We start from the raw sequence: 101,339 nt of genomic DNA, 5'->3' as shown, positions 1-101,339 counted from the left end.
ATCTTTCATATTGTGTGGTCACATCGTGTATTTTCTTCTGTGAGCATTGTAACTGTGCAATGTTGCTAATATACAGTCCCGGCATGTTGAAATATTCCAGTACGGTACACAGCACTGTCATTTTGCCAAAAGAAATTATGATATAGACATCAGGGTCTAAGCAGCAAAGAAGTTGTAACTTCCAGCACGCATGGTATCATTGTCAGCAAGCATGGTATCATTGTCAACAAGCGTGGTATCATTGTCAACAAGCGTGTTAAAGGTGCCAGCATGCATGATTACTATACCAGTAAGCACAATGGGAGTGTCAGTGAGTAAATTGTAACAGTCAGCAGGCATTGTGTAATATTTACCTAAATATCATTCCATATTTGATAGTAACAGAGATCTTTGACTTTATCCAGTGCAATACCTCCACATTTTCTTCGAAAACTCGAGATAATAATAATATGGAGGAGGAAAGAAGTTAATCATTATAATTATTATTGTAAGATGATGATGATGATGATGTTGATGATGATTATGACGATGAAACCGTAAATGCAGAGCCCGAAACTAAGTTTATTATGAAACATGTTTTATAAACGCGCAACCAAAGTGCGAATTTGTGCATTAAAAAGATTTTTAAAAAAATCAATGTAGCAAATTTCCGGACTTTTCATTCAATTAAACAGATAAACAGACGATAGCAATTTCGGATATACATTTTTTCATCACTTAAAAATGTGAAATATCGAAGTTAGGGAGAGCGGGGACAGAGACCATACTGTAAAGGAACTTGTATTAGGGTTAACACTTCGTTTCTCATGTGTAATTTTTAAAATATTCAACGGCTTAAAATGAAACGATACACTTGTGAGCACAATTTGAACATATACTGCACTAAATGTCAAATCTAGTGTTATAGATAAAGGTGTTTCCCCGGTATTGAAGTACTTCCGGGTAGTCTTATTTTAGGAATTGAAAGTTCAAAATTTGCACCCATCCCTATTTTGAATGGTTACATTTCAAATGTACGAGGGGTGTTCCAAAAGTAATGTCACTTGCATCGGTTCTCCTATACTGCAAATGTTCTGGTCATTTTAACTTGCTCTGCCCTTCAAAATACTCTCCGTCAGCCTGAATACACCTTTTGAGCCGGTCAATCCTCTTTTGGAAGCATTGTTCATACTCTTCTATGGGAACACCCATCAGGTACTGATAAACAGCAGATCCAAGGGCATTTCTCGATTTGTATCTCTTTCCAGACAGATGATATTTAAGTTTGGGAAACAGAAAATAGTCGCAGGGGACCAGGTCTGGCGAAAACGGAGGGTGTGGAAGGACGGTAACCTTCTCTGACTCCAAAAACTCGGTCACAATGCGTGCCTTGTGAGCGGGTGCATTATCATGCAAAAGTCGGAGGTACTTAAGTCCTGTTTTGGGGCGGCGACTTTTGTAGTAGTTCTTCAATTTTCTTAGAACAACTTTTTTTATAGAATTTTCCTATGACCGTACTGCCTTTTGGTACCGGCATTTGAATGATTGGACCCTTATGAGTGAAAAAAGTACATAAAAAACCTTCTTCACCGTTCGTATTCGTTTGGCAATACTTGGGCGTCTCGCATTTTTGGTGACCCAAATTCGGTTGGAATACTTCCGCTTTGGTTCAAAATAATAAACCCATGTTTTATTACCAGTAACTGTATTATCAAAAACCTTTTTGCTGTATTTTGGGTACATGTTCAGAAGTTATTTTTGCCATTGTTACACGGGTCCTCTTTTGTTCATCTGTTAACAAATGGGGTATCCATCTTGCATTTATTTTTCTAAGTTTTAGGTGTTTCTTCAAAATTCCATGAACTCGTGCTAACGACAAGTTTGTCAGTCGGGCCAATTGCCTTACGGTGAATCGGGCATCCTTTTTTAGCAAACTGAGGATTTTTTCGGTGTTACCATTCGACGTAGTTGTTGCAGGACGATCTGTGCGAGCAGCATCTTTGAGTTGCTGCTGTCCGGTCCTAGATTTAGCTACCCACCTACAAATAGTCCTGTGAGACATTTGACCCTCCCCATAAATGTCGCACACCTCACGGTGAATATCTACAAGCTTCATGCCGAGTAGCGACCTACCTTTTATGTAGGCCCTAACTTCAAGCATATTTTCAGCTCTTTACCCCGTCATTTTGTGTAAAGTGTAATGAATACGCTATAAAGCAATGTACACTGTACCAAGGTCAGTGAACGTGTGAGTGAGATATTTACCTATGTTACGATTCAGTGATCATTCTATCGACACGAGGTGGTTTTGTGTACACATAACACGATTTCCGCGAAATAAAACACAAATGACATTATTTTTTGGAACACCCCTCGTATTTATTGGTAATGTGTAACTTTAGTGTCATTTCGGATGCCTTTAATGTTGCTTCGTCTGCTTTTTTTTTTGTTATAGAAATGCATCTCTTCGTGAAAGGATTGAAAAGCATTCCAGACCGGTCAGCCAGGATAGATGTGTATGAAAATATGGGCAGTGAATATAAACATTAAAGTTCAGTGTTGATGACAATTGTTTTCTAGTATCGATTGCCTTGGATAGTGTTTAACACTATGAATACATAGCTCCCATTCTTGAAGTTCAAAATTCATGTCTAAAATGCTTATTCTTCTATACAGTAAGGAAGGACAAATAGACCGACACCTTTCCATGTCCTTTGTACTTGGAGAGAAAATATATGTCAAAAACTGAATACAAGTATATGTTCCTTGTATAATTGTAAGTTAACACTCACCTGGTATGAGAACCATTAATAAAAATCGTAATCTCCCGTAAACTAAATAACTACACTCCATATTGTTACGCTTAGATAAACATTAGTATGGAACGCCTATGCTGCCTCTATATGATGGTTTTTAATCTGCTGTTTATTCTGTGCATATACCTTGATTGGGTTGTTAGTTGATACAACAGTTAACAGTTGACAAAATATATATTTGTAATTTGTATGTAGATACAATATTTTGTTCTATGCCTTTACCAAATGATGATATAAAGTATTAATTCGCTATGTATGTCGACACTATTAATGAAGGAATAGATTTTTGGATGCTCAATCTGCAAAAACAGGTACAATAAAACAGAAGCTACTCTAACCAATGTTCCATTTGTCAAAAAAGGCTGTCTGAAAGCAGATTCAACTTCAAATAGGCCTTGCTTTCAGACTTTTTCAGATATTTACATACCAGCACCATTCGAGACTGGACGGATATGCTTGCATGCATTAGTAAGTTAAGTCAACCGTGTAAGTAAACAAAACTCAGCCAGCCAATGAATCCTCCATAACTCTCATCGAAACAGCATACCCTGTCTCATTTGAAACAGACCAAGCTTCCCAGAACAACCTCCTATAAAAAAATCAAAACAACACCCTTGTCCCTTAAAAACAACTAACCCAAGCCCTCCTCATAGAAGGCCTACCCATACCCTTCTCCTTTGAAGCAGCCTTATATCGTAAGGTTAAACAAAACCTTCTTGCTCCCTTAAAACATACCCTCTGAATCAATAGCCTCTCCTGTCCCCATAAATGGTCTCCTCCAGGCCCCTGAAGTTATCTTCTATCGTCCCGATAGCCACCTAAAACACACCATGCCAACTTAAAACAGTCTTCCCTGACTTTACGACCGTAATCAGGAATGAAAATGCGCCATGACGTTAAAATGACAAAAGAAGGGTTTGTTTATCACCTGCAGTGAAACGTTATGTTTTATCATAAAAAAAAAACGTTTTTTTTTTTTGTTTTTGTTTTTTTTTTTTTTTTTGATTGAAAAATATTGTAAGGAACAAAGAAGACCTATCAAGGTATTTGATTTTTATTAAGTTATAATTACTGCACGAAATTTCTAAATAGATGTAATTCATTATACGTCATTTACAGCACAAGTCATCTTACTTCCCGGGTGTATAGCGGAGTTTTCCAACACCGTTGAAATCAACGGAAATCACAGTCCGGAATGCAAATACATTGTATAATAAACAGTGTACATCGCAATGTGTTAAAGGCTATGCAAACGTATTTGGCACATGCACAAATAATGTTTCATCTTCATCACGCAAAAATAAACTTGTATAACTATCTGGTAAAAATAGAACGATTTGTTATGTCTATATTATCAAATGAACAAATACATCACAAAATGGAAATTAATGACAGCTGAGGCGAGCCATACACCAGCATACCTGATCGATCTATTCTAATGTTACGTTCCGGCTGACGGATTTAGTATAGTTCGTCATTGTGTTTTGTCTTCCGGGTTGGTTTGTTATGTTAGTTTTTGTTTGTTTGTTTTTGGTTTAACGCCATTTTTCAACAGTATTTTAGTTATGTTACATGTATGACGGGCAGTTAACCTAACCAGTGTTCCTGGATTCTGTACCAGTACAAAATTGTCCTCCGCAAGTAATGCCAACTTCCCCACATGAATCAGAGGTGGAAGACTAATGATTTCAGACACATATAAAATGTCTTCTATCAAATCATCACGGAGAACATATGCCTCGGCCGGGAATCAAACTCACGACCCCGCGATCCGTAGATCTGCATCCTACCTACTGAGCTAAGCGTGTGAGCTTTGTTATGTTAGTAATCATCCTCGTTAAAAGGCCCACAATAACCTCAGCACAAATTCGTCAAATTTGCTGACAAAATACAAATATAGCTACGTTACAAGGAAAAAACGTTTATGAATTTTTTACAGAAGAAAAGAATTTTTTAGAGCCAATTGAAGATAGTTTTAGCTCAGTCACATTATAAAATAAAAGTAGATAAAACAAAAGTGAAACGATGTAAACGCAAATTATTGAAACGATAAACTTCCGAACGTGATTCTAACTCATTTTGCTTAGATCAGAGACCTAACTACCAGTCATTTTGCAACAACTCTGAAGATGCTGATATAATACACAAATGGTTGGTATGACTATTTGTAAAATGCAATTTTTAGATGGCTTTTATTTGGCATAGTGTGGATAATGCTATATTTTTACATTAAGAAACATTTTCACGTTACATATTATTATTATTATTATACCAGATTTATATAGCGCCCTTTTCATGATCAATTTCACGTTCAGAGGCGCTTTACATAGTTCAACAGGGCGCATAATTCATCCTCTACTAGTACAGACACAGAGCGATCTGACCAGAGGGACAGAGTGAGACAAAGCCCCCACGACAGAGAGATCAGAAATCAGATACAGGCTTGTCCGGCTAACTTAGCCTAGCTCGTTAATAGACAGCCTGGTTCTTTAACGTGCCCAGTGTATAGCACTGATACACGCAAGGATTGCCTGGGTTCCTGACCAGTACACCTCTAGTTGGGTGGGAAACACTGAAAAGCGTTTCTGAAACTTCCCGAGTAGCTGCCGGGGATCAAACCCCCGACCTCAGGATTGGAAGGCCAGTGTGCAAACCACTGAGCTATCCGTCCACCCATAACATGACATACAGCATTACTTAGATCTACAAAGGAATGTCTATTCTGTATTATAACAAAAGTATAGAAAATGTTAATTTAGCTTACAATTTTTGGAGAGAAAATCTCACCGAGGAGCACAATAACTGGTTTCTTTTGCGTATTTTGATCATATTTGTTGGCTTAGAGTCACGTCTTCATAATCAAGGTCATTTTGCTACTTTGTATTAATACCAAGGGGCACTGTCAATTCTCTATAATAAAACATACGGTGCTATAACATACTTTACTACGGTATTGTTATATATGTTTAAATTCTGTTTTCATTTAAGCATTCAAAAACAATGAAAATGATTATTCCTGTCCTGTTTAGATCTAACATTATTTTCATCCCCCATTCCACAAGGTGTATAGTGCCACATGAGAAGGCTGAGTGCTGGAAATATACCGGTAAAGGCTAGGCGCAGAACGGTATGTGAATATAAAAACTGTTCTATTGTTGTAAAATCCTGTGACTGCGATCTAAAAATTTATACATGAAGAAAGGTATTGATTACTTATTATCATTATTATTGTTATTACTTTACTAATGCAGTTAACTGGTTTGTTTGGATGAAACAAACTTCAAAACTTAACAGGAATAGTCGGTCCCGGCACTAAAAATTGTGTATGCCTGTAATCGTTGTTAAATCGGACATCGAACAGCATTCACTGATTTTTCATTTGCAGTTATATAAGACAAATACGTAAGATCTGCTTACCAGTGTCCATGTTTTTCATACTGGATACATCCTAAACGGAAATCACAGCAGAAGCATTTCCATACATCTGGTTATGATTCTAGAGATTACCGGACGTGATTTTACAGTTTGACAATAAATGATAGAGAAATAGGCCTGTTATTTCCTAAAGCAATCAAACTGTAGGCTATGCTCCAAGTATCTTCATTTAGTTTCAAATTAAGTGAAATAATGTGTGTAACCTGTTCATCAGCTCATTAACATTTTAGTTTTGCATGTGTTATTTTTCATTTTATGATAGATTTTTGTACAGAGCGCTTGAAATACACATTGTCTACATCAGGTGTTTAACATGACAGCCCTATTCCGTAAACATTTGATGAATTCATGTATCAAGAAATATGCAACCTTGTGCAGCATTTCAGAAAAAAATGTGATAACTTAATTTCTGAATGCTTGATCAGCAATATTTAAACTTATCGCTAACTTTTAAATACACAAACGCACGATGCTGAAATTCCGATCATTCCGATCACATAAACCTTTCAGTGCACTTGCAAATATGCCACATCTGATGTTAAGTGTATAAACATTTGAGTTCTGTAGGAAAACATAATTTTCAAGCCGCCAAGCTTGAACAGTGTATTCTTATTATAACCATCTCATGTTTTTGTTGAATTTGACGTCACACCTACATAATTATAGATCATATGGCGAATTTCTAGCTCTGATGGAGAAGGAACAATCCAGGTGACTCTCCGTGCATCATTTCATCACGAGCAGACACTCGACCTTCCATGAGTCAGCTGGGTGGCTTTCTCACATGAAGAATTCAGCGCCTAATGTGAGGGCTCGATCGCATATCGGTGAGGGGTAAGTGATTTGAAGCCAGCGACCCTAACCACTCGTCCACGGAGGCTCCCATTCATAGTTAAAAGGTGTTTGTTCTTAAACTGAAAAATAGCAAATAGCTGCCAAATATTCCACAGTTTTAACTTCATAGATACTACATCAGATATCATAATTAAACTACTCCAGGAGGGACTTGAATCTGCTGCGCAATTTATTTGTCGCATTGGATCAATGTTATACGTTGCAGAATGTTACACTGCTTAATGTTAGTGCAGGAAAAATGAAAGAACAGAAACCATGAAAATATTTACCACACCCAAATGCAACTACAGCCATACACCGTAAAGTAAGCCACCCACAAAACTGACACAGTAAAAGATACTATTAGAACTGATGCAGTACTTTGCATCATTTGAATTTGTCGCAAGAGTCAAAGTGTATATAACTTTACACGGTACGGCAGCATTATACCAAATTCACCAAATACTTTCATACAACGCGCCGGTAGTAAAGAAAAACTCACGATGGCGTGCTGATATATCGAATGAATTTAGTTAAAATAGCATTAATGACTAAAGGGTTAGTTGGCAATTAACTTTTTAATTTTGTGTTCGTTTCTTTTTTGTCACATGAATATTTATGAAATGATTAATCATGATTTCAATGATTTCAAGAATTAAAAAGTTTTTGTGGTTACTTGTCAATGTTTACTTCAATGGTATGCATCAGATATGCGATATTACGTCAACTGTTGTTGACGTCAACGGAAAGAGAGAGAAAAGAAGAGCAAGAAATTTGTCACTTCATTTTGACAAGATTGGATCACGTAGCAGTAAGATTTAAAACTGAAACATAAGTGGTAATTTGATAGGGACTGAATAGACATCTTAAAAAAGGTGCCAGGTAAAATTTACTGATTTTGTCAGAAGTATGGCCCTTTTTATACTTAGAAAATTTACACTGTAATTCTTTTCTTACATACTGTCAAGCACTTGCACTCCGCAGGCGGTGCTCTTGTTTAGACTAAAATATAGTGTTAAAATCAATTCTTTTTTATTTGTTAGAGTTGTTGAACCGAATTTATTATTTATTATTGTTCAGAGACAGAATTCACATGAAAAATTGTAAAACGAGTCTAGGTGACAAACCTTGGAGTCTTAGTTTTTGGTGAATAAGGAAGATATCTTTATCTTTATTGTGAAAAGAAAAATGTTTTGGAATACTCATTAAACATATTAATGACAATAGTAATATGATTGCTATATACAATGTAATGATACTAATTTGCCAAGCTTTTAAAAACTTGAGTACAACATATTAATTTAACATTATGCTGAATATGTTAGGCTAGGATATCTTTCGGAAACTGCTGATGTTTGAACGTTTTTATTGTGCAAATATTTGAGCTCGGTTTAGACAAAGCTGGCATTTTGGTATAAAAACATGTCAAAATTAGATCATTATGTTAAATTTAAGAGTGAATTTGAATGCGAATATTACCTCGATACAGAAGAAACTAATTCTCTAAGATTTTTTCTCATGACGTCTAGACATGAAAATGTTTGGGTACTGACAAAAGAAAAAATTAGTATAGAAAAATTAAAGTAACACAAATATTGTAGAATCTGAGTACCACACATTGGTAGTATAAGTATTATGAAGAAGACTTCATTTGTAAAGATGCCGAAGTTGTAACATACTTTCGAAAAAAACACGTTATGTTGGTAAATAATCAAGGAGGACTGGTTAGGTTCAGTGTTAGCCTTGTCTAACTGTTGTGAAATTGGAAAACGAACAAAACAGACAAATAATTCATTACTAATACATTACTGTATATAATGTATATAATCACACTTCTGTCTATACAAAAAATGCTATGTATCTTTTATCCTATGATCTGCTTTTCACACGACCCTTCCGTAAGTTTGATATCATCTACTGCTATATCACCAGCATAACCATTTCCCCGTATTCCTTCCAGTATTATCTACAAATTATATGTCCATATGATAACGCTACGAACATCTGAACAAGTCTAGGATTTGTTTTCAATGATTTTTTATAGCAAAAATTCAAGTTATATTGCATTTACTTATCGCGTATATAATTATGGCAGAAACGTTACTAATCCAACATCGAAATATTTTAGGTAAACCTTTAAAAGGATTAAATATTCTATACAATGCTAGTAACAGAAAAGTAAAATATTAACAATTTGCACAATTTCACCTTAAGAAGACGAAAAAGGGAACTTGGAGATGTTTTGGTAAGGAACTTTAGACTGACTTTTAGAGACTGAAGTCAAAGACAATACACGATCAAAACATATTCAATAAAAATGATCTAGAATCTAACTTGAATAGACAAAGACATGCATGTCCCAACCTAACATGGGTTCCAACATAATACACAGCTTAATATTATGCATGAACCAAAGCCCATGGCATGTTCGAAATTTGACTACTTGCATCAAAGGTTATGGAAATATGCGCTAAGCTTGCAACTTCCTGGGTTTGGAGAGGAAATGAAATGCCATATTCGGTGGGTCTTTCATCTATATCTTCAAAAACATTTTAAACTGGAAACATTTGAAGTATTGTCCAAAACTACAAAAAGTACAAGATATATAACCTTTGATGTACGTGTATATATATTTACGCGGACTGTATTCAAATTACTGGTAAATAAAACACGTGTAACATAAATCCTAACCATTCATACTTTGTATAAATATTATTTACCTTAAGTCAGGAATCGAGATAACATAATAGCATTGCTTCCTATAGGAGACAATACCTACCATAAATGGTTTTGCTGCTTCGATGCTGATAATACCTTCCTTCCATAGAATGCCCTGGTTACCTTTTTTGTGCCACAAGAGAGATGTTGACGGTCCAGACTGCACATATACATTAAGTCGTCCCATATTACTACCATACATGTTATACCAGAAGGTGAAACAATTCTGTCCTTGCTGATTTGGTGATATCTCTGGGCTAATCAAGCGTGCTTTATTGCCTGCCACGCGTGGATAAGATGCTTCTATATATACATAGTATCCAGCTAAAACAAAACAGAAAATCGCTTTTGCCATACAGGTATTTTTCTTGCACTAGCCACCAGTTAGTTTACGAGTTTAATTAACCAAGAAAATATATGGGGAGCACAATTACAGAGTCTCAATTTACCATACGCTGCACTGCATGAAAAGTGGACTTTACTTCTGAATTAAATTTTCTTAGATTTCGTTTGTAAAATATTATTCCAATTTACTGCAAGTAAATTTGAAGTAAACTTGTTTTAAGTATATTTCAAATGAAGGTATATTCAATTCAACGTAAATTCCAGTAAACTTTATAGCATACATAAAATTGAAATTAATTTTGTTAATTAAAAATGATACATGTACAAAACTCCAACTGTGTACCGGACATATCTATAGCTATGTTTTTTTCTTCAAATTTTGACCAAGATAAGGGCAGAATTACTGAATGGAAAATAAAATCAAATGTCTAAGGTCAGTTGAATGAATGAATGAATGAATGAATGAATAATTGATTGATTGATAATACATGAATAAAAGTTTGAGTAAATGAGTGTACAAAAGTTCAGCATTCTTGTAGGAATTAACTAGGAAATATGACAAATTGAAATAATTATACGAATATAATCGTCAAAAGAATAAACAAGGAAAAAAAGTGAATATATATATTAAGCAAAATATCATATTATTCAAAGCCATAAAAAAGTTAAATTTGCTAAAGATTCCTGATTACTGTGAAACATAATGCAGTTAATATTTAAGAGTTAGGTCCATGTTTCGGAGAAAAAAGTTTGAACATCACCAAGTCGTAGAAGGAAGCATTGATTTACATGAAAATTAAACAGCATATTAAACATGTATATTATTTACAAAACCATTGTCATTTATGGACAGGTCAGCGCCTTTAAAAACTCTCCATTTTTGAAAATCTGTTACATGTCTTCGTTTTGATGCATTTGCAAGAACGTACCAGTGTTTAAACTTAACATAACATCGTTTTTGACAATTATTTACATTTATTTCTTTACAAATGGCATTCTGTTTTAAAGGGAAACAACTTCTTTAGAATAATTTATGGGACAGAACAGTAAAACATGTATTGAAGAGATTAGTTGTTTGTCATAATGTTGTTCGATTACTAAATATTTCTGTTGTTTTGTGATATACTGCTAAACCTTAAATCAGACGCACTAAATTTCAGAACTTATCAATTAACTGCGGTCACCTTTGTGTCTGCTAGACAAGGGTATTGGTTGATTAGATAAATTAGTCTGCATATTTACAGTATTATCATGAAAGGTATATTTCACAATGTCTAATTATCATATGACCTGGTGCCAATTTATTTCGGTACCATTATATTATCTCCAAAAGCCTGAAGAAATCACTCTCATTTATAATATATCATATATTTCATTTATAATCATTTAGACTGGACACTAGCCGGATTCACTGCTTATATATTTCTTAAAAAAACATAACTTAGAGGAAATTACTTGTATTTATGTATCGTTTATGACATAATGAAGAAACCAGTTTACCTGTTACTTTTGTATGCTATGCAAAATTTACGAGAACCTGTATGCATAAATATAGAAATATAAATTCTAAAACACACGTAAGATACTTGGATTAGATTATCCCGTGTGGTAACCTCAAACTGGGCACGGGCTCTTGTGAGGCATTCTGAACCGTCCGCGCATTAAATGTTACAATATAGACATATTGCATAAAACTTAATTCAATGACCTTCACAATTATTTGTGTGAACTCTCTCTAAATTCATATAAATCATCAGATTTTCCCCCTATCATTTCATTAAATTCGGGAGACATTTTGTAAATTTTCGTCAATGGCATTTAAAATTTACTTGCATGATTCATATAAATCGTCATATTTATTGTCCTGAAATTTAATTAAATTTGGGATTGCATGACATTTTGGTAAAATTTAATTTGGCAAAATTTACTTGCAAGAAGATCCAATAAATTCAAATAAATCATCAGATTTATTTTCCTAAAATTAAAATTAAATCAGAAATTTCGTAACATTTAAGGGCAACTTAAATGCAAAGGCTATTTAGGAATTGCATGAAAATTTACATGTAATTTATATCACATTTATTTTTGTATTAAATCCCAAAAATCATGCAGTGCTGTTTTTAATGGAAATGCGCTCTAGTGTATTATTAAAGGTTTTACGTATGAACATGGATGTTTGTGGTACTTGTATGATGTACAAATGTTGAATTCTGCTCATCTTAGGACTACAGGGCGTGGCCGGCTTCATGCTATTCCACTACTGACAATGGAATACCCTATCAAATTTCCATTTTTGTCATGTTGGACAAATTGTGGAGTTTTGGCTTTTTCTTTCGAGTGAAAAGCGTCACATGATCAATATACCAATGAACCAATTTTGAGCTGTCATAGCAATAAATTTCTGCAACCATTTGAAATTGTTAAGAAAAGTTTCTTTCTGTTTTTCACGAAAGCGTCACATTATGTCTACAGTAACCTCTAAACAGGGATCGGTACTTGTTACTTGCAAGTAAAAGTTTTTTAACTGAACGTCTTGCTTGTTTTAGGCAAAACTTCATATGAGTCACAATTTAACAATATTAAATATTTTCAATCTCCGGGTGTAATAAATGAAGTGACATATATAACGAATGTTAAATGTATGATTAAAAATGATCTCCATATTAGAACTTTTTTCAAAATATATTTGTGTGTCAAAACTCTGGAAATTTGACAAGACTGACATAACATTGTTGGTTAAATTTCTGTAAGTAATAATACACTTCAAGAATCGTTACAGAAAAACGTTGTCTGTCAAGTACATTCTGATATTTTGTTGTATAATTGCAAGAAGTGAAACGTACCTCCTGAATGATCTCCGACAGGCCCAGTATAAGCAGAGGGGGCTGAACCCTTTTGTCGTGTCCAATCAAATGTATCTGTCTGATCCTGCGTCCAATTACAAAGTCCCGAATCAAAGCTACAGCTGACTTGACTCACTGATGACTCTGATGTCCCAGTCTTAGAATGGGCTGCTGTGGATAGACTCACTGAAGTATTGTTTTGAGATTAAAGCGAATTAAAATGGTTGATTAATCTATTGAGCTACCATTAACTGAAATATGCGTCAAATGCTGTGGGCGAACATAGGTGTTGTAACATGTATTGCCTCTAAATTAATTGGAACATATTCTTGTCTCAAATATCATGTCCCATTTTGACGGATATGATCTCCTTAGCCAGTATCAACATGGCTTCATGTCAAAGCATAGCTGTGAAACACAACTTACGAGTTTCACACAAGAGGTATTTGACAAACTTGAAAATGGCCAACAGACTGACGTCATCTTCATAGACTTCAGTAAATCCTTCAACAAGGTTGACCAACATAAATTAATTCATAAGCTGATACCCTGGGAGTCCGCCCATTAGCATCCCAGTGGATCAAGTCATTTCTCAAGGACAGTTCCCAAAGAGTAGTTGTGGATGGCTCACGTCAAATGAACTTCCTGTTCATTCTGGGATTTCACAAGGACCAGTCATTAACCCTACTCTTTTCTTATCCTACATAAATGACCTCCCAGAGTCCATCAAAATTAATAAAATCTGTAAAAAGATCCTTCGGAAGCAAAGAACGCAACCAAGAAGAATAATAGCAGACTCGGTTTGATTGAGTCTGTTCATGAGAGGTAATGATATGTGCAACACCTCTCACGCCCCTAGTCACGACTTTTCTCAGATGACACCATTGCCTATCTGACGGTTAATTCCTCACTTGACCCCCCAATCCCTACAAAATGATCTCCACTCCCTGGAAGCCTGGGAAAAGGACTGGTCAATGGAATTCAATCCGGATAAGTGTGAGGTATTTAGGATTACTCGAAAGAAATCACCTATCATCTACAACTTTATTCTCCACAATATAGCACTAAAAACTACAGAACCTGCTAAATACCAGCTTGAATACTGTTCCTCTATATGTCACCCTCGGCAAAAATCCCTCACATATAAAACTGAAGGTAAATGATATGCAGCCCGTTACGTATGTAACAACTATGGGCAAACAAGCAGTGTCACCCAAATGCTTCAAGATCTCAACTGGCAATCCCTTGAACAACGCCGCATCAAAGATTCCCTAAATGAGGCACAGTCTTATTGCAGTTGACGATAACCACCTCATACCTACAAGGAACCTGAGCTTCTGATCCCACAATTTCTTACACAATACTATTCTAATTCCTTTTTTCGAAGAACAATTCATTCCTGGAATACAGTCCAGCTCCAAGTTGATCCTATTCGCTGAGAGGCTGGCAACTGTAACCTTCTAATCGATATCTATGTTTTTAATATCAGTAATTGTAGTTCTTTTTAACTTTGCTCGTAATGAGCTTGCTCATCTTTTAACAGTCTGTCCCAGACAAGCGCCTCCCAGTTAAAATCAGAATTGATTGCTGGGCAGTACACAGTAGATGTACATGTAGAGCTATTTTAAAAGTTAATGTAAATGTAATAAAACAGGTACATACATCCTCATATATTTGTCAATCTGAAAGAGAACCTCACCACACCAAATTTAAGTTATTCAAAAGGCGCCTTATCAGTATAATTATATGTCGTTTGAAAAGGTGAAGATTTAACGTACATTTATTTTATATACTAAAAGTATTGGCAAACTTATTTTATATACAGGAACTCTTAAGAATAATTTGTCACTGAACTTCAGGGCTATACATAAAATTGAAAAAAGTTTATTTTTTATATGCAATTAATTTGTTGTCTATTTTTTCTTTTTAGGCCATACCAAATTGATTTGTCGTTCGTCGGAACTACCGCATCAATGATTTCATTCCCGAGAAAAAGAAAAAAAAATTCACCCGCCCGCACGTACATAAAAATCGCCGAAAAAATTTTTTTTTTCTGATTACTCGGTCCGGAATGATAACGGTAAAACAGGTTTTATCGCCGTTTTAATGCGTCACAGTGATATTGATCGGAATCCATGCGTTCGTAATACATGTAGCTGATGACACAAACTCAAAAGTCAGGAATTATGGTGTTGTTCATCATTTGTTTTAAATCTGGAGTGTCTGTGCTAGTGCCACACATGGCCTTCGATGTGCCGGTAGGTGATGAAGTAGGCACGTTCTACGATTGTTCAAATTATACCGTGAAAAGAACAAAGCCCGACTTGTAAGACGTGCACGGCCACGGGGATTCAATTGAAAATATTTGGATTAAACATAGAAATATTGTTCAGATAAAGTTTTCAAACCATTTGTTATCAGTTGTTTTGTTCAATATTTTAGATCTAGAGCCAAAGCCAGTGCTTTCTTAAAAGTTAAGTTTGTTCACAGATCCTGACTTATCCATCACATTAATTGTCTCGGGGCCCAAATCGTTTTGAACATTACTTCTTTAGTACGGCAGTCAGATATTCTATCAAAATGCATATATAATTATATTCATTTAAAAAAAAAATGTTTAGCTTTTAAAATTTATATATAAGTAGTGTAGAATAAAAAAAATAATTTCTGCCGTATTGTCATGATTGTAACTCCAATTTTCCCTGGTTGTATATCAATTGGCTGTGAATTGATTGAAAGAAAGAATCTGAAAAAAACAGACCTTCCCAACTCAAAATTTCTTGGTCAATCAAAACATAGCAAATAACACTTTTAAGAGTGGCCATATTGGGATCATTTTTGTCCGTCTGTTATCATTTTTGACTGAAATGAACCTCTACCACAAAAACTTAAGCTATTGAACCTTATCTGAACTGATTCCAATGGGATTCAAGCAATGTCGAAGCATTTGTGTGCCCAACTCCGTTTGGTCTCATTGGTCAAGTGTTTTATTACTTTCCCCTCACCTCTACTGTTTGGAGTTTCACTAGGGGCACAAAGTTGCTCATGTGCCGAAGCCATCTAACTGGGTTTCAGAAGATATGTTATTCCACTTAGGTGCTTGTTTTGTCTTAAATATTACTCATCCTCTGCTGTTAAATGGGCACGCCTTCAGATTAATGTAGAACAATCAAAATTAAAAATAAGACACTCATCCCTCAGTAAATATAAATACAAAATAAAAACAAAGTGATTCAGTGAGTTTTAGCAAGAATTTATTTGCAAAAACCATTCATGTAGTCTTTAAAACATATAGAAAAGCTTTCTACTGTGTTAGTCACACTTCAAATGTTTAAGTTATGTGTTATTCTTTAAGAAATGTTAACTTCATGTATAATCATAACTGCCAAAAAAAAAAAAATACCCGCTCGCTCCATGTAAAAGCTACCCGCCTCTGAAAAAATCAAAATTGAGAAAAAAAAATAAAATAAAAATTTCGCTCGCTCGATCGCTCCCATTTTTTTTGAAAATTTTCCGAAGAACTATTAATCAATTTGGTATGGCCTTAACATTCTAATGCAAAAAACACGTGCAAAGTTTTTTCTAAAATATTTCGCCGCCATGTTTATTTATGATTGTTCTTTTACCTCAGATTTCCTTACTGAAATATATAGGTCTCCTTATTCATGGTTAGATATATCCATTTAGTATAGTTATGCACTGTCCGATCTCCATTATCTGTTACCGATCCTTTACATTTAAAGAATAAACGCAATGTGCAATGATAGTTTTTCGCTTAACACACCTCTCTTGGACAACAAAGCCATTTCACTTAAAATTTGTAAGCATCCGCTGGCAAAACATTAATGAAAGATCGGAACTTTTTCTAACATAAAGTTCAATTTCAATCATTTTCAAAAACTGGAAATATTGCACATTGTGTTGAATTTAAAAATAAAACAAAAATCCCCAAAATAAACCATTTTAGAACTTTTCCAGGAACTATACCGTACGTTTCAGCCGAACAACGCATTTCAAGATGACACAAAACTGATTTCTCTTTGTAAACAGCGTCACAGTTCACCTGAAGGACATTGCTAAAAAGGTAAAAGTCCTTACTTGTTTTACGTCCTGTAGAATACAATCAACTTTAACTTTAAATGCTTATATGTTCTACAATTGTTCCAATATCAAAAACCGTACGATCTTTTCCGTGAGAAATAAAACGAAGCAATCTGAACACTTCAACCATGTGAAATTTAAGGCCTGTACTATCACGAGACTCCCGTGCATTTTGAACCTCGTGGTGAACAAACTGAATTTACTTTAAAGTATGGTGTCTCAGTTGAGCCAGTTATTTGTTAATTTCAGAGAACATACATTAAAGAAGTGTTCATGAGATTAATATGCATGTGTACGAATATTTCAAAGTCTACTTTATATTAACGACGATAGAAAACAAGATTAGTGTGCACTCGGCAAATAGCAAGTCTATTATATTCAGGTGTATACTAAACACTGATCCCAATGTTCGTAATTTTCAGATTCCTTGGTTTCGTAGACAATCTTAGTACTGGACCGCTGCTTCCGCTGCCAACACTGCAATAATGTAAAGTCAGTGTCGATTTCTATGCCGGAACTGCAATACACATTTATTATCAGTTTAAATCTATGAAAGTGTGAAAAATAACATTAAAGATACAAAAAAACGTTACTTTTGAGATATTTCTGATTTTTATCATCAGGTTTTCGCGCAAAAAGTTCAACTAATTGCATTTTGTTTGTTACGTAGCTATCTACAAAATTGTATACAAATTGTATTGCCTCCTAACATATTTGGCTGTGCATCTTTTTCTGCGATTTATTCTCACTGTGTTTTTTTGAAAATAAAACATCCTGCATTTCTTTTATTGTATAAAACATCGATAAATCAAAATTGGTTTGTTTACGACGCATGAATCATCTAATAAGGAATCACAATACACATCTAACTTGTCCCAAACCAATATGCGGAAATACAGTGGCTCAATGTTTCAAGATTGTCTAAAATATTTGCATATATCATGATAAAGCAAATATTTCGACTTTTCATATAATTTATAAATATACAATTACGTATGTGTGAGAAAGTTACGTTAAGTAATTTCGGTAGTTACTGCAGAAAGTGCCGAAAAATCCATTTCCACCGAATTTTCCGTGAGATAAGCGGTGCGTAAGTACATCAATTCCAGTATTATAAATTAAACCTTTCTTAAACTTGCACAACCCTTGAAACGAATTTTGGATCGTTGCTAAATCTTGTTCACATTAAGTCTGAGACTTGTCTTACAATTTTAGGCAGTTTGGTACACCATACATAGAAACAATCTTGTCCACACATTACACTACTTCTATGTATGCTGAAAACAGCAACATGTATTTTCGTTTTAATACATGAAGTGGTCAGATTTGAAAACAAATTTTGTAATAAGTTTAGTTCTATATAGGAAAACAATTCTCCTATGCATTAATTGAAAATTACAGGTAAAATATTTGCTTTGTTTATTTCCAAATTTTAGTTTTACTTTTTATACAGCTACTTTTAGTTGAGGTCTTGCAAATTGAGCTGTTTTTGTGCTATGGAACAGCTGCATTTGAAAGCTTTTGTTCACTATATTTTTACACCGGAAATGAAGGTCACTCTAAATTCAAGATGGCGGAAGTACCTTAATTTTCTTCAAATTTCTAATACTCTGAACTTAACCTAATTGTATGCAAAGAAATAACGAAGAATTTATGCAATATAGATTTTAGTATAAATTTTAGACCTATTTTTCTAGTCAAAGGCTACAAGAACATAAGTACATGTACAATAAACAAACAATTGCTTACTATTTTACTAAGTCCTCTTAGGCAAAACTGGCTCGAGTTTTAACATGTATATAATATTATGTTCCGTATCGTCAACATTAAAAATCAAAGTTCGGTTGTTTCCATGAAAATGAAAAGTTGTTTTTATTCATTTGTACATTTCAAACGTGGATTTTACAGCTACATACAAACGTAAATTTCGTGAATTCCGACCATCGTGATGTGTAAACTTAGGTTATATAAAGTATGGTGTATTGGACAAACAATCCATAAATTCTGACGGTAAATATCATTGATAAAATCTGTAAAAGAGATCCTTTGGAAGCACAGAATACAACCAAGCAGAATAATAGCAGACTCGGTTTGACTGCGTCTGTTAATGAGAAGCCCAGCCGCTTAGCTGCTCAATACGGAGAGCCTCAGTTGGTCTGCAGATCGCGGGGCCGTGAGTTCGATCCCCGGGCGGGGCGTATGTTCTCAGTTGACGATTTAATAAAAGAAATTGTGTCTGTAATCATTCGTCCTCTACCTCTGATTCATATGGTGAAGTAGACAGTTACTTACGAAGAACAGGTTTGCACTAGTAAAAAATCTAGGAACAGTGGTTAGGTTAATTGCCCGTTGTTACATGACTGAACTACTGTTGAAAAACGGCGTTAAACCCAAAACAAACAAACAAACTGTTCATGACAGATAATATAAAATGCAACACCCATCACGCGCCCACTTTTACGTGTTTATGGCAGGTATTATTTATGTTGACAAAAACATCTTGCAAATATTAAATTGAATATTTAAGTTCATTACATGCAAAAGAAAATGGAGTAAAAATAATCGATTTACATCTGTTAATGTGACAAGACCTTGTTAACACTCACTTTAAAAGTTTTAAGATTATTTATAAAAACCGTGTCTGGATATTTAATAAGGTATAATCCTGGAAAATGTGTTCTCTGATGGTTTTAAGTTTTTGCTATCCATGTATCTATAAATCTCCGAATGGTTTCATGAGTTGGACTTTGAAAATTAGCGTGAGAATTACACAAGTGTGAATATTTCAAACTTTGCTTCTATAGGTGCCTTCACGGCCGAGTGGTCAAGGTCGTTGACTTCGAATACTGACATGGGATCGAAATCTCACTTGAGATCTGAAATTCTTTGAGAGGAAGCCCTTGCAGCAGGCTTACCAAAAGTCGGTAGTTCTACCTGGGTGCTTGACTACACCTGAAACAAAGAATTGAGGGGCACCTAAGTTCTTTCCACACCTGTCCAGAAAAAGCTGGAAAATTTGACATATGACGTTTATTGTTTCGTGTCGGTATTACTCTAAACCAAACTGAATAAATGATATAAAAATTGCTTCCGTTCTGTTTTCTGTTTCTTTTTTGTTAAATGAAGATGTAAAGGTATTTCTTGCTATATTTGACCCGTTTTATATTTTCCTAAAATGTCTGTCCAATCCCTGTCAAATTACCACATATGTTGTAGTTTGATTTGTTTTGTTTAGATTTGACGCCGTTTTTCGACAGTATTTTTGTTATGTAAAGGCGGGTGTTGCAGTTTTAGGTCCCATGATACATGACGGTGCAAGTGATATCAAAATTTCAGTTCTTTCACATACACATGCTCTTACTTGTAACGGAAAGCCAAAGTCTCGTAAAGATACCAATCTAGTCAAAATGAACCGACTTTCCTGCTGTTCTTTTCTCTCTCTCTTTCTGTTTGATAGTTTCACGTCGTCAAACTCGCCAATCAAATGACCTTTCAACTCTCAACAGGCCTATCATGTTACTTGTTGTCTGTTTTCTATGATTAATTGCAAATTATGTATAACGATCTCTCTGGTTATTCTAGGCAGTATCACGAGTACTTGGATTATGCGCATTTGATACAGTACTTGGATAATACGCATTAATACCGTTCATTGACTACTCGCATTTAATACCGTACTTGGAGTATGCGCATTTAATACCGTACCTTGGTTTTGTGCATTTGATACCATACTTGGATTATGCGCATTAAATAGAGTACCTTGATTATGTGCATTTTAATACCGTTCTTGGATTATGTGCATTTGATACCGTACTTGGATTATGCGCATTTAAAACAGTACCTTGATTATGTGCATTTCAATACCATTCTTGGATTTTGCACATTTAATACTGTTCTTGGATTATGCGCTTTTGATACCGTACTTAGATTATGCACATTTAATACCGTACTCGGATAATGCGCATTAGAATCAGTATCCTACTGAGCAACAAATTCCGTATTTTGGTTCATACATTTGGAAAAGAATCAGTCCTTCTGTTAATAAGCTGATAAACCCTTGATTTTGATTTTTACAAAGACGAAAAGATAATTTATTTAAATAAGACTCAGCTAAGTCTTACGGCTTTTAGATGTCAAAACGTACAGGCTATGCGTTAGGGACCGTAAAACTTGCCCTTTTCAAAGAAGTCATCATTTATAAATGACGTGTAAGCCGGCATATATAGTGCCATTTCCGCCGCGAGATAATATACGTATCCCGGACGAGCCCAATCTCACATTTTGGTGTAACAAATTATACAGCATATCATATTTTGACGAAAAGTTTTATCTGTCTGTGGCGGGATTGGAACCTTGGTCGCTCGGATGCTTTAACCACTTGGCCGAAAAGCCGATTCACTTCCTTCCGTAATACATGTAAGCCTTAATTTCAAGAAAGTCTATCAATCTTTCGATTCAATAAAAATCACCCACGTGACACTTATGCACTTCCTTACTTGAATACTTGCTTTAGTACAGAAAAGTGATTTTTTATTTCACTGAAATAATGACCATCACTTTGGTACTTTCGCGGTTGGATCAGCATCTTTTCTTCTTTCTTCCTTCTTCTTAAAAATATCAAGAAAGTTCATATCTTCTTTTCGAGAAAATTAATGCTACAACAGCAACAAAAACAGTGCAGAAGACCAAGATCTTCTAACTACTACCAACTGCAGAATGAAATACCAAGGCAGTCGGTATGCATTAGGTAAGTCGTACATAGAAGCTCCTCATATTCCTCTCTTATGTGATACTTGTTCTTATTCCAAAAGTAAAACTTAAAAGTCACACACTGGGCATTATTTGGACGCACCCGAAATGCCCGTTTTAGTAGTAAGTTATGCATGCTTCTCATGTCGTATATAACTTTGAAAAGCTCCTAAGCACTCTTCCAAACATTAATTTGTCAGTGCATGGTAAAACTTTCACAGTGATAACCGTTCGTACCAGAAGATTTCCAAGTGTCTAACAAAAGTTAACTACCTTCATATCTTATATCGTAGAGTAAAAAGACTCTTCCTTTTTTCATTCAAACAATAATGCCAATAGGTTTTGTGAGTGTGATTTATTTTCAATTGTTTTAATGTGATAGGAGTACATAAGGGCACAGTGACTGTCAAACACCGGTGTGTCTGCATCGCTAATCAATTGTCGAACGTCCAACAATAAAAGAAAGAAGAAACAATGAGAGATAACATACAACAATAATCAACCTGTTATGTTTTTAAAGATTTTAGGAAAAATCCAGCCAAAAGTAGAACATAAAAGTATACTAATATCTTCCTCTTTTCTTGCCACTTCTAGACAATGCTAAATTATTTTAGGATTTCTGCAAATAATCGGACTTGTTAAATGAATGTTGGAAAATGAAAAAAATAAAATCCTCCATAACATCATATGATTCATCAGAAATGAAAATCAAAACTGCAATTCAAAAATTCCTGAGATATCTTATCTATATTTCCGCTCCAATACATGCACATGTCTTTTCTCCTAAATTCATTTCCTGAACATGCTCATTAGCTATTACGAAAAATGACATTCCAAATGAATAAAAGAGATTTTTAAACGAGAACTGTAACAGGAGTGACGAATAATACCCCCACAATACAATACAGCTTTGCCACAGAAGTATGGCAAATCTTTAGTTGGAAAGAGGCCATAACTACGTCAAAAAATTGGTGGTTTGTAGCCAAAGTCGAACTTGACCTGTATTTTATGATGTTACAACTGTGTACCAAAAATTATTTAAATCTGTCATGCCTTTCATCACTTATTGTCCTAAAACCATGAGTTTGGCAATTTTTAAGTTGGAAAGGGGCCATAACTACGTCAGAAAATGGTGGTTTGTAGACAAAGTCGAAATTGACCTGTATTTTATGATTTTACACCTGTGTACCAAAATCATTTAAATCTGTCAAAACTTTTATGATATATTGTCCGGAAACCATGAAAACAAACGGACCGACAGACAGACCGACCATCTGACCGACAAGCTCACTTCGTTTGTGGGGGTATATTTAATTACTAAATAATCATGTTTAGACATTCTACATTGAAATAACTACTTAAAATCCGTAAATATGGAGTAAACTAGAATCGATTACATTATGAAATGTGTTCGTAATCATTAAATTTTGTCTGCTTGTCAGGTTGCAAGATTCCCTTATGTTACTGGGTTGCACGTTTGACGACACTGGGCAGACCAGTCGGAGGAGTTACAGAATAGGGCATCACAAAACACATATATCCCTTCATGGCTGTTTGAGTACTCGAAACTGTCAAACACAAATCTTGTCTCATGCGTAGATTGGGAAATTATATGCGTGTTCGTGTTTACCTCACACCTGTAAGACAAAATATGGTAGAATTTATGTGGACAAAGTAAAGTTAAAAAAAATATAATTGTTTCTTTGTATCTTGTTTCATTAAATCAGCAAATTGAATATAGAAACGCTGAATATTACTGCATTATCTTAAGTGTTGAATGTTTTTCCAAAAGATTACTAGGAAAAGCTTTCTCAATCTGACCTTGTATCTAGATATGATATGAGTTGAATCAATATATATACCCATCCTTTATCAGAAAATACTTCATATGGTCATGCGCATGCTCAGTCGGTTTTGTGTAACACGTGTGTACTCGCATCCTGATGTTCCAGTCAGTGGCTGTTGTAAACACCTTGGCGTAGACGTGCGAGCCTATCTCAGCATGCAAAGGGTTTCCTTTACCAATTTCGTGGATGAAATCCTGATCTTTGTAAAATGACACGCTGGCGGGGTATTGGGGACTACTGACATTATACGCTTTTGCGCTGGTCGCATTACTAGGAAATCCACCTATAAAACCAATAGAGTTAATAACATAGATGTAACAAACGGACAGAAACATACATGGCGATGGAATACCACAGGTCATCGCCTCGGAACAGGCTGTGTCAAAAACATATGGTGAGTTTAAATTAGGTTGCTGGCGACAAAACTTCTTCAATGTTTCTTTTTTTATTAAAAGACAAGACAGACGCACAGGGTAAAGCCAAATTTTGAATTCCGAGATACTTAACATAATTACATAATAAAAGAAAATGAGGAGATTATATGAAAGAAAGAACTATACTAGTATCGACTTATCCTGATAAGAAAGCAGACGAATAATTCTACACTTTATATGTATCGTGAGCATTATTAAGATTTATTTTATACAATCAAAATTACAGTGTTTAAAATAGACCAATGGTCACTTAACTTAAATGTTTTAGTATCTATGTACATGTACGTCAAATAAAGGCTTACTTCGTTGATTAATTTTATTTTGAAAATCCTTTTCATTTCACTATGTATAATTTAGGTGTATTTTCGAAGGCCATACTAGAAAGAAATTATATGATGTGTTTTATGTACTTAGTGTGTAACTTTCTGAAAATAAATTATTATTGTTATCATTATTATATGTTTAAAACCACAATGGTCTCGGCCCAGTCACGTGCACGCATTTTCACGCTGTGCTGAAATTGAGAAACATTCGAAATGCCTTAAAATTCCCAGACAATTTATTTGAAATCTGCTGGAAATTGTTTTAAATCCATCATACCTATAGCAGTTCCGTTCTGTCTTATGTCACATTCTACTCCAACTGTCCAGTTATAGTGAAGCACTATAAACAGGTAAACAGGATCGTGTTCCGCATAAATCAATTCGTTGTTATACACTTCAATTCCGTTGACAAGCTGCTCAAAGTAAGAAAGTGCCACTTGTTATATTATTATGATGTTTTAATGATGTCAAGCATCTGAAATTACGGGCTACAAAATCATTTAAAAATACATTAAAGTTCTTCTAATTCAGAGTTTGACTAAAATATTATTATCCTATAAAAGTACAAGACGTATTCCTAAGCAACACCTCAAATGTTAAATTCGATCTTCATAACATGACCAACAATCCACCAAGCAACAGACATGGTACCCAAACGTCGTGTCTATCATTATGAAACAATTATAATAAAGCTAGTTTTTTGTACACTTACCAGTTCACTTGTTAAGCATTCGGAAAGGTCATGTTGAAATATTAGAAGGTCACCATTTTGCACACCTTTACATTTATTCTCTCCAAGGTATATATCAGATGCCCTTGCTGTTGGGTAAATGTGCCGTATTTTGTCCATTTCCACCGTAATATACCAGTGATAGTTAGTGCATACCACATGTATAGCTCCCTTCAGAGTGTAATCTGTAAGTAATGATAGTGCTGAGCAGCTGATATAATTGTCAGTTGTATAAATGTTTGGTATGCGTCCACACCGTGCTTGAATTAATATGTTATGGGGGCAAGGGACAGTTAATTTGAAAATTTCACAAATATGCGCTGATACCAGTGCGAAAAAAATCATGAAAAATCCAATTTTGATAAATTCAAGGCAGGTTTTGAGCAAATGTATTGCATAGACTTAGCACTTCATTGTGTGACATTTTCAGCCTGCCGATTCTGTTGCTTCTGTGATAAAAACGAGTAAAACGCAGGTTTCAGGACACTAAATTTTGAGGCAAAAATGGCCCAAAATGCACACCTTGCGCGACCTGTAGCGTATTATCTGCAAATGACTGACCTAAAACACATGCATATTTTTAAAGCATGTGGCCAGACGAAAATAAAGGTGGGAAGAAAAGTGTCTCATAACAGTTTACTTTTTCCGCTATTTTGAGCTGAATTTGGATGGATGAATGACCGTTTCCATTTTGTCCGAATTCCGTTACCTCAGGTAAGACTTTAGACCCGGCAGTCTACACGGAGCTAGGAAAATCGATTCAAATACATATTTATTTTACACAATAACTACTCGTACGCAGGAATCCTCAGTTCTATAAACATCATAAATAACCAGTTGAATATAAATGCCTTTAAAGCGCATCTGTCTATTTTATTTAAAAAACGTACCCGGGCCAAATGCGAAACTGGCCCCTGCCACTTTAAGATTTTTCAATTTATGACCAAAAGCGGATTTTACTGTTTCTGAACTTTAATACATCTTTTGCAAATAAAACCAGACAAAAATAATTTTAGTAGCATGAAAAGATGTCTGTATATGAGGGTCTAAACTAGCCAACCCCTCCCGTGCAAAATGAGCCAAAATTTACAATTTGTCGCTACGAGACAAAGAATGTAAAATACGTGCATTTTTATCATTTTCTGGCGTAATTTAACGTATTCCGTCATTAAACAATGATATAAAGTCATTTTCGCATCATTTTGCGAAAATAATATGCCCCCACCCCCTATTTGCCTATATCATGGGGTCCCCACCCTCCAGGCATCCCCCTGATTGACGAAATGCAGAGCTGATTGGCTAAATATGCGCTACGTGGGTTAAGAATAATGAAAATGATGTTTTCACGGTACTAAAACACTGTTATTGGTGGTAGAATTTTAAAAAATCGTATCTTTACATATTGACTTTCATACCTTGATGTGTCCTCACCGTAACATTTTTCAGCTGCTGTGCCGTCAATTAGCGTTTTAAGTCCTCAGGAAGTTTAAAATATCAATCTTGAGGCTCTAAACTATGTAAAACCGCGCAAAATCAAGAGATTTTTCGAAATTTAATTTTGGCCGAATTCACTTATGATTTTTCAATTTATGACCAAAAGCGGATTTTACTGTTTCTGAACTTTAATACATCTTTTGCAAATAAAACCAGACAAAAATAATTTTAGTAGCATGAAAAGATGTCTGTATATGAGGGTCTAAACTAGCCAACCCCTCCCGTGCAAAATGAGCCAAAATTTACAATTTGTCGCTACGAGACAAAGAATGTAAAATACGTGCGTTTTTATCATTTTCTGGCGTAATTTAACGTATTCCGTCATTAAAAATGATATAAATCATTTTCGCATCTTTGCGAAATAATATGCCCCCACCCCTATTGCCTATATCAGGTCCCACCTCCAGCATCACCCTGATTGAAAATGCAGCTGATTGAAATTCCTACGGGTTAAAATAATGAAATGAGTTTCACGTACTAAACTGTTATGGTGTAAATTTAAAATCGTATCTTTACATATACTTTATACCTTATTGTCCCCTAACATTTTCAGCTCTGTCCTCATTAGCGTTTAAGTCCCCAGGAATTTAATATCAACTGAGGCTCTAAACTATTAAACCCAAAATCAAGGATTTCGAAATTTATTTTGCGAATCACATATTTTTCATATACCAAAAGCGATTTCTGTTTTGAACTTAATACACTTTGAAATAAAACAACAAAATAATTTAGCAGAAAGATGTCTTATATGAGGTCTAAACAGCCAACCCTCCGTGCAAATGACCAAATTTACAATTTGTCGCTACGACAAAAATTAATATGCTTTATCATTTCTGGCGTAATTAATATTCCGTCATTAAAATGATATAAATCATTTTGCATATTTTGCAAAAAAATCCCCACCCCCTTTGCATAATGGTCCCCACCCTCAGCATCCCCTGAACGAAATCAATGATGGCTAATATGCTACGTGGTAAGAATAATGAAAATGATGTTTTCCGTACTAAACACTGTTTGGTGGTAGATTTTAAAAATCGTATCTTACATATGACTTCAACCTATGGTTTGCCTATACATGGTCCCACCCAGCATTCCCTGATTGAGAAATCGAGCATTCTAATATGCGCTCGTGGGTAAAATAATGAAAATGTTTTTCACTCTAAACACTGTTATTGTGGTAAATTTTAAATCGATCTTTACATATTGACTTTCATACCTTGATGTTCCTCCGAACATTTTCAGCTGTGCCGCAATTAGCGTTAAGTCCCAGGAAGTTAAAATATCAATCTTGAGGTTCTAAATATAAAACACCAAAATCAAGAGATTTTTCGAATTTAATTTTGCCGAATTCACTTAGATTTTTCAATTTGACCAAAAGCGGATTTTACTGTTCTGAACTTTAATACATCTTTGCAAATAAAACCAGACAAAAATAATTTTAGTACAGGAAAGATGTCTGTATATGAGGTCTAAACTACCAACCCTCCCGGCAAAGAGCCAAAATTTACAATTTGTCGTACGAGACAAAGAATGTAAAATACTGCGTTTTTATCATTTTCTGGCGTAATTTAACGTATTCCGTCATTAAAATGATATAAAGTCATTTCGATCATTTTGCGAAAAATTGCCCACCCCCTATTTGCCTTATCATGGGGTCCCCACCCTCCAGCATCCCCCTGATTGACCAATGCAGAGCTGATTGGCTAAATATGCGCTACGTGGTTAAGAATAATGAAAATGATGTTTCACGGTACAAAACACTTTTTTTGGTGTTAGAATTTTAAAAATCTATCTTTACTATTGACTTCATACCTTGATTGTCCTCCGTAAATTTTCAGCTGCTTGCCGCAATTAGCGTTTTAAGTCCCAGAAGTTTAAAATACAATCTTGAGGTTCTAACTATTTAAAACCCTCAAATCAAGAGATTTTCGAAATTTATTTTGGCCGAATTCCTATGATTTTTCAATTTATGACCAAAAGCGATTTTACTTTTCTGAACTTTAATACATCTTTTGCAAATAAAACCAAAAAAATAATTTTAGTAGCATGAAAAGATTCTGATATAGGGTCTAAACTAGCCAACCTCCCGTGCAAAATGAGCCAAAATTTACATTTGTCGCTACGAGACAAGAATGAAAATACGTGCGTTTTTATCATTTTCTGGCTATTAACGTATTCCGACATTAGAATGATATAAAGTCATTTTCGCATCTTTTTGCGAAAAATATGCCCCACCCTATTGCCTACTGGGGTCCCACCCTCCAGCATCCCCCTGATGACGAAATGCAGAGCTGATTGAAAATATGCGCTCTGGTTAAGATAATGAAAATGATGTTTTCACGTACTAAAACGTTATGGTGTAGAATTTAAAAAATCTATCTTACTATTGACTTATACCTGAGGTCCTCCCGAACATTTTCAGCTGCTGTGCGTCAATAGCGTTTAGTCCCAGAGTTAAATTCAATCTGAGTCTAAACTATTAAAACGCGCAATCAAGAGATTTTTCGAAATTATTTTGGCGAATTCACATAGATTTTCAATTATGACAAAAGCATTTCTTTTGACTTTAATACACTTTTGCAAAAACAGACAAAAATATTTAGATGAAGTGCGTATTGAGGGCTAAACTAGAAACCCCTCCGGCAAAGACCAAAATTACAATTGTCGCTACGAGAAAGAATTAATACTGTTTTTATCTTTTGCGTAATTTAAGTATTCGTCATTAAAATGATTAAAGTCATTTTGCATATTTGCGAAAATATATGCCCCACCCCCTATTTGCTTATCATGGGCCCCCTCAGGCATCCCTGATGCGAAATCAGAGCTGATTGGCTAAATATGCCGCTACGTGGGTTAAGAATAATGAAAATGATGTTTTCACGGTACTAAAACACTGTTATGGTGGTAATTTTAAAAAATCGTATCTTTACATATTGACTTTCATACCTTGATGTGTCCTCACCGTAACATTTTTCAGCTGCTGTGCCGTCAATTAGCGTTTTAAGTCCTCAGGAAGTTTAAATATCAATCTTGAGGTCTAACTATGTAAAACCGCGCAAAATCAAGAGATTTTTCGAAATTTATTTTTGGCCGAATTCACTTATGATTTTCAATTTATGACCAAAAGCGGATTTTACTGTTTCTGAACTTTAATAATTTTTGGCAAATAAAACCAGACAAAATAATTTTAGTAGCAGAAAAGATGTCTGTATATGAGGGACTAAACTAGCCAACCCCTCCCGTGCAAAATGAGCCAAAATTTACAATTTGTCGCTACAAGACAAAGAATGTAAAATACGTGCGTTTTTATCATTTTCTGGCGTAATTTAACGTATTCCGTCATTAAGAATGATATAAAGTCATTTGCATCATTTTGCGAAAATAATATGCACCCCACCACTATTTGCCTATATCATGGGGTCCCCACCTCCAGGCATCCCCTGATTGAGAATCAGAGCTGATTAGCTAAATTGCGCTACGTGGGTTAAGAATAATGAAAATGATGTTTTCACGGTACTAAACACTGTTATTGGTGGGAATTTTAAAATATCGTTACATATTGACTTTCATACCTTAGTGTCCTTCGTAACATTTTCAGCTGCTGTGCCGTCAATTAGCGTTTTAAGTCCCAGAAGTTAAAATACAATCTTGAGGTCTAAACTATTTAAAACCGCGCAAAATCAAGAGATTTTCGAAATTTAATTTTGGCGAATACTTATGATTTTCAATTGATGACCAAAAGCGATTTACTGTTTCTGACTTTAATACACTTTTGCAAATAAAACAAAAAAATAATTTTAGTAGCAGAAAGATGTCTGTATATGAGGGCTAAACTAGCCAACCTCCCGTGCAAAATGAGCCAAAATTACAATTTGTCGCTACGAGACAAAGAATGAAAATACGTGCGTTTTATCATTTTCTGGCGTAATTTAACGTATTCCGTCATTAAAATGATATAAAGTCATTTTCGCATCTTTTGCGAAAATAATATGCCCCCACCCCCTATTGCCTATATCATGGGTCCCCACCCTCCAGCATCCCCTGATTACGAATGCAGAGCTATTGGTAAATATGCGCTACGTGGGTTAAGAATAATGAAAATGATGTTTTCACGGTACTAAAACTTGTTATTGGTGGTAGAATTTTAAAAATCGTATCTTTACATATTGACTTTCATACCTTGATGTGTCCTCACCGTAACATTTTCAGCTGCTGTGCCGTCAATTAGCGTTTAAGTCCCCAGGAAGTTTATAATATCAATCTTGAGGTCTAATTATGTAAAACCTCAAAATCAGAGATTTTTCGAAATTTAATTTTGGACGAATTCACAATGATTTTTCAATTTATGACCAAAAGCGGATTTTCTGTTTCTGAACTTTATACACTTTTGCAAAAAAACCAGACAAAAATAATTTTAGTAGCATGGAAAGATGTCTGTATATGAGGGTCTAAACTAGCAAACCCCTCCCGTGCAAAATGAGCCAAAATTTACATTTGTCGTACGAGACAAAGAATGTAAAATACTGCGTTTTTATCATTTCTGGCGTAATTTAACGTATTCCGTCATTAAAATGATATAAAGTCATTTGCATCATTTTGCGAAAATAAATATCCCCCCACCCCCTATTTGCCTATATCATGGGGCCCCACCCTCAGGCATCCCCTGATGACCAAATCAGAGCTGATTGGCTAAATATCGCTACGTGGGTAAGAATAATGAAAATGATGTTTTCACGTACAAAACACTGTTATTAGGTGGTAGAATTTAAAAAAATCGTATCTTTACATATTGACTTTCAACCTTGATGTGTCCTCCCGTAAATTTTCAGCTGCTGTGCGTCAATTAGCGTTTTAAGTCCCCAGGAAGTTTATAATATCAATCTGAGGTTCTAACTATTAAAACCCCAAAATCAAGAGATTTTTCGAAATTATTTTGGCCGAATTCACTTATGATTTTCAATTTATGACCAAAAGCGGATTTTACTTTCTGAACTTTAATAATTTTTGCAAATAAAAAGACAAAAATAATTTTAGTAGCATGAAAAGATTCTGTATATAGGACTAAACTAGCCAACCCCTCCCGTGCAAAATGAGCCAAATTTACAATTTGTCGCTACAAGACAAAGAATGTAAAATAGTGCGTTTTTATCATTTCTGGCTAATTTAACGTATTCCGCATTAAGAATGAATAAAGTCATTTTAGCATCATTTTGCGAAAATAATATGCCCCCACCCCCTATTTGCCTATATCATGGGTCCCACCCTCCAGGCATCCCCCTGATTGACGAAACAGAGCTGATTAGATAAATTCGCTACGTGGGTTAAGAATAATGAAAATGATGTTTTCACGTACTAAAACACTGTTATTGGTGGTAGAATTTTAAAAAATCGTATCTTTACATATTGACTTCATACCTTATGTGTCCTGACCGTAACATTTTCAGCTGCTGTGCCGTCAATTAGCGTTTTGAAGTCCTCAGGAAGTTTAAAATATCAATCTTGAGCTCTAAACTATGTAAAACCGCGCAAATCAAGAGATTTTTCGAAATTTAATTTTGGCCGAATTCACTTATGATTTTTCAATTGATGACCAAAAGCGGATTTCACTGTTTCTGAACTTTAATACATCTTTTGCAAATAAAACCAGACAAAAATAATTTTAGTAGCACGAAAAGATGTCTGTATATGAGGGACTAAACTAGCCAACCCCTCCCGTGCAAAATGAGCCAAAATATACAATTTGTCGCTACGAGACAAAGAATGTAAAATATGTGCGTTTTTATCATTTTCTGGCGTAATTTAACGTATTCCGTCATTAATAATGATATAAAGTCATTTTCGCATCATTTTGCGAAAATAATATGCCCCCACCCCCTATTTGCCTATATCATGGGGTCCCCACCCTCCAAGCATCCCCGTGATTACCGAAATGCAGAGCTCATTGGCTAAATATGCGCTACGTGGGTTAAGAATAATGAAAATGATGTTTTCACGGTACTAAAACACTGTTATTGGTGGTAGAATTTTAAAAACTCGTATCTTTACATATTGACTTTCATACCTTGATGTTTCCTCACGGTAACATTTTTCAGCTGCTGTGCCGTCAATTAGCGTTTCAAGTCCCCAGGAAGTTTAAAATATCAATCTTGAGGTTCTAAGTTATTTAAAACCACTCAAAATCAAGAGATTTTTCGAAATTTAATTTTGGCCGAATTCACTTATGATTTTTCAATTTATGACCAAAAGCGGATTTTACTCTTTCTGAACTTTAATACATCTTTTGCAAATAAAACAAGACAAAAATAATTTTAGTAGCATGAAAGATGTCTGTATATGAAAGGGGCTAAACTAGCCAACCCCTCCCGTGCAAAATGAGCCAAAATTTACAATTTGTCGCTACGAGACACAGAATGTAAAATACGTGCGTTTTTATCATTTTCTGGCGTAAGTTAACGTATTCCGACATTAAGAATGATATAAAGTCATTTTCGCATCATTTTGCGAAAATAATATGCCCCCACCTCCTATTTGCCTATATCATGGGGTCCCCACCCTCCAGGCATCCCCCTGATTGACGAAATGCAGAGCTGATTAGATAAATATGCGCTACGTGGGTTAAGAATAATGAAAATGATGTTTTCACGTTACTAAAACACTGTTATTGGTGGTAGAATCTTAAAAAATCGTATCTTTACATATTGACTTTCATACCTAGATGTGTCCTCTCCGTAACATTTTTCAGCTGCTGTGCCGTCATTTAGCGTTTTGAGTCCCCAGGAAGTTGAAAATATCAATCTTGAGGTTCTAAACTGTTTAAAACCGCGCAAAATCAAGAGATTTTTCGAAATTTAATTTTGGCCGAATTCACTTATAGATTTTTCAATTTATGACCAAAAGCGGATTTTACAATTTCTGAACTTTAATACATCTTTTGCAAATAAAACAAGACAAAAATAATTTTAGTAGCATCAAAAGATGTGTGTATATGAGGGTCTAAACTAGCCAACCCCTCCCGTGCAAAATGAGCCAAAATTTACAATTTGTCGCTACGAGACAAAGAATGTAAAATACGTGCGTTTTTATCATTTTCTGGCGTAATTTAACGTATTCCGTCATTAAGAATGATATAAAGTCATTTTCGCATCATTTTGCGAAAATAATATGCCCCCACCCCATATTTGCCTATATCATGGGGTCCCCACCCTCCAGACATCCCCGATTGACGAAATGCAGATCTGATTGGCTAAATATGCGCTACGTGGGTTAAGAATAATGAAAATGATGTTTTAACGGTACTAAAACACTGTTATTGGTGGTAGAATTTTAAAAAATCGTTTCTTTACATATTGACTTTCATACCTTGATGTGTCCTCACCGTAACATTTTTCAGCTGCTGTGCCGTTAATTAGCGTTTTAAGTCCCCAGGAAGTTTAAAATATCAATCTTGAGGTTCTAAACTATTTAAAACCGCGCAAAATCAAGAGATTTTTCGAAATTTAATTTGGGCCGAATTCACTTATGGGGGCCAGGGACAGTTAATTTGAAAATTTCACAAATATGCGCTGATACCAGTGCGAAAAAAATCATGAAAAATCCAATTTTTAAAAATTCAAGGCAGGTTTTGAGCGATTGTATTGCATGGACTTAGCACTTCATTGTGTGACATTTTCAGCCTGCCGATTCTGTTGCTTCTGTGATAAAAATGAATAAAACGCAGGTTTCAGGATACTAAATTTTGAGGCAAAAATGGCATAAAATGCACACCTTGCGCGACCTGTACCGTATTATCTGCAAATGACTGACCTAAAACACATGCATATTTTTAAAGCATGTGGCCAGACGAAAATAATGGTGGGAAGAAAAGTGTCTCATAACAGTTTACTTTTTCCGCTATTTTGAGCTGAATCTGGATGGATGAATGACCGTTTCCATTTTGTCCGAATTCCGTTACCTCAGGTAAGACTTTAGACCCGGCCGTCTACACGGAGCTAGGAAAATCGATTCAAGTACATATTTACTTTACACAATAACTAATCGTACGCAGGAATCCTCAGTTCTATAAACATCATAAATAACCAGTTGAATATAAATGCCTTTAAAGTGCATCTGTCTATTTTATTTAAAAAACGTACCCGGGCCAAATGCAAAACTGGCCCCTGCCACTTAATCAATGGGCAGGATGGAATACAGAGTTTTTTCTCGTACTCAGATTTTGTCACGGAATAACAAACATCCGTATAATAAGTATCAAGATACGAAAAACAGAGTAGTGCAATAGGCATACAAAATAAGAAATAAAAACAATGTGTGGCTGTAGTTATATCTTTTCAATCAATACGAGTAACCAGAAACAATATAGATCAATGAATTCGTTATTTAGATTTTCACTTAAGGTTTGTAAAAAGGCAAACTTTAAATGAATAGTTACTAGAACAATGGTGATTTACAGACACATTATATTAGCATTGCCATATTCATTCGTTGGCTTGTTTTGTTAAGTTTTTAAAAGTAACGTGGTTCAGATTGTGCTTTCCACTGTTTAATAGTGGAGAAAGACTACACGTGATCAAACAAATTGTTTCTGTTGACAGGTATTTAGTAAGCATTAGGAGGAAATACTGTATCTATGTGTACTTACAAGCTTTAGCAGATGTTGTTTGAATCAAAGAAGGTGTGGTAGTGATGACCTCTGTTATCGGTGTTGGAGCTTTTTCAACGCGTACATAAGTTGTTGTGTTTGTTGTATGGTTTTCACCTTTGAAAAAATTGTGTGCAATACACATGTATAATCCCGAGCTTCCAACGGTAAGATTCGTGAGTTCCAAATTAGATCCGAGACTCTCTGATCCATCCGGTAGAAGCCAAACATAGTCAGGTGCGGGATAAGAGTCTGCAGTACAACGAAGGGTCAAAGTTCCCTGTCCTTCTGTATATGTTTCATTGGCTATGAGGTCGATCTTTGGTGAATCTTAAATAATGTTGAGAATTAGATTTGAGTGGTAACACTACCTAGTGTTATTTAGATACTGACAGTGACTAATCATCTAATTATTTTATAATTTCACATTTACAAAACAACATTATGTACTGAATACACAAGAAGATCATTTGATACCATATAATAAAACCAAGCAATTCAATAGGAGACCGCGGTTGCCAGAGTCTGTTTATAGGAGGCTATGAAATGTGGAATGCCAGATGTACAGTATTTATATAAAGCATTGTTATATATAGATATGCCATAAATCATATAAAGTCATTTCTTTAAATCGCATTTTAGTACATCGTTTTGTACGGTACTGTTGTAAACTGAACTATGCAGTTTTTCATATATGCGTAACAGTTTTAGAGTTATAATTTTAAAACTTACATAACAACTGGACAGGAATCTTATTAGTTTGAACATAGCCATCGCCAGACTGGTTTAAAACGTTTTGTTGCGCCGTGCACCTCACCGTAACATTATTGATGTCCTCCGTCATGTTTAATCGTAACATAGAGGTACGTGTATAAGTGCACGTGTTTTCCTGGTATACTGGAGCTGTTGACGACGCATTAGACGTTGCATCGACAGCATTTGTGGTATCGTTATCAAGGTAATAGAACCAAGCAATATGCCCTTCTGGCTCACTGCCTACATCTCCCTCACAGGTGAAGACGACTTCATCGCCCTCTGTTATATTTGTGTTTGGGAAGTATGTAATTCGACCTTTTTGCGAAAACATAGTCTGTGCTGAAGCTGAAAGGAAAGGGTGGATATATTATTTTTCAGGAAAAATGTCAATATAATAGGGTTATTAATCCCCCGCCGTGGCGGAGGGATTATAGGAATGGTCTGCGTCCGTCCTTCCGTCCGTCCTTCCGTCCGTCTGTCCGTCCTTCCGTCCGTCTTTCCGTCCGTCCTTCCGTCCTTCCGTCCGTAACAAAATCGTGTCCGGTCCATATCTCCTAAACCTTCATGAAACTTGGGTCAAATGATCACCTCATCAAGAACTCATGAGTCAGCCATGTCAACTGAAGGTCAAGGTCACAACTGAAGGTCAAAGGTTTCAGCTCTGTATCTCCTAAACCCCCTTGAAGGATTTTCATGAAACTTTGGTCAAATGATCACCTCATCAAGACGTTGTGCAGAATTCATGAGTCAGCCATGTCAGTTCAAGGTCAAGGTCACAGCTAAAATCAAAGGTTTTACCCTTTCACTATCCATAGCAGTGGCGGGGAAAATAACTGTAGATAACGTTTATCATAATAATGGTTTGTGTGTACGTACATAGATAATGACAGACATATACAATGTTTCGCAGAAAACCTGGCTATATTGGCCTGTAGGTCAATGTATTAACAGTGTTAAATAACCCTGACGTTAAACCGACATACATGTACCTTCTTAGACTTTTATATATCATAGGTCTACACTTTGTATGCGCAAATTATATGTACGGCATATATTAAGTATAAATGCCTACAGACAACTGTTACAGTATATTGGTTTTCTTTTACTGTTTTCATTGTTTTGGTTGCAAACGTCGGCTATGTGAACCTTTCTTTGATCGTCCGATGTTTTCTTTCATCATGATACCCATAACGTTGATGAAGATGTTATGAGTCAAAACGACAGTTTCCAAATTCTATTAAAGATGTAAATGGCGTCACTTTATCCGGATCAAACAAAGGACAGAAGTCCGGAAAGCAATAATCAGATGTAGTAAATTAGAAGTTGTAATTATTTGCCCAATAAATGATATAAAGAGGTGAGCTTAACTAACACCAAAACACTGCATGAAGAGGATGAATGGAACAGCACAAAGACACAATATATCCACGAATTTTTGTCTGTGTCAACGAACAATTCCAGCTGATGCATTTGCATTTCTCATTTAGAAAATATAAAGTATATACATTTACAGTAAAGAATATTACAAAATCTTAACATTGTTGGGATTTTATGCTACTTACCTTGTACAACTACTTCAGTGGTATTCTCAATGCTAGTGTTCGTTCCGTCAGAATAGTACACTTTACATTTATATTCAGCCTTATCAGAACATTCTATATTCCTGAACTCGAGACCTGCAGTAGAATTGTTCTCTGTTGTTGGTTGTATTCCTTCAGTCCTGGATTCCAATGATGTGTCTTGATAAGTTACATTAATTTGATTCGACTGATTTTGGAATGTCACTATAGTAATGAAATTAGAATCATCTTTCCTTCTTCGCTGTAACTCTACTGCAAACAGATGAGCTTGCAGTGGAATAATGTAATCGCAGGAGAAAGCAAATGTGTTATTCCCAAGAATCGCTTTGTCAGCACTCTTAGAGACACTAATAAAAGTTGTAGGTACACCTGTAAATGCAAATTGCTATTTAATATAAATTTGTCATTGTTGCAATTTGTTACATTAACTTAATGATTACAGATATGACACACCATAAAAGTATATTCAACTTTTTAAAAAGATTTAAAGTTCCTTACTACTGAGGAATTGTTCAGATATATTGCAAAATACTTTTTCTAGATTGTTTTCATATTTTCTGAAATACTTGCCTCAGTTGTTAAAAAGGGCTAAATTTCACCACTTTGGGGCCATATACTTATTTTCATTCCTGTTATTTATAATATTTATTACCACATTTTCTTAAAAATAGTATATTCATCACCTAGTCACATTGTTAAGATTTGGATGGCTCATACACTATTTCAAGAAACAACGGCCTGTACAAATTGGTTGGAATTGCACCACCAGAAAATGAGCATGTGAATTATTAACAACAATACACATAAGTACGGCAATATGGTTGTTTAAACAGTAAATGTATTTTACAAGGTTTTTGGACATAGAACCAGTCAAAGTCAATGTCATTCTGGATACCAATCAATAAATATATCTTTGTTTCTATAATTTGACCTTATATCTTATTGATAAATCAAAGTGTAAGCAACCAGTTGGTATAATATGAATGTTTTTGCAACTAAAGATGACTAAAGAGTCTAAGGTAGCAAATGAAGTACTGCTTCTTCCAGAACAAAGTACATTACATGCATTAGGAATCATGCATGCATTTTGCTACGTTCTCTACGCTATTTGTGTGAATTTCACATATAACCGTATGAATGTGCTTTTTTGGATAAGCGCTGAAAATGGTGCAAAACCTCAGTTGGTGATACTGTGTCAGATATTTATTATTTCAATTATAAGTTACCCTGCATCAGAATGGAACTAAACGGTAAATATAAGCTATTACGAGGGATGTTCGAAATGAATTGCTTATTTCTATCTAGAGACTTCAAATTTCAAGTTAGCCCAAAAGGGCTCATTTCATGCCCTTGAAGTACTCCCCGTGGCTAGAAATGCAAAGTTTCAGCCGATGTATCCACTTCTTGAAGGCGTCACGGTACGCTGATTTGGGCACAGTAATAAGGTACTGATGAATGGCAGATCCAAGTGCCTGTCGAGACTGGTATTTCCGCCCAGCAAGGAATGATTTCAATTTCGGGAACAAAAAGAAATCACATGGGGCAAGGTCTGGGGAATACGGGGGGTGAGGCAAAATAGTTACTTTTTCTTTCTTCAAAAACGCCGTAACTATTGCGGAGGTATGAGCGGGGGCATTGTCATGTAGAAGACGGACATGTTTAAAACCAGTGGCAGGGCGTCGTTTCTGATAATACTTTTTCAGTTTCTTCAGTACTACGTCTTTGTAGTACTTTCCGGTGATGCTTTTGCCCTTTTTCACCGGCACTTTTATTGCGACTCCTTCACCAGAGAAGAAGATTGCATACAAAACCTTCTTTGCACTCAAAGAACGTTTGGCAATTATTGGGCGTTTGCTGTGTTTAGTGGCCCAAATCTTATTGCTAACCTTTCTGACGGGCTCAAAATAATGGACCCAGGTTTCATCACCTGTGACGACATTGGCAAACTGCTTTTTGTCATATTTTGGAAACATTTGAAGCAGCTGTTTGGCCACTTTAACCCGTTGCCTCTTTTGCTCATCAGTCAACAGATGTGGCACCCATCTAGCAGAAATCTTTCTGACTTTCAAATGCTTCTTCAAAATAAGGTGAACCGTTGATAGTGATATGCCTACCTTTCGTGCAATATCACGAACTATAAATCTGGCATCTCCTTCAATGATTTCCTTTATTTTGGAAACGATATCTTTACGAGATGCAGATTTTGGCCTACCTGATTTCGGTGCATTTTTGATGGACTCTACACCAGACTCAAATTTCTTTTTCCACCGCCGAACTGTGTCATAAGACACACAAGAAGGTCCATAAGCAGTAGAAAGTTCAGTCATCAGCTGCTTCAAAGAACAACCAAGTTTTGAGCGAGCTTTGATGTAAGCCCGTATTTCATCTTTCTTGTCGACGCTTCTACCAACCATTTTTACTACAGTGGTCAATGATTGCGTGTATTCAAATGTCAAATTTTATGTCTTACACTTAGTTTAACATGTACATTTATACACCGTTGTGTAGGTATTGAATAACCCTATACAGGTAGGTATTGGTTTTTATCGTGCCCCACGTGGATATCGAGCTAGAGGACAATAAGCAATTCATATCGAACACTCCTCGTATATATAATTTCCATCTCGGTATCGTATTATAATACTATGAAACGCACGGTGTGTTTAAAGTATATGAGCAGAGGCATTTGGCATCCACACACTTTTAACACCCCATGTATTCAAGACCCAAATTTATTTATTTCTTAGATGAAAATATATAATAATCATAGGATCTGGTATCCATACATGGTAAATTCCCTCTATCTACAGTGGTGCATAACTGTATGCAAAAATACTCAATATTTTATAAATGTTTTCTTACCTGTAAGCTGACTTCCACACGACCCTTCCGTAAGTTCTACATCATCTACTGCTATATCACCACGATAACCATATCCCCTTATTCCTTCCAGTATTATCTACAAATTGTATGTCCATGTGATAATGAAACGAACATTTGAACAATTTTAGGACTTGTTTTCAACGATATTCGTATAGTAAAAATTCATTTTATATTCCATTTACTTATCGCGTATATAATTATGGCAGAAACGTTATTTATCCAACTTCAAATAGTTTTAGGTAACCCTTTAAAAGGATTGCATATTCTATACACTGCTGGTAACAGAAAAGTAAAACATTAACAGTTTGCATGAATTTATCTTAAGAAGACGAAAAGGAGAACTTGGAGTTGTTGTTTTAGTAAGGAATTTTAGAATGACTTTTAGAGACTAAAGTCACAGACGATACACAATTAAAACATACTCAATAAAAATGACCTAACTGGTACAGACAAAGACATGCATGTTCCAACTTGACATAGGGTTCCAACATAATACACAGCTTAATATAATGCAAGAACCAAAGCCCATGGCTTGTACGAAATTTGACTACTCACAACAAATGTCATGGAAATTTGCGCTAAGCTTGCAACTTCGTGGGTTTGGAGAGGAAATAAAATGCCATATTCGGTGGGTCTTTCATCTATATTTTCTAAAACGTTTTGAACCGGACACATTTAAAGTATTGTTCAACACAACAAAAAGTACAAGATATCTAACCTTTGATGTGCATGTATGTATATTGCACGGACTGTATTATAAAATTACCGGTAAACATATGTAACATTAATCCAAACCTTTATTATTTGCCTGAAGCGAGAAATCGAGGATAAAGGCTCAAAATAACATTATAGCTGTGCTTCCTATAGGTGACAATACCTACCATAAATGGTTTTGCCGCTTTGATGGTAATATTACCTTCCATCCATTGATTGCCCTGGTTACCTTGTTTGTACCAGATGAGAGATGTTAGCAATGACGGCCCAGACTGTACATATACATTAAGGCGATCAATATTTTGACCATACATGTGATACCAGAAGTTGAGACAACTCCGTCCTTGTTGATTTGGTGATATCTCTGGGCTAATCAAGCGTGCTTTATCACCTAGACGAATGCCTGATGTCTCTATATATACATAGTATCCAGCTAAAACAAAAAATGAAAATCGCTTTTATCATTTTTCTCGTGTGGTACAGGTGTGTTCCAGTTAGCTGACGAGTTTCATGAACCAGGAAAATATATGGAGAGCACAATTATCTTACAGTGTATCAGTTTACTATGAACTAGTTTGCCCATTGTTTTCTAGTTTCTGGCTAGCCCATTATTTTAACTGAAGACCACATGCTGCTTTTCATGGAAATGCACTTTTATAAATTAGTGTATCATTAAAAGTTCCGTGTACATCGCCGTATGAAAACATATATCACTAAATTGTATTTAGGGTAAATGTTAATTTCTGCTCAACCTGGGGCTAGAGGGCATGGACGGTAGCATGCATTTCCACTACTGTCAATGAACAGGCTCAAACAAATTGAGCATGCAACACGCTGGGTGACATGTGGAGTGTCCACTTTTTCTATGTTATACGTTTGATGAGTGAAAAGCGTCACGTGATCAATATGCTTGTATACATATTCAGTATTTAGGTGTATAGCAATAGAACAGTTGTGTCAGCATTAAATTTAATTTCTACAACAACCTTATTATTCTGCATCAGGCCTGCCATTTGAAATTGTCAAGAAAGTGACTTTCCTTTTTTTATTTTTCACGAAAGACACCATTGTTACTTTGAATACTAATACTATGTGGATTTCTAAACTGGTGAAAAAAAACGAGATATGTAGATTTGTTTGACACTAGGATACTTTTATATCAAATACACATCACAATTCTTTTAAAATTTATACAAACTATTTTTTGGTGAAAAGCTGAGCTAAACATTTGCTAATGTGCAAGTCCATTATTTTATGTTTACAGTAACATTCAGATAGGGATACATTTGCAAGTAATAGTTATTTGCGTTTAGTTATTTTTTATTGTACGTCTTACTTGTTAAAGGAAAAACTTTTAAATGAGTCACCATTGAACGATATTAAATATGTTCAATCCCCGGGTGTAATAGATGAAGTTAAATATATACCGAATGTCAAATGTATACATACAAAATGACCTCCATATTGGAACTTTTTAAAATCTATTTGTGTGTCAAAACTGTGGAATTTGGACAAGATTTACATTACAGTGCTTGTTTAATTTCTGTAAGTAATGATAAACTTCAGGAGTCGTTTCAGAAAAAAAATGTTGTCTGTCAGTTAAATTCTAATATTTTGTGTTGTATGATTGCAAGAAGTGAAACGTACTCCCTGAATGGTCTCCGACAGGCCCAGTACCTGAAGAGCCGGTGGAGCCACTGTGTCGTGTCCAATCAAATGTATCTGTCTGATCCTGTTTCCAATTACAAAGTCCCGAATCAAAGCTACAGCTGACCTGACTCATCGATGACCTTGGCAGTAAATCACGTGCCCCATTCTGAGAAGGGGCTGCTATGGATGGACTCACTGAAATATCATTTTGAAATTAAAGTGGATTAGAATGGTTGATTTATCCATTAAGACACCTTATGTCAATGTCATTCGCTGAAATATGAAAAAGTGACGGCTTTATGCACATGTTTTTATATACTAAAAGTATCGGCTTGATGCACCTTATATTTTGGGTAAAAATACTTGATTTAATTTAACTACTTATGAAACGTAAGACAAATTTCTAAGCTATAAATAGGTCGTAAAATTGGCATGGTCACGATTTCGATCTTCATCTAGAATACAGATACAGAGATGAATGCTGACTCAATAAATACGCTAAAATGCGCATAGTTTTAGTGCGTTATCTAAGCACAAGAGTATTATTCGGAGAAAAGAGAGGAATATTTGAATCAATCACAAATATTCAGACATTAATTCGTTATTATCTTGAACGCACGATAAGTAATTTCGATCGCAAGACATCTTATCTCGAGCGCAAGACATCCAGTCTCGACTTCTGACACCTTATTTTGATCGCACAAAATATTCATCTCGCCCATAATGTTAACGGAATGCGAAAGAAAAAAACATTTCGCAGACATACTTATAGTGTAATTACAGTATTATAATAATGCACATGCATGTTTTAGATACAGATGTTTAAAATTGAAATTACCATAAGATCCAGGTAAACAAGTGCGTCTCGAGTATTTTGTTATTTTGGTTAAATTCCCCAAAAACACGTCGAAAGAAATATCGTATGGCGTGTGATTGCCTTGATTAAAAGTATTTTAAACATGTAAATGTTTTAAACGCGATGTGTACAAACATATATAAAAATCGATTAAAACGATGCATATGTAATTCAACATTGTGATTAAAGACATTTTGTCTGAAATCATTCGTCCTCCACCTCTGATAATTCATGTGGAGAAGTTGGCAGTTACTTGCGGAGAACAGATTTGTACTGGTACAGAATCCAAGAACACTGGTTAGAATAACTGCCCGCCGTTACATGACTGAAATACTGTTAAAAAACGGCCTTAACCCCAAAACAAACAAACATCAACATTTTGTAATTTGTCAAACTTACCATTATAAAAAGCCTAAAATCACTTTCCGTGTTGATTTGAATTTCAGCGATAGCAGTACATTTTCTTTTTTCTTTTTGTATAAAAAATATTCGATTCATTTGAGTGATTATCATTTCTCTGTGACATAACGACAGAGAACGTTCCAAGACTTATAAGCCTCGCGTCAATATTAGTTTTAAATGCATGTACGTGATGGAAATATCTATGAAAGGAACAAAAAATATGGCAGCAGAAAGGAAAACGGAAAGTAAATGAGCGAACACAAAACAGACACTGCAAACATTTGACCTCGAAGTGTGATTTTCACCTTTGAGCTTGGATCGCCATGACACATCGCCTTTATACGAGGAAGATTAATTTTTGTGCCAAGTAAAGGTAAGTTTGACCCAAAAATGTGACCTTGACATTTAAGCAAAAAATCTGTATATTGAGTACAACTCATTGCTTCGTTATAGATAACATTTGGGCAAAAATATTTTAAATCCCTTGATGATTGGTCGAGTTACAGGTAGGACAGGAAAGATCCATGTTGGCATTTGATCTCCAAGTGTGACCTTGACCTTTGCTCGAGAGATCCAAATCTGTGGATAGCACATTGCCTCATTATGGAGAACATTTGTGCCAAGTAATATTAAAATACCTTGATGGATGACAAGAGTTACAGACGAACAGAAAAATGACCCTTGACTTTCAAGTGCGACCATAATTGGGAACAGCTGTGCCAAGTTTTATGACAGTTCCTCAATGGATGGCACATTTATGAACCAGAAACGAAACAGGACCTGTTAATACAACGTTAACCTTTACATTTATCTTAGATATAGTGAAATATAGCAATAACGACGCTATTCCAGGTTCGATACCTTTTTAATAATGACGTTACATACAAAACATTGCAAGGCAAGGATGTGACGTTGACGTTTACGTTACGTTAAAGCGCGCCAATTCCCGACATACTCGGGGCCACGAAATGATACTTTACACATTAAAAAAAATTACTTAATCACAATAAATAGCGTGTATCAGAATTAATATTTAAAAGTTCATGAATATTGCTATCACATATGAAAGTACATTAGTTTATAGTTCACACATCGTCAGTGATGTTGTCTGTGGTGGGTACACTTCCTACTTCTACTGGGTATAGCTTCACGACTGGTCGTGACGTTACACCTGTAGTAGTTCTGAGTTTGACTGCTCGTGTTAACCCGTCCATACCAGTGAGTAACTCGTCTACCAGGCCAAGTTTCCATCGTTTTTTCGAAGAGTCGTCATGGATTAGTACAACGTCACCCACTTTTATCGTTTGGGCGTTACATCCTGTCTTCTGGTGGTGTTCACGAAGAGCCGTTAGGTACTCGGACATCCATCTGCGCCGAAAGTGGCCTATGAGCGTCTGCTGCATCCGGGCTCGTTTGGTAAGTGATGTGTGATCTGACGTTGCATCACAGTTACTGGCATCAATGTCGTTGGAATATGGTAATGATGTCGTCTGGCGGCCATACAACAGGTGTGCTTGGTTCAGTGGTCTAGGATCATCTAGACTGGATGGAACGTGCGTCAGCGGTCGATTGTTGATCATGCACTCTGCCACTGTAGTGATGGTTTGAAGGGTTTCCAGGGTAACGTACGCTCGTCCAATAATCTTCTTAAGGGTCACCTTCGTCAGGCCAATGAGTCTTTCCCAGAATCCTCCGTACCAGGGAGCTCTCTTAGGTATAAATCGCCATTCTGTACCCATTTCACTCAGTGATGTTCAAATAGATGCAGACTGGAACAGTTTTCTGAGACTGGTAGCAGCAGACTGGTATGTCGTAGCGTTGTCTGATATCATGACTTTAGGAAGGGACTTTCTGCTGACAAACCTTCTAAACGCTTGCATAAATGTAGATTTTGATAGGTCGGTGACAACTTCGAAATGTATGGCTCGTGTAGCTGCGCATGTGAAGAGACATATGTATGCCTTTGATGTGGTTCCTGTATTGTTCTTAGTTTGGATGGCTCCGGTAAAATCAACACCTGTGACTGTGAATGGAGGTGCATTTCCAACTCGTATCTTTGGCAACGGTGGTGGATCAGGGGCACTGTAGGGTCTCCCGATGACTCGTCTGCATGTCACGCACTTACGGGTTTTGGCGTTCACACACTGTCTAATGGCCGGTATCCAATACTTCTGACGAATGTTGGTTACTGTAGCGTTCGTTCCGGCATGCAGGTATTTCTCATGGACGTGCTGTACAATTATGCGGGTAAGTAGGTGTTTCTTAGGCAATAAGTAAGGAAACTTCGTTGATTCAGCAACAGAGGCATTCTGGATTCTCCCGCCACGTCGAATTAGGCCATGACCGTCTTGAAACAATTGTAGTTGATTCACAAGCGTTGGACGAGGTATGCAGGACGTAGGGGACTTCAGGTAGGTAACTTCATCTGGATAAGCGGTTTCCTGGCAATCTCGCAATAACATTTGCTCAGCATCTTGTAGTTCTTGTGTAGACAGAACACCTAACATTCTATGTTGAGTAGTTCGACAGTTGTATACGAATCGTCGTACGTAGGCCGTAACACGAAGGAGCTTGCTGTATTTGCTGAATCTGGTTTTGTCAATCAACTGGATTATACTAATGTCTTAGCTAGATGTCGTCTGCTGGTTGGCGGGTATCCTGGTCGTTTGCATCAATGCCTGTTTAGAACCCCAAGTAGGCGGCACTCCATAGGCTGCTACTCACGAACTTATCTGCAGTGATGCCTCGGGTAAGTAGATCCGCTGGGCTACTATCTGTTGGGCAATATCTCCATGACAACCCTGAGGTTAAGTTAGATATCTCAGATACTCGGTTGGTAATAAATCTCTTGGTAGGTTTCGATGACTTCAACCAGTGCAGGACGATCTGGCTGTCGGACCAATATGTAATGTCTGTGACCATGAGCGACCTCTAAATGGGAACCTAGTCTTGCACCAATCAAGGCGGCCATCAATTCTAGTAGTGGTAGTGTGAGTTTCTTGAGGGGTGCCACTCGATTCTTCGCCATGACAAGTCGTGTGTCGGCGCTATTGTAGATGTACGCTGCGGCTCCATATGATGCCATTACTGGCGTCTACAATTACGTGTAACTGCCCTGAGGTATTGTCAACTCCGGAACTAGAGGTAGACAGCAGTAATCTGGGGAACGACATGGTCTGTGCGGAATTCAAATCGAGGCATAGGGTATGCCATATGTGCTGTATATCTTCTGGTAACGGGACATCCCAGTCATAACTCTTCTTCCATAGATCTTGTAGTAGAATCTTGGTTCTGATGGTTACAGGGCTAAGCAGGCCTAGTGGATCATAAATTCTGGATGTATACTTTAAGACTGCTCTCTTTGTCACTTTGTCAAGTCGGGGAATAACTCTTGGGGGAAATGACAGCATATCACTAGTGGGATTCAAACGTAAGCCTAGGACCTTGGTAAACTCATCACTATCGAGTACGCCGACGGTACTTGCGGTATGACGTAAATTGTCGCTGTTAGAGGTCCAGGAACGTAGATTCATGCCGGCGTTGGACATCAGTGTTCTGGATTTCCAGAAGTAGTTCAAGAGGTCTCATTCATTTGTAAAGCTGGATACTACGTTGTCTACGTAGAGGTGTCTCGCTCTATAATGGTAGCTGCTTTGAGGCTCGGGTTCAAACGTAGATGCTTGAGGAGGGTCGCATTCAGCATGAATGGCGAACATGTAGCGCCGAATAGCACAACTTTAAAGCGATAGGTAATCAAGGGACTGCAGGGATCGTTAGTGTTCTGTAGCCATAGGAATCTCGTAACATCTCTGCCACTCTCGTACAGGCCCACGTGACGAAATGCCTTTTCAATGTCTGTGGTAACTGCGTATCTGTTGTACCGGAATCGGGTTAGAAGGGAAGTCAAATCGTTCAGGATGGGCGGGGTTGATTCTAGGCAATCATTCAGGGACGGCCCGTCACGGGATTTTCGGCAGCTGCAATCATACACAATTCTGATGGGGGTGGTAGAGGAATCCTTTTTCACTGGGTGATGGGGTATGTAGTGCACTCTTGTTGTCTGGGAATCTTCGTCAACTTTCTCTATAAAGCCTCTTCTGTCCTGTTCTGCGATGATCTCGCCATATTTCTACAGTATCTCTAGCTCTGCACTGATAGTGTTCTCGGTTCTGCGTTTGGTAATCTGGTAGTTTGTGGGAAGTGGAGGATGGTCTTGTTTCCATGGTAACTGGGCAGTGTATCTTCCATTACTATACTGAATGGCATTCTGCTGATAAGTCTCAAGGTAGTCTGTGATCTTCTCGTCATCGGTACTGTCGGCGATCCCTATGCTCTCTAGCTTCCAGAATTTCTCTAGACTGTGGACTTCATCTGCACAGGAAGTGATAACGTTCAGTGCATGCTGGGTAGAATCTCTGGAGGTCGAATCAGGTAAGCGTCCGGATAATAGGTAGCCAATCTTGGACTTTACTGCCGTGGGACCATCTCCACGTCGTACATCATCTTCAACAATATCCCAGTAGAAATCAGCGCCGATGAGTAGGGATATGTTAAAACAACTGTCACTGCTCACTGGATGGGCTAACTTAAGACCACGTAAGTATGGTAAATTAACCGTGGAATCTTTCAGGTGATTAGTAATGGGATTTGCTATGGTCGGGACAATAATAGTTTTGATAGGGATCTTTTGCTTAGAATCTGTTATCAGGTAGACCGTAGTGGTATCAAGGTGCTGAACTCCGTCACTCCTCCCTCCAAATGCCGACAAACAAATTGTCTCGGTTGTCTCCCTTGGCAGTTGTAATTCTTGCGCTAACGACTGTGTTATGTACGATCGTTGTGATCCTTCATCAAATAGGATAGTAGCGTCTAAAGAATGGTTTTCTCTGGAACATATAGGGGCGATGACTGTCTTCAGCAAAACTCCGGATAGGGATGTTTGGGTTGATGATGCGTGCATCGTAACTTCCGGTTGGGGATAGGACGCTTGAGCTGGTGCCTTTGGGTCACTGGTTTGAGTCTGTGTAGGTATACTAAGATGCAGGGCGTTTTCTGGCTGGCAAATACTTGTGTGATGCTTCTTGTGGCACGTCTGACATGTACGACGTGACTTGCATCTGGACATCATGTGTGAACCAAGGCAGTTGAAGCATAGTCGATTCTTTTTTACGACGGCTAGTCTGGATGCGACGTCTTTGTACAATCTATTGAACTATGTGATTCCTGACAGAAGGCACACTTTACTGGGTTTCTATGTGATCTTTTAGGGGGAATCATGGGGTTGGAAGAAACTGGCGCAGTTCATTTCGTTTTTGTACCAGTATAAAACGAAGCTGTTGACCCATACATGTCTACTTCCGGCTGATGACTTATAGGACCGCCTGCATCTAATATGTTTATTTCCCTGGATATTGCCTTGCGTAGATCTAGTAACTGCCAGTAACCGTCGCCGTGCTCTCAGGCTAGGTTACGTCGTACTTCTCCTGGTAACTTATCTAATATTATGGGAACTAGTAAGTTGCCGTACGTGTCCTGATACTGACCATTGGGCTCTAGACTACAGATAAATGATTCCATCTTATCGTAGAAACTGCGCAAGCTATGGATACTATTTGTCGGGGCTTGAAGCTGAAGAAGGGCTTGCATAGTGGCGTGGGTAATTTTTTGTCGGCGACCATACCTTTCTTTCAGTAAATTTATCGCTCGAGCATAACTGGCATTGGTCAGCGTAAAACCTTCAATAGCTGAACTTTTGCACATCAGTTAGATTATAATTGAGATGTATGGTGGATTTGAATGAGTCCCAGAACGTTTGCCAACGTAAAATATCCCCGTTAAAAGTAGGAAGCGTAAGTTTCGGCAGTCTATGGAAAATGGACGAGTTTGTAGAAGTAATAGAAGCATTACTTACAGGTTGGCATGTATACTGTACTCTGTCTGTGGCTATATTCTGTGATTGGACGCTTGCGTTGCTGAAAGGTTCTCCAGGGCAGACGTCAGTGGGATACAACTCTGTAGACCGGATACCCTCCGCATACTGGACACGGAACTCTGAAGGATGGAAACTGGACCCTGTAGGTTGGATACATACTGGACCCGGTAGGCTGGAAATCACTACTGGCGGTAGTTGCGGCTTGGATAGATGGTGTGGAAGATTTGCGGTTGTTCTTAAAAGCTTGAAGACTTCTGATCTGAATTTTTACGCTCAGCATGTAATCATCGGTCTCTGTCATCTCAGTTAGTAAATCTTCGCCATCAGTTTGCGCTAGTATCTTTTCATTAGTACCTTCCAGTGACTTGAACTTGGCCTGTACTGCCTCAAGAATCTTGTCGAATTCCACCATGTCGACGTCGCTACTTTTTACATCTTCAATCTTTTTCATCTGTGCAGTAATGACGGCTTTCTGTGCCTCTCATATCTGGAGTAGTTTCTGCTTCATTTCTATTGATTTTCTTTGGTCACGGCACCAATATCTTAGATATAGTGGAATATAGCAATAACGACGCTATTCCCGATTCGATACCTTTTTAATAATGACGTTACATACAAAACATTGCAAGGATGTGACGTAGACGTTTACGTTACGTTAAAGCGCGCCAATTCCCGATAACATTTTAGCTATTGGACTTGAAGTAAGTCATGAAACATCTTGTTCTTGGTAACAATTTTTTCCAAAAATGTTTAATCGCTTGATAGATGGTCGTGTTACAAACAGGACTGGAAAAAATCGGTATTGACCTTTGACATCAAAGTCTGACCTTGACATTTGAGCTAGGGATCTTGATGTTTGCTTGACACATTGCCTTATCATTGGGAACATTTTTGAGCAGTAATAATAAAATCCCTTGGTGTATGAGTTATTCCAATAGTGTACAAAGTGATCATGCAGTCTTGTCTTACGCGAAAATTTAAAGTGAAAAACAAGTTATTGACTTTTTTATTTTAAAAAATTCAGACAAACCAAGACCCCCACGACCACTCTTAAAAAGATATTTTGAAAAAGTACAATTGTAAATAATGAATAATTTATTAGATTGTTAACGTTAATTTCACATATCTTAATAGTGCTGTCTTTTACAATTACTTCTACATGTACAAAAAACAAATATTTTTCGCTGAAAAACTGATATATGGATACTAAAATCTGAGTTTACTCATACTGATGTTTTTGTTACCAAATTGAATATTTCCATATCTGTGTAGGGTTATCGGAGATATAGAATGTTTGAAAGAAATTCATGAAAAAAAAATTAGATCAATTCTATTTTTCAAAATAGTGTTCGAGCGTGGAATTTCGTCTATATTCTTTTCTATATCTTGAATTAAAAGTTGAAGCAAAAATGCATGATGAGAATTTTATTACCTTTTAAATATGCGATGTCGTTGAAATACAAAGGTTCATCACGTGGTAAAGGTTTTCGCAATATATTTTTCACGCTAAATCGATCTTATATTTTATTTCTAGGCATCTGTAAGCTTATCAATAACATTCAGAGTTCTAACTAATAAAGATACGGGGAGAAAAGTTAACCAGCTTAAACATTAGTAAGTCACCTAATGAAGAATTCACGCAAGTATATGATTAACATTCAAGTTATTTTGACTGTATTGACATCTTGCGTTGAGGGCACGACAGTTTATCTTGAGTGCACGACATATTTTGATGACAGAGATCACGAAGGTGAAACGCCAGACCACGATGACGAAGGGCAAGATCGCGGTAGCGGAGGGCGAAATTATCTCGTAATTTTGCCATCATGATTTCGTGCTTCGTGCTTTGTCCTCGTGCGAAAGCGATGCGCTAAGTGCAAAATTACGAAAAATTAACGACTCGCTTCTGTGATTTCGCGCTTTGCAGTCGTGTTTTCGCGTTTAGGCACCGTGTGCCCGAGCTTCGCCATCTTTCGAAAGCAATACGTGAAATACGTCATCACGATGGCTTAGGGCCAAATAACGAAAAATTTCACAATTTTGTGCTTCTTCGTCATAATCTCATGTTTCGCGTATCCCTAAAGCAAACCATGCACGAAGCGCGAGATCATAACTGGGATACGTCAAGCGCGAGAGCGCTTCGCCATCGTAGTATCACGCTTCGCCGTCATTGTCTCGTGTTTCACCAACGTGATTTCGCGGGAAGAGGGGATAAAAAAATAAAGGTAAATTTCCCGGAGGCACAGAGCTCCCTAAACACAGTCATATTTTAACTCCTATTTCCAATTAATCTGCAAAACTTAACAACATTGGAACATAAACACTATAACCGTTTAATTTCATGCAGAATGCATTCCAGCACTGAAAATTAAATGTGATAAAAGCACCCGTTTTGCACGAAATTGCGCAAAAAATGAAAACATTGGATTTATTTACTCTAAACTTTTTTTTTCAACCATTTTGACTGAACTACTTACGGACGTTCCCATCTTGGAATGGACGTGACGCCAATTTATAACGTAATTTTATGGGAGAAAATCACAAAAGTTTATGGTTTTACTTCATTTTACTTTTTAACCCAGAAAAAGCGTCTCCAGATATTACCTTATTATTCAATACAAACAGTACAAATTGTTATATCTTTATATTCAGTGTACATGCAAAACCATATTATCGAAGACCCAAATTGGTCAAGACCGATTTTAGAATTTCTTTAGTCTGGTGTGCTTTCCAAAAGAAATAATATGTTACAAACCTAATTCAATAAGCATTAACAACAGAAACGAGCATTTTGTAATACTATCCATCTTGTTATCACGTGAATTTGCACAAAGTAAGGCCTAATTTGTTGATACAGCGTTTATTCATATTTATCAGCTTATATGAAGATAAAATACAGTTACTTGCCAAATTAATGTTCACAAAGCAGTTCCTATAGACTCACATGCATTTCAAAATTTTATGTAAATGTCATATCTCAGAGCGTTGTAATATATAATACTCATAGAAGATATACAGTTGATATCTAAAACCTGGAATTAGAGTTATCTCCTGCTGAATACTACAAAATAACGTCAACTGAAGAGGCATGTCTTTGCATTGAAGTGCTGTAAGTGTTATTTTTGCTGTCATCAATTTTAACTTCAATTTACTATTGACGCCAACGGTACGTCATGAATTTCAATATTTATTTTTACGGATGTATTTTAAATGTAAGTTATTTTAAAATAAATTAAGTATAATTAAACTTTTTTTAAAAAGGTACATAATCTTTCTATATATGTTAATTTTGGAATGCTGGTTAAAGATAAAAATTGCAGCATTGTTTACAAAATCGTGAAGAATGCATATAAACATTATATATAGCATGATAAGTCAACAGGGAAATCGTTTTGGCGCGTAACTTTATATAACAGTTGATAACGTACTGATAACATATGATGTATTTATATAGATGAAGTACTTTAATATGTAGACCTCATCTTTATAGCAAGTATTTAAAGATAACCGTATAACATCATCTTGAAGGTCGATGATACAAACCAAGAGCCCGCCTGTGCCTGAAATAATGTTTGAAGGTTTTTTGGGTCTTCCTCTACCATGAAAATATAAAAGTCGCCCTATTACCAATAATTTAATTTATTATACCTCACATAAATGTCCAATGCAAATTTCCCATTAGTTTAACTTGAATAATATATCATATTCCCCAGTGATTTTATATCACATACTCAAAATCGTTATTTTCAATTTCTGCGCAGGTGATATGATCCGGCATAATTTCATATCACATGCGCAACAGCGTTATTTTGTTTTTCTGCGCATGTGATATTATTGTTTCATATCACCCGTTGAGAGATTGAAACTTTCGCATTGATTATTTTCTTTTTTATGCTACGTGCAAAATATTTCGAAAACAATTTTTCATCAAATATTGTATCGAAACTACAACAATAAGTTTGGAAATGGTCTAACTAAGAAACAATCTGACTAAAGTACATCTCCTATTACGCTACGCATAGGATCTGACAACGAGCTATTGATGGCCTCGTTCTGACAACCCTTCCGCTAGCCAATCAAAAGTTAACTTACAACATTCTGCAAGCTTTAAAAAGCCTTGGTATTTGATATCAACAATTTTTATATCGAAAGATGTCAGATTGCCGGTTAGCTCAGTCGGTAGCACACTTGCTCTGTAAGCGAGAGGTCCCGGGTTCGAGCCCTGGATTAACTACAATTTTTTTCTTACTCTTTGACATTCGAACAAGTTGTCTGATTGGTTCAAACAAAAATAGATTTGCGAAAATAAAAATAGCAATCTTGGAAATCCAAAATATACAGAAGACGAATGTGAATGGGTCGTTCTCAGATCTTCGTTTAGAAGATCAAGTACTTTAGTCAGATTGACTAAGAAAATGAGTGCTCACACTTACATGTTTCATTTAGAAAAATAAAGTTATCGCCGTTTTTCGAATGCTACTGATTGACGCAATGTTGAAATACTAGAATAAATATAGGGGACAGCGATATGTAAACATCTCGACTAAATCTTTCAAAAAGTCTTATTACAGCAAAGTCGCCACAAATTATGAGTCCTAACAAGTAAACACTCTTTAACTCTGTCTTCATTATTTGGTTAGTAATTACTTTTTAATGTTAAATAAATTATTATGTTGATTTTCCCGTTAATGCTTTGACCCTTATAAGCTTTCGGTATAATAAAATAAATATTGCATTCCTGAGAGGGTGATATGAAAAATGTTCACCCCTCGAAATATGAATATAGACCTCGGCTGGCGCCTCGGTCAATATTCATATATCTCGCGGTGATCATTTTTCATATCACCCTCTCAGGAATGCAATATTTATATAATGTCAGTGTCATGTTAAACCCAACAACGACTAAATCAACTAGACAACAAAGAGACGAAAACTTGTTATGCGTAGGAAAGAAGTAGTGATTTTATGTTTTGTCTGTTTTGCCTTATTTTCCTCATTGCATGACGGAGCTTTGAAACATCCCAGGGCCGAACATGGTCTACGTTTGTGCAGCTATTAATATTTTACTTTTTGTCGTCACAAAATAAAAAAGTTCCTTTCAATATCCTTAGAGTTTACGCTTGACACAGGCCAGCATAATTCCTTTATTATTAGCATTGGAAATATCCTTTGATACCCCAAAAATATTAACTAAATCTTACAAGGGAAATGTACATGTACTACACCTGCCTATTTCTTTTAAATTTACTAGTTGTATAAACGCACAATACAATAATTCTACGAGGAAAATAATGATGGTTGATTTATGCAAGTTTGTCTTCTTGCCTCAGCGAACTCGAGAATTTATGCAAAAAATCCACAGTAAAAATCTCGGCGCAAAGATAAATCTTATAAGCGTCTCTGCGCTCCTTGATCACGGCATTTCGTTTCCTTAATCTCGTCAGAACTGTATGATTATAAAACCGCATTATAAACATCGCAAAATGAGACATTCACGTCTTAATGCTCGTCCATTTTTGTGTAACACGTTACATTATCTACAATTACTACATTATATTATATTCTATCATCTGAAATGTATAAACAATACTGTTTAAATACTCTATACTTTACGTATATCATGAGCAATGAAGGTACATAAGAATTTCTGCATCACTTAGATTATGTTAATTTTTGTATTTTCGCTCTTTTATTGCTACCAGTATACATATACTCGTATTTAACACGACTGTTTTATTAAAATATGTTTTTCAAAGACGACCAGTTGCATTTATAATGATTCAAACTGTCGTTGCTTTTAAATCTCTCATAAACTTGATGTCTGAATATTTCAATCCATAAAATGTAAAACACTTCAAACATACTGATTCAGTTATCAGAAAGCTAAACAAAAACATTGTTTTGATGGCAACCGCTCCTATATATGCACATGTCTTTTCTTCTGAATTCGTTTCCTTCACATGCTGAATAACTATTCTAAAATATGGGATTCAAAATAAATAAAAATAATTATTTTTAAATGAACTGCTACATATCATGTTAAGAAATTCTACATTGAAATAAATACACAAAATTTATATAGCGAATTAATTTAAATCATTTTTTCATAACCCTAAACCCAATTTTCATTTTTTCAGTTTGCAAGATTCCCTTATGGCACTGGGTTACACATTTGACGACACTTGGTTGACCAGTCGAAGTAGTTACAAAATATAGCGTCACAAAACACATAGATTCCCTCATGACTGTTTGAGTACTCGAAACTTTGGAACACAAATCTTGTCTCATGCGTAGATTGGGTAATTATATGCGTGTTCGTGTTTACTTCACACCTGTAAGACAAAGTATAGTTATATAGTGTTTCTTTGTAGCTTCTTTCATTACAGCAGCAAATTGAACATAGAAGCGCAGACTATTAACACATTTTTTAATATTTTCTGGTAAGACGTTTTTTATAAAAAAATTAAAAGATTTCTAATAAACATTTTCTCACTTTTCTGACATTTATTCAGATACGATATGAATTGAATGTATATACCCATTCTTTATTAGAAAGTACTTCATGAGGTCATGCGCATGCTCAGACGGTTTTGTGTAACACGTGTGAACCCGCATTTTTAAGTTCCAGTCAGTGGCTGTGGTAAAAACCTTGACGTAGACTTGTAAACCTATCTTTGCGTGCAAAGGATTTTCTTTACCGATTTCTCTGATGAAGTCCTGATCATTGTAAAAGGAAACACTGACAGGATATTGACGACTACCGACGCTCTGAGATATTGAGTTGGAAACATAAGCAGGAAATCCACCTGTAAAACCGATGAATTTACAATGTCTTTTTTTTTTCAAAAAGAACAGGTAGAGAAAAAATATTCAAAGAACGTAGACGCACATATATCATCCTATATGAAACGTTTGTGTATATGTATTTACGTATATAGCGGCTGGGCACATGTACACATTAACACAAACAAACGAATGCAACAATAATAATAACTTAGAAGTAACAAACCGACAAAAACATACATGAAGAAGGAACATAGCAGGACAAAGCATTGGAGCAGGCAAAAACGTATGTACTTTAGTAGCGACAAACCTCACTCTTTAACTCCTATGTTTATATACTGCAAAACAGTGAAAAGCGAATGTTTCAGCTTCGAAAGACATAGAATAAATAAAGATATTAAACTTTTAAAGACTTGTGTTACAATAATGAAACTCTATGTCTTTGTGCAATGTCTTAAATGACAGATGCAAAGGGTAACGCCGAATATTAAATTAAGAAATGCTAATGATAAATACATCAAAAAAATTAAATGACTCCTTTCAGTTGGGGAAACATTCATGCAATGCTTAATATATCAAATTAATTAATATATCAAAGAAATACTATACTAGTAGCTGGTTTCATTTACACCGATAAGAAAGGTGACAGGGAAAGATCCTTTAAAAGCATAGAACGCAACCCAGCAGAATAATAGCAGACTTGGTTTTATTTAGTTTTTTCGTGAGAGGTAATGAAATGTGAAACACCACTCAAGCCCAAGCACCGGCTCAAGCGGAACTCTATTACACATTTATTGAATGGATTCCATGATCCCAAAGGACTAATATATATATGTATAATCATATACTAGTAATAATAAAATATGTATGAGCATGGTATATTATCAAAATTGTACAAAAGGGGCAACGGTGTTGAAGTCACTCATATATGGCACAGTGACCGAGTGTACATGGACACATGCTTACTTTGTTGATAAATATCAGATAAAATTGTTATCATTTCAAATTGTGTGTGTTTGACGTGACAACTTCTGCTTATTGTGTAACTATTAGTGTATTTTAACCTTCACATAAAAGGTCGTATTATAATAATGTGTGTTGTACATAATTTCACGCTGATATCAGATTGGGAAATATGATTTACAAATATCAAGAAACTCTATGAAACTGTATAAGTCCATCAAACCTATAGCAATGCCATTCTGTCTTACGTCACATTCAACTCCGACTGTCCAGTTGTAGCTAAACACTATAAACGGGTACACAGGATCGTGTTCCGCATAAATCAATTCGTTGTTATACACTTTATTTCCGTCTACAAGCTGTTCAAAGCAAGCACATACAGATTACTATATTGATTAATGACGTTGAAAACATACGAAATTAGGAATTTATACACTCGTGAAATACAATTTATTGTATTTAGCTTAAAACATTGGATAGGAGGCCTCTGCGGCCAAGAATTTAAGGACGCTGACTTCGAATCACTTGCCTGTCGCCGCGGTGGGTTACAGTGGCAATCAGTAAATCCCTATTACCCGTTTGGCCTGTCCTGAAAAAAAACTCTTGTATGACACATTGGAATGTCTTCCATCATCAAAAGCTGAAAAATTGTCATATCATCTATAAACAATTAACTTTACACAAAACATAGCAAAATTATTAAATTATTATCTTCCATAACATTTATTAAAGTTTCATCCACAATCACATCTAATACAGAAACATTTTCCTTAACAATCAAAGTCAATGTAATTACTGTTGAAGCTATTTCATACTATACTCACCATTTCACTAGTTAGGCATTCGAAAAGGCCATGTTGAATTATGAGATGATAACCTTTCTCTACACCTCTACATCTATTCTCTCCTAGGTATATATCAAAAGCCTTTGCTTTTGGATAGATGTGGCGTATTTTGTCCATGTCTACCGTAATCAACCAGTGATAGTCAGTGCATGCCACGTCCACAGCTTCCTTCAGACTGTAGTCTATGGGATTTGGGATGACATTGACAATAGAATTTAATAGAAACTAAAACAATTCATTGATTAAAGCTTTAGATTACCGCTATGTTCCTTCATTCAGTAAGAAAATCCTAGCATTAAGCTGAAAATGAGAAAACAACTTGATGTATTGTAAATTCTTCGTACGAATCAAGAATCTATTTTACGTTTTGGAGGTTCCTGGGTAAAATGATGAAAAACTATTGATGATTTTATGGAGCAAGTTTGGTCAATAATTATAAGTCATTTCCTTCATAGAACTGGTGTCCATGTGTGCAGCGGACGGATATCATCTGAATATTTGCGGAAGAGATAACTGAAAATGGAGGAAAACTACAAACATTTACACTCTTTCGTGTGAAGGTTTTATTTTAAAAATTATGTTAGTTCTCTGGTGTTTTTATATACTGCTTGTTTTTGTAGAGCGGAATAAATAACTAATGAGATTATGTATATATATATATATATCACTATATAGAATAGTGATTTCGTTTAAACGAAATGATTTCGTTTTTACGAAATGTTATTTCGTTTAAACGAAATCATTTCATTTAAACGAATTAGTTATTTCGTTAAAACGAAATGTTATTTCGTTTAAACGAAATCATTTCGTTAAACGAAATAACTAATTCGTTTAAACGAAATAAAAAAGTCTCACATTACCTAAGTGGAAAAAAAGTGCGTAACATGTCACTTTAGGGGCACCGTACGATTCGCTTTGTGTTAGAGAATAATGACGAATAGGGTTTGTTTTACATTGAGTAATTTATTTATTTTAGAAATTTTTTATGTTGAAATAATATGTCATGGCATATGTAATTAAATTGCTTCGAGTGCGAGAGGTCCTGGGTTCGATCCCCGGCCACGTCAGACCAAAGACATGAAAAATGGTACCAGTAGCTCCCTTGCTTGGCGCACAGCATTAAAAGGGAAACTGACCTCTTCTCTCATATCTTCGTGGCGATAGATTCCACCAGGAATGATATGTCGAGAGTAATTAATAAAGGTTGTTGTACTTCCTTCACAATAGACCAAAAATAAATTATGTATAAACTAATTGAAAAATATCTGTACTTTTTACCTTATATTTCTACAGTAGAGTTTGTCTTCCTTACTATCGTGTTTGAGAAAATGCGAATTGTAATATTTCCTTTTAAATTCATTTAAAGGTGGCAAAGACTTTTGCACTGATTGCATTAGTAAATAATTATCAAAAATGCACATGTATAAGTGTAGAAATATTATAGAACTTTCTTGATATTACACCCGCTTCAGGAACTTATTAATTTAGGAAATGATTGAGATGTGTTAATCATTGATTGCCATGTAAGACTCTTACAATACACTGGAATTTTTTCTGTTTGTACGTAACCATCTCCAAATTGATCGTACTTATCCTGTTGAATTGTACATCTCACTATAAGATCGTTGAAGCTCCTTGACATAATTAGTTGTAGAGTAGATGTGTGGGTATAAACACAGGTGCTTGGCTGGTATACTGGAGCTTTTGATGTAGCTTTACTTGATGCGTTAATAGCATTTGATGTGTTGTTGTTCAGATAGTAGAACAAGCCTAGATGACCAACTGGCTCGTTACCAACATCCCCAGAGCAGGCGAATACAACGTTATCACCCTCCTCTAGGTTAGTACTTGGTATGTAGGAAAGAGAGCGATGGTACTGTTCCTCAAACAATGTTTTTGCTGAAACAGTAACAGTAAATATTTACAAATAACCAAAATAAAAATCGATTGTCATATCACTGTTATATTATTCAGACAGTTATTTACTAATTATGCATTATTTCTGTGAAACAATGTGTTTGACATGTGGCATAATGATAACTGCCTTATTGCGAAGGCAGATTTTTAAGGTACTAAAGAATATCCAGAGCAGAAGACTGGCTATTTATTAAAGGAATTGCGTTTTCTAAACTCCTTAAAATTTAATGTTATTGACCATGTAATATTACTGACGAGAAATTTCCTTTCTATAGAAACTTCTCAGACATCAAAGTAACAATGACACTTCGTGTGCTCTCGTGAGATATCTATCTCAATTTTGAAATATTTCCTAGATGCATTGTTTGTATAAAAATTGAGTGCTGAATATATATATTTAACAATAAGTCAGTGTGGAAAATTGACGTTGATCACTTCATAAATTCATTCAGATGCCTATCATTTTATCACTTGTGATACGCCCGCATATCATTACTATGATTATTCGAAGAAGGACAATATTTATTTTTCATACAGACTTTTTTAAAAGATTTGAAATGAGATGACAAATTGCGGGGCTCTGAGGTAAGACACACATGTATGATTCTTATACATGTTAACTTATTCTGCTGAACAATCGACATCATGTCACGCCTGGTCAACTTCTGTTTCAGACAAAATCTGTTCGACAAACTTCTTCTACGATTTTAAATTTGCGCTGCCAAATGCCGTGTTACAAAAGGTAAAATATAAATAACGAACAATAAAGCTTGACAACAGTTTGAGACTGTGTTTAAAAACTTAGTAAATTTATACTTTAATACGAAAAGGTTCATTTTATTCATGGACCGGATTTACCTTTCACAGTAAAGGTAGAAGTTATCTCGACATTCTTATTTGTTCCGTCAGTGTAAAACGCATTCCATTTATATGTAGCTTTATCAACACGAATGTTGCCGTTTTACTTTCAACCGTTGGTTTTGTTGCTACTGTCCTCGATTCCAGTGAAGTGTCCTGATAAGTTGCATTAAGAGGACTCGAAGGGTTCTGGAAAGTTTTTATTGTTGAAAAACCTGAATCTGACTCCCGCTTTCTCATCAGCTCAATAGAATACAACAGTTCCCCCCAACCTATTGTGTATGTACATGAGAGTGTAAACGGGTTGTCACCCATCCACACCATTTACGACAAAACTAAAAGCAAAAAGCATAATATATTTGGTTAAATGGTACATTATTAGCCATATTTTAATTATTTAGCATTAATGTTTGGCAAAACGTTTGTTAGAAAGCAATATTCGAAAAACATGTTTCAAAATGGCGGATATCCTGAAAAAAAACGCTCGTACATCCTTAAGTGAAACTGCTAATGTGCAGACAACAATAAAATAGCCAATTTCTGGCATTTCAGCGGCCGTAAATCTAGAACCCTTACTGGAATATGGCTGGTTCAAAAAAGAACCTAGATTTTATAATGATACAAGTTGCGTGAAAGTGTGGTCAAAATCAAATGAAAAATGAACCAACATCGTATAGACAAGTCCAAAATAGCAAATTTTGCCATTTCTAGGGCTGTTACTCTGGAACCCATGGTGGGTTTTGGCTGGTTCAAGAAAGAAACCAAGATATTATGGTGATACAAGTTGGTTGCAAGTTTTGTAAAGATAAAATTATAAATGAAACCACTATCGTGCAGACAAAAAATTGTTGACAGACGGACGACGCACGACTGACATCAAGTTGTCACAACCTTTGGCCTAGGTGAGCTGAATAAAAGCATCCGGTACACCATACATCTAGTCGAAGCTCCTAAAAAGCAGCATCTCAGGTCAGATATTTTTAATGTGACTGACTATGAGTGAGACAGCTCTCGGAAGATTTTTTACTTTTCTATGTGGAACATATAGCAAACTTATTTACTATTCTATCTGTCCTATCTGATTTGGATAATTTATAACGTAAAAATCTATGGGGAAATCCCATTTTAACTTCATTTTACAATTATCAAAATGCAACATGTCTATTGATCTTCTGGAATTTATGATACTATTACATAAAATATGCATGTAGAATTAAATTATCGAGGGTTTAAATTGTAGAATCTCTTCATTCTGATGTGCTTTCAAAATACAAATAAAATAAATTTGCACTGAGTATAAGGCCTGATTTGTAGTTGCATTACGTTTATTCAGATTTATCAGATTATATTAAGATAAAATACAGTTGCTTGCCAAATTAATGTTCACAAAACTGTATTCCTATAGACTTGTAAACATGCATTTCCTACATTTCTAATATGTATTACTCAAAATTTATATATAGCTGAAACATAAAGCCTGTAATAAGAGTTATCCCCTGCTGAATAAAAAATAACACCAACTGAAAAGTCTTTGCTGTAAGTTGTTGTTTCTTTAAAAGAATGTTTTCTTTAATTTTAACTACAGTTTATCGCTGGTGTCAATAATACGTCATGAATTTCAATATATTTTAGTAAAATGTATTTTAAATGTTAATTAGTTTGAAATAGATTGATAATAGCTGAAATTTAGGTTTTGGAGTATGTACTCTTTCTAAATATGTTAATTGCTGAATGCTGTTGATTTAAAGATAAAAAATGCATCATTGTTTACAAAATCGTGAAAAATGCATAAAAGCATTATATATAGCAAGATAAGTATATTGGGCAAATCGTTTTGGCGCGTAACGTTATATACCAGTTGATAACGCACTGATAACATATGAGTTACATGTATCTATATAGATGAAGTATTTTTGTTATAAATATATGTAGACTTTATCTGCATAGTAAATATTCAAAGATTACCGCACAACATCATTTTGATGATACAACCCAGGTGCCCGCTCATGCCTGAAATAATTTTCGTATAGGCTCTTTGGATCTTCCTCCACCACGAAAATCTGAAGCTAGCCATATGACCAATAATTATGTCGGTGTCATGTTAAACCCAACAACGATTAAAGCAAATAAAATAAACAGCAAAGAGACGAACAATTGTTCTGCATAGGAAAGAAGTAAATGTTGTTTGTTTTTTATGTTTTATCTGTTCTTCGCCTTATTTTCTTTATTGCATGATAGAGCTTTGAAACATCTAAGGGCGGAACATGTTCTACGTTTGTGCAGCTATTAATAGTTGTTTTTCTTCTGTTGTCACAAAATACAACTTGGATATACATACACTTAAGGAATATAGAAAATGTTAGCTTTGCATGTATAATATTTCAGGACGTAATTCTCACCAAAAGTAATGTACGGATGTATAAATCACGAAAACAACAAAGACATTACAAACAAATTACTTTAGGTACACAGTTAGGCACCGCCTTGGAATGGCCAATAGCAAAATTACAAATAGTGCACAACACCTTGCTCGAAACCTTTTACAAATTAATAATCCGTTCTCTTCAATAAGGAGTTACTATGTACTTCTCCATAGACAAACCTCTCCACTTAAAACAGACAACACACATTGAGCTGATTTGATTAACGTAAATATTTTTTCCAGGGATCATTTTAAGGTACAAATGTGCCATGACTCAAGTGGAGTATATGATATGATTATACTGCGAGATAATTAAATCATCAAAGTCTTTTTGTGTTCTTTTTTTAAAGGATTGGATGATAAAGTTTGCTAAAATACAGATGTAGCGCTTTCAAGATCTATGCAACAATTTTCAAAGATCCAGTTGACCGTTAGGAACAAAAGGCATTTAAGTCACGTTTGTTTGTAGATGATTTAAAAGCAGATCGGCATAAAACTTGAGCACATCAAGATAGGAAAGGACAAGGATCAAAGAACAAGACGATCACTTTAACGACAGCTTTATAAGTGAAGCCTATTACTTGTTAAACGTTCAGACTATTTAAAAACAGGGTATATAAAAGAGAAGCATAAACTTGAAGTAAAATTATAATGAGTATTTCCACTAAGTTGACATTATTGCAATGTTTAATACCAGCCTCTAATTTGTGATTATTAAAATGTCATGCAGTAACAGTCGACTGTTTAAATACTACAATATTTTTGTGGTAGTAGAACACATTTATACTGTGTTTAGCTGTACATGTATTGTGTACTATTTTAAAACAAATGCATGAACATGTTAACGTTATGATAACAGAAATTGTACGTACCTATTTTTTCTATTTTTAAGTCTAACATCTAGGTCAATTATACCTTTAAGTTTGTAACGCTTTTGTGCCAATAACTACTAAATGTTTTCCAAACGCAAACTATTTAACTATTTCAGCATACGTAAATATGTACATTTTATACCACGGAAGTACATATAACCATGCGTTTTCGTAACTTCCTAGTCAAATGCTTATTTTTATACTTTTAATGGACATAAAGGTGAGCCATGTATACATGTTAAAGGAACCTGAAGCAATCTTTCATCCTTTTGAATTGGTTTTATTTAATTAAAAGAGCCGTGGTGGTAACTCTTATATCCCTACATAGTAAGAATTTAGGATTGAGTAAATTCTTTCTGGTTGTGGGTACTAAATTAGATTTTCTGTCTAATAGAAAAAAGGCAAATAAAAATAGACACCAATATGTATTATCATTTGGTGAAGTAAAATCTAGAACTCTGCATTTTAATGATAAGCTTGTATTCATTGCTTGTGCTTGTCTAACCATATGAAGTTTTGATTTTGACATGCCTTTTGGTGATAGATTTAACAAAAAGTTATTGATGTGCCAATTTTTGCACATAAAAGTCAATGCATGATTTCAACTCGACTGATGTATTTTTAGTCGATTTTACAGATTTGAATGTCCTACTCATATAGTTGCACAGTCTCTGTATCTGCTGGCAATGCAGGGAATTTAGAATAAGTGCAAAATAGTAAGAATGATACCCTTTGAATATTTAAATTTCTTCTGGATCACTCTGCATAAGCCATTCTATTAGATTTTGAAATGTAAGGAAATAGATAAATTACAAATTATTTCTGAACATAAAATCATTATCAACGACAAGTACTTCCATTCACAATTTCCTGTCATGATTCTAGACAAAAAAAAGTACAAACATAAGCATTAGAAATGTTGTTTTGATGGTATGTTTGCATTTGTGGGAGAGTAACTTCAAATACCGTCAAAAACAGTTTTTTTGCCATAGTAAAGGATGGAAATATTACAGAATATACTGTCATTGATAATGATTATATGTTTAGAAATAATTTGTTTTTCAACAGTATTTCAGTCATGTAACGGCGGGCAGTTAACCTAACCAGTGTTCCTGGATTCTGTACCAGTACAAACCTGTTATCCGCAAGTAACTGCCAACTTCCCCACATGAATCAGAGGTGGAGAGGACTAATGATTTCAGACACAATGTCGTTTATCAAATAGTCACGGAGAATAGAACATACACCCAGCCCGAGGATCGAACTCTTGACCCCGTGATCCGTAGACCAACGCTCTTCCTACTGCGCTAAACGGGCGGGCTCACAGCACATTGAGTAGTACAACTATGATCCAAAATAACTCGTCTATCATTAATTTCTTTCTTGGGTATGGTATTCAAAGGTGATATTAATAAATTACTGCTAAAATGATTTGCTTTAAGGGTCCAATAATTGCCTTTTCATTCATTCCTTTCACCAAGTACATTTTGTAATTGTTGATATGTGAGAAAAATTCTTCCGAACCTTTATAATTTTATATTGCCATGGGGGTTTGGGCAAAGGTAACTTGTTCTCATCTGCTGAGATCTATGAGATCACATACTAACATATCTTTGAAATCAAAATTATTCAATATGTAAGTCTTAAATAATTAGTATCAATTTTAGTATTTACTCTGCAACAGCAACCATTGTAATTGTATTTGCCCGATTGTTTAAATAACTCATGAATTCTTGCTTTGTCTCCATCTTCTCTTAAAATCTAATTTTTCACTGAGAATCAAACAAATATTACTTTTTTAGCGTGAATACTGAATATATTTTTGTTCAAAATAATTGACTGATCTGAATCATTTGCCCTTGACTGCTTATCCTGTTATCTGATTTTTATACTGTGTAACACAAATTTGATAGCAAACAATCTTCAATATTGTTTTTATAGTTAATGCCGGGATTTTGAAACCTAACATAATGCAGTCATATGAACACAAGCAGAAGAACTTTCTGGGTGCTGCAGATTTTTTGTGCTCTTTCAGCCAGCAAGTGACACAAATGTGTTGTGCAAATCTTATCTGACCTTCCACTGTTACTGTGTGACCTGTCTTACGGGGACATTTATATCTCTGACAATGAGAACAAAACCAAACAGGACTTTCATCTTTATTTTCATCCCCCTTTGCTTTATCATTATGTGAACCCTTAACTTAACCATTGGATTTCTTGTCATGTTTACTTTATTCAGAATGGCAATTTCAAGGTAATATAAGTTGTCTGTCCAGCTTTTCATTCCTTATTGTATTTCCCTTAACACTGCCACGTAATATGGCTAGGTGATAGAAGAACTGTATCTTTGCCAGACTAAATTGTAGTGTAAAAATTAATTCTTTTTTATTTGTTAGAGTTGCTGAACCGAATATATTATTGTTCGGGGACATCATTCACATGAAAAAGAAAACGAGTCTAGGTGAAAACCCACAGAGTCTTAGTTTTTGATGAATAAGGAAGATATCTTTATCTTTTTTGTGAAAAGAAAAAAGGTTTTGGAATACTCATTAAACATATTGATGACAATAGTAATAGGATTGCTGTATACAATGTAATGATACTAATTTGCCAAGCTTTTAAAAACTTGAGCACAACATATTAATTTAACATTATGCTGAATATGTTAGGCTAGGATATCTTTCGGAAATTGCTGATGTTTGATCGTTTTTATTGTGCTGATCTTCGAGATCAGTTTAGACAAAGATGGAATTTTGGTATAAGTAGCATGTCAACATTAGATCATTATGTTAAATTTAAGAGTGAATTTGAATGCGAATATAACCTCGCTGCAGAAGAAACTAATTCTCTTAGATTTTTTCTCATGACGTCTAGACATGAAAATGTTTGGGTACTGACAAAAAAAAAAGTAAGTATAGAAAAATTAAAGTACTACAAACATTGTAGAATCTGAGTACCACTCATTGATAGTATAAGTATTATGAAGAAGGATTCATTTGTAAAGATACCGAAGTTGTAAGATACTTTCGAAAAAAAGTTATGTTGGTAAATAATCAAGGAGGACTGGTTAGGTTCAGTGTTAGCCTCGTCTAACTGTTGTGAAATTGGAAAACGAAAAAAAAACAGACAAATAATTCATTACTAATACATTACTGTATATAATGTATATAATCACACATCTGTCTATACAAAAAATGCTATGTATCTTTTATCCTATGACCTGCTTTTCACACGACCCTTCCGTAAATTTGATATCATCTACAGCTATATCACCAGCATAACCATTTCCCCGTATTCCTTCCAGTATTATCTACAAATTATATGTCCATATGATAATGCTACGAACATCTGAACAATTCTAAGATTTGTTTTCAACGATTTTTTATAGCAAAAATTCAAGTTATATTGCATTTACTTATCGCGTATATAATTATGGCAGAAACGTTACTAATCCAACATCGAAATATTTTAGGTAAACCTTTAAAAGGATTAAATATTCTATACAATGCAAGTAACAGAAAAGTAAAATATTAACAATTTGCATAATTTCACCTTAAGAAGACAAAAAAGGGAACTTGGAGAGGTTTTGGTAAAGAACTTTAGACTGACTTTTAGAGACTGAAGTCAAAGACAATACACGATCAAAACATATTCAATAAAAAAGATCTAGAATCTAACTTGAATAGACAAAGACGTGCATGAATTCCAACATAATACACAGCTTTATATTATGCATGAACCAAAGCCCATGGCATGTTCGAAATTTGACTACTCGCATCAAAGGTTATGGAAATATGCGCTAAGCTTGCAACTTCCTGGGTTTGGAGAGGAAATGAAATGCCATATTCGGTGGGTCTTTCATCTTTATCTTCAAAAACATTTTAAACTGGAAACATTTGAAGTATTGTCCAAAACTACAAAAAGAACAAGATATATAACCTTTGATGTACGTGTATATATATTTACGCGGACTGTATTAAAATTACTGGTAAATAAAACACGTGTAACATAAATCCTAACCATTCATACTTTGTATAAATATTATTTACCTTAAGTGAGAAATCGAGATAACATAATAGCATTGCTTCCTATAGGAGACAATACCTACCATAAATGGTTTTGCTGCTTCGATGCTGATAATACCTTCCTTCCATAGAATGCCTTGGTTACCTTTTTTGTGCCACAAGAGAGATGTTGACGGTCCAGACTGCACATATACATTAAGTCGTCCCATATTACTACCATACATGTTATACCAGAAGGTGAAACAATTCTGTCCTTGCTGATTTGGTGATATCTCTGGGCTAATCAAGCGTGCTTTATTGCCTGCCACGCGTGGATAAGATGCTTCTATATATACATATTTTCCAGCTAAAACAAAACAGAAAATCGCTTTTGCCATACAGGTATGTTTCTTGCACTAGCCACCAGTTAGTTTACGAGTTTAATCAACCAAGAAAATATATGGGGAGCACAATTTACCATACGCTGCACTGCATGAAAAGTGGACTTTACTTCTGAATTAAATTTTCTTAGATTTCGTTTGTAAAATATTATTCCAATTTACTGCAAGTAAATTTGAAGTAAACTTGTTTTAAAGGTCCATTACTAAAACCCGAACGAGTATTATATGAAAACCAGAGTTTGTAGTTGAGACTTCCTATTTACTGAAAATATGGCCCACTGCATCGGATCTGACCAAATAGTCATGAATATGTCCAAGAATAACTAACAAATAAACAAAAAATGTTGCCTATGTCAAACCGAAAGTATGTTTTCCGACTGCTTACGAACCCGTCGAGCATCTTCGGATTTTTTCGGAAGAATCCTCCGAAACGAGGCTATAATTTATAAATAGATGCAAAATGTATTATATGCCCAAACGATAACGTGATTTTTACAAACTTAGCACATGGAATTCAATAGTTTTGTAACTCACAAAACCTTCATGAAAATCATTCTTATAATACATGTAATAAACAGCTATACTACAAGTTTGCGGAAGGACAATTCAGGCCCTTCCCGAATAAAAGTGTTTTTACAACTTCGTCTGCAAACTTTTTCAGTTAATCTCTTTTCAGTATAGTTTTAAGAATATAAATGAATAACTGTCTTACACTGCCGAAACAAAATGTGATTGAAATTTACCTAAATACACTGATTTATGTACATATGGCTACATTAATTTAATAAGATTTTAGACATTAAACACATTGTCTTGGCCTAATATATGTCACTGTCAATTTTAAACATAAACTTTGTACATTTCATATTTTTCGTGCAAGTCGTGTATAATTACCATCATGGAAATACAGTTATTTTGTCGCGCGTCTTTAAACGGATATTCGTTTGAAACAATTTTAAAATCACGTGATCCCGAAGAATTTCCGACCGATTACGGAAAAACGATAAACATGAAAGTAGGATAAAATGAACCCCCATGTCAGTCTAAGAAAATACAGAAACAATCATTTGTTTTCCTGTTCTTGTGTTGATTTCAAGGGAATATTGCACGGCTATCATAATGTTTAGTACTATATTACAAAATGTGTAGTCTTTTTTTAAGATTTATGTCTATTCATTTGTCTTTATTTTGCACCTTTAAGTATATTTCAAATGAAGGTATATTCAATTCAACGTAAATTCCAGTAAACTTTACAGCACACATAAAATTGAAATTAATTTTGTTAATTAAAAATGATACATGTACAAAACTCCAACTGTGTACCGGACATATCTATAGCTATAATGTTTGTTTTTTCAAATTTTGACCAAGATAAGGGCAGAATTACTGAATGGAAAATAAAATCAAATGTCTAAGGTCAGTTGAATGAATGAATGGATGAATGAATGAATGAATGAATAAATGAATGAATAATTGATTGATTGATAATACATGAATAAAAGTTTGAGTAAATGAGTGTACAAAAGTTCAGCATTCTTGTAGGAACTAACTAGGAAATATGACAAATAAATAACTGATAATCAATAGAATTGAAATAATTTTACGAATATAATCGTCAAAAGAATAAACAAGGAAAAAAAGTGAATATATATATTAAGCAAAATATCATATTATTCAAAGCCATAAAAAAGTTAAATTTGCTAAAGATTCCCGATTACTGTGAAACATAATGCAGTTAATATTTAAGAGTTAGGTCCATGTTTCGGAGAAAAAAGTTTGAACATCACCAAGTCGTAGAAGAAAGCATTGATTTACATGAAAATTAAACAGCATATTAAACATGTATATTATTTACAAAACCATTGTCACTTATGGACATGTCTTCGTTTTGATGCATTTGCAAGAACGTACCAGTGTTTAAACTTAACATAACATCGTTTTTGACAATTGTTTACTTTTATTTCTTTACAAATGGCATTCTGTTTTAAAGGGAAACAAGTCCTTTAGAATAGTTTATGGGACAGAACAGTAAAACATGTATTGAAGAGATTAGTTGTTTGTCATAATGTTGTTCGATTACTAAAAATTTCTGTTGTTTTGTGATATACTGCTAAACCTTAAATCAGACGCACTAAATTTCAGAACTTATCAATTACCTGCGGTCACCTTTGTGTCTGCTAGACAAGGGTATTGGTTGATTAGATAAATTAGTCTGCATATTTACAGTATTATCTGGAAAGGTATATTTCACCATGTCTAATTATCATATGACCTGGTGCCAATTTATTTAGGTACCATTATATTATCTCCAAAAGCCTGAAGAAATCACTCTCATTTGGGCGATTTTATTGTTTCATTAAAATCGGTTAATTATTGAGAACCAAACATTTTTCTCTATCAAAATCAAGTAAATCCAAAAATTTGTTGATTTCGTCTGATTGGCTTATATTCTTCAAAATTTATTTTGATTGGTTCTCTTTATACAATTTTGATAGGTCAGTTTAGTAAAGCATAATTTCCTTTGTGTTAACTTTCTTCATTCTGTATTTTTCTTTGGTCAGATCACGTCGTAAAAATTTAGTTTTTCCCACCCACCCATAATACAGATCCCTATAAACCGTGTTTTATTGTTTATATGTCAGTTATGTTTAAGTGAAATTTGTGTTATATTACATATTACATGTTCAGATATTGGTATATTGTGGTATTTAATAGTTGATATTTATATCAATATTTAATTATTAATGCTACATAGTGGGCGTTTAATTAAATATTGACATGATTACCCTACTCATTTATTTAAAAAATGGTTACTACCACTTCAGTTATACAGAATAGTGTTTGAAGTAATGATTAATATAAAAGTATAAATATGTCTATGTCTTAAGTGGTTAATTTGTGATTTGTATTGTATAAATTAATATATCGTGATCTAATCTGCACCTATTAAAATTCTTATATTCTACTCTGGTTTTTATCTTTATATCTTAAATAAGTAAACTGAAAAATAGGGGATCCTATAATTTATAATATATCATATATTTCATTTATAATCATTTAGACTGGACACTAGCCGGATTCACTGCTTATATATTTCTTAAAAAAAAACATAACTTAGAGAAAATTACGTCTATTTATGTATCGTTTATGACATAATGAAGAAACCAGTTTACCTGTTACTTTTGTATGCTATGCAAAATTTACGAGAACCTGTATGCATAAATATAGAAATATAAATTCTAAAACACACGTAAGATACTTGGATTAGATTATCCCTTGTGGTAACCTCAAACTGGGCACGGGCTCTTGTGAGGCATTCTGAACCGTCCGCACATTAAATGTTACAATATAGACATATTGCATAAAACTTAATTCAATGACCTTCACAATTATTTGTATGAAGACTCCCTAAATTCATATACATCATCAGATCTTCCCCCTATCATTTCAATAAATTTGGGAGACATTTTGTAAATTCTCGTCAATGGCATTTAAAATTTACTTGCATGATTCATATAAATCGTCATATTTATTGTCCTGAAACTTAATTAAATTTGGGATTGCATGACATTTTGGTAAAATTTAATTTGGCAAAATTTACTTGCAAGAAGATCCAATAAATTAAAATAAAACATCAGAATTATTTTCCTAAAATTAAAATTAAATCAGAAATTTCATAACATTTAAGGGCAACTTAAATGCAAAGGCTATTTAGGAATTGTATGAAAATTTACATGTAATTTAAATCACATTTATTTTTGTATTAAATCCCAAAAATCATGCAGTGCTGTTTTTAATGGAAATGCGCTCTAGTGTATTATTAAAGGTTTCACGTATGAACATGGATGTTTGTGGTACTTGTATGATGTACAAATGTTGAATATTGCACATCTTAGGACTAGAGGGCGTGGCCGGCTTCATGCTATTCCACTACTGACAATGGAATACTCTATATCAAATTTCCATTTTTGTCATGTTGGACAAGTTTTGGCTTTTTCTTTCGAGTGAAAAGCGTCACATGATCAATATACCAATGAAACAATTTTGAGCTATCATAGCAATAAATTTCTGCAACCATTTGAAATTGTTAAGAAAAGTTTCTTTCTGTTTTTCACGAAAGCGTCACATTATGTCTACAGTAACCTCCAAACAGGAATCGGTACTTGTTACTTGCAAGTAAAAGTTTTTTACCTTTAGTGATTTCCTAAATATATTTTGACTGAACGTCTTGCTTGTTTTAGGCAAAACTTCATATGAGTCACAGTTTAACAATATTAAATATTTTCAATCTCCGGGTGTAATAAATGAAGTGACATATATAACGAATGTTAAATGTATGAATAAAAATGATCTCCATATTAGAACTTTTTTCAAAATATATTTGTGTCAAAACTCTGGAAATTTGACAAGACTGACATTTTGGTTAAATTTCTGTAAGTAATAATACACTTCAAGAATCGTTACAGAAAAACGTTGTCTGTCAAGTACATTCTGATATTTTGTTGTATAATTGCAAGAAGTGAAACGTACCTCCTGAATGGTCTCCGACAGGCCCAGTATAAGCAGAGGCGGCTGAACCCTTTTGTCGTGTCCAATCAAATGCATCTGTCTGATCCTGCTTCCAATTACAAAGTCCCGAATCAAAGCTACAGCTGACCTGACTCACTGATGACTCTGGTGTCCCAGTCTTAGAATGGGCTGCTGTGGATGGACTCACTGAAGTATTGTTTTGAGATTAAAGCGAATTAAAATGGTTGATTAATCTATTGAGATACTTTATAATCAATATCATTAACTGAAATATGCGTCAAATGCTGTGGGCGGACATAGGTGTTGTAACATTTATTGCCTCTAAATTAATTGGAACATATTCTTGTCTCAAATATCATGTCCCATTTTGACGGATATGATCTCCTTAGCCAGTATCAACATGGCTTCATGTCAAAGCATAGCTGTGAAACACAACTTACGCATTTCACACAAGAGGTATTTGACAAACTTGAAAATGGCCAACAGACTGACGTCATCTTCATAGACTTCAGTAAATCCTTCAACAAGGTTGACCAACATAAATTAATTCATAAGCTGATACCCTGGGAGTCCGCCCATTAGCATCCCAGTGGAACAAGTAATTTCTCAAGGACAGTTCCCAAAGATTAGTTGTGGATGGCTCACGTCAAATGAACTTCCTGTTCATTCTGGGATTTCACAAGGATCAGTCATTGGCCCTACCCTTTTCTTAGCCTACATAAATGACCTCCCAGAGTCCATCAAAATTAATAAAATCTGTAAAAAGATCCTTTGGAAGCAAAGAATGCAACCAAGAAGAATAATAGCAGACTCGGTTTGATTGAGTCTGTTCATGAGAGGTAATGTAATGTGCAACAACTCTCACGCCCTTAGTCACGACTTTTCTCAGATGACACTATTGCCTATCTGAAGGTTAAATCCTCACTTGACCCCCAATCCCTACAAAATGATCTCCACTCCATGGAAGCCTGGGAAAAGGACTGGTCAATGGAATTCAATCCGGATAAGTGTGAGGTATTTAGGATTACTCGAAAGAAAACACCCATCATCTACAACTTTATTCTCCATAATATAACACTATAAACTACAGAACCTGCTAAATACCTGGGCGTCACACTAAGTAAAGATCTCAGTCGGTCAAAACACATTGCTAACATTATGACATCGAAAGGAAACAACTCACTTAGATTCATCAAAAGAAATGTCAAAAAAAAAAAAACAACAGAAATGTAAAGGAAACACCTATGTCTGCCTGCAGCTTGAATACTGTTCCTCTATATGTCACTCTCGGCAAAAATCCCTCACATATAAAATTGAACGTAAATGATATGCAACCTACGGTGCCCCTAAAGTGACATGTTACACACTTTTTTCCAATTAGGTAATGTGAGACTTTTTTTATTTCGTTTAATGATTTCGTTTAAACCAAATAACTTATTTCGTTTAAACAAAGTAAGTTATTTGGTTTAAACGAAATGATTTCCTTTAAACGAAATAACTATTTCGTTTAAACGAAATGATTTCGTTTAAACCAAATAACTTATTTCGTTTAAACCAAATGATTTCGTTTAAACCAAATAACTATTTTGTTTAAACGAAATGATTTGGTTTAAACGAAATAACTTATTTCGTTTAAACGAAATGATTTTGTTTAAACCAAATAACTTATTTCGTTTAAACCAAATAACTTATTTCGTTTAAACGAAATGATTTTGTTTAAACCAAATAACTATTTCGTTTAAACGAAATGATTTCGTTTAAACGAAATAACATTTTTCGTTTAAACGAAATAAAAAAAGTCTCACATTACCTAATTGGAAAAAAAGTGTGTAACATGTCACTTTACGGGCACCGTAGCAACCCGTTACGTATGTAACAACTATGGTCAAACAAGCAGTGTCACCCAAATGCTTCAAGATTCAACTGGCAATCCCTTCAACAACGCCGCATCAAAAATTCCCTAAATTAGGCACAGTCTTATTGCAGTTGACCATAACCACCTCATACCTACAAAGAACCTGAGCTACTTGATCCCACAATTTCTTACACAATACTATTCTAATTCCTTTTTTTCGAAGAACAATTCATTCCTGGAATACAGTCCAGCTCCAAGTTGATCCTATTCGCCGACAGGCTGGCAACTGTAACCTTCTAATCGATATCTATGTTTTTAATCTTAGTAATTGTAGTTCTTTTTAACTTTGCACGTAATGAGCTTGCTCATCTTTTAACAGTCTGTCCCAGACAAGCGCCTCCCAGTTATAATCAGAATTGATTGTTGGGCAGTAGACAGTAGATGTACATGTAGAACTATTTTAAAAGTTAATGTAAATGTAATAAAACAGGTACATACATCCTCATAAAATTGTCAGTTTGAAAGAGAACCTCACCACACCAAATTTAAGTTATTCAAAAGGCGCCTTATCAGTATATATGTCGTTTGATAAGGTGAAGGTTTAACGTACATTTATTTTATATAATAAAAGTATCGGTAACTTCTCAAGTAACTTCATAGGATGATTGGTCATGCAAAGTAGATGACCCCTATCGATTTTGGGGTCACTCCATTAAAGGTCAAGGTCACAGGGGCCTGAACATTGAAAACCATTTCCAGTCAGTAACTTGAGAACCATTTGACCCAGAATGTTGAAACTTCATTGGATGATTGTTCATGCAAAGTAGATGACCTCTATTAATTTTGGGGTTACTCCTTAAAGGTCAAGGTCACAGGGGCCCGAGCATTGATTACAATTTCCGGTCAGTAACTTGAGAACCACTTGACCCAGAATGTTGAAACTTCAAAGAATGATTGGTCATCAAGAGTAGATGACCCCTATTGATTTTGGGGTCACTCCATTAAAGGTCAAGGTCACAGGAGCCTGAAAAAGGAAAACCATTTCCGATCAATAACTTGAGAACCACTTGACCTGGAATATTGAAACTTCATAGGATGATTGGACATAAAGAGTAAATGACCCCTATTGATTTTGGGGTCACTCAATCAAAGGTCAAGGTCACAGGGGCCTAAACATGGAAAACCATTTCCGGTCAGTAACTTGAGAGCCACTTGACCCAGAATGTTGCTACTTCATAGAATGATTGTACATGCAAAGTAGATGAACTCTATCGATTTTGGGGTTACCCCCATTAAAGGTCAAGGTCACAGGGGCCTGAACATTGAAAACAATTTCCGGTCAGTAACTTGAGAACCGCTTGACCAAGAATGTTGAAACTTCAAAGGATGATTGGACATGAAGAGTAGATGACCCATATTGATTTTGGGGTCACTCTATTAAAGGTCAAGGTCACAGGGGCCTGAAAAAGGAAAACAATTTCCGATCAATAACTTGAGAACCACTTGACCCAGAATGTTGAAACTTCATAGGATGATTGCACATGCAAAGTAGATGACTTCTATCAATTTTGAGGTCACTCCATTAAAGGTCAAGGTCACAGGGGCCTGAACATTGAAAACAATTTCCGGTCAGTAACTTGAGAACCACTTGACCCAGAATGTTGCAACTTCATAGAATGATTGTACATGCAAAGTAGATGAACTCTATCGATTTTGGGGTTACCCCATTAAAGGTCAAGGTCACAGGGGCCTGAACATTGAAAACCATTTCCGGTCAGTAACTTGAGAACTACTTGACCCAAAATGTTGAAACTTCACAGAATGATTGGTCATGAAGAGTAGATGACACCTATTGATTTTGGGGTCACTCCGTCAAAGGTCAAGGTCACAGGGGCCTGAACATTGAAAACAATTTCCGATCAATAACTAGAGAACCACTTGACCCAGAATATTGAAACTTCATAGGATGATTGGTAATAAAGAGTAGATGAACCCTATTGATTTTGGGGTCACTCAATCAAAGGTCAAGGTCACAGGGGCCTAAACATAGAAAACGTTTTCCGATCAATAACTAAAGAACCACTTGACCCAGAATATTGAAAATTCATAGGATGATTGTACATACAAAGTAGATGACCCCTATCGATTTTGGAGTCACTCCATTAAAGGTCAAGGTCACAGGGGCCTGAACATTGAAAACCATTTCCGGTCAGTAACTTGAGAGCCACTTGACCCAGAATGTTGAAACTTCAAAGGATGGTTGTACATTCAAAGCAGAGGAGCTCTATCGATTTTGGGGTTACTCCATTAAAGATCAAGGTCACAGGGGCCTGAACATTGAAAACAATTTCCGGTCAGTAACTTGAGAACTACTTGACCCAGAATGTTGAAACTTCATAGGATGATTGGACATGAAGAGTAGATGACTCTTATTGATTTTAGTGTCACTCCGCCAAAGGTCAAGGTCACAGGGGCCTGAACATTGAAAACAATTTCCGATCAATAACAAGAGAACCACTTGATCCAGAAAGATGAAACTTCATAGGATGATTGGTCATAAAGAGTAGATGACCCCTATTGATTTTTGGGTCACTCAATCAAAGGTCAAGGTCACAGGGGCCTGAAAATGGAAAACAATTTCTGATCAATACCTAAAGAACCACTTGACCCAGAATGTTGAAACTCCATAGCATGATTATACATGCAAAGTAGATGACTCATATCGATTTCGGGGTTACTCCATTAAAGGTCAAGGTCACAGGGGCCTGAACATTGTAAACCATTTCCGGTCAGTAACTTGAGAGCCACTTGACCCAGAATGTTGAAACTTCATTGGATGATTGTTCATGCAAAGTAGATGACCTCTATTGATTTTGGGGTTACTCCTTAAAGGTCAAGGTCACAGAAGCCAGAACATTGAAAACCATTTCCGGTCAGTAACTTGAGAACCACTTGACCCAGAATGTTGAAACTTCACAGAATGATTGGACATGAAGAGTAGATGACCCCTATTGATTTTGGGGTCACTCCGTCAAAGGTCAAGGACACAGGGGCCTGAACATTGAAAACCATTTCCGATCAATAACTAGAGAACCATTTGACCCAGAATGTTGAAACTTCAAAGGATGCTTGGTCATGAAGAGTAGATGACTCCTATTGATTTTGGGGTCACTCGATCAAAGGTCAAGGTCACAGGGGCCTGAACATGGAAAACCATTTCCGATCAATAACTAAAGAACCACTTAACCCAGAATGTTGAAACTTCATAGGATGATTGTACATGCAAAGTAGATGACCTCTATCGATTTTGGGGTCACTCCATTATAGGTCAAGGTCACAGGGGCCTGAAAATTGAAAACCATTTCCGGTCAGTAACTTGAGAGCCACTTGACCCAGAATGTTGAAACTTAATAGGATGATTGGTCATGCAGAGTAGATGACCCCTAACGATTTTGGGGTCACTATGTGCAAGGTCAAGGTCACAGGGGTCTGAACATTGAAAACCATTTCCGGTCAGTAACTTGAGAACCACTTGACCCAGAATGTTGAAACTTAATAGGATGATTGGTTATGCAGAGTAGATGACCCCTAACGATTTTTTGGTCACTATGTGTAAGGCCAAGGTCACAGGGGCCTGAACATTGAAAACCATTTCCGGTCAGTAACTTGAGAACCACTTAACCAAGAATAATGAAACTTCATAGGATGATTGGTCATGAAGAGTAGATGACCCCTAACGATTTTAGGGTCACTCTGTTAAAGGTCAAGGCCACAGTGGCCTGAACATGGAAAACCATTTCCAATCAATAACTTGAGAACCTCTCGACCCAGAATGTTGAAACCTCATAGGATGATTGTTCATGCAGAGTAAATGACCCCTATTGTTTTGGGGTCATACCGTTAAAAGTCAAGGTCACAGGGGCCTGAACATTGGTAACCAGCTGCGATCAATAACTTGAGAACCACTTGACCCAGAATGTTGAAACTTCATAGGATGATTGAACATGCAGAGTAGATGGCCCCTATTGATTTTGGGGTCAGTCTATTAAAGGACAAGGTCACAGTGGCCTGTTCATGTAAAATCATTTTTTGGAAATAACTTGAGAACCACTTGACCTACAATGTTGAAACTTAATAGGATGACTGGACATGCAGAGTAGATGACCCCTATTTATTTTGAGGTCACATGATCAAAGGTCAAGGTCACAGAACCACTAGGCCAAGAGTGTTGAAATTTAGCGGGATGATTAGACATGCCAAGTAGATGACCCCTATTGCAGCCGACCATCAGTGTCTCTTTGACTTTCGCTCCTGACCCCTATTGACTTCTTGCCTATAGGACTTTGCATTGGGGGAGACATGCGCTTTTTTACAAAAGCATTTTCTAGTTTCAATTGTGTATAAGAGTAATACAAAGGTAGATAACACTTGCACATAATATTTGTTAACAGTAATCAGAAATGACGCTACTTTAAGAGATGGGTACATGTGTACGTTTGAATTAGTAATATGTGCATACACCCTTTATTATTTTTAATGTAATATTTTTTTCTATATGAATATTCTCATACGCATTAAGGAATTATGCAGTTGTTTTCGTACATACTTGAGCATTTTTGTGAAGTTTCATCTTTAGTTTCGTAGGAGTTAACCTTTAACATATTTGTTTACTGTGGTGTGTACTTTTGCTAATTGAAACATTATTTTATTGTAATTTTGTAACTGAACTGCAGCTAGTGGTTAATATACAAAAACTCAAAATGTTTTCATATGAAATAATTAATTGGGAGTGCCAGACTGTCACAAAATACGCCTGACATCGAACTTAGCCTAATTCAAGGGGCATAATCCAAGAGTGCATGGAGCAATTTAGGTTGTTTTCGTACTTAGCCGAGATATTATGCCCACAAACGCTGTCAGCAAGTTTAGTGAAAATCGGATGAAAACTATGCGGACAAGGCTAAAATCGCTGTTTTTCGAGTAATACAAGGGTCGTATGGACGATCTGGCTGGTTATCGAACCTTGCCGAGATATTATGCCCACAAACATTGTCAGCAAGTTTGGTCAAGATCCGATGGAAACTGTTCGTTTTAGAGAGCGGACATTCTTGGGACGCCGACCGCCCGGCCGCCGCCGCCACCCGCCGCCACGGGTGTTCACATAATACGCCCCGCTCTTTCAGAGAGGGCGTATAAAAAGAATCAACAAGAAAGATAAAGATCATTACAGTTGTGTATAAGACACTTCATAAGATACTACAAAGTCTGGATCGAATAATGGACATGTAAAGTGTAATACAAAGGTAGATAACGCTTACACATAATAATATTTGTTAACTGAATCAATAATGGTGCGTACTTTATGAGATGCGTAAATGCGTATTGGTGCATAAACCCTGTATTGTTTTAAATGAAATTATTCATGTTTTTCATCGTCTGCTTACCTTGTCTCCAGGTTTTATTGTTGAATACTTCGTTTTCCGTCGGATGTCTCCCTAACGTTTATTTTTCATCTTTGCTTTAGTGTCTCTTTCTCTATCGTACTTATCCTTTCTGAAAACTGAAAACTGGGGAAGTTTTGTTTCCATTTTTCTGTTAAACATGAGTTCATACGGAGAAAGCCCAGTGCTTGGATGTGGTGTACTCCTATAGTTCATGAGGAAACTACTGATTTCAGTTTTAAAGTTCTTTCCTGATGCTGATGCGGTTTTCATGGTTTTAACTAAAGGCTTCATAAATGCTTCTGCTGTACCGTTTGCCATCGGATGGAGTGGTGTTATTTTTCCATGTTTAAAACCAAAACGATCTGCAAAGTCCGAGAAGATTTGACTGTTGAATGGAGTTCCATTGTCAGTTTTCACGACACTTGGGATAGAGAACAAACTGAATAATTTCTCAAGATGTGGAATAACTGTTTGCGCAGAAAGACTATGGAGTTTTTCTACAACAGGATATCTGCTTTAGTCACATATGACTACCATGAAATATTCGCCTGACGGGAAAGGTCCACAAAAATCCACGGATACTTCATCCCAAGGTTATTTTGGTAACGGATGGGTTTTATAGGTTCTTGTGTTGTTGTAGGAGACGCGGACATGCACGGTATGCAGTTTTTACACATTTCATCTACACGTGTATCCATGTATGGAAACCAACATGTTTCTCTCAAAAGTGCTTTGCAGCGAACACGATCCTAATGACCTTCGCGTGCTAGCTTAACGACCTTTTGTTGCAGCGAATCAGGAATGCACAGTCGCGTGCCGCGAAATAAAACATTTCCTTCATCGAGTGACACGACAGTTAGTTCTTCGCTCACAGTTTGATAAATCCTGAAGCTGTCGTCTTGGTAACATAATTGTTTCGACCAACTGTTATTTGGTAAAGCGTCCATTACGCACTTAATAACACAGTCTTTCTGAGTGGCAGTTGCGATGTCAGACATAGTTAATGAACTTGGCACTGACGTGTGAGCAATAAACCTGACGTAATCTTCAGCAATGCTTTCAATTGGCTGCTCTTTAAGTGGATGTCTGGAGCAGTAGTGTGAGATCATTTGGCTTCCGGCGCGATATTTCACTTTGAAATTGTTAGTTGTCAATTTTAACCTCCACCTTTCAAGGCGCGCTGACTGAATTTGCTTGGTGTTATTGAATATTGATTTTAAACAACGATGATCACTGATTAATGTAAACTCTATTCCAAACAAATAAAGGTGGAAATGCTGGCAACCAAAAACACAAGCCAATGCCTCACGCTCTGTTTGGCTGTAGCGTTGCTCTACGGGAGTAAGTGACCTACTTCCATATGACACGATTCGATTTTCTTGAACTAAGATCGCAGAAACACCAACAGGACTTCCACCAACCCACAGTTCTGTTTGTTTTGACTGGTCAAAGTATGCCATGACCTTGTCACTGACTAATGCATTTTTCAGTTGATGAAACGCGTTATCCTGCTGTGCTGACCATTCAAATGGCTGATTTTGCGGTGTTAAGCGTCTGAGGGGTTCTGAGATTGTAGAGCAGTTTTCAATAAATCTTGACACGTAATTTGTCATTCCAAGGAAAGATCGAACCTCGCCCTGATTTTTCGGCTTTTCAACATTCTAGATAGCAGTGATTTTCTCAGGCTCTGGTGATGTTCCCGATTCAGAAAAGACATATCCGAAGAATTTTATTTTGCTTTTTCCGAATTCACATTTTTCTTTGTTGAGTGTCAGATTTCTGTCTTGTAGCCGTTGCAGGAGTGCTTCTAAGTTCGAGTCATGATCTGTTTGTGTTTTCCCATGTATGATTATGTCATGTAAAATGTTCAGCACACCATTTAATCCATTTATCATTTGCCGTATTTCATTCTGGAAAATTTCTGGTGCTACACTTACACCGAAATTTAGACGTTTGTACCTCCAGAGTCCAACACGGCTTGCAAACACGGTCATGTTTCTGGATTCCTCGGAAAGTTCGAGCTGATGGAACCCTTTATAAAGGTCCACCTTTGAAAACACGGTAGAGCCATTCAGTTCCATTATTATACCATCCACTGTAGGCACGACATGTCTTTCAGACTTTAATGCTAGATTCGCTTGACTCGAACCTCATGAGAAGGAATACATCATTATGCATGACAAATGAGTAAATAGGGAATTGATCGGATACTGTTGATATTTATTTTCTTCTTCTAAGCAATTAATTCTTAATTTCTTTGATGCGCATCCTTGTATTATCTGACTTAATTTCACCATCCTTATCACTGAATTCACAATGTTCCGCTTTCTGTCATAATTTCGTTACATACATATCTATTGTTTCGCCTTGATTTTGCTTCAGATTTCTTAACTCAAATCTTTCGAATTCTTTATTCTTTTTTGGCATGAAGAAGTCATGAAGCGCAGATATATTTTTTCTGTATAATTGTCGTCGGTAGTTCCAAGGTTGAGCGTCTCGTATATTTCAAATACCTCATCTCCGGAGTAGTGTAATAACAATGCCCTTTTTCTTTTATTTTTGTCTATGTTCATTCCCACAAATAAATTCTCTAATTTCGCGACATATTTGTTCCATCTTACACCTGTAGACTGTTCATCACTGTAAACTTCAAATTTCGGAAATTCCGGAATGCTAGCCATAGTTCAATTGTTCATAAATATCCACTGTTTTATTGCACTGATTAAGTTGATGAATTATGTTCCATAATTCTTCGAAGAGCACGCCTTATCCTCTTCGCCAATGTAATGTTCCGATTATATATATGAACATTTCGGACCCTTAAAGGGATTTGTATTATAAATGACTGACCCGAGACGGGATTGTTTAACACCACGTTTATTCACTACAGCTAATACAAGATAACTGATTTACAGTATAATACAAACATGTATACGTTCTTAGAACCGGTGTAGCGTGATTATCACACGGTCGTGACCAGGTCCACGGTTTATATATGTTTTTCAAAACCTGCCCAAATGCTTATTCTTTGTCCAATATTTGCAAAATTTTGCATATTAAATTCTCAAAGATAGCTTTTGTAACTTGCATAATTTAATTTTGATTTTATATTCCTGAAATTTAAATATATTGATTTGAATATGCCCAATTTGACGTAAATTACCGGCTTTTATGGTGCTTCAGAAAAACTTGCAGAACACAGTAACTTATCTTTTTCACGAATCAGATTGTCTTAAAACTTGCTAGAGGTGTTAAATATTGTGCATGGGACTGTTGTTTGTGAATAGCTGCTCAAAATAATAAGATTTACACGCTCTGAAAATGACCTTTTTGTCTAAAACTCTACGAAAAACATGGCCGCGGTGTGCAAATAATGAGTTGCTTATTTCAAAACTGCCCTATTATTCTTCAGTAAAACTTCTTGTTAATTTAAGACTCTAATAACTTGCTTGACATACCCATAGGCAAATATCTGTTATCGGTGTAATTACACCTTTGGAGAAAAGCGTGATTCGCACGTTTTAATTTCATCATTCGCCGCCTGAAGAGACAAGATGGCGGAGCTTGCGAAATCGAAAGTAAGTAGATCTGCACTTTTGAAATAAAATGTTGTAGATTCTAGATCTTTCTGATTGACAGTCACTTGTTTATCTTATTTATCTGTTTCCACATATAATATGGATCTAGTAGATTACATACAACCAGTTTAATTGTGATTTATTAGCTGTTTTCAACTACTGAAATTCGAAAAAAGTGATCCGTAATTAGATGTTCAGTTGGAATGTAATCCAAAAATTTAAAACGGGATCCATATCATATGGAACAGAGGAGATACTGAGATATTTTTATATGATATACTGTATGGGCAATGTCCCCACTTGTGTTAAACACTCGAAAGACCAAAATATTGGAAGCAGTTTCTGATAAAATTTTCATCGCTGCTGACCCTTTAAATTCTATAGGTTTAAATGCCGATTGTTTCACAATTTTGAAATTAATTAAAAAAAAAAACAACATATATTTATCAAAAGGGGATCGGTTAAAGGTAAATTTTATCTAACGTCGCTTTGTGAAACAATGAACATAAGCTCTGTAGAGCTTTTGAACGGTTAAAACCAATTATACCTTACCCCCAGCAATTTGCGAGTATATACCATTTACAACTGGGCCTACTGAGGCAATTGTGATAAAGTGCCTTACCCAAGGTCACACCGCAATGTTCCTCATTAGTTTATGTTAAATTATGTAGTATGTAAGTTGTTGGCTCAGCTCAATCCAGGGGTCATGGGTTCGAGCCCCAGTGGGGTCAGGACTTCTCATATGACACTAGTACTGGTTATTCCAAGAAGCAGACTCGAGAGTGGTTCCAGTAAGATTACACTCTGTACATTTAAAGCAAAATACTCTTTTTTCATTACCAACATCTTACTCTCAACAATATTTCACATCTTGTGATGGAACCCTCTTCACAAAAATATAGTGAAAAAGTACAAAATTTTAATGTAGAACACTACAATTTCAAAACCCCATTAGTTTTCTAAAGTCCTAAGGTTTTTCTAAGATCTTTATCCTTTCAGCTGTGAAGACAGAATATGTTTTTTTTTTTTTGTTTAACAGATCAACTTTCTCAGACATTTGATGAATGTCTATACACCCAAAAATGTCCCCTTTGCAACTTTTTAGTTGTTAAGTGTCAGATTTCTTTTATTTCTTTAAAAATAAAATTAGATTATACTTTATTTGTGTCGTGCCATGAGAAAACCAACATAGTTGGTTTGCGACCAGCATGGATCCAGACCAGCTTGCGCATCTGAACAGTCTGGTCAGGATCCATGCTGTTCGCTAACAGTTTCTCTAATTCCAATAGGCTTTAAAAGGGAACAGCATGGTTCTTGATCAGACTGCGTGGTCACAAACCCACTATGTTGGTTTTCTCATGGCACGGCTCATTTTCCTTGAAAGGGAGTTACAGTTGATAAAAAAGCAGCTTTTTAACTTGACATATTAAGGACTGTTCAACATTCACAAAGCCAAAAGTGATGTCCCCTGTGCACCTTTTTTGACATTCATTTAATTTACCATTATATAAGAAACTCTGGACAATTAAGAATTCATTGTTTGCATTTTTTCAGAAGTAACCAGTTTTCAAGTTAAGAAGTGGAAACATCAATTTTTTTACCCACATTATGTAAATGTTCACAAGTGAATACTGTGTAATTGAAAAAAAATTTACTTACTATGAACATATTCTATGAATATATATTTTGCTGCAGTTTGTCCCCTGTGCATCTTCTTAGTAACATAATAAAGTATGTATGAATTTTACTGTCACATTTTACCATGCATGGCATTTTGTCATTTTCTACTCTCAGTAGGCAATGCATGTAGAATAAATGATTTCAATGTTTTGGTTATGTTTAAAGTCACTTATTTTTCAGTTAAAGGAACACATGCCGTTGAATAAGCATTGTGTTTCTTGTGAAAAAAAATTATGAACAGTAAACTAATAATGAATGAATATTATACTGATTTTCAGTATGTGACCACTGTGCATTTGCAATATAACTCAATTTTGAGTTGAAAATTTTAGAAATTAAGATTACTGGACATTCTTGAAATTTGGCATGTTTTAAACATTAAAAATTTGAGGAAAAAATAGGTTTTATAATAATATGTTAATTTATTTTCATTAAGCAACAAATTTTATAGGCAAAGTTTTATTTTCATGTCAGATTCGGCAGAAAGGCTGATTTTAAAAACCAATCTCCACAATCAGTTGATTGAATAAGTTTCAAACCATACACATTACACCTATTACTTATCATATATGTTGAAAATATAACTGTTAATATATTTCCTTATCATAAAACACTGCAACATTTATCACCCATCATACTGCAATTGAAATTCACTGAACTTTCAAATTAAAGGCTGAACTATTTTCTGATAGGTTTTTCCAAAGAAGTATACATTTATTTTTATAGCTCTTTGGTTTTTCTCAACACTTTCCCAAAGTTATTTCCTTGAAATTTGAAGTATTTGCTATCATATAAAATAGGTGACCACCATAAGAAATAGGTTTTCAACTCTATGTCCCACTTTTTCTTCATTATTTTGAAAACCACCCATATATAGAACAATCTGAACGTCCAGTTATTTTGACTAAGTTGGAATAGGTAAAGGTAATTTTTATTTACCTTTGCTTTGTGAAACAGTTAACATAAGCTCGGTAGAGCTTTTTAGCAACCCTTTTTCAAGAACAGTTAAATACACAGAGCTAACTTAATTCTGTTTCACTGTTACAGTAAATAATAATTAAAGACACTGATTCTGGTGTGCCTGGTATGTGACCTATGGGGATGATAAGGTCTTGTATTGGAGGTTAGGGCCAATACACAAGTCTGGACCATTGATAGACTTGCTTCTGTTTATCATGATAAGCTACTGTATAGCTACTGTGCAGTAAATAAATTGCAGGTGATATTTCTCACCTTTATAGCAAATCAGTTCTCACTTTTATAAGGAGTTTAGAAAGCTTGATTGAATTAGGGCTAAATACACAAAGTGATAGGATAAAACAGTGTTTTTATCATATTTTTATCCCCCGCCGATGAAATCGGGAGGGGGGTATTGAAATGGCGTTGTCCGTCCGTCAGTCCGTCCGTCCGTCCGTCCGTCCGCAGCCATTTCTCAGTAACTACTTGGTAGAATTTCATGAAACTTGAAATAAACATGAACCAATATACTGCGATGATGCCCGTCCAGCTTTTTTTTTGATTGGTCAATTTCCCTCAGAGTTATTGCCCTTGATTTAATAAAAAATCTCCGTCTGCAGCCATTTCTCAGTAACTAACAGGTAGAATTTCATCAAATTTGATATAGACATGAACCAAGATACTGTGCTGATGCCTGTCAAGTTTTTTTTTTTTTTTTTTGATAGGTCAATTTCCCTCAGAGTTATTGCCCTTTATTTAATGAAAAATGTCCGTCTGTAGCCAAATTTCTCAGTAACTAGCAGGTAGAATTTCATCAAACTTGAATAGACATGAACCAAGAACTGCGACGATGCCCTTCAAGTTTTTTTTTCAATTGGTCAATTTTCCATATATTTTATTGCCCTTTGATTGTTTAAAAATCCACAATCTGTACATAACAAACCAACCAATTGAAGAATTTCATTAAACTTCTTTCATTCCCTTTTCCATGAACATTTATTATAAACATGTGATGTTGTGTACCTAACCCCTGGTCACCACCTTACGTTGGTCACCCCCCTCCCCCTCACCCCCCCCCCCCCCCCCCCCAATTTTTTTTTTTTTCATTTTTCGTTTTCTATCAAATTATAATCAACACGTAAACTGTTGTATCCTCACCCCAGCCCCCACCCCCCACCCAAACAAACCATTCATTTTTTTTTAAATTTTTGATTTGACTAATGAAATTATTGCTTCTGGAAACATTCTTAACTTTTTCCAGGATATATTTTTTTGCCGTTCCTCAACTCTGACCCTTTCGGGGGGGGATTCCAATTAAATCGAATTGCTTGTTTTTTTTTTTACTCTCATCATTGCTGTTTTTTTTATCAAAAATGTAAAAAATGCATTCAGGCGCTTAGCTTTTAGAAATAATAAATTATGTTATTTTGGACAATTGATATATCTTTATTGCTGGATTTTATTATACATAAAAGAAACGTTATTTAGACAACACAAGGGGTATTATGCATTTTTAATATATAAAAATCCTTCTGTCCATATCCCTTTTATCCTATTAAAAATGCAACTGAACGCTTCATTAATTTCAAAAAAAAAATTTCAGAAATTTAAATCATTTTTTCCTGGTTTTATTTGCTTACTTTGATAAAAAGATAAATAATCATTGAATAAACAACTTGTAATTTCTCTTAAATAATTATTTTATTGTTAAGGATGTCAGAGAATTGCTTTCCTATAAGAGTTATAACTGGCCAGGACATTACTCAACATGACTGAGCAATCAATATGAGTATATTATCAGTTAAAATAATTTTGTGTACATTCTGAAAAGAAGAAAGAAAAAGAAAAAAAAAGACAGCAATGCAAAACACAGGAAATAACCAATTTTTAAATCTGTAGGCAATAAAATTAATTGTTTCTCTGACAAAATAGCTACATGTCAAGTCTACGGGGGTTTTATGGACCCTAATCAGACTGGACCAGACAGGATCTTGTATATTGGGATTAAAAAGTCTGGTTTTTGAGGGTGGGGGGGGGTCACTTATATGGGGAATTTTTCTTTGTCTTTTAATAACAATTCATTAAACCCAAGGAAAAACTCTTTACAGCAAGTTTTGTACATAATATAAATGTAAACAATAAATTGAAAAATCTGTAAATTACGCCTCTAGTGCGACTCAAACCCACATTGATGAGGGGCAAGTGATTTAAAAGCCAGAGACCTTAACTACTTGGCCACACTCACAGTGCCCCCTCACATAAAAAATTGAAGGTGAAAGATTGAACTATCCCAAATGCTACTATATATCTTAATAACAATTTGGCATCATTATTTTTTTTAAGATAAAAAAAAATGAAAAAGGGTAACTTTAAAGTCTATGGTTATCTTCAAATAGGTCAAATCTCTTAAACCCTAATAAAACTTTTTATGGCAGTTTAAGTCCTCTTCACTTTTAGACTTCTGATAGCAAGTGTAATCATAACTTAATTCTGTAACTGAAATGTTATTGAATTGTGATTGAAAATTTGGGAAAATATGATGAACAGATGAATTTCCTTTCTATTTTTTTCTCTTGGAACTCTCATTTTATTATTCTGCACATGTGCATGTCTAAGTAACTAAAACTAAATTAAAAAATAGATTTATAAAATAAACATAGCAAAACTCCTTGCAAAACTATTTGTGTATTTTGAAATTAAAAAGCAGAATGGTCGTGTTAATAGGCAAATTCCCTCTCTTTTTACTTATTCAAATTCCCTGTCTCCTTTCTTATTAGTATACATGTCAAATTTTCACTGGTTTTTTTTTTTTTTCAAATATTATTAAAAATGTTCTTACATTAAATGCATTTTAAGCTCATCTGAGCATGAACACATGGTGCCGGGGGGGCATGGTCACTTTTCCTGAAATGTAAATATAATATATGAAACTGCTGTTTCCAGTTTTGAAATACTTTAACACAAAGGGCCTTTTGTGACCTTCTATAAAGACTACAAATTATTTTTTTTGTTATAAACAGGGTGTCAGGGGTAATTGTCACTTTTTTCCAGATTTGTAATATTGACACTTTAAAAATGTTCTGGTCAAAACAGCAGGGCCAATTTTAAGAAAAATTTTAACATTAACTGTCTACCAATTATTGTTCAGCTTTTTTCCTTTTTAAAATTTCAGAAATCAGGGGGGTGTCATAACCTAAATTCACCAGCCCCAAAATATTACATTTTCTACATTAACATTTTTTTCAGAAGGGCCCCATGTTATTACTGATACATTTTTATTAAATGAAGCAGTTGTTCCAGATAAATTTTAAACCTTGGATTTTTTAATGTATATATATTTACTACAATTTAATGCTAACTAAAAAAAATCTTTCATCATATACATAATGTTTATCTACGGTGAAATTTTGTATAAACTAAAAAATGACCATTAATACCTTCCCATTTATTGATATTGAGTTAAATTAATATTAACTAGAAAATAGTATATTCCAAGTGGTGACTTTTTTTTTCAAAAAAATAAAATTGTTGTCTGCTTTTTTCAGATATTTTCTCATAGCTGATCCCTCCACTGTAACAAACCTATATTATAAACCCACATATAAAAGCATATTTCAGATTGGTACTTGAAAGTCAATGGTTGATCATGATAACCATCTTTTATTTAATGGAAAAGAAACCAATATTTTTGCAGCTGACAGGTTGTCACCACAGTTCAATGATTTATGTAAGGATGGACATTCTTACAGATCATATATGAACACGGTGAATGTTCTTTTATAAAAGCATTTGTAATTTAAACTATAAAAGTTACAAATCTCATAGACTAGCCACTAGACTGATAATTAAGAATTTGTCCAAAAAAATCAACCTTGGTCATTTTTTCTTACTTGATGTAATAGTGTCAGATGCCAGTCTAATTTAGTGATTTCATAGACTAGCCACTAGACTGATAAATTAAGAATTTGTCCAAAAAAATCAACCTTTGTCATTTTTCTTACTTTGATGTAATAGTGTCAAAATGCCAGTCTAATTTAGTGATTTCATAGACTAGCCACTAACTGATAATTAAAAATTTGCCCAAAAAAAAAAATCAATCTTTGTCATTTTCAAATTTTGATGTAATAGTGTCAGATGCCAGTCTAATTTAGTGATTTCATAGACTAACCATAGACTGATAATTAAGAATTTGTCCAAAAAAATTCAAACTTTGTCATTTTTCGTACTTTGATGTTATAATGTCAGATGCCAGTCTAATTTAGTGATTTCATAGACAAAGCCACTAGATTGGTAATTAAAAAATTTGCCCAAAAATATTCACCTTTGTCATTTTTCTTACTTGATGTAAATATGTCAGATGCCATTTCTAATTTAGCGATTTCATAGACTATCACTAGACTGATAATTAAGAATTTTCCAAAAATTCAGCCTTTGTCATTTTGGAGGTTAACCAAAGGGGACATAGAGAAAGAAATAAAAAAAATTTCTTTTTCTCAAAAACCAAAGCCCTAGAGCTTAGATATTTGACAAATATAATTGCCTAGTGACCTCTACTAATGGTGTTTAAATTTTTGACCCGGAGATCAAAATTGACCCTGACCCTAGGGGTCACTTTTAGATTTTACCATAGGAAAATTTTCAAAAAAATTCTAAAAATAAACCAGAAGGCCTAGAGCCATAAATTCACTGTACATTGCCCTAGTGGACCACTAAAAATTTGTTAAAATCATGTCCCCTGGGGTCAAAATTGACTCCGCCCCAGGGGTGACTTGATTTTAACCAAAAGGAAAATCTTCAAAAAATGTATAAAAATAAACCATGGTAGCTTTGCCTAGTAGACTTTTTAAACAAAATTTATTCAAATCATGACCCCCCGCCCCATGGGGTTACTTGATTGTAACAAAAGAAAAATCTTCAAAATTTTCAAAAATAAACCAGAAGGCCTAAAAGCTTAGATATTGGAACATTTTAGCATTGCCTAGTGGGACCCTCTACAAAAATTTTAAAATCTTTGTTGTTTAAAGTTACTTTAAAAAAAATTTCAACTATATTTTCTCATAATTCTTTGATTGCTTTTTTTTTTTATGATCCTTTTTAACCTTGAAGACTTTTTCCATAAGGCAATGATAACAGGTGAGCGATATAGGGCCATCATGGCCCTCTTTTTGTTTTTTCCTTGGGTTTTTTTTGCTACATTAAAAAGTGAATGTCAGTTTTAAACCTTCATATAAAGTAGCATATTATGAAGCAAAAAGCAGACTTTTAAAAAAAAAGATTTAAAAGGAAATGTTTTAAAATAAAACCAAATTTAGCTATTTTTATATGCAATAATTTGTCATTTGATACTGCAATTAAGTGACATCATTATAAAATATTTTTCTATCTATTTTAGGTCAGACACAGCTTTTGAAGTTGTTTCCCCCTTGGCACATAAAGCTGTCCAGTGGAGTTCATACCAATGCCAGGCCTTTATACATAATCAAAGAAGATGAATTTGTTATTCAATTTGTGAAATTTGATTATAGCGAGGCTTTCAATATAGATGATTATTTTCGGCAGATTATCTTCAAGTGTGCACTTTATAGAATCACAGTTCTAGGAGGTTTTTCAGTTTAAAAGTAATTAATTGAAAAATAAGGGGAGCAAACAACTCACCATGGAAATGGGACATTGGCATTACAACCAGTTTAAGTTTTTTCTTACCAGTCCATTTTTTAAAAGGACCTTTTGACAGTAATTGAAACTTACAACATAATGTATCATCATTATACCAAGTTTTAGGCAAGAGTACATAACTCCATCAAGGATTTGACTGAACTAGGCCCTTTGTCACTTGTTTAATAATAATAGTCTCTCTATATAGGCAAGAGTTCATAACACTAAGATATTTTGGATGAATTATGTCCCTTTTGGATTTGAAATTGGTTCAGTTTTGTACAAGTCCACATTTTGACAAAACATTTTGACAAAAGCTTGAAACTTTCAACACTAAGTCTTACCATTACAATAATATAATTTAAAATAGTTTTTAACATCATCAATCATCACCCACATCATATTACACAAAGATGCATAACTCTGCACAAAATTTAATGAATTGTGCCCGTTTTGCTTAAAATGTACTTTTATAGTGTTTTGATACACTTTATCTTTATCTCTCATATTACTTAATATTTTAAAACAGACTTAGTTATTATGCAATATCTTTATCCGCCGTTGGGGCATTAAAAAACAACAGTGACAGCTCCAGTGTTCTCAGATGTGCCCAGGCTCACTATCCAGCACCGAAATAGTCGAGCATGCTAACTGGACAATCAGGTAGATAACTATGGACAGAATTTTATGTCAAATCACCTCCCTTTATTTCAAATTGAAAAGGGGTACATCAGTAACAATGAAGATACTGTTATGCCATCAGATTGACTTGGACAGTCAGTGAAGAAACATATTGACTGAATTTATGACAAAAGTACCCCCCTTTATTTTTTATTAAATGAATATATTTAGAAGCTCTAATGAAATTGGTTTGAAAGGTTTTTTAAAGTCTTCCATGGTAAGATATATCAAGTTAGATAACTTTTGCTGAATGTTTTTTAGATAAAGAATACTATCTCTTATATTATTGTGAAACTTGTACTTTTGTAATCTTCACATGCATGTACCAATACATGATTACCTCCCTGATTTTAAAAAAAATGGGGTTTATCTCATAAGCAAATATATAGGACTCAAATTTTAAAATTTTATTATTTTCATTAGTTGGACAGAGACAATTATTTTAAATTATATGACTGATTTTATGCCAATTACATTCCTTCGTTTTTTGTTAAAATAGGTTTATCTCAGTAACCAAAGAAGATATTGATTTGAAGTGTCATTTATCCATGAGATGGACTCGGACAATCAGGGGAAAATAACTTTTGACTGAATTTATGACAAATAACCTCCCTTTATTTTATGTAAATAAATATATATCTAGTGGGGCCTCCCTGGTCGAGTGGTTAAGGTCGCTGACTTTAAATCACTTGCCCCTCATCGATGGTGGTATCGAGCCTCACTCGGGCTTTGAATTCTTCATGTGAGAAGCCATCCAGCTGACTTACGGAGGTCGGTGGGTTTTAACCCAGGTTCCCGCTCGTGATGAAATAGTGCACGGAAGGGGCACCTGGGGTCTTCCTCCACCATTAAAGCTGGAAAGTCGCCATATGACCTATCATGTGTCGGTGCGACGTTAAATCCAACAAAAAAATGAATATATATCCAGCAGCATCTAATGAGATTGCTTTAAAAAAAGTTATGTAAGCTTCCAGGTAAGAAATAGTCATGCCATACAAAAATGCAGCATTTAACCTAGACCCCCCAAACATGATATGGAGATTGGGCCCCGACTATATGTGACCCACAGGTCAAAAGGGACGTTACAATTAATTTTTTATCCTAAAGATATTTAAGTGTAGCACTATCTCTAAAGTATTTTTGATTTATATGGAAAACAGTAGTGTTGGACAGAATTGGATGAAAATACATTGTTAGAACTTCAAATATGCAACATAAAGATGAATATAGGTGAATTTATAAATTCTCACCACAAGAGCTGGTTAGTGGCTTTGATTTGTATAAATTCTGTTTCATAGGTCTAAACCCCTTTAAACTGCTGAGAATTTTTCTTCCCTTAAATGATGGATAAGTCTTTAATATTGAAATAAATTTGCATCTGTGCTTCTATGGCATTATTAGGAAAGACACGTTGTTATACATTGTAACAGTTGGTGTTTAGATCCTATAATTTGTTGATTTATTAAAAAAAAATATAAAATAAATGTTGAAAGTTTCATAAATGATCGTTTCTTATGATTTTCCATTAACTCCCATCCCAGTTTAAACCCATCCAGTTTTTTTAAACACTTCTTTTTGAAAAATATTTTTAAGGAGTAATAGAGTTTTCATACCTGATAACTATAAATTAAAAGAGCCGCGCAGAGAAAATCAGCAAGTGGTTTTGCGACCAGCTTGGGGCCGGACCAGAAATGCGCATCCGCGCAATTTTGTCAGGATCCATGCTGTTTGCTAACAGTTCTCCAATTCCAATAGGCTTAAAAGCGAACAGCAAAGATCCTACCAAAGGGGCGGGTTGCAGGCTGTTCCGGAATCCAGCTGGGCGCAAACCCACTATCTGGTTTTTTCATGGCACGGCTCATATTTTTTTGATTGACCTACTATGATAAATAATAAGTTAGACTTCATTAACCCAGGGAAAAAACGGACGTGATGCTGAAAAACTGACTCATAATTGATGTCATAATTGTCTCTTACAAATCCATACGTCAACCGTTGTTTATCGCAGAATATAAGAGCTTTATATCCTTTTTTATTAGTAATCAAGGCGTTAGTCCGGGTGTTAAATACTGCAGCATCAGAACGATGAACCTTGGTAAATTAGAAAATTAATCAAAAGAAGGCCTCTATTGTTTTCCAATCTGACATGCACATTGACATTTTTATGCCCCCCTTCGGAAAGGATGGTTTTTATCGTTTGCAGATGTTTGTCAGCCGGCAGTATGCAATCGGTTTTTCCCGGATATAACCAAAAACTCTTGAGCCCAGGGTCATTAAGTTGATAGAGAGATTGGCCCTATAAGTCCAATTTAAATAAAATATATAGAAAAATAATGAAACTAATTTTAAAAAGAAAGACAGTTTTTTTGTATGAAAAAAAAAATCCCATTTTTTCAATGTATGTGGCATTGATGCCACACCCCCGATTTGATGCGCGCCTGAATACCCAAGTATTTATACCCTTTTATCAGAAATCATTCCTGAATAATTTTATTTTATCATAATGTTAAATATGTCTAAAAGCTAAGACCGCCTGTGCGATTATCACAGCTTTAAACCCGAAACCGTGTGATTCTCATGCCGTTTTTTTTGTAGAAGCCCCGTTGTCCAAATGGCTGTTCGGGGTCCGTCCGATTTCTTTGTCCTGACCATAAGTTTGTCATTGATTGATTCTGGGATTTTAAAATAACTTATCACAATTGTTCACCAATCATTAACGGGGGTGTCGCGTGCAACACCGGTCAACATCTTACGGTCAATGTCACCTGAGTTTAAAGGTCAAAAAACGGCTATTAATTGACTTTGTCCCGACAATAACTTCGTCATTGAATGTGGGAAATTAAAAATGACCTGGCACAATTGTCACCAACGTGAGATGGTGTGTCACATCAACACCGGCGTCAATATCTTAAGGGTCAAGGGCACACTTGGAGTTTAATGGTCAAATATTGCTATAATTGACCTTGTCCGGACAATAACTTTGTCACTGAATGTGGGATTTTAAAATAATTTGGCACAATTTTTCCCTCACCATGAGACGGCGTATCGCGCGCAAACACCTGTGTCAAAATCTCAAAGGTTAAGGTCACACTTAGAGTTTAAATGTAAAATGTGGCTAAAACTGACCTTGTCCGGACAATAACTTTGTCATTGAATTGGGATTATAAAATAACCTGACACAATTGTTTTATTTGGCACAAATGTTGTCTCAGTGAGACAGAGTTTCGTGTGCAACTCCGAGTCCTTTTGTCACCGGCGGCACGACAGTTGCCCTTGGGCATCTCGTTTCAAAGTATAAATGTCTAATATTAAGACCGCCCGTGCGATTAACACGGGTATAACCCGAAACCCCCGTGATTCTCACGCCGTTTTTTCAAAGGATTGGCCCTTTGAGCACAGACCCCATTTGATACACGCCTGAATACCCAGTTTATTTATACCCTTTATGCAGAAACCATTCCTGAATAATTTATTTACCATATTGGTACATAAGTCTAAAACTAAAACCATCCTGCGATTATCACGGCTAACCCCCAAAACCCTGTGATTCTCACGCCGCCACGTGGTTAAACGCAAGATACTGAAACCTTAAGACAAATTTAATATGAATTACTTTTATTTCTTTTCCCATTTTTTTTAAAAATATGTTGCTTTTTTTGCTCACTATAGAGTTGCTACACACGAATATTAAATAAAATAAATAAATAATACGCCGCAAAAATGCCTAGTACCCGCCCAGGCACAAATTATTTTATAATTTATCAGCTCGTGGTTAAGCATTTCATCCAATTTAGATAAAATATATTGAATAAAACTAAAACCCATTTTAAAAAGAAAGGCAAAAATTTTCATAAAAAAAAAACCCTTTTTTTTTAAGGGATGTGGCTTTGATGCTCACCCTCCGAATTGATACGCGCCTGAATACCCAATTATTTTATATCCGTTGATGCAGAAATCATTCCTGAATAATTTTAAGTATCATATTGGGAAATAGTGTAAAACTAAAACCGCCCGGCGATTATCACGGCTATACCCAAACCGTGTGATTCTCACCCGCCGAGTAATTATCACAAATACGGAAACCTTTAAACAAATTTGATATGAAATGCTTTATTAATTTCCATTTTTTTAACATATGTTGCTTTGGTGCTCACACACGATTTCTTCACACCTGAAAATTTAAAAAATTACGCCAATAAATTGCTGAATCATTCTTGAAAAAAATTAAAAACATCGTACTCGAATTTATAACAAGTCTTAACCAGGGAAAGGGCTAATACTATCAGTTGGGTTTCCCAAATTAGACAAACAACGTCCATTTAATCGCAAAGGGCAGCATAGCTTTAGATAATATATCAATATGATACATAAAATTATTCAGGGAAAGATTTTTCTGCATCAATGGGTATAAAATAATTGGGTGTTGAGGCGCAAAATCAATTTGGGTTGTGCATCAAAGCCACATACTTTGAAAAAAAATGGATTTTTTTTTCATAAAAATAATCAAAGTCTTCTTTTAGAATAGTTTCAATAATTTTATCTGAATTGGACAGAATGAATTAGGAATCCGGGGCGGACAATGATGGGAAAACACATGCGTGTATACAAAAATATAATAAATATTTGGTAAAATTTTTTTTTTAAGGGGAAAAAGTTTTATTCTAATAAGCGGACTATTTATGTGCGTGGAAACATAAGTGTAAACATTGCATGCTCTCCTTTTTTGAAAGAAATCTACCTATCTTCGAAAACAATTATAAATATTTTTGTGTAATGCAATAAAACGAAATGTTTAATGATGACTTTATAGAAACCAGGGGCGGATTATAACTGACGCCTTTTTGATAGAGAAATATGACGTACAACGTATGTTAAAATATACGGGTGTTGTTAGTTTTAGACATATATACAAAAACCACGTACAAGATTATCAAGAATGATATTTAATATTCAGGTGCGTAGCAACTCGGTGTGTGCATAAAAGCAACATAGTTTTAAGAAAAAGGAAAGTTTTTTTGTTGTTTTTTTTTTCATAAACAAAATGATTCAGACCTTTTTAGAGTAGTGTTAAATTGTTAATACTTGTCCGTACATTTATTTTTAAACCGAATATTATGAACTGATACAATCTTTAATAATCCAGGGGCTGCTAGTTACTGATACGAACTTTAAAAAATCCAGGGGCGGCTAGTGAGGAGTATACTACGATAAATGTCTATGCGGGCGGCGTATATATGATATACCTATATAATGCAAAAATGATTCAGAATGCTTCTGCATCTATTTTTAAAACTTTATTTTCCGGTGCGTGGCTTGAGGCCATCGCAAGGGTGCACACTAAAATGTAATAACATTTTGATGAAAATATATTTATTTCTATTTAAAGAAAATAATTATTCTGTATTGAGCAATTATCTGCGTGGTAACAGAGCATCCTGTGGAATTAACTTCGAAGTGATTTTTCCGTGTAGTGTATTAAAATCAAATGTTTAACGACGAGTTGATTCATTAAAAGAAACAAGACAGAGGCGGTTACTTAGCATTTTTGCGGTTCGGCGTGTGGCCGTTAATATTAAATGGACGTTGTTAGTCTAAGTTGGAACAACTGATACGTATTAGACCTTCCTGGTTAAGACATGTATAAAATACGAGTACGATGTATTATTTTTTTTCAAGAATGATTCCAGCATTTAATGGCGTATTTTTTTTAATATTCAGGTGTGAAGAAACTCGGGTGTGAGCACCAAAGCAACGTATGTTAAAAAATGGAAAATTAAGAAAGCATTTCATATTAAAATTTGTCTTAAAAGGTTTCCGTATATTGTGATAATTACTCGGCGGCGTGAGAATCACACGGTTTCGGGTATAGCCGTGATAATCGCACGGGCGGTTTTAGTTTTACACATATTTACCAAAATGATACATAAAATTATTCAGGAATGATTTCTGCATCAACGGATATAAAATAATTGGGTACTCAGGCGCGTATCAATTCGGAGGTGAGCATCAAAGCCACATACCTTGAAAAAAAAGGGATTTTTATGAAAATATTTGCCTTTCTTTTTAAAATAGTTTTAGTTTTATTCAATACATTTTATCTAAATTGGACTGAAATGCTTAACCACGAGCTGATAAATTATAAAATAATCCAGTGCCTGGGCGGGTACTAGGCATTTTTTGCGGCGTATTTATTTATTTATTTATTTATTTATTTAATATTCATGTGTGTAGCAACTCTATAGTGAGCATCAAAGCAACATATTTTGAAAAAAAAATGGGAAAAGTAATAAAGTAATTCATATTAAAATTTGTCTTAAGGTTTCCGTATCTTGCGATAACTACGTGGCGGCGTGAGAATCACACGGTTTCGGGTATAGCCGTGATAATCGCACGGATGGTCTTTGTTTTAGACATATGTACCAATATGGTAAATAAAATTATTCAGGAATGGTTTCTGCATAAACGGGTATAAATAACTGGGTATTCAGGCGTGTATCAAATCGGTCGTGTGCATCAAAGCCACATCCTTTGAAAAAACGGCGTGAGAATCACGCGGTTTCGGGTATAGCCGTGATAATCGCACGGGCGGTTTTAGTATTAGACATATATACTTTAAAAACGAATTGCCCAAGGGCAACATGTCGTGCCCGCCGGCTGACAAAAAGACTCGGAGTTGCACACGAAACTCTGTCTCACTGAGACAAACATTTGTGCCAAATAAAACAATTGTGTCAGGTTATTTTATAATCCCACATTCAATGACAAAGTTATTGTCCGGACAAGGTCAATTATAGCCACATTTGACCTATAAACTCCAAGTGTGACCTTAACCTTTGAGATATTGACATAAGTGTTTTCGCGCGATACGCTGTCTCATGGTGATGAAGAATTGTGCCAAATTATTTTAAAATCCCACATTCAATGACAAAGTTATTGTCCGGACAAGGTCAATTATAGCAATATTTGATCATTAAACTCCAAGTGTGACCTTGACCATTAAGATATTGACGCCGGTGTTGCATGTGACACACCATCTCACGATGGTGACAATTGTGCCAGGTCATTTTATAATCCCACATTCAATGACGAAGTTATTGTCCAGACAAAGTCAATAATAGCCGTATTTGACCTTTAAACTCAGTGTGACCTTGACCGTGAGATGTTGACACGGGTGTTGCACGCGACACGCCGTCTAATGATTGGTGAACAATTGTGATAAGTTATTTTAAAATCCCACAATCAATCAATGACAAACTTATGGTCAGGACAAAGAAATACGGACGGACACCGAACAGCCATTTGGACAACGGGCTCTACAAAAAAACGGCGTGAGAATCACACGGTTTCGGGTATAGCTGTGATAATCGCACAGGCGGTCTTAGCTTTTAGACATATATAACAATATGATATATAAAATTATTCAGGAATGATTTCTGCATCAACGGGTATAAATACTTGGGTATTCAGGCGCGCATCAAATCGGAGGTGTGCATCAAAGCCACATACCTTGAAAAAATGGGATTTTTTTCACTTTAGAATAGTTTCATTATTTTCTATATATTTTATTTAAATTGGACTTATATGACCAATCTCTCTATCAACTTAATGATCCTAGGCTCAAGAGTTTTTGAGTTATCATCCGGAAACCGATTGCATGCCGACCGGCTGACAAACATCTGCAAAACGATATACCCATCCTTCTCCGAAGGGGGGCATAAAAATGTCAATGTGCATGTCAGAATGAAAACAATCGAGGCCTTCTTTTGATTAATTTTCTAATTTACCAAGGTTCATCGTTCTGATGCTGCAATATTTAACCACCCGGACTAACGC

At 35.2% G+C, this 101,339-nt stretch overlaps 1 protein-coding gene across 1 annotated transcript; it reads right to left on the bottom strand.

Annotated features, from left to right (window-relative positions):
- Positions 1 to 8,858: 8,858 nt before the first annotated feature.
- Positions 8,859 to 41,533, bottom strand: LOC123536378 (MAM and LDL-receptor class A domain-containing protein 2-like). Its single transcript, XM_053527702.1, has 11 exons — positions 41,387 to 41,533; positions 40,485 to 40,581; positions 37,605 to 37,991; positions 36,019 to 36,387; positions 35,287 to 35,616; positions 25,137 to 25,339; positions 24,702 to 24,837; positions 17,069 to 17,080; positions 12,971 to 13,156; positions 9,844 to 10,106; positions 8,859 to 9,030 (listed from the first exon to the last, which is right to left on the bottom strand). Exons 1-11 carry the CDS (start codon positions 41,531 to 41,533, stop codon positions 8,929 to 8,931), a joined length of 2,232 nt encoding a protein of 743 aa, XP_053383677.1. The 3' UTR covers positions 8,859 to 8,928.
- Between the last annotated feature and the right edge of the window lie 59,806 nt (positions 41,534 to 101,339).

This window comes from Mercenaria mercenaria, chromosome 17 (assembly GCF_021730395.1).
Source record: "Mercenaria mercenaria strain notata chromosome 17, MADL_Memer_1, whole genome shotgun sequence".
NCBI classification, from domain to species: Eukaryota; Metazoa; Mollusca; class Bivalvia; order Venerida; family Veneridae; genus Mercenaria; species Mercenaria mercenaria.
This window is presented reverse-complemented; position numbering and strand designations above follow the sequence as displayed.

What these genes read in the sequence shown, in the direction of transcription:
- LOC123536378 (XM_053527702.1), bottom strand. Translation starts at nt 41,533, where the DNA reads ATGTATGGTCAAAATATTGATCGCCTTAATGTATATGTACAGTCTGGG. An exon ending in GATTCCTGTCCAGTTGTTAT is followed by an intron (nt 35,617 to 36,018) that starts GTAAGTTTTAAA and finishes ACATTATTTAAG; the next exon opens with ATTCACCAAAGATCGACCTC. An exon ending in TGTCGGAGATCATTCAGGAG is followed by an intron (nt 10,107 to 12,970) that starts GTACGTTTCACT and finishes GTTTTGTTTTAG; the next exon opens with CTGGATACTATGTATATATA.